The 144,179-nt window shown below is 47.1% G+C and overlaps 1 protein-coding gene across 1 annotated transcript; it reads right to left on the reverse strand.

Annotated features, from left to right (window-relative positions):
• Nucleotides 1–18,378: 18,378 nt before the first annotated feature.
• LOC144159810 (uncharacterized) lies at nucleotides 18,379–97,512 on the reverse strand. The gene is made up of 13 exons (XM_077691492.1): nucleotides 97,363–97,512; nucleotides 86,050–87,309; nucleotides 79,472–79,782; nucleotides 73,361–73,607; nucleotides 69,619–70,907; nucleotides 62,297–62,519; nucleotides 59,664–59,833; nucleotides 55,502–55,640; nucleotides 47,232–48,488; nucleotides 41,540–41,850; nucleotides 33,578–33,821; nucleotides 22,077–23,362; nucleotides 18,379–18,506 (listed from the first exon to the last, which is right to left on the reverse strand). The coding sequence occupies exons 1-12, from the start codon at nucleotides 97,400–97,402 to the stop codon at nucleotides 22,077–22,079; spliced, it is 6,777 nt and encodes a 2,258-aa protein (XP_077547618.1). The 5' UTR covers nucleotides 97,403–97,512; the 3' UTR covers nucleotides 18,379–18,506.
• Nucleotides 97,513–144,179: the final 46,667 nt, after the last annotated feature.

A 144,179-nucleotide genomic window follows, 5' to 3' on the forward strand; every position in this document is an offset into this window, starting at 1 on the left:
TTCAAGTGCTCCTGTGAACTCCCAATTAGCTTTCGTGTTTTACCGATTCCTAGATTCCTATGAAAGAAGGATCAGCCACATTTCTGAGTGCTTCTGGCTACCTCCGGTCATGTACAACTTTTCAGTCCCTGGGCTGTGGCTCCACGTCCCGTCGAATTGCCCGGGGTTGTTGAATTTCACTACCAAATTCTGTTACTTCGGATGGAATTGCGATAAAACGCGTGAAACACCGGGTTACATTGCCGATCGCGGTTTGCAGGCTTCTGGAAAGACCCGAACAGCAGGCGTCCTTCATAAGGAATTCAAAAGAAAAAGTGATTGAATCACTTATTTTGATGCACGTTGGTATAGGGTCACCGGCATGAATTTTAATATCAGTAAACCGCTGGAGATGTCAGCCAAAGTCAGGTCCGGACAGCTCCGATATGTCGGGCTGTGGAGAAATGTAGCAATCCTTTCATTTAGGAGCAAAGTTTACATTCAGAGGGTTTAAATGCAAGTATTCGACACCTAACGTCCGCCTTCAAGCTTCCCCAGATCGGGTGGTGCGTATTAAAATCTCCGGTGAGGATTCAAGGGCTGGGTGTTTTAAAGATGTTTCAGTCTCGGTAGATCGATGTTAGCTGATGGGGATATGTGGGCACTGAGCAGCGTGAAAGAAAGCTTTCGTTTTGCAACAGTTAGGCATATGTTCGGTTCGGGTCGTGGGGGCGTATCGAATGAATAGTTCAAGTGACTTCCCGGCGGAAGAAAAGTATTATTTTATGCTTAATCCAAGAAAAAAAGGTCCGATGCTTTCGTAGGCCTAGTTGCAGTAGCTAGGTTTTGTTCATAGATCACAGGACTCGCAAAGGGTTATGAATACTAACTACCGAATGTCAGAAATGCGGCGTTGGAGAGTTCTGGTATTGCACTAAACAATAGACGCTCCACGGACGTGCTGGCAAAATCATGAATTAGCACTGGTATTTGATATCACCCGATGCTTGCCAGTAGTGAACCCAAAGCATCCAGAACTTCAAGGGCGCTCAACACGGTCGGTGTTTTGAACGTATTCAGTAGCGTACGAATGGCGTTGATCAGCGCCCTAAGAACAGCGGTGATATGTACGTCATCCTTCGACGAAGCAGTGGGAGCCAGGGTAGGCTTAGCATTCTCTCGTCGGGACTCCACCGCTTTGAGCGACGGCGGCCTTGGCGAACACAATTGGTGGCGATAACTTTCCGGTCTCGTTGGCCTTTACACATGTAGCTGCTGCCACTGTGCTTGCTGATGGAGGCAAGACTACTGGCGGTGGTGGAGGCAGTGCCTGTGACGTCATGGGATTCTCACGTGAGAGTTGGTGGCCATCTTGAAGGATGAAAGTGTTCAGTGATCTACACCATTTTTTTTATTTATACAATACTGCAGGTCACAAATGGGCCCAAGCAGGAGTGGGGGTGTTACAGTGCCCTTAGACCAAAAACAATAAACAGGACAATACAAAATTATTTTGAAAAACACTGAATTAATAATACACAATTTACAAGTCAAACGTTTGATCAATAGATTTCAGCACATTATCGGATGAAAGAATTTCAATCGGGAGGTTATTCCAGTCGGTTATAGTGCGAGGAAAAAAAGAATACTTAAAATTGTTCGTGCGCGCAGTGATAGGCGTGAACTTTGCAGAATGGTAATTCCTGGTGGGACGCGATGATAACGGAGTCAGGAAGGCCGATGTTTCGAGTCTGATATTCCCGTGTGATAATTGGAAAAGAAATTTTAGCCTATTCATTTTGTGTCGAGATTGCAAAGTTGGGATTTTATTTATTTTCATTAGTTCTGTTGGGGAGTCATGATGGCGGTATCGTTTGTAAATGAAGCGGACGGCTAATCTTTGAATTTTTTCGAGATTGTCAATGTCTTTTTTAGTATGTGGATCCCAGACTACGCATGCGTATTCAAGGCATGGTCGTACTATTGTGTTATACGCAAGAAGCTTTATGTTCGCAGGCGAGTTTTTCAGTTTATGTCTTAGCAAGCCTAGTTTTCGTCGTGCTGAGATATTGAGATACCATTGGGATAGTTGGTATCGTCGCACTTTTGCAAACGCGTCTTTAACCGACGAGTAATTTTGACCATCTGTGCAGCACCTTTAGTTCCTGTATAAGGCGAGAGTAGGTCCTTGACCAGGCGTCGTGCGCTCTGGGACAGCTGGCTCATTTGAGCACACCTTCGTTGCAGTCTTTGGCATTATGAGGGGAAGCACATTTGGAGCGCGCTGTACCTCGCCCGCAAACGCTGCCAACATTACCAATGTTTAGGCATATGCGGCTTTACGGTTTCGACACAAAAGGTCGCTCTGCGAGCCAAAAGGGACCCACCTTCGCGTGCGCTGGAATACAGGCACCTTGAAACGCAATCTTAAAACAGCGCAATTTTCTCAGACGCTAACCTGTTTGATGATTGCGTCGTCCATTGCCGGTTTAATAAGTATCGGTGAGTCGGCATCCGGGATGTCGACATCAACATAACTGGTGACGCCAACGGAAGCGCCTGCGCGTTGGAGACACCTAAGGGCGAACCAGCATGTTTCCTAGCATCGCGTGTTACGTAATCTTTCGACTGCGTCTCGATTCCCGACGACAATAGCAAAAATATTCCTGCGATGGTTAATTAAGACCCCATTAATGTGCCCGGAATAATGGCTTCCAAAAAAACAGAAATTGCCTGCCCATTGGCCACCCTGAGACTCGGGGACTCCGACACGAAGAACATGGTATCAGGGCGAGAGAGAGAAAGAGAGAGAGAGAGAGAAAGTGTTTATTGAAATGGAAATATTTACAAGGCGAAGTTTTGCCTCTCGACAGAGCGCACAGGTCTCGATGGTGGAAAAGTGGTCTGAAAAAAAAAAGAGATGTCTTAGGAATATGTTTCATGAATGTGATTGCGCTTTAAGGATGCTTTGTGTATGCGAAAGGAATGCGCTCTGCGTTCACAGCGCAACTCCATTTTTAAAGACGATAGTCTTTCTTGGGCTACATAAACCCAGAAATTTTGGTTTGTCCGTCTGTCTGTCTCTCTGTCTGTCTGTCTGTCTTTCTGTGACTCGATTCAGTCTCCCGGAGAAAGCAAAGTAAATATTGCGCAATAGTCTTGTATACTAACAGCCAAAGGTAAAGATCTAAGCATGGTTCATGTTCATACTTGTCAACTTTGTTGAACAAGAACGAGACATTACGCAAATATAAGGCATGAAATTAGTACACAAGGGATATATACAGTGTTCCTTTATTAGAAAATTCATGGACGCTTAGGTTTTCGATAGCAAATAATATTCTACATCTACTGCAGAAAACCACCGCCTGCTGTTGCCCACGCCACTTCCAGGCGGCATATGAACAATCACGCGACAACACCAACGAAAGATGATGATGATGATGTCCTCAAACATTTTAGCACGCACCCACAACGGGGGATCGGCCAGGGCTAAATCGGTTGTTCTACTAGCCAGGTTTCAAGTTCTGCTTGTAACGAACGTGGAGCACGACCACGCGGTTCTATAAAACTTGAAGTCGGCCGCCTCGATTCACACGCTTCACCACCGTACTGCAGCGCTGGCATCGAGGAACCCGGCCTGTAGCAGTGCAACACGGTAAATTCAAATCGCCATGAGCAAACCCTTGGTTTGTTTACTTTGGGATGAGCGCGACGGTATAGGAACAGCATGAGAGGTGAGCGGGAAAGCAAAAGGGGGCATTTTCTTGGCGAATGTCTGCAAAGACTATCGTCTTTTGACGGCATTTGCAACGAAAGGAGCAGATACGCGGCCAATTTTTAATCAGCTTCCACAATAGCGGATATCATCCGATATGTTATTATGATGCATAGACCGGTAGACAACAATAAGCCACCTCCAATAACGACCCCTGGTGCCCTCGTCTACAGCAAAATTATTTGTGGTGTAACGAAACTGGATGTAAAGCCCCTTATAACAGAAGCACTGGCTGGAAAGTGTAGGACTTCTCGGATTGCCTACATCAGTACATGCACCCGGCGGTGCCCATTTTCATACGGCTGACTGAGCCATCTGAAGAACTGTTACGATCTTTTTATCCGGAGTTACGTGAGTCAGGGCTCTCTTCCGTACGTTATGACGAACCATCTTCTGTATAAAAGCGGCAGCGCTCAGGTCTCCACGTGGTGGTTTGGCGGCTCATTGTGCTGTTTAGCAATTTGTTCGTACTTTGCCTTTATTTCAGTCTACGCAAGTATATAGATACGATTGTTTTTATGCTGGTAAGTCATCTAGAATGGCCCTTCTTATTGGGCAACTTGTGCTTACCTGGAGTTGGCAAGGGCTGCTCGTAGAACATGTCCCATCTTTGCTGTGTGGTGAGGGCTAGGTTCGACCTGAATCGCAATGCTAAGAAAGACTTAGACATTTCTGTCTTTCTGCAACCACTTTTGTCCTCAGTTTCCTTTCGTGGATTTTTGGTCGTTCAATAATTTCTTTTTTGTACGGCTTATTTGGAAGCCAGTAATTACATAACGTGTTTGCCAATGCATACAACTGCAGTTTTGTCGCATTCTGTGATTGGACAATCCACGTATGCTGTGACTGTGTAAAGTTTCCTCCAAAAAATATTTAGGCTGGTTTCCTAGTCTGTCAAGAATCCCTACCGGCATTGCGAGCATTTCCAGTCGGTGTCTTTCCGGCGTAGTTTGCCTTGCGGCTTCGCAAAGAAAGCCAAATCTTTCTATACACGTAGTTTTTGTGCCCTCGCAAGCTCCTAAATACCACTCGTCTACTATGAAAGGCCATATCGTTATATGTTTGGGTACACGGCGATGTGTCAGGGTGATTGTTTGCTGCAATGCGACTTACATGGGAAGCCATTTAAGTATTTATGCTTACGTGGCACATGAAGGCCCTCATGATTAGTCAAGTGGATTTTTGCTTATGTGACACATGAAGGCCCTCATGAGGAGTAAAGTGGATTTTTGCTTTTGTTACACATGAAGGCCTTCAGGATTTAAAGAAAAGTGAAGGCGCGGAAAGGGTTTTCCTTACCTCACAAAGCGCTTGCATTGGACCGCTCATTTCGAAACAAGACCGTCAGTGCTTTCCTCGAGCAGAGCACGCGCGACCAATCGAGAAGCAGTAGTGCGTCGCGATGGCTGCAAGGTGCATAAATGACGCCTCACCGCCCCTGTAGCGCACCAAAATGCAATGATACAGACTTAGACTAACGGCACGTAACAAAGGTCTCGGCCACCAGCGTACAATACTTCGCAAGACTATCTGTGCCGCTGGGCTTCTGTGTGCAAGTGTTGCTATGCTTAGCCTAAAAAGCAGCAAGGTAACTTTTGGCGGCACGTAGCACCAGCGTTAAAGCGCCGCAGAAACACAATTTTACAAATGATAAAGCCGCACGCCACGTACCTTTCATGGAATCAGTGAGTCGGCGGCCTTCACTGCATCCCAGCTTCTTTGAAAAAGCTGCAATGTTGACGCCCACCTGGGATGTCTCATCCCAAGCAATACCAGAACATCCGAGATAGAAAATCCAGAGCGGGAGTGGGTAAATTTCTCTATATCTATTTCATCAAGCAGCCAACAGACTTGCTTCTGCACGCCTCATCGCACGCCGCAATGACCTCGAAATCATTACGCGAAAGCTAAATTATCACTAGCCGGCACCGTACTCCTCCGCAACATTGTGAATAGCGCTGCCAGTGCACCCTTTGAATGCCTGCCATCCCTTTCGTCGCGTATTAAACACGGGAAACGTGGACCGCAGGTTGTGAATAAAGCTATAAAAAGCGCTACCTGAAGTGGGTAAATGGAACTCAAGAAAGGTAAACGGATCATACGTGAAAAGAAACTATGTGGAACGAAGAGCTGACAATCATTGATCCACACAGATTGGAGATGCTCCGCATGAGCAAAGCAATTACAACAAAATGAAAACACGTGCTTCATACAAAACCACCAGATTAAGTTAAAATCTCCTTCGGAAGGTCAACCTAAAAGGAACGGTGCTTTATATAGGACTTAAATAGAACATAATATGAACTATATTTAGAGTGCAATGCGTCACAGAACATTCATACTGTGCCTACAGCAGACACAGACATCATTTGACAGCGCCTCGCAGCGACCACATCCTCTAAAGAGGTGTTTCGCTTTTGCTGCGCAAGATCGAGGGCCTGCCAAGGGTTTCAGCGCAAGAAAGGAGGGCCAGAGATTTTGGCTTTGCCAGAAATGAGGTGAAGTTAAAAGGAAGCTTGCATCGTGGCTTACGTGACAAGTTGATTCGAAGGGGGAGGGCTGGCTATCAAGGATCAACAATGATTTCTAAGTCGAGGCTGCGGTTTGGAGCACTCCAGTAGTGGGCACTGATGGCAAGCTAAATAAATAGTCAGCCAAGCATTGCGCAGGGCTGACCTCTTCAGTCTTCTATTCGTTCTCCTTTGTCTTGGCTGAGCGGAAACGTTATGGACACAGGGTGGTCGGCCGTTATTAAGAGGCAGTTGGTGGTTAGGAGTCTCTATATTGCCGTTGGCTGAGAAGCAAACCATTGCAGATCTGTATCTGTTTTACGAACATATAAATTTAATTTACTGGAGTTACGAAGTTACTCAATCACAGGTTATCTCCCTTAAAGTTGGGGTACACTCCTTGGATCTCACAGCCGTACAATTCGACTGCTGGACATTCAATTCAGCAGCTCTAATAGTACAAAACAGTGGATAGCCTCACTTAAGAAAACCTGGCGTCCATTTCACACCTAGTTACGCAGATATCTAATAAATATGGAGGAGCACAGCAAGCCGCCTGTAATATGCTCGCCCGTACCGTGGTACATGGATGTTTCACTTACGGCTTCCCGGTATATGAACTACGACAGTCACATCCTAATGCTCTTCACAGAAAGGATCGGCTCCTTCTCCGTGCAAGTATGGTCTCCCCTCCTTCAGCCGGGTAGATACTCTCCAAGAAGCAGTTCCCCTTCCACCTCTCACTAACCTTATCAAATAGACCAAACTATGTTTTCAATGTCATCAGGACCATTCGCCAGAAGGGAAAAGGAAAAAGACTGCAGAAAGAGGGCAACCTAAACAGTGACTCTGACAGCACCAATTCCCCGCCAGCAATCACTCCGTGGCAGCGCCCCTCTATCGGTATTCCGCGTCAACGCCCGACCCGGCGCAGTAACCGAAGAGTACGCGAACATTACGTTTGCACGCTCGCAGATGGCAAGGCAGATGACGAAGTTGATGTTTACACCGACGCGTCTTTGACTATAATGACGACGGCCATTGCCTCAACATCTACAGACAGGCCGGAACTCAACACATCCCGGCAAATGTCCAACACATACGGCCTCGTAGAAGAAGTGGGACTTCCGGGAATTCTGGCAGCCATCCGGCAAATTTATGACCATTCCACCTACCTCACCACCAAGAAATTTCTCATTATCACGGATTCGTACGTTGCTGTCTATGAATATAATCGCCCGTTTTCCCCGAATACTGCGGCTTCAAATATACTGACCGCGATACGATACCTACAAATAGAAGGATTTAAGATTTGCACTGTTTGGACCACGGGACATACTCCCCGCCCCCAAGGCAACCGCGTGGCTCACGACGGAGCCAGGGAGAGGCTAGAATCACCTCCCATAGTTCCCTACACGCCCGCCACATCCCCCGCGTCCCCCCCCCTCCCTACAAGCCGATTGGCAACTTCAGCTACACCTCCTCAAAAAAGAAAGCGGCATGTTTTTGGAATATGAAAATCCGGATGGTATCCTTGCACCACTGAAGCCCTTCACGCGTCTGGGAGAGGTATTCAATAACGCAGCGTATATCCCACAGATTTTACATAAGTGGTCAGCTCCAGCAGGCTCTCAATTGCACCGATGCCCCCTTATAATCTTCACGGCATATATCTCTTCCATTTAATTTGGCTCTGTCCTGTATTCGTCCGTACCTGCCATCAGCTTCTGACTGTAGGCCCTGCACCCGTGACTAAACTGGAGCACGTTATTCGTGTCTGTGATGACCTGGATAGTCTAGAAATAATAAACCAATCCGCCCTTGAAAACGGTCTCTGCAAATTTGTGTAGCAGTCTCACAGACTGCCCCGGACTGACTACACCCATCCACGACCAATGTCAACAGCGCAAAGTGCGGATTTTGTTGCCACAAACTGAGTGAACTGCTCATTTTGTGAATAATAGGACCCCAAGAATAAAACTGTGTACATTGTGTGCATTGTGACCCTTTAATTCATCCTTCACCTCTTGATCCCTACTTTTCCGCAGGTCCTCGTGGCCTCTGGTCTTTATTAAAGTGTTTCACTCACTCATCACAGCACCGACTTATTGATACTATTCTTTTCATATTACATCCATTGTAAGGACATCAGTTCACCTGCCGGTATACGATATGGGTACTGCAGAAAGCATGTATAAAACTATCGTAATGAAGTGTTTCCGTGCTTACCACGTACGTTACCAATAAAAAGACGCAATGGAGAATATGTGTCTCACAAACAACTTCAGTGCAGTGCATAAACCATCATCCTTTAATGGAAGACCACTTCGCCCACAATCACAAAAACTGATAAATCACATTGACTCAGAAGAGTCTGATTCTTCAGAATGTAACGACCCCTGGAATATTATGTAATGCATATATCTCCACACTCGGCTCCACTAGAGGCTGCAATGTGGGTCATAGGGATCGTTGAAGTTCCTCCAAACCATTTTGCACTGCCGTTTTCAGTTCTTCCAGAGCCCTTGATTGGCGGTCAAGCGCGGCGAGCAGTGCCGACGAGAACTGAAAATATCAAAATACAACATCGGTACTTTCAAACTGTTGCGAAACCCGTAACTGTCCCTTATCAGGCCATTTTCTGGCAAAAATTGCTGCCAAATAGGTACATCCTCACTTAACTAGGCACGTCATGGACAAAAAAAAAGCGAACACAAAATTGTGAACCAGAACACAAAATCAAACAATACGGTTCGTGGTAATCCCATAATGATACGGTTGTGGTGCATTTGTATGGAGTAACACTTTTAAACTTGGTTGCTGTTATGAAGCGATGCGACAGTTCGACTTGCTCAGCGAAAGTTCTTTTGGGCCTGTTTTGGCGCATCTTTGCGTTCATTGCGCGCTTCATTGGCACGGCTTCATTAACTTGCGCAGTATTTGCGCGCCGCTTCGTATTTTCCGTTCGTATTTTATTTGTCCAGAACTGTACTTACCCTTTCTGGTATATTTTTGCCGCTTGTAAACTCCATCGGCAACGCTCAAACGTTTTTACTTGTACCTTATGAAAAATACGTAATCTGTCACATTAGCGAAAAGAGTAAATCTCTACACCGCGCACATTACAGGGTGCAATGGGAGCCACATTCTTGATATTTAGCCCTTCAACACATAAAATTGCAACCTCAGTGCGCCACATTTTTAAAAGGCGCGAAGATGCAACTGTCAACCCCGAAGAAAATTGGTGCGAATAAAAGTATACCTCGAGTAGCCGCACGTAATAAATAAAGTAAAAATACGCATCATTGAATTCACAAGAAATCACAGTTTTCCTTCTGAGGCTTAATCTTTTTCTAGGCATTTAGTGGCCGCACTTCTCTCTTCAAAAAATATTGTAACGTGGCGGCAGATGACACGAACCATGAGGCCATGAAGCGATGTATTTGCACGACTATATACAGGCAGCCATTCCGAGCCCGGGCTCGCTGCGCCCCGCACCCATCTTCTCCCTTGTCGTCATAGTGGTGGGCCATGCCGGCGCGGGTATTGTCCCATCCCGTGACATTACCTCCCCGGTCGATGAAGACCGTCGCGGTCGACGACGAGGCAAATTGGCGATTGAATGCGGATGAGATGAAAAATGCAGTGACGAATCACTTGCCGCCACGAATGAGGATGACGACGTTGATGATGCCCGGCCCAGCAACAGCAATGGCGTCAGCCGTGACGAAGCACCCAAGGTCCTTGAGCCACGTCGGACGGAAGGGCGGGGGAACACATCGTCGGCGTGTCTGGGTCGGCTCGTCTCGGCTGGTCTTGAATCTGGTCTTTCTGGCTGGGGACACTGGGCGGGGGACATCGTCTTGTTCTGGTCTCGACTGGGCTGGGGCGGCCCGGCGCGGCTCCATTGTCCTTGGCAGCTGCGTCCACGTCGATGCGATGCGGTGCTGGGGCCAGGATGGGGATGACGTACCCAGCACCTTCACCAAATGTAACGTGGCGGCAGATGACACGAACCATGAGGCGATGAAGCGATGTATTTGCACGACTATATACAGGCAGCCATTCCGAGCCAGGGCCCGCTGCGCCCCGCACCCATCTTCTCCCTTGTCGTCATAGTGGTGGGCCATGCCGGCGCGGGTATTGTCCCGTCCCGTGACAATATAATGACCTTATTCATTCAGGGATGCCGATGATTTTGAACCGGGAAATCACATGTGAAATTCCCCAATTAAATTTTCATCTTCAGGCACCCCGCATGCCTTCATCTCTTAAAAGGCGTTTCTGCGGTGAAGCGGGACATTTAGAACATTTTGTTTTTAATTGCCGCAGCTTCTCTCCACTTTTCACTTTCTACCTGCGCTGTTCTAGCATTAGGCACTTCCGCCATATGTTTCCCACTGGGATGTGTCAACGAGTATCCACTAACAGTAACGTTTCCACGCCATTCACACGAACAATAACTTCCCCCTTCGAAATTACCACAGGTTTAAAAATAACTGAAATATATATATATATATATATATATATATATATATATAGTATAAGTAAAGAGTCGGATACACAGCAAGAACAATAACAAACAATGTTTAATTACGTAGCGGCAACGGGACTTGCCTTCATCAGAGTAAAGTTACATGATTTTACTGTCGCAAACATTTTGAACACATTTCTTATATAGGTTTGCATAAAACTGTGAGAAAGAGCGGAAAATGCTTCGGAAATGGGGAGTGTGCATACAGTCAGGCTACGGCTATGTTACAACATCAACAAACAAACAAGAAAAATAAAAAGAGGGGGGAGGGGGCTATGTTACAACATCAACAAACAAACAAGAAAAGTAAAAAGAGGGGGGGGGGAAGCGAGAGAGAGAAAAAGGAGTCGTGTTAACAATGCAGCGTTCAAGGTTGCACCATGACGGGTCAACGTATGCCGCGCGGGCTGCAAGTTCAGACAATGGGGGAAACTGAACAACCGCGGTTTGAAAAGAAAGGGAAGAGTATACAGGAAGGTATTCAGTGACTGCGGAGACTGGTTCGGGGAAAGCGAAGACGGGTGTGCCCCCCGCGGGTCAAGAGAATAGATAGGGGGCACAAAAGAGCACTTCACAGAAGCTAGCAATTGAACAGGAAATAGGTAGGGTCACAAAAGGTTAAACATGAATAGATCACAAAGAGTTAAACATTCTTAAGTGGTGGTGGGAACGAGGCCTCCCTCCCCAGGACAAATGGCATTGTTGAGCCGCATTAGGCTAATAAAGCTGCTGTATTAGGAGAGTTTCTGCGAATTCTGATGGCAAACTCGAGGGTAGGAATAATGAACATAGTTATAAAAATTATGAAACCGCTAATTTTAATCGAGGGATAAGCACGTTAGTTTTCCGTAACTTTTATTAATTCCAAGTGTGGCTGACCGAAACTTATAAATGAGATGAAATTCCCGAACCTCGCGGTCATGGTGCGTTTTGAAGGCGGATTCTAAAATCGTTGCTTTAAGATGTTCAAATGCATGCCCGGGACTGTTGACATGTCTTGACAGGGGCAAATAAGGGCAGCTTTTTGCATGAGAGCGGTGATTATTGAACCGTATTCGGAGGGGCGTTTCAGTTTGGCCGATATATTGTTGCCTACAAACAGTGCACTCTAGAAGATATACGACATTAGCGGAGTCACAGTTAAAGTTACCTTTTATATTTACGTAGCAGTCTGAAGCCGTGCTGGTGGCGCGCTGTATAGTGGTCATGTGTGGGCATACTTTACATCGGGGTTTATTGCAGGGCATGCAGCCAGTAGTTGCCGGTCGGTTGATACGAGAGTTAGTAAGAAAGTCACCTAAATTCTTATTACGCCGGTAGACAACGCGCGGTGGTTCGGGGAATATGCTTTTTAAGCGGTCACTTTGCATTAGGATATTGCGATGTTTTTTTAGCACGGTTGACACTCTTGGAGCGGAGGATAAGTGGGTTAAAACGAAGTTAGTTTGCGGGTTCCCGTTCGGGGCTTTTTTCTTACAGATTTCGTTACGGTCTAATTGGTTGGCTCACACAATAGCGTCGTCGATAACTTTTTCCGGGTATTTTTTATTCAGGAGGGAGGTCTTGAGTTCTCGACAGTTTGAGTCAAAGTCGGCTTGGTTTGAGCAAATTCTCCTAAATCGCTGGGCTTGGCTGTAAGGTATTGCTGTCTTGCAGTGTCTGACATGGCTACTTCGGAAGTGCAAATACTGCCGCGTGTCTGTCGGTTTTCTATACAGTTTAGTTTAGCCAATAACACAGAAATAAGAGTTGGCAGTCAATAAAACCTGGGAAAGCAAAGAGGAGGATGTGCTAGGTCACATAAACAGATAAAGAATTTGTAAAGAAAGGAAGTTGTGGGTTCGGATCACCTGGCGGGCATTTTTTTTCCACTTTCTTTCTTTCTGTCCAAATTCTTTATCTGTTTCAAGGTTTCAATGACCTACCACATCCACCCCATTGCTTTCGGAGGTTTTCTTGACTGCCAACTCTTATTTCTGTGTTATATATATATATATATATATATATAGGGAGCAGTAGAACTTTTGAAGATGGTAGAGAACACAAGAAAAGAAAACTTTGAACAAGGTAAAAGCACGATTGTTGCCAATGTTTCTGCAAAGAGACTTGCTTTCGTCAGGGCGACTTGCTTTTCGTCAGGGCCCTGACGAAAAAGAGACTACGTTTTGACAAAAAAGAGACATCGTTTCGTCAAGAGACTTGCTTTCGTCAGGGCCCTGACGAAAGCAAGGCTGTTTGCTGAAACGTTGGCAACAATTGTGCTTTTACCTTGTTCGAAGTTTTCTTTTCTTGTATATATATATATATATATATATATATATATATATATATCAGGGGGTCGAACCGAAAAAATACCGATTCGGTTAAGGTTCCGATTCGGGTGAAATAATTTCATTCCGGTTCAGTTCCGCTTCGACAAAATCAGGTACCGAACCAGTTCGCTAACCGGTTCGGGAGCTTGAACCGGTTCGCGAACCTGTTCGATGAGTCTAATTATCCCTGAAATTAGAAAAAAAAACACATTTGCTAGTTTAAACGACCGTCAAATCAAAACACAAACTAACATTCAAAATTCTTCTGCTCCTAAAGGGCAGTGGCGCAATTACAAAGGACACTTTAAACAATTAGGAGATATTAGAAAAAACACTTAAAGTGGCGACGATTTGCCGCCTTCTTTATCGCTCAGACTTTATGTTGTCCTAGCAATTATTCATAATATTCATAAAGCCAACGCCAAGAGATGTGACGGGATATATTTTCTGTCCTTCCCTTTTTTGTTGAAATCGCAATTGTCGCTATGCAATCGCCCATCACGCTAACCTTGAAGCCTTAAATTTAGTCCTGCGTATTGGCGTGTTCAAATACCAGCGCTTAATACCAATGGCGCACATTTTTATATCTGTAACAAAACAGAAAAATCCTACAACAGGCACATAAATACTACCAATGAATTAGAATATTTGGTCACCCTGAATAATTTGTTAGCTGTCACGTTATCGAATGTGTTAGCCACACTTTTGTTAAAAGTAAGCTTCAGTTAACGCTCAGTCACTGCATTATTGCTCTAACCACTGCAATTCCTTTTGCGATACCGAAAGTGTGCATTACAATCAGTATGTCATCGTACCGCCTGAACCCCTACCATCGTTCCGTGTGCTACACTGAGGAATCTTATAACAGATAATGCGGTTACAAAATGAAAGGGAAATTTGACACGTGGAGCATGAGATGGGACTTTTTGGGTAGACGCTCTTTAATTCGTCCACAGCAGTAGTGCCCTCCGGAACGAGTAGCAGTAGAAGCAATGTAGCGAGTTGGGCAAACGGCTTAGCAAACGGCTTAGCCACTGAGCAGCTCCTGCGGTCACACTTGTCAAGTATTAAAAATTTGCGGGTGTCGGACCTTTTAAACAAATTATGAAATGCAAAAAGTTTGCACACATCGGGTGTGAGCTTTCGCTGTTGCGCAGTGGAGCACTCCTGCAGCCTGATTGCTACAATGACGTCGCAGCTAGGGAAGGGCAAAGTCGTTTCATATCCCCTGCAAGCTGCCGAGAATGACATTTCGTTTGGTCAGCTTGCACTACGCTCGCGCCTCTAGCAGCAACAGACCAATGCTACATTGGTGCTCATTCATTTCCCCTGTTGTTACATAGAGCGTGATAGTGTTCAATTATCTGGAGGGGAAAGTGCGCGACCGGACGAAGTTGATGGTACGTGAACGAAAAAAAGGCCTGAATTGCATTGACTGTGCAATATCAACAACCGAGGGTCGAACCGTTTCGGCATGAACCGGTAATCGTTATTTCTTTTTCCGGTTCAGTTCCGGTGCGGGTTCAGCGTGCTCAAAAAATAACGGTTCCGGTTAGGGTTCAGTTCCGGAAAAAATACCGGTTCGTTCCGGTTTTCGGTTTGGTTCGGTTCCGGTTCGACACCCTGATATATATATACAATTTTTTGCGGATGCTCATCAGGCACCCCGTTTTACCAGTACAGCAACATGTTTACTTATTATATACCAAAGTTTTTTAAGGCTGACCAACATGAGGCCCACGGTTCTTTCGTATGTAAAAAGCTTCTAGCAGCCCGAAGGCGACATCTCGATTTCTGCCCAGACCTTTGGTTGTTTTTTTTTTCAAGAGTAGCTGGCATGATTTGTTTCCTCAAGCAATAGAATGGTGTGGCAAGGGCAAACATGTTTTGTCTGCCATGAACAAGCGGTGTTTCCCCTGGCGGTCATTTATACAAAAATCAATCTGGATGGTGCATACCTTCCCGAATTGACAGATACAAGTACAGGACTCTAGTTGGGTATTCGAACAGCTGTAGTTGCGCACTCTGGTGGAGCATGCTTCTTTTTGAGATCTGTGATGTTGTCTGAGTATTTTAAAGTTTTGAGGCACAGGCTAACCAGCTTCCGGGGGGGGGGGGCATGAAATACTATTGCCAATCCGGGCTTGTTAGCTACAGTTTCATGACATGACGTGTACCAGACTGGGGACATAGAGTACAGACACATGGTTTTGCCCTCATAAGCGACGGTCCCACTCGACCCACTTCCATTTATATGTTGCAATTAGGTTCGCCAGCTGTGCAGACTAGCAAACAAAACCAGCCGTCTGCAACCTCGGCACCATGGTCATAAAATTCGCTTGAACCCTGCGGTGGCATAACTTGCTCAGTACTCCCAGAAGACAAGATGACCAATGGCTTTCTTCGGTGCCATTGAGTCTACGGGCCAATTAGGCAACCAACCTTTACGGACTCTTGTTGTGGTATACAAACACACATGTCAAACCGGCCTGTAGGTTTGAATCATACACTTAAGTTCACAAAGTTACGATTTATTCCGTTGGTTTCGTGCAAGCAACTCTTTTTAGCACCAATGGCCCAACCATCCCGACACCGAGGCGCCGGATTCTGGCGTAGTGTGGCATTTAACGCTTCCGTATTGAAGCTACAGCATGAAGAGCAGTCAAAAATCTGAAACTGCTGTAATTTAAGATCCTTCAGCATACCCTTTGGTTTTCCTCCATCGCTCCTTTAAGGAAAGTCAGCATGTCTACCCTCGTACGCTCAACAGCATCGATCAGCGGCTGTCTCTCGCTGGCGCTGGCCTCCAACGGGTAGTCCTGCTCAGGGGGCTTGAATTTGGGTGTGGTGGGATCCGGTAGAAATGCTTGTTTTTTTGTGAGGCGAGAAAAATGAATTACAAAGTCAGTAGTCACAAGAAAGGGCTGTTAACTAAAGCTCGGCAGTCAACGGTGTTCTGGTCAGTTATGCACGACATTTTTCGGAAGGGTTGCAGTTACTCCTTATTGCAGGTCGGCTTACGAAACCTGACGCGCTTACGAAAGGTTTACAAGCAAAAAAATGTTGAAAGAAAAATAGTCCAGAGCTTTATCTGAACAGGACAAGCAATTCTGGTGCCATATTTTAAGTCTCCGCTAACCACATAAGTGCAGAACTTGCATACCTTTAGTCAGCACTATTGCGTTTGCAAAAAGCAGCGAGCGCTGGGTAAAAACAAACAGTGGGTCTGTACGTGGCACCGTACTCCAAGCAATAAAAATACTGCTTGAGGCGCCGAATATCTGAGAGAAGTATGTGTTCTAGCACAGGTGCCTGCGAGCAATTTTTATGATTAAAAAATATCTGGGAGTACTCTTCGCGTATAAAGCTAATTTATAAGACCAGCGTGTAACTCGCCAGTACCACATAGAACTAAAACAGAATTACTCAGGAAGTGAATTAGAGAACTGATATCAGCTGCCGGAGCACGACTACCTTCCAGCCGCGGACACTGTCCGAACATCAGTCACCACCATCATCCCCTCCATCAAGAGGCTGTCAATGATTTCTGCACGAAGAACTCGCGTTCCGAACACCAGTTGGAAATACTAATGCGGAACAAGACAACAAACGGCTCTTGACCATAGACTGCTTTGTCAGGGCATTTGTGAAGGCACCGGCATTCGCCATCAACAAAGTCAAAAGTAGACCCACTTAAAACCTGGCATCATTACAAGCCGTGACCAGTGTGGTCATGGGTGAGGAGAGGTAACATCGGGACAGCAGGGAAAAGCACGCACGCAGCTCTGACACAAACATAGCTGTTGATGATATAAAAGCGGGAGCGTGCACACGCTCTCTTGTGGCCCTTTTTGTCGCTGTAAAAAACATGCCAGCTACTTCAGCTCTTCACGCATGCAAAACGACGACTTACGATCGCGGAGGGTGTACCTTTCGCAAAGCGATCTGCCTGTGCGTTTTAAATGCAGAGAATTTCTTTAACTCACGATGTCATCCGTTCTAGGCGTCCGTAGTAGTCCGCATCGCTCACAGGTGCGCCCTCTCGGCGCGATCGTGGCGTGATAAAGGCGGGTGTCGGCGAGGCTGGAACGCACTCATCGCCGCGCTCTCCCGTCGGCCCCGCTCCTCCTCGCCTACTCTCCGCTCGCATCGCGCGCTCTCTCCGCGGTCGGTTCGCGCCCAACCGGTGGGGGCGCGCGCGTCGCGGGATCAACAACATCTGTGGCGTGATCGTCACGTCAGCATCGCGCGCGCGTGGCGTGATCGTGGCGTGATAAAGGCGGGTGTCGGCGAGGATGGAACGCACTCATCGCCGCGCTCTCTCGTCAGCAGTTGCCACAAGTGCAACAACATTAACGCAACGCAAACTACTTAACGTCGTGCGCCCCCGGAAATGCTCTGCATTTGATCGTGCCCCTCACGAGGGGGATGTTTCTTTAAATTTGGAGTTAGCGGAACTGCGCGGCATCTCGGCCGATACGCAACAGTGCGCGTGCTAGGACGGCTCAGGCGGGCCTCTTCTGATACGCACAGCCTTCCGCGAAGTACAATACGAAAACAGTTATACGAAATTAATGATGTCCCGGATTCGTTAGAACTGCCATTTACCAGGAGGCAAGAAATGAGACGGCAAACCGTTTTTTTAACATGCACCTACTTGTAAGAGATTCTCAGGTGATAGATTCCTTACATACTAATGCTTAACGCTGTGTTAGGCACACATTATTGAAACTCAAAACAGCGCAAATACAGGGACCGACGAAGCGAAAAACTAGAGGGATGATTCAGTGCTCTAGTTTGTCGCTTCTTCCGTTTCCATCTTTGCGCTGTTTTTAGATGGCCTACAGTGTCATTCAATTGAAAGACTAGCCATATCGGCAGAATTTTACAAAGTTTCACTGACCACGTCGACTTGCGTTTTTTTCAAAGCTTTTGATAGCATTTGACAGCTGACGTGAATCGCAGTTGGTTCACAACTAAAAAGTCTAACGAAAGGTTTTTGTTAGGGAAGTAGAAACATTTACAGGAAAAGTTACCTTTGGGATTGAATTCCTACCTTTGGTGGCGAGAGAGCTGCTTTTAAGAGTGGCGACTACACGGACCCAAACGCCGTACATGCTCTGCAGCCGTTTTATGTGATTTTTTCTATGCTAACAATATCAGGGCTAACCTAGACCTCCAGTGTCGACTTCCAAAACTTTTGAGGGCTGCTCGTGCTTGCCGTCAACAGCGATGACTCGGAACTCATAAACGGCTTTCTCCAGGCCATGGACTACGGTGTTGTCTTCGTATTCTTCTAGCATAGTGGTCTCCCAAGTCTCGTCGCCCTTGCGCCGGTACTGGACGTAAAAGTTGGTGCCCGGGTACCGCTCAGTTGTGGGGAGCCATGTTACCTGCAACATACCATGCACCAAGAATTTGAGGGAGAGCCTTATAAAAAACTTGAGCAAAAAAAGTATCGCAGAAGGAAGCCACTCTGGACCGATTTGAAAAAATAGTGTCAGGAAGTACATCCACTGACCCTTGTCGAGTTGCTTTAAAAAATTGTTGCGAGTTTACTGCGTTTCTAGTGGAAAGCCACGTCTTAGAGCATCAGCCAGAGTTCTCCGAAGAAACTTCCGCTTAGCAGCTAAATCATCATTGCTCGCCAAATGTAAACGTTTGTTCATCGTAACCAAGGGAAATCTGCATTCCATCACATAAACTTTATTCCTCTGGGACGAGAACTTCCGCCTTTATTTTTTTTCGAGGAGAGATAGTGAAACACGGCGGCTTAGACCACTCCACATCTTCTTGCGTCAGGTATTCACTCCCTGTTGAAGGGAACCCGGGACTGCGAAGCAGACGTTTCTCGACGTCTTCCTGGCTGATAGAAGCGTGTTTGATAGTGCATTGAGTGTCTACTTTTGTGCCGAAGAGCAGATTTTCAGGTATGGCATCCTGCTTAGAGTGACAGAACCTGATAAATTTCGAAGATGTTCCGAAGTGCACAAGGCGGCACTCCCGTGTTTCTTCGTTAGTATACAACACTGTCTTTTCCATCATTGGCAACATCTTCTACCAGGGACAAAGGCTTTGTTCCACTGAAGATTCAACGAGCCCCTTCACTAACAAACACTCTTTAAATCGCTTACGTCAGCACTTAACAAACTTCTTGTCCTTATTGTTGTCCTCCCTGTTGTCCTCCCTGTAAAAATTGTTGTCCTCCCTGTAAAGCCACGGAGACCCTTAAGCAAAAAGGCAGCTCAAAAACCAGTACTTTTCATGCTTAGGTATTCTAAGACAACACTCTCCCAAAATAAGTCGCTCGGTGTGTTTCTGATACATACCCGCAGAAGAAATGACCTGAAGCGCTTCATTCCTGCTTAGTAGGGATACTTATAAAGGACTCTATTATTAAGTAGCCCTTGTCCTATTGATTAGGTGTCTCGAAGGCAACCATACGTAGAGGTGTACGACCTGAGATCAGCCACAGGGACATCTTACACATTCACTTTTTCAAATGCGGAATTTGTGCCACATATTGTTACCGGGTAACACAACGGGTGAGATAAATGAAAGCGCTGACTTCGTCTATTAGGCTGCGTTTCGACTTTGCTTTAGATGGTCACGTTCCTACGCAGTAGGTCGCTCACCATGTTCACTTGGCCAAACTTATTTTGTACCAGCAGGACTTGCCGCTAAAGCATACTTGGTTAACCTGATAAATGCATTGAAATTATTATCTCCTAACAGACAATGCTGTACCTACAGGTGCTCTTGATGGCGTTATGTTATGGAAAATCACGAGCACTACACATGTGAGTTACACTACACCCGGATACAACACCACAATGTGAGAAGGTGGCCTTATCAAGTTGAACATCGTGATATTCAAAGTGACGCAGCGATCGCGCAGAGGTCTGCTCAGTTTACCTATTTTGGAAAAAAAACACTTTGTTATCATTGAATTTGCACGTCTTTACATGTACTATTTGGGCGTGTGTATATGAAGCAATATTTCCTGTGAACAGCATACTAGCTGTACAGTTGCTAACCAGGAGAATACCTTGGCTGCCAAATGAGAACTTTTAAAGATACTTTCGTATAGGCCCCCACAGAGTTGCGAAATGTTATCAGGCCAGAATTACGACATGCGGCTGCTACCAGCAATACCAGTATTGAAATAAGACACCTGCGGTGTGCGCGATGCATAATCGCTCGGTTTGTTTAATTTCAAGCTATTATGAGCACACAGCAAGCATTTGGAAGATGAAATCAAACTTCTCAAGCATTTAGTTACACCGCCAAGGGAAACGTTTAGGTTTACTTCTAAAGTACGCTATCATTCCCCTTTACCTATATTGCTTGTGTAAACTTTCACGCATTTGAAGCCTCTCCAAGGTACGCTATCCCCTCCCCCTTTACATATATTGCTTGTGTAAACTTTCGTACATTTCAAGCCTATTTGAATATTGCCACCAAATAAGACCTTTTTTGGTGCATGCGACACCAGCACTTTGCATTATTAATTTTTATCCCGCGGTAATAGGAGAAAATCGCCTTTCAAATTAGCTAGTGTCATCTCCTCATTACAATATGTTTACATCAGCGTTAGCCACTTCAGGTCCCGTGTAAACAGGTTCATCAAGTTCTGCACTCAGCGCAAAGTGCGTATTTAATGTTCGCGATTTCCTTTTTGTTGTACTATGTTGTAATTTAACGCCCAAAACCTCACTATTGTGGGATTACACTCCGTACTTCTGTAGTTGTTTACCCCGCTGAAAATTGTGCTTTTTACCTGCACAGTTTTCTCGTCCGCGGGTTTGCTTCTGGGTATGTTTTTTATTTTATTTCTTTCAGTACTCTAATATGACTGATCCTCAATCATTGCATGAACTCTGCTGACGAACTGGGTGCGTATTGTATGTGTCCTTTTTCGTTTTTATATATTATGCCACTTACATTTTTCTCAAACTTGTAGTCCCAGCCCTGCCCGGGCCCTGAAACTACAAAACTATAAAATGCATAACTACAAAAATCACGACGATATACTTATATGTAGAAGTTTAGGAACAGTGAATAAATACCTTTTATTGTCCTAACTGCGGTGTAGTTTTTTATCGTTTTTTTGTTTTTTTTGTCATGGACATCTGGCTCCCGTCCCCTCAATACTGCTGCAATAACTACAAGCACAAGAAAGCCCAAGCCAACGCGCTGGTGCCAGATAAAATGCAATGATACCCGCGACCAAATCTAGCGCTTAGCGACCAATGTCAGAGTCACTTTCAGAGCCAAAAGTATAGACACTGTCATTCGCTGCAGCCGGAATTCGTATTTCTCGTAATAAATTTAAAATCTGTACTTTGAAAATAGATCGATTAAATACGTAATAATAGTGATGTTCATGCCACCTTGTTCAACGCATCGAATATAAGAAAAATTTTACCAACACCTTTGGTCCACGGAAGATTAGAAGCGCTCTAAATAATTCTACGTTGTTGTGAATTCCCGAAATTATGAGGAAGCCTCCATTGTACTGCTACGACAAACTCAAACATTGTAAAAAATGCATGCACTGAGACTACTTATAGGCTATTAGGCAAGTGGATGCTGAGGATTTGAAATTGAATTCGCACTATGAAGGTTCGTCTAACGTGTGCCGAGGTACTAAATTCGCGGGTGTTCCGTTGGTGTCTTGTGGTTGTTTTCCATGTCTTGTCGACACATAGAGAAAAACACCCGCAGTGACCATGAATCCAAACCATTGCAGTCTGGTGTACAGCAGCATGTTACCATGGTACCACAGTGGAAAATTCTCCCTAGCGTCGTTATGGTGCGACACTACAATATTATCCTCTGGGGCACCAAAAAAAAAAGACCTGTTATGAGTGGCTTCCCTGTAAACCATATAAAACTGAACATTCTTTGACATATTCTCCTCAAGCAGTTGTTTTCGGCAAATAATCCCGGCGGCCACACACCTAAACTCCTTCCTTGTCGCCGTCTGGCTGGTGGACCCAAGAGAAGTCTGGTACGTCTGGCAATCGCTCCGACAGGTAGCCTGTGCTGGTGTTCAGGATGTAAGGCTCACCTAAACCGTTTTTAGTGCTTGCGTGGATAGCAATATTGTAAGTGGTGCGCGGTTTGAGGCCTATCAATTTGGCGCGGAATATACGTCTTCCGCCCACTGGTACTGCCCGCTCCATGGCTGGTCCAAACTGTGTACCGCGAAATTCACTGTACTGGATGAAGTAGCCCGTCAGCACGCCATTTGGCTCCGCAGGCTCCTTCCAGGCGAGATAGAGAGCCGTCGATCCTAAAGGGATTGCTTCAAGCGAGTCAACCGGACCAGGGGTACCTTCCGCCGTCAGGTATTCGAGAACATCTGAGGACGGCCCATTGTACTTGTCATTGAATACGCGCAAGCGGACGAGATTCCGCGAGAAAGGTCGGAAGAGAGACACCATCGCTGTTGTGGCGTCGGTAGGGACAACTAATTCCCGCCGCATACCCTCACCCTCTTCTGAAGTCCACGTCTCAATATTGTAGCCCCGAAAGTGACCGCGCACGGTCTCCGGATCCACAGGGCTCCATGAGAATTCGGCTGAACGTGTGTCCACAACTTGTACCAGCATGAAGTCGTCGGGGGCGGTGAGCGGCACATCTTCGCCCGAGTAGCCTACTACCTTTGCAGCCGAACTGTTCGCCTTCCCCTTGCGATTGCGTGCCTCGACCTTGATGCGGAACGGTTTGTACGTTGGCTGGTCGATCAGGACTAGCCTATCTTGCTTCCAGTCCTCGATATGTTTATATTTCCATGGAGCCTTGCTAAGGTCATCGCGCTTCCAAAGCACCTTGTAGAAGAATCCAGGCGCGTTGTGTTCGGCAGGCGGCATGGGAGTCCAGCTGATGACCAGGTTGTCAGGGTGTTCCCCACGTCCCATGACGTGGTCGGGGTTCTTGTCTGGAACGTCCTCAGGTGTAACGCACATCACGGATGTTTCGGAAGGCTTCGAGAAGCCAGCGTCATTGCGTGCCAGCACTCGAAATCTGTAGCTGCCCCAGGGACTCATCGGCACTTGAAACTTCGTGTCGGTTGCCGGGACGTTCACAAACGTGTCTTCCCAGTCTTCCAAGTTGAACCCGGCGTTGTGCTGGATTCTGCAGGATAGGATGGAAGCCTGTAATTCTCCTGTAGGAATCCACTCGAGAAGCGCGACACGGTTGTCGCAATGCACCTGCAGCAGGTAGTGCGGGCTCGGAACGTCTGCAGCAGAAAAAGTAGAGGCTCAATGCCACACTTTGGGATAAATATCCCATTTTACGCAGCAACTTGATTGCTATGACATAGCGTGAAGAAAGGTGTGGTTATACTTGGGGTCGATAAAACAAGTACCTAAAGATATAGCGTATCTGCGAATGATATAGGGTGCACTTTGCCAGAAATCAGTTCAAGTGCCTAAGCCCGCAGTTCCCGCTACTATGTCAGACCCGACACACTGATTCTGTAGTGGCAGGTACTGGTAAAAAAAAAGGCGCTACGGCCTCCCCTCCTACCGTTCCTCTACTCGCCCCTCTGTTGATTTTTATGGCGCTTCCTCTGACACAACCCCTTGGCGAGATGCTCGCGACTGTCGCATCTAGAACTTATTTCAGATCGTTACACAAGTATACGAGTACACCAAAGCACTCCTTAAACTGTAGCCATGCCCGCAACCACGATCCTCCTATTGGCGAATGGCTAACTTCATATCATTTCATTCATCGTAGTAAACTTTTTGTCTTTTTCATCTTCACTCCACATACCCGCATTCTCATCGCCAATCAGAGTACATTTAGCGGGGTGCACTTTGCTACTCGTTTACGACTATTGCTTTTGTTGGCGAGATAAAATGACTACTGTGGCCCCAGTACACGTCTCAAAGACAAGTTGCTAGCCAAAATTCCCCAATGCATTCAATAGGTCAACTATAACCCTTTCCTTCCCGTCCTGTTTCTCTCTCTTTTACAACGACTCGGTATAAACCGTGTTGGCATCGACAGGCAAGAAGATCATTGAGCCAGAAACTGTTGGGCTACCCGGTTAGTTGTTACTTCTGTAAGTAGAATGCACACGTTTCGCACGTAGTCCGCAGAACACGCCTACTTCAGGCGTCTCTAGTCCATGGCCACGACACATTCAGTGGGTTTATGTTTATTCAAACGTATTATGTCAGCTGCGCTGGTCTTTGATATGCGTGGGAGGCTCGAAATGCGATGGGCCTTTGTTCAAATCCCTTCAAGACGCAAATTCTGTCAAATTTATTTTCAACACAACTGCCCGGTTTTTATGTTTTGAGCCTTCGATCTCCAGCCTACCGAGATAACATGATGAAATCTTCAAACAGCGCCACACTGAACAATGCAAGAAAGTACAACAGGACGAGCGCTACTCTCAACTAAAATTAAACTAGGAAAAGCAAAGAAAATTATCCTTCCACTGACCGGACCAGACACCCTTTATAGAAGACTTAGGCTCTGCCCAACTAAAAACAAACACACCTACTACAAAGTGTGCGACTGGCTAGCTGCGTGCATAGGGAATCTCTTTCGCGTGTAACCAAACAGAAGCCTTCCCAATTGTTACCTCTCCAGCTTACGTGGAACGATTCGGCTATTTACCTAGTCATTCGGTGCGCATGCCTAAAAACAATGTTTGTGTCACAGGAAATCTTCCGGCACCCACATCGGCACCGACACAGCTGCAATGCGGCCAGGGGTGCGACAAAATCGCTCCTTTCTAGGGCAATTCATGCTCTTTAGGGTGAACCTTGGCGACATTGCCGGTTTTCCAACGTATTCCTTACCACAAGAAAGCGGAAGCACTTAAACACACCCAACATTGGCCGCGACAAACCTTATGTCATCTTTGATATTGCAGACATTCTTTCCGCGGTAATAGTCACCACAATTTTCAACCTAAAAGCACAACCTGGCAACTTTCTTTCCAGCAGACAAAGGGGAACCTTCACAACGCCCCTCGAACCCACATTTTTCAACTCTTGGGACAATTCGTGCAGATAGGGGTTTAATTCTAGCCTCTTATTCCTACTTCCCAATAACGCAGGCCTATCAACGTAATAATTTCCTGTTTTCATTTCTCTAATCATTTTTTTCAACAACTGACCTGAGAACATAGCTTGGGGCCCCGACATATTGCCGGCGACCCTTTTGACCATCAGAAGAGTGATTCGAGCCATGTACGTATGAGCTGTCCAAAGCCGGTTTACTAACCCTTGTTCTGAGGGCAATTTATGAAACAATGAATAAAAAACCAAAAAGAAGAAATGATGTTGATAGGCCGGAATTACTGGACGGTAGCAATAATGGGCTAGAATTTATCCCCTATCTGCACAAAGTTTCCCATGAGTCAAAAATAGGTTGCTTCGAGTTACAATGTTGCGGTGCTTCTTTCTCCAAGAAACAAGGTTACGAGGGTGTGTTTTTTGGTTTAGAAGTAAAATTAAGGTTAGCTCGCTCCGCGCGCACCGCCGAAGGAAAAATGAAAAAAAAAAAAAATAGCGAAATTTTAAGTTAAAGTAAACAAAAGCCGCCTAGCAGCGTCCCGCATCACCTGAGACGCAGCTAATTGACAGAGAAAATACAATATCTTGGTCAAAATTGGGCCCGAGTAAGAAAAAACATAATTAAAAACTTCAAACATCCACTGTCAAGCCGCTGCTTAGCGCCTCGTAACGAAGACCCCAGACGGCTCCACGCGAATGTGCCCAAAGACTAACACTGCCAACCCACTAGTGCCACTACGGTGCGCCACGCCATTCGCCAAAAAAGGGTTGCGTTGGGATCGGAGGAAAGTGTGTTGTGATTGGTGAAGAGTTGGGCATTCGATTTGACAGGGGTTTCAAAAGAAATTCATTTACAGTTTCACTGGGTTGGCCAGGCTTTCAATGTACTCCTGTTCCCGTATTGGGGAGGGGACGGTTTTTTCGTGGGTCGCTTGGATGCGGGGGTGCGGGAGCCCTAAATTTAAATGCAACCTTAAAAGGTGGCGTCCCCTCTGGCACCGTTCGTTAAATTGTTTTGATGAAGACCGGCGACTGATCCGTATCGTTGCGTAGCGGTCGTGTCGAGGACCAACTAGTGACGTCATTACACCAGTCACATACTTAGTTCTCGTGAATGGCGCCTGTACTGACGTAAGGCAATCCGGTGAGTTCCTGAAATGTACCCGGTCGCCTGCAAGTTTCGTTAATTGGTTTGGGATGTTGAAAGTTTCCCTGCAACGCTTTTCTTTGCGGTACTTGTCAGACTTCAGGTCTGTTGTTCGTGTCATGCAGAGATAGACGCCAAGAGAATAATAAAGACCCGTGAAGAAATAAAAGAGATATTCCATTTTTAAATTTTAAAATATAACCACATTGAAGGTTGCTCTCTCTTCTCTCTATCTCTCTCTCTCTCTCTCTCTGTATCGAAAACCGGGGGACTGCTGCTCTCTTCCCACTCTCCCCGATGCTGACGCATCGCGGGATGAATGAGGGCAGTGAAACACTCCGCATTCAGGATGTCTTTTTAGCGAGTTTTAGCTGACCGTTTGCAGGGTCCGCTCCGCACCGATAGCAAGCGGGAGCGCTATTGCGCATGTGTGACGTGCTTGGCGGCTAACGGCATTGGCTCTGGTTGCGCCGAGCGGGCCGCCGGTACCGGAGCGGATCGTACAAAACGGTCATCTAAACCTTTCTATCGTCAAGGTTATAAGACCTGAGAAGCATCTCTTTGCGCTTCTTGACGGTGTAATTTGGCGGCTTCGCGACAACCGTGCCGATAAAGCGCCGACAACTATACTCCGCTTCATACATCAAGTGCAACGCTGTCAAAGCTTCCGCTCTTGTTTGCGCTGTGTGCTTCCGCGACCAAAAGTAGTGGGTTGCTTGCGGTGAGCCAGAAAGAATAAATGCTTCGCCGGCAGCTTAAAGCATAAATATTTATCATCAGCTTGACAAAAAAACGTCCGTGTTGCCGAAAAACGGTGTAAATATTCGAGTTTGTATTTTATGTTTGTCGCTTTCGTGTCAGGTTTTCGCTCTCCGCGCAACCTTGAATGCCGTTTTTTGTTTACTCTTTGAGGCAGCGTTGAAAAATTGGCGTCAAGCTCTCGGGCTTCGACCACGCCTCGTGTACGCATTTTTTCGAGGGTTTGCACAACAAAGTCGCCAAAGAACGCCAAGCAAGTAATTGCAAATGTGTACGCCCCTACCAGGATGCGTTTCCCGGCGAAATGTGTGCAGGAAGTACTGAGTGTTGTCAGCGAGTACACCGGAGTATCTTCCCGTACCATGACGAAATTGAAGGCGGAGTATCTGCGTGGGAATTTTGTGTCTCCAAAGAAAAGACCTCCCGATGTGACGATATAAACCAGGTGAACCGTCAAGCATGGCAGCTTCAGAGTCCATGTCATTAGTCTGAAAGTGCAGAGCATGTACGCCAAGAGGGAGATCCCGACACTGGACAGTGTGCGAAAGGCTGTCAACGAAGACGACGACTTGCCGAACTTCACGAAAACCACCTTGTAGAGGTTAATGAAGGACATGGGCTTCACGTATGATAAGAGAATACGGAAGCTTGGTATCATTGTCTGGCGCCGCAGGTACCTTCGGGCGATCAAGGAATTCCGAAGACAGGGCAGGGGGGAATCCTTGAACTTCCCAGGAATGTGTGACCTGTCAGTGGCGGCTTTGTTCACGAGGGTCAACTGGCAGAGCTGGAGCGTGGACACCTTTCTATTCAGCCTGCTCGCGCTGCTTCATGGCGAGCCGATTCCCCGAGAAGGCTTTGTTACAGCGACAAAGCAAACTGTGTTTCCTCGTCGTGTGGTTTTGTTTGTGGGGTTTAATGTCACCATGTCATCCGTGCTATGAAAGACAGTACATTGTATTGCTGTCCTATTCGGTCCTGAAGTGTATACAGCCGGAACAGTTATAGAACTTCTGCAAAAACTGGGTGGAAGAAAGGAACGAAAGGAAGAAGTCGGAACCTACCAGGAAATCGACCAAAGGTGCTCTCCTATAAATAAAGTTTGTTTTTTAAACCGCGAAAGTCAGCCTCCTCTTGCAATATTTGTGTATGTAACACAATCCGTATTGCCTCTGCATGCATTTATGTATGGCAGCAAATCCCCAACTCATGAGCAAGTACTGTTTTTTGTCAAAGCATTTCCTTAACACAAAACGGGCGATATCAAGGTTCCGTATGTAAAAACAATTGACCTATCCATGATTATCTTCGGAATAAGAGCCTAGCCCAAAGAGCTCTCTTTTCCATCACAAAAGAAAATATAACTCTTGTTTCTGGGGTGAAACATTGTAGTGAAGAAATAAATAAATCACACACAAGAATTCACAAAAATGTTGCATATATTCGGACTGGAAAGTGGCGAATAACAAATTTAAAATATGTATTACGCGTTTCTGGGATAGAAATCAGTATTCTAAGGTACAGAAATCTGTTTTCTGGCCTTTCCCATGAATATCAAATGATACGTTATTCGCACCAAGTGCTTCTGGCTACTCCACAGTGCAGTGCCAAAGTCGGTTTCAAACTGTTTTGGTAAAAACTGAACCCCTTCTCTGTTGGCGGTCCGGTATAATCAGGGCAACGGCGAAAACGAAAGTGTAACGTTAGCACCTGTTGGTAATCCAGCCTGGTTGGAGCAGCTGTGCTAACTAATCAATCAATTAACGTGTTTTTCTTGCACAAAGGTCCCGCTAGAATCAAGGAGTTAAACTGACAATGCTGCAGAATCGCGACAAAATCTCCATTACTGGTCAAACATCGGTGCGAGCTTGTTTCGGCCCGCACAAATGAGCACGGTATGCATCCAATGAACCCATACGTGCCGTTCATTTCCGCATGCGCGTAGTGTTTAAGTTACTGGGAACGAAATAAGATGTAGAATCGAACTCGCAGAAGATGTGATACAAAAAAAAAGGAAATGTAGGAACGCGGTTTCGAACCCACGTTCTCCAAAGTTCAGCGTCTTTTCTCCAGAGCGACGCGCTAGACCCCACGGCTACAAAACCGCGCGGAGCGATACACCTTCTTTCTTTGCGGACTACTTGTGTAGCCTTCACAGCGTTGCACTTGATGTATGAAACGGAGTATAGATAGCGGAGACTGCCGAAGTCCCCTGCCCGTCGTTGTGTTGAAGTGTGTCGCCTCGAGCGCTGCCTGTAGGGGCGCCACTGAAATCTCCCTAGCGGCCCGTTTCAAAAGTAGTCGCGGGAGGCTCCGACCGGATCACCACTGACGCCGCTGCTTTTCCGACACGTTCACCACTGAGATTTACCGTTTGTGTGCATTAGAAACACGTGTTTATGTGGAGCAGTCAAATTGTTCGCAAGTGTGGTGTAATGTTTTTGATGTGATCTTAGTGTAGTATGTTCGTCCGTATAAGCGCCGGGCGTGTGTCACAGGCTGGCGTCACGAAACCGCCATATGCGTGGAGCTGATTGTAATTCCACTGCCGTGACATTTGCAAACAGCATCTCCGTAAGCAGTGTTTGTTCAGATGGTCATGCTCCGGCTATAAACTACGATCTAAATCGGTTTTGTGTGCGTACGTCATCTAGCGGAGAACGCATACCTGATAGCGACAGTTAAGGTTCATACCTCAGATATTGATCACTACCCTTACAGGCCAATGTTGCATAAATTTAACGAACATTCTACGAAATAAGTACCACGGATAATGCAAAACTCTACGCGGGAGTCAGCACACGACAACAAAATTAATGCTGGGTCGTCTTATCGCGAGGTCAGCGCTCCCAATCGATCATCTGCTACATACGTATATATCCCGCGATCAAGGCGGATTCGGGCTTATAGAGTAATCCGCGTCCGCGACTAAACGCTTCTTCGAAACAGCGTCATATGACACAGAGAGCCTGCAGAATGCAGCACAAACTGAAATCAGAGTGCCTTCTGAGATACCACACCCTGCCAACAATACCGTTTATCGCTTGTAGACTTAGTCACTGTAAACTACTTCAAAAATGCGTTCCCCAGTGATCCGATGCTCGTTGAAGTCGAAAAACAAAACGAGAAAGTGGACGCGCAGCTTGTATGCGTAATTACGAGAAAGTTCGTTTCTTGATTTCACTCCGGATTTGTGCACAATGATAGTTATGTGCATCCCCCCTCCTCCCCGATGTCTTGCGAAATATCAGTGCATTTCGAATCTACGTGGTTTGGTGTGTACTAGCTTTCTTAGGTTTCGACAAACGGCTTTAGCATTTCTGAAGCTGCACTGCGTTTTTCTCATTCCCGTAGGGGCTGTTCTGTAGCATTTCTTTTTCCGTGGTTTTAGTTTTTCGTGGTCTTTAATGTAAGGCGCGAGTGCATGGGCACATATTTAACGAAACACAGACTTGGAATGTACTTAATATTCTCGCGTGCTTATACTTCCGTAAATGGCAAAATATTGCCCAATACCTGACAACTCAGGTATGGTGCAATTACATCCCCAAAACATGTTTTTCTGCTACGCATACATTCGAAACAAAGCCGCATTCGTTTTTCGCTTCGCAAAACAAAACCAACCGCTCACTGTGTTGGTACCAAGTCTAAATAAGACGACAATACAATTCACTTGTACATGACGTAGTCCGAGGTGACTGCGGTGATTTGCACTGCTGTCGCCGAAGCCAGTAAGAGCGGCCTAAAAGGGCGCAGAACTGCGTCCCCGTATAGCTTTTGTTGGCCTTCGAGCAGTCTACAAAGACGCAGCTGTTTTATGAAGTTCCCTAAGCGTGCTATTTGCGCACAGACATCACCATAGCAAGTTGTTTAGGGCTCGGAAAGGCAAAAAGAAGCCAAAGGGAACCAAAACACTACATGAGCCACGCTGCGCTCCTCCCGTGAGCGCCGCTGACAATCGGCGGCAGGCAGCACAGCGATCGCGAAGCTCAATGCCTGTACTCGGGTACAAGTTATGAACGGCAACAGAAGTTGCCGCCGTGCCTTATCACCGCAACCAGATGTAACTCCGCGCTGCGCAAACAGGGCGTTACCGGGAGTATCTTGAACATGGAACGAGCCGTTTCCGTGATTTTTTGGTCTTAATATGCCTTTCAACGGCTGCAACAACGACAAACAAAATACGTGAGAAGAGGCCGACGAATTCATAGCAATCTTCTTTCAAAATGCGCGTGCCTGGAGACATCCGGGTCTGGTTCCCGCGTTGCGTCGTCACATCCGGAGGCTTCGGGTTTGACCTAGTCAGTGCCGCATTCTTGTATTTGTATACGTAAGTATTGAATAACGTTCTCTTCATTCTTTTCGTGTCTTTATTCGAACGACACGAAGAGCTGATGTAGGGCCGGAAAAGTACCTGTAAAACAAGCGTTGCGCAGGTCCACTATAGGGCTGAAGCTATACCTGCGCTATGAGGAGTGGCGTATTGAATTGGGCTCCGGAATGATATTGACCACCTGGGCATCGCGAACGCGGACACAAACCTCAATGTAGGGGCCTGCGTTTTTGTTCGCCGCATTCACCGGAAAATTTTCCGTCACGGCCAGGATTGAACCCGCGTCATTGGGGTCAGCAGCACAAAGCCTTAGGCACTGAGCCACCGGGGCGTGTCTCACCTGCTCGTTTGCTGGGTTCCTTTTTCCGTAAAGTGTTATTGAGACTTATGAGGCAGATGGGAGGTGGTGTAAAGCACGTGTTTTCCTAGCTGGCACTTCACTACAGAACGCATAAACGCAAGAAACATGTCCGAACACTTGCAAGACAATGGTCCTCCAGTGGGCCTTGTAAGTCTTCGGTCGCTCGGACCTGGACTTGCAAACCCACCTGGTCACAAGGGCTGCCACCGTCGCCACCAGGCTTCAACCGGCGGCCACCACGTACCGCTGACGACAGGACTCAATAAAAGTGTTTCTCTCTCTCTCTCTCACTGGCGTTTACAGCCAATTGGTAGGGGGTATAACTCAGCGCCTACCAGTTTCCACGCGATTTTCCAGCACTCAGCACCGTGCTCTGCTCTGCTGCCTTGGAGCCATTGTAGCGCCGAGGGCACGAGCGATTATTAGAAAATGCGCCCGTTTGGGTCTTCGTATTGTGTAAGAGCCACGCTTAGTCGAGTAATTTTTCCCGGGTCATTCTTTAACACTGCCTTTTATTGTAAGCATGGAAATCAGCATAAATATTCAAAGCTGCGTTGTTGAATATTATTTTTGCAATATTCACGTATTTTGGGCTTGTTTTTGATGCCGACTTTCTCGCCTGTTCGGCTTGCATGACCGTACAAAAATGTCCCAATGTCTCAAACAGCTCTTTGAAGTACAGTTTACGCGGTTTTATTTTGCTAAGAACGTGTTTGGCATGTTGGTTATACACGGTGAAAAATGTTTACAGCACTGAACAACACGGACGGAAGGAAGAACGAAATATTACGACCGCTGTTTCCAGCACAGCACAAGATTTATTAATGCTAGAGTTTTCTCTCGTTTGCGTTTGGCCAGTGGGCGTTTAGTCAAACGCATCCAAGTAGGTGATGCAAGTGCAATAATAGTTTGTAGGCACTGCGATCTCCGTGAAATGAAGTCATATGCAGTAAACATTCTTGATCAAACTCTTTGGGACAGGAAACTGGCTTTCTTACAAGCGATAATAAAGTTCAAAGGGATTGATCCCTTTTTCAATATACGTACATTGCAGTATATTGAATTACTTGATTCGAAGTATCTCGCGGTCTCCACATGAATGTATATTGCAGTGGGGACTATGAATTACTTCGCATATAGCGAGAGTTCTAATGCAACAATTTCGTTGTAGCGATCGTTATCTGCAGGTGTTTTACCACCTTCCCCGTAACTAATCAACAATTTCTTGTACTTGAAACGTGGGTTCTCCTGTGCTACGTTACCTGGTGTCTCAGTGGTTAAGGCGTTGCGCACTTCAGCACAAGAACGTGAATTTGGTCCCGAGCTCGGTGGCTGCTTGTGTAATGGAGGCCAAAGGCAAAAACGCGCATGTGTCGAGATTTGAGCGAAGAAAAAGTTGCCCAGGGGTTCGAATTTAACCCGGAGCCCTTCTATACAGCCTACCTCTTAGCCCGGCTGTTCCATTGGACTGTTAAACCTCACAAAATGTTAAAAAATGGGGGTCCTCTCGCTGTATTGCAAACGTTCGACAGCTATTACTTCATCAGGAAGTGTGTTTTATTTCGGTGAATTTTTAGGTCCCCTGAATAGGCCAGAGCGGCAAGTGTACCGGTCGTAACCTCCGCCCTGCCCAACAGCTTTAGCAGGGTGAGGGCTGCTTCTAGGCAGGTGCAGCGGGAAATGAAAATGCTTCCGCATCGCGAGAATCACAGCCTACATCATCCGTTGCAGTTCACTTGCTCATTATTGACGCTTTGTTCTCTCACTGACGATACGATTCGCGACAGCTCCTCCAAAAAGTAGTTCCCGTGACAAACCTTTCACGATGAGTGTGGCGTCCGCGGTGTCGGTGTCTAGCTGGGTACGTGCCACGCAGGTGTATATCCCGGCGTCATGTGCGAATGTCCGCGTCACGACTAGGGTGTTGTCAGTTTGTACCACAAGGCGTGGATTGATATCGAGATCTAGGAGCTCGCCGTTGACGAGCCATTCGATACTCAGGCTCCGCTGTGGGTCAGTCTCGCCGCCACACCGAAACATTGCTGTCTTTCCCAGAGTTACCTGCAAAAGGAACGAGACGGTGGACCCCCACAACTGCCACAACGGGCACACGGAATGCCCATGGACCCTATTTTTAACTTCACGTAAATGTCCCAGCAGGCACTGTTAACGCCATATGGGGATATTAAAGAAGTCATTCAGGCTTCAATAGATTTAGTTCGCATATACTCCGTCTCCATTGTCAGTACACATGATTTATCACACAACGTATGCATTCCCCACTACTATCAAGCAGTCGTCTGCTCATATATACGTACGACACTACATTCCAGTTAACTTTCGTCCACATTACAGTACAAAGCGCAGTATAATTCTCATTATCCAAGAATAATATCTCAGATTTGAGGTTGCTTGGTCCCTCCACAAAGTCTACAATTACTTCAAAGACCGAAGAAAGGGAAGTTTGCTGAAGCGGCATAATAAATTCTTCCTGATGGTACTATATGAAAGGTGTAGTTGGTAGTGAAATGCGGTTTGAATTCATATTATAGTAGCTATTAAGTGTGGATGACGGTTACCACTACCTTCAAAAGTATTCATATATAACATGCATTGTTACAACGCAATATCATGCTCGCTGTATTCCAGAGCAATGAAGTCATAAAGCTGGCAATCAATGGGGATATAATGAAAAATAAAACATGAATAAGAATATCTAAGCTAGGCTAATCATAACCAGCAGCCTGTTTGTGGCCACTGCGTGAAGTGTCGGCAAAACCCGGTTCTAGGTGTAATGCCGTTATCCCGTTACAATTTGGTGCGGCGAATGGCGGCAACCCGAACACTTGAAGGATGTATCCCACGCGTCATTCAAAATGTGTGAAGACGTAATCTATACGTTTTTATGCTGCCGGTTATGTTGAACATAAAGAGCTCAATGCCAAGGTGTCTGTCATAAGTGGAGCTCCCTTGTGTAAAAGGGACGAAGCTACGGCGAGAAAGAGAGAAGGCGTTGCAAATTGAAATAGCCGAGGTTGTTTTGGCGCAGAGGAATTTTATAATACTTATTTGAAGATCAGGAAATGTTTTCTCCCTGCCATCTTTTATCAGACCTGTCGGCTGTCACCACGTGCTTCGCGGCGGTCAAGAAGGCCTTCACCGTCCCTTTCGTTTACTCCGTGAACGAGTTGTACGAGTGTACTGGCTTCCACCGGCGGAAAGAGGAACCGGGTGGGACTACTGATACTTTTTGAACCACACTTTGTACGATGGTAAAGCGCGCTAACTATGAATCACCTGCTGTTGAAGATAGGCTCGTTCGCGATAGCCTCGTCGTTGAGTATTTTTACCGCAAGCTTTCTGATCAGCTTTGCCGGAGCCCAAGTTAACGTTGGAAGAGGCCTTGGCTCCAGTGCTTCAGTGCGAAGACGCAGATAATGAGTGCTAAGTTCGTGGCTCACAAGATTTGCCTTGGCTTGGTGTTACCGCTACACCAGTAAAGACAGAGAAGGTAGCGTCGAGCGATAGGCCTGCCCGTCTTTGGTCGTTCGGTGGGTGTACATCGCTTCAGCGGGCGGAGTGCCCCATTTGCCGTTCCATCTGCAAATTTGGCTAGAAGAGTCGCCGCTTCGAAGTGGTGTGCATGACCAAAAAAGAGAAGGCGGAAAGCAAAAACCGGAACCTTCGGCCGGCACTGCAGAGCTTCCCGGTGCCGAAGTCTCAGTAGCCCGAGTGTATTTCTTGGCATCCCTGCCAAGCTTCAGACTGTCGAGGGCGAGCTGAACGAGCCAGGCGATAACGTCCTACCAGTTCTGGGCACATACAATGCTACTTTGACGTGGCATGGTAAGTCCGCCAAGCATCAGCTGTATGTTCGGGCAGTGGATAGAATTCCTCTGCTTGGCTTCCTGGCCATTCAAGCACTGGGCGTCTGCAATTTTCAGACCACGTTTAAGAGGCTTGAGATCCCTGTGGTCAGCTGTGCCTTGACTTTCCTATTTTTCAGGGACGTGGAACTTTTCCCGTTTCCTAAACTATCCGCCTGAAACCAGACACGACTCCGCTCTTGTTAGCGTAGTCAGACGCCCACCACTCGTACTTTTGGATCAGATAAATACGGAGCTGGACAAGCGGGAACCGGATGGTGTAATTGTTCGTGTTGGAATGGTCGTGGTCTTCAAGGCTTCGGTTGGCTGTATGCTTTGCGTGGATCTAACCCCTCTCATCAAGATGGTTATCTGGGAGCGCCATATGTTCCTTATAGTTGAGCAATGCCTCGGTTTCCTAGGGTGGGACACAAGTGGATGCGACGTTGGGCTTTCACCAGGCCAAGCTGTCGCCTGAATCAGATGAATACACCATGTTCGAAACCCCTTTTGTTCGTTACTGTTTCGTCTGACTACAATTTCGGATTGCGACAGTTCAGGAGTACTTCCAGCGACAAATTTTCTGGATGCTGGAAGGCCAAGCGAGCAAGCGAGGGTGGTGAACATGACTGACGATTTCTCGTCTTCGGCAAGACACGCGGCGAGGAGAACCGTAACCTGCAAGAAGTTCTTACTCGGCTGGAGGACGCAGAGATCACGCTCAATCGCGATAAGTGCACCTTCGCAGCGAGCAGCGTCAAGTTTCTCAGTGTCATCTTAAGTACACGGGGCATCTCTCCTGATCCAAACATGGTAGTGGCCATAAAACACTTGCCAGCCCCGAATGCCTTCTCAGGTGTTCATCGCCTTCTGAGCCTCGTCAACGACATCGAATGCTTATTGCCTGCTGTATGGGAAACCCCTACACCGATACGAGCATTGCTTCGTAAAAAGTATGAGTGAACGTGGGGCCATGCTCAACAATCTTCCTTTTCCAAGCTGAAAGAAATACTTTGGTCTGACCTATGCGTGGCCCGGTACAACACGGCATACAAAACTACAGTGTCAGCGGATGTTAGTTCCGTCGGTCTTCGTGCCGTCTTGCCACAAAAACAGCCTTCCAGTGACCGTCCACCAGTTGCTTTGCTTTGTGGTCGCTCACACCAACAAAAAGTCGTTCAATTGAATTAAGAAGGAGGCTTTAGGCTGTGCTTTGTTTTGAGGAGTATGTCTATGATTTAAACTTATTCATTTGAACAGATCATCAGCTACTCCTAACGCTGTTGAGGACCATGGATGTCGACTTGCTGCCTGCTCGGATTCAACAGTTCCGGCTCAACCTTACGCATTTTACGAACCAGATTACCTACGTATTAGTCAAGCTTGTAACCACGGCGGACACTCTCACGTGCTCCACTGAATGGTCCTCCGCCACATCACGCTGACTATGTTGAGCTCTGTGTTGGAGAGCTTCCTTCCTTCTTCCCAGACCTCATCTGCTCGCGGAAAGACGAGCTGCGCTATGCCCAAGCCCATGATGGTGAGTGCAATCTTCGGCTCGATTACTGCATCAACAGCTGCCTTCTGCAGTCAGAGCTGCTGCTTCATGTCGGGAAGTGCTGGCAGTATCGGGGAGATCTCTGCATGTGCTGTGGGCTACTTCTGAAAAGAGTCTGCATTGTAAGGCCGTCATCTCTTCAATGTTCTATGCTTGGTCTCATTTACGGTGGTCACCAAGGTATCAACCGATGCAAAGCCATTGCTCAGGAGTCGGTGGGGAGGGGCGAATGAACAGCCACATCGAGACACTGGTCTTTAGGTGTGCCAAATGTGCGAAAACCTGCGTTGAATTCGCCGAACCAATGATTCCAAGTGCTCACTCGGGGAGGTTCGACTAGACAGGTTCCAACTGAAAAGCCAAGGTTATATTTTACCGGTTGACTACAGGTCGCGCTTCCCTGACGTAATCAGATTGCCGTCGAACACACCACCGGCTATCATTGCAGCCATCAAGACCGTGTTTTTCGCCATGGCATCCCAAGGATGGCCCGATGCGACAACGGGCCACAATCGACAACGGGCCAGAATCGTCCAAGCAGGCAATCAGGCAGATATTTTTTCTTTCACTTTTCCGACAGTGACTGCGGTGCCACTCTCTTCCTCATACGTACAAGCGTCTAGCCGAGTAGGGGTTAAACTCGCCCTTTAGGGCACCGGCTATGCGGGTTGATGTGAACTCATCGAAAGTCTGTGAACAATGTGCACGTGAAGATTGTGTCCTACCGCTTGAATTTTTTCTAATTGTTCGGATTTATTTTTCCTGTGTTCACGGCCATCGATCCTTTTCCCTTAGTTTTTGCGATTCGACCTTCTGGACGACCGAGGCTTTTCGTAAGCCAATTCTTTTGTGCTTCGCCCCGGTAACTACCTTTTCGCTCTATGCAGCAACCTGGGGGTCTGGGACCTCCCCGTCGCTAATAGAATTATTTTCTGTTACAGAGCACTGCTCTCGAGGCGGGACACACTTCCGTCCTGTTTTACCGACATCCTTTATGTCGAGCTTAAGAGATGCTCCAACAGAGAAGTTCGATGTCGGCGCATGTGATTTTCCAGAGGTTTCGGACCGAATGAAGCACTCTTTCACGTTTTGTGCTTACGAAACGTTGATGTGGATGGTTGGCTTCTAACGCTCCTTTTGAAGGCAGCAGATTGATTTTGATTGATTGTAGGGCTTAACGCGCCGACGCAACGCAGGCGATGAGGCGCGCCGTAGTGGAGGGCTCCGGATTAATTTTGACCACCGGGGGATCTTTAACGTGCGCCGAAATTTCGCACACACGGGCGTTTTTGCTTTTCGCCTCCATCAGAAAAGCGGCCGCCGCGGCCGGGAATCGAACCCGCGACATCGTGCTCAGCAGCGCAACGCCCTAGCCACTGAGCCACCGCGGCGGGTGAAGGCAGCAGAATCTGGTCGGCGAAAGAGGTCGGTGGTGAGCAACCTATGACCCCATCATAGGCTTCCGTATAATCCTCTGAATTAAGGGCATTCCTTTGCGTTGACTCAAGCTTCGCGAGTCGTAGCCGCAGCTGAAAAGTTTCTTTTTCATTTCCCATGCGCGCTCAAACATGCTCATCGCACAACTTCTCTATTGCCGCACGCCCTTTCTCCATTTCGGCCATCTTTGTGAGCAATTTTAGCTCTAACGCTTTCTCTTCCCGCCAGTACCTCTGCTCCTCAAGCACACACTGTTCAAGATCTCTGCCGCTTAGGCCTAAACGCTCCCCCAATTCAAAGAGCTCTGCCGTGTCGTGTCGGTTTTTAAGCGCACACACAACTAACTAGTCTCGTCCTGTCGCGGAGTCCCATTATTGTCAGGTTCGGGGGCAATAATAAATACAAGAGAGAAACTTTTGTAACGAGGCTATGTTTGTATAATCCGAAACACAAATAAAAATCACGGGAAGAGAGAGCGACACTAACGAATAATAGGGGCCAATAGAAAGCTAGAGAACAAGGCAGAAACTGGCGATAATGCGGCAGGGCAAACGGGCAAGAGTGCAACAAACGGGAAACAGTCGATATCCGGGAGTGCAGGGCGAAGACAAAATAATAATTTGCTGCGGTAACGGTGTTCGTCTACCTCACGTCGCAGATGTGCAGTAGGGCTGTTACGTTTTTTAAACGTCCAGGTGAAGTTTCGTGGCCGCGGTGGTCAAGCGCACTCCCAGCTCCCGTTTCCAAGTGTCGAACGCACCTCTCTTGGGGCGTCGCGTTCTTTTACCAATGCACAGCGGGACGTCTTGTTCGCAGAGATGTCCTCGATGCTGCAGTTGTGGAGGACCATTCGGGGCAGGGAACGAGACCGGTCGCCGACCGCCGCGCATCGCGCTCACGCTCCGCACTTCTCAGTCCCTCTTTTTTCTTGGCTTTTCTTCACGGCATCACTTCTGCCACCGGCCGCTGTCGCTAGAAGCTCCCGATTGGCCGGCGGATGACGCGATCTCGTGCTGTGGTTGCGAGCGCTCGGCGCTGTTGCGGGTGTCGATGACCTTCGCGCCGCGTGCCTTGCGTCTTTGTTTTCGTCTTCTTTCGGCGTGTATTGTTGTCATGGCCTATTCTGTCATACGATTTGTTCGCATGACAAGAGTGATCCGGCAGCCCAGACGACTGGACCTGTGAGTGTGCGGCGAAGTGTAGTGAAGTGTTGTGCATGCAGTGGGGTCCATTTTTAAACAAGGGGGGATGCAGTGTATGCTCGTACCGACAGATGGCATCACGACGACCATTGATGTAGCGTGTAGTACCGAGAGGGAGCACCACTGCGACAATAAATCACGTATATATTCCAGCAGAAACAATGCATTGGTGTCACTTTCCCGTACATGGCGTCGCGTGTTCGGGGTGGGTGGAACGCGTGTTTCTGGGGCGCACCCCTGCTGCAGAAACCAGACAGCATGTCATGTTTGAAGCACCTCCACACTCACCACACCTCCCAGGCTCCCACCCGACCCCACCGCATGACACTTCTATCCACATAAAGTTAGTGAAGAAAGTCACGAATACTTAAAAGAAGACACACCCAGGCTGTCTACCGGGTGACACCTACTCAAAGAGCGAAAGACGCGATTTTATTAACATTATGCAAAGGTTCGATATACTCAAGGCGTCACACGACTGTGATGCAATAGAACCACATCGTATTGATTGGCGCCCACGTGCAACAACAATACCTGAGTTCCCTTGTGTAATGCGGAACTGCACATGCTTCGCCATTACTACATATGCCTTACTTATCAAAAGCAACTCTTTACGGACTAGAACGCCGATCTCCAATAATTACGCGCTAAACGAAATTTCCCTGGGGAAATTGGCCGCTATGCATTACTAAATTGCAACTATCAACCAGTTTGGTACGGGGCTGAAAAACCCTGAATTTTGTATTCCCGACGAATAGCCCTAGGCGATACCAGCCTAATGTCCTTGTCATATCTCGTTCCCCTTACACTGTGCTACAAGCCGATGTTTTTGGACAACCTCAATTAGTCAACTATGTAAAGGTCGGACGTGAGGAACACGAATAATCACTGTATACGAGGCAAAAAAATATGAACATTCGTGTACTTACCCCCGCATAACATGCACATCTCGTTTCGATAACAAGCTTTATTACTGAAAAGACATTGCAAGCATACTTCAAGTTCGATGTCAGGAGCTGTGACGCGCATGGTTTTTCTCGAGGTGGTTGCGCGTTTTCTGCGTCGTGTTGTGGGGATCATGTAATTGCAGTTCTTAAACTTGAACACCGCCTTACTCAGAACAGTTAGTTTTTTCTCCCTAAACGTATTCAGTGAAGGTGGCGGCCTTCTAAGCGCAAAGACAAATCGGCCAAAATTTACCCTAATTCTCGTTCTAGTGGAGCCAGGAAATTTCACATACGCTTGCTGCCAGAAGTGTTCCAAAATCGTTAGCCATTACAGTAGGATCTAAAATTGGACAAAAGGAAAAGTTCAAACCCATTCTGCATCGCGAAGGGGGAACCACCCTAGCTGTACTCTCTGGACAAGTACGTACGGTCAACATTGCTTTGTTGTCGCTCTTATCTTCATTGGTAGGAGCTCTCTTGCCTGCAGACACATCTGCAGATAATGTCAACTGGATGCATGTAGTCGGATGGGTGGTCATTTAGGACAGATTGGTTTGTCATCGGAGTATCCGCCTTCATTTTACAGGTTCCTCATCGACCCGAGCCGCAAGTTGCAAAGTAATTCTAATAATTTATGCGATAATTTTTCTGCAAAATTTTGTGCAAATTTTCTGCCAACAGTGAGTGCAAAACAGACTCGCTAACTAGAAGTAGTGAAGAAAGTTTCCTAATTTACCCACAGGCGTAAAATAAAATTCTCGCCATTCACCTGCAAGTCCTCTGGCGGTGATGTGATCCGCGTTCTTCGCTGCACCTGCAGTCTGGTGAAGGCTGACGCCATACTGTACCTGGCGCAGGCGAGGCAGGCGTACTCGCCCTCGTCTGTGAACTGGAGGTCCGAAATATGCAAGTCACCGGAGTCCAGCACCTCATGACGGCCTCCGCCCAGATCTCGGCCATCCTTGGTCCAAATGACACGTGGACGAGGAGCCCCAAGCGCACGGCAGCGAAGCGTCAAGCGGGACCCCATCACAGCTATTGTCACGTTCTCTGGCGCCTCGGCGATGGTTGGCGAAGCAGCTGCAGTCGAGCACTGGTTACAATGTGAGTTACAGACACATATCGGTTACAATGGCTGTGACCGAAGCGCAGGGAACACAGTTTCTGTCACTTTAAAGTCATGTAGAAGGCATGCTACGCTTGCAAGATGCAGCTAGGTCGCACAATTAGCGCGTGTTCACGCGACTTCTCACCGTATCGCAATCTCGTTTCGCTGCGCGTTTGTTATAGGTGCGTACGCTTGGCTGTAGACAACATCAAGCAACAAAATTACTTAAAAAGAAAAAAGAGCACTCGGGTAGCACTAGCGCCACCACACCGTGAGAGAAACACACGGACCGGCGCTGTCTTTGATGGTCCTTTCTGACAGGTGCACTACTTTCTAGACTTACACCAACTCACCCGAGTGCGAGTCCTAAATTGCGTGCTTGCAAAAAGGCCTAAATATTCCTGGCTGTGTGCTTAAGTAGATTTGTCAATATGCCTGCCTTGTTGATTCTCTGTTTATTGGTGTGTAACTATGATTGCGATTGATGGTTGTTAGGGTTGCCTTTGCGCCGATGTAACAAGCCCCACCCGTTAGAAGAATACAATTGCTTGATAGTATTTGCGTCTTTCACAAGACCTATTTCCACCTTCTTCGTCTTTCAGGTGCATAAACATTGTGACTTCGCACCACAGTTCTTCATTTACGGCTAGTTGCATGCATTCGGATTGTTCTACTGTGTACTGTATTTTGCCATTGCGTTGGCAAACCAGTTTTTTCTCGTTTCAGGAATGTTATCCTTGCTCTAAGCCAACCACTTTTTTAGATTTCAGACAGCAAGCTCAGGCCGGAGAAAACAAGGCAGTGACTACTTTTCTTTACATTGTACAAAAATGACTCAGAAGGGGTAAACTGTGCTAAGGAAGACGCTACACAGAGAGATGTACACAAAGACAGGCGCAGAAGTGCAACTAATGTTTATTCTACGCAGAAACACACATCAATACACATACTGGCCTATCATTGCGCACGCGCGAAAAGCAAAAGCAAACGCAAAACATAACATATCAACAGCATGTGGTGAGCATTTTCACACACGCTCGTCGATAAACAACATCTCACTGTTGTGCAGCACAATCGACGTATCGCTTACACAGTCATTTCCCTTTTTCCTGACATGGTAAGCCTCGCAATCTCCCTTGCTCGGCTATTCTTGCACCTACATAATATCTAACTTGCTTGAAGAGTGGCTTACAGAGGGGCTTACACGGGAACGCCGAGCTATGATAAGGGAGATGTCCACTTGCGTGATTCATAATTGAAAGTTCGTGCTCGCGCAACCTCACGTTCACACACCTGCCAGTCTCTCCGACGTAAACTTCGCCGCAGGAAAGGGGAATCTGATAGACTACTCCAGCGCAGTAATCAACGTAGGAATTGTTGTGCTTCTTTCCGCACCCTTGCTGCCTATTGCTACCCCTGTAAATGCGTGAACACATCCCCGCAAGCTTGACAGGTGCCGAAAACACCACTTCCACGCGATATCTCTTCATGACCTTCTTAAGGTTATGGGACGTCTTGTGAACGTAAGGCACAACGCCACGTTTTTTGTTACGTTCACTTCCATTGTATATATTAGCGTTTTCCGTTCTTAACTTGTTTAATACTGCCTGCGCTGTGGAAGACACGACTGATTGCGGGAAACCAGCTTGATTTTTTAACCTTATAATCTGCGCTTTGAAGCTTTCTTGAGCGTTGTGGGGACAAGATTTTTTTAAAGCCGACATGATGCACTGGGAAGCTATAACACGCTGGATAGTTTTCGAATGTACTGAATCGTATGGCAACAATTCTTTTTGGGACCTTGATTTATACTTCCAGCACACATGATTGTCACAGAGTGTTATAACTATGTCTAAAAATTGAATTCGGTTATGTATTCTTAGTTCGTGGGTGGAGGTTAGCCATTTGCCATGGCACCTAAAAAGACTTAGAATCTCTGCAATGGCGTCTTCATATGTATTGGTGGGTCGCTTTTTTAAAAGTACAAGGAAGTCGTCAAAGTAAGAAAAAACAGAAACAACCTGGTCGCAGTCGAGCCCCTCATTCAACGCTCTGTCAATTTCTGATAAAAACACATGGCACAACAAAGGAGCAACACACCAGTGCGTCATGTCGGCTTTAAAGAAATCTTTCCCCCACAAAGCTCAAGAAAGCTTCGAAGCGTAGATTGTAAGGTTAAAGCAAGCTGGTTTCCCGCAGTGCGTCGTGTCTTCGGAGCGCAGGCAGTATTAAACAAGTTAAGAACGGAAAACGCTGGTATTGGCAATGAAAGTGAACGCAACAAAAAACGTGGAATTGTGCCTTATGTTCACAACACGTCCCATAACCTTAAGAAGGTCATGAAGAGATATGGCGTGGAAGTGGCGTTTTCAGCACCTGTCAAGCTTGCGGGGATGTGTTCGCGCATTGAAAGGGGTAACAATAGGCAGCGAGGTAGTGGAAAGAAGTACAACAATTCCTACGTTGATTGATGCGTTGGAGTAGTCTATCAGATTCTCCTTTCCTGCGGGAAAGTTTACGTCAGACAGACTGGCAGGTGTGTGAACGTGAGGTTGCGCGAACACGAACTTTCAATTATGAATCACGCAAGTGGACATCTCCCTAATCATTGCTCGGCGTGCACGTGTAAGCCAATCTGTAAGCCACTCTTCAAGCACGTTAAGATATTATATAGGTGTAAGAATAGCCGGGCAAGAGAGATTCGCGAGGCTTGCCATGTCAGGAAAAAGAGAAATGACTGTGTCAGCGATACGCCGATTGTGCTGTACAACAGTGAGATGTTGTTTATCGGCGAGCGTGTGTGAAAGGGCTCACCACATGTTGTTGATGTGCTATGTTTCGCGTTTGTTTTTGGTTTTCGCGCGTGTGCAATGATAGGCCCGTTTGTGTATTTATGTGTGTTTCTGCGTAGAATAAACTTTAGTTGCAATTCTGCGCCTGTCTTTGTGTACCTCTATCTGCGTAGCGTCTTCCTTAGCACAGTTTACCCCTTCTGAGAAAATGCGTCAATTCGCCCAACAACAAGTCCTTCTAAAGTACCAAAACAATTTGCGAATAGATAGGACACGGTGCGAGCAGGTTGTGAACATATTTCTCCGCTATATGGCGAGAAACGGATGAACTGAGCACTAAACGCACTTTTTATTGATGCAGTTAATGAAAGAACTGTATTGTATATTATAAATGGACGTTTCACGCTATGTACGTATGTGCGCTGGCTTTAAAAGCCTCTTGTTCTGGTACCTGCATGGGAGCTTGGGCTGTGCGCGTTCCCAGATGTTCCTAGAATGCCGTAGCTATATGGGTTCATCGAAGTGTCCGCACCCTGTAGTCGGCTGAGAGTGATGCGGCTGTAACTTCTGTGTTGGCATTGTACGGGCGTCTAAGCTTTTTGGGTAGTGTGGTCATGGCGGTACATCTGTGCTGACGTGTTACGCTTCGTCCGCTCGGAGGGAATTCGGTTCTGCGGTCTTCGCTGGCCACATGGCCGTGTCCCTGAGATCAGACCTCTTACGACGGGCGTTGTGCTGCTTCAGGCTGTCGAGCACAATCTCTCATTTGCCCGTTCCCGCTCATCAATTCTAGGACGGCTAATCTATTCGCGAGCTTTTCTCGCCATTTTTAACTTACGATAAGACTCATCTCTAGGACGCAGCGGGACGCCAGACCAGTGTTCGTGGTGAGCTTTCTGCGAGGCGATACCAACCACAGTGAAAACGCCTATACTACCTTTTTTATGCCTCTTAACCTTTCCTGAGCTCTACGCTCTCCTATTCTGTTCCCCTATATAGCCACCTCTGGTGTGAGGTAACTGCAGGTGAGCTCCCTGCTGAGGTAAATAATAGCCTTGGTGCACTTCCTTTTCTCTTCATTTTACATAGAATGACTCCTCTATCAGCGTTTCCCGTTACGAGCTGTCCGAGAGCTTTGCACCTTATAGCGTTTTCAACGCAGTTTGTTTCATAGCCGAACATTTTCGAAGTTTTATACGTTGATTATAACCTGGTTAATTTTTATGCGGGATAACTGTTTTGCGACGTTGTTTATAAAGCGCGAAGCAGTCTATGGGGTTTTTCCTAAAGGGCCCGAAGATATTCTACTACTACAAGTTCCTTTATGTACAATATAACATTCCTAAAATGCCTTACGGCTCACAGTTTCTGTTCCGAATATGCAGGTGTATCTGGCTGGAGTTGAACCCCTAGAAAGGATGATTATGGGCTATGCCGAAATGTTGTCCCTCGATTTACTTTTAAAATCAATAGTCTTTCTTGAGCTACGTACACATGAAGTTCTTGGTGTCTGTGTATTTATGCCTGTCTCTCTATCTCTTCCGGCCAAGCGTTAAAAGAATACTAGAGCGACACGTTTATATAGGGAAGACGTTTTCCACCCACTCATCTGGACACAGACTACCTACTTCTCAACATTGTTCAGGAAAAAAAAAAAACGTTGGGCCTATTTCAGGCAAGTCATGAGTGGTACTTGCATGCGTGGTCTTTACATTTGCACTGTTCTCTCAATTAAAAATATGTGGCTGCTTGCATTTTGAGATGGTCAATAAAATACAAGTTGCGTACAGTATTGTGACGTCAAAATACAAAGATAGCAGGTGACAAGCTTGGAACACGTTGCGGCGTCTCATGTTCAACAGTAACAAGAGGCTCCGGTGAATGACCCTCGAGCAGTGAAGCGCGTGATAATTGAATTGGCCATCAAATCTTCTGCGCGTTTTTCGTGGGAGTAGCGATCCGGGAGGAGATAAGCATGAAATATGCGCGAAGAGAAAAGAGAGGCATTCACGTAGCAGGTGCGAGCAGATGCGCCGACATTTTTTTATCAGGTGCGCGCTGATACAGCGCTACACATCCGCTCGGCTATCCGAAAAAGGCCACGCACTTTTAGTTCACTATGACTTAAGAAGCGATATAGGTATGTTGACACAACGTCTACAAAGATGCATAGCTTTGATGTCATTGCGTGTAACCGTGTAACATGTTCCTCTAATTACGGAATTCAGTGCGCTCAAATCGCTTTGCGATAGCTTTAGTACGCTTACTTGCCTAATTATATTAAACATGGCATACCGACAAAAAAAACAGTGTTTCCGTTTGACAGTTACCGCATTAGTGTATGTGTGTTTGCATAAATACAGAATGAAGACCATTTGAGCTCTGAATGTAACTAGAAATGTTCAGGATGACAGGTAACAACCCACATGCAAAAACACTGGTCTAAATTGGCTGGAACTGCTGTCAATGCACAAACGAAAAGCCTTAAATATTCATTAGACGATCAATCAGTTTTGAGTGCGTACGAAAGTAAACACGCAGTCTAAGCTCAGATCACTAACCGTGTACTTTGAGGTAGAAGTTCCAGAAGGCGTATCCATGCACGTTGGAGGCATTGCACTGGTAGACGGCCATGTCACTCTGATCTAGTTTCTCAATGGTTAGAACTCCCCCAAGAACCCTGTGACGACGGTTCGATTTGGCGGTTGCGATGGGTACACCGTTCACAAACCACTCCAGATTTGGCTTGGGGATGCCCGCGGCGACGCACTTGAACACAACCCCCTCCTCTGCAGCGGCTAGGGTGTTATTTGGCACACTCAGCCAATAAGGTGCCGCTTCCGCCTTGACGTACATAGTATGCTTCAGATCGGGCCCTGAGCCGTTGCCGACCCGGCACTCGTACGTTCCTTCGTCCTCAAATTGAACCGACTTGATGATCAGTGTCTTGTTGCCGTCGCTGTACATAAAACGGGGGAATGCTAGCTCTACGCCATCCTTAGACCAGGAAGTAACATTTAGCGGTGTTCCCCCGTAGATACACTGCAATTGCACTTTACTGCCACGAAGTGCCACCACCTTTTTGGGTGACAAGTACTGCGTGACAGGCGCGATCATTAGCTTCTCGTTTGGTCGCACAGGTTCCACATGGAGCCGGACTTTGTTGCCAAGATTGTACTGGTTTAAGAATGTGGACGTGGCGGAGCACGAGTAGACGGCATCCTCAAGTGCGTCGCCCATTTCAGCACGTGTAAAGTGCAACCCGCCGTCAGGGTCGGCTGTAATGCGCGACGAATTGATCGCGCGGATAGCACCGTTCTGGTGAAGAAGGAGCCAGGTTACACGAGGGCGCGGGTAGCCCGTTGGCGGATCACAGTAAAGAGAGAACGGCTCTCCCTCCTTCACGGACACATTCTTGGTTTCTTGGTCAGGAAAACTGTTCAGGTGAGCCTTGCGTAGAAACACGGTGTTCGAGACAGACGTGCCGAAATGGGTAGTGGCGTGGCACTGGTACAGTCCCTCGTCTTCGTCTACAGGTGTGAAAAAAACAAGCGGTCCATATTCGGGATGTCCCGACATGCGCCAGGCATTCGCTGAGTAGTTGAATTTTTTGTTGTTCTTGGTCCACCTTTTCCGGGGCTTGGGGTCGCCCTCCGCTTCGCGCTGCAATGCAATGGGCCTGGGGTCCTGATCCGGAGCCGAGGGAACGCGAAACAGCAACTCGTGAGGGGGGTGCCGTACAATGGCTGGGGGTGTTGCAGTGGTAGCTGTCCCCGAAACCACCAGGAGAAGTGTTGGCAGCACCAGTCTTTTCATACCTGTGTAACAAAGCGTTTTATACGTAGGTAGTTCGTATTTCATTACACGGGATTTTCGGTCTACACCCACCCTTTTACAATACTGGCTTCATTTGATCATCATTCACGCTTCAAAAACACAGCCTGAACATTAATACCAGTGAGACGCCGGCACGTGCGAGAGTACGCTCGCGCTGTTCCAGGCACGTGTCACGAGAGCACCGAGAAAGCGGAAATTTGAATTGTATTGGACAAAACCTCCGTTCAATGCATCAAGAGACGAGTGAGACAGAGATACGAAGGGCGTGATGGGCTTTAGCAGTGAGGGGATCACGGCGCCACAGCCATTATGGCGAATCACAGCTCTGCACTTCCGACAGCTTTCACGTTAACTGGAAGGGATTTATTTTTAAATGAAGTTGTCTACCTCCATCTCCCCTCTCTCTCTATATTTAAAAATCGTTTGTTTTTGGTATGTCAACGCAAACTATCGCCTTTGGAATCGAGTTGACCATGCAGTCATCGCTGGGAACAGGATAGGACGGAATGCCTGCGCTTGTCCTACCCGTAAACCGCCGATCGGTGCGCCGTCTTCTGTTTGTCGGCTCCATGATATCGCCAGTCAGCCGATTTAAATTAGTCACGCTGGGAATTTACACAATTGCATTTATAATTGCATCTTAGGGCCAAAGTGTTTCGCTACATCGAGAGAGCTCTACCCGCGGCTGCTGCAGATGAGGTGGCGGACATTCTCGCCTGTTTCATAGAGTAACCCTCCTCAAATAGGCGCGTCTAGAACATACAGCGGCATCTGAGCGCACGTGCATACCGCAGCTACTTTTCACCGATGAGCTTGGCGACCGCAGGCCGAGCCAACTCCTGCGGCGCATGACCCAACTCCTCGGCTCACGTGCCCAAGCCATGGACGTCGTATTGCTGGGCGAGCTCTTTTTGCAGCGCCTCCCTGCGAACGTGCAAATGGTCCCCACAACCGCGTCATCCATGGATCTCCATGGTAAACTTCTACCGTCGTTTTATCAGGAAGAACGCCACTCTGCTTGAGCCTCTTGACTTCCGGCGTTCCGGGTAGCGCTCTACCACCGACTTGGACTGGAATGCAATTAGACTGGAACGCTGAGGCAGCCTTTCGCGCCATCAAACGTGCGCTGGCCGACGCCCCTCTCCTCGCTCACCCGAATCCAGGACGTTCACTCGCACTCATGACGGACGCCTCGACTTCTGCTGTGAGCGCTGTCCTCCAACAGCACGTAAATGGCGCGTGGCAGCCCTTGGCCTTCTTCTCAAAACGCCTAACCACACCGAAAACCCGCTACAGTGTCTTCTGGCCTGAACGTTTGGCAATGTACCTGGCTGCGCATCATTTCAGACATCTTCTAGAGGGTTGCCAGTTCACCATCTTCACTGACCAAAAACCCTTGGCGTACGCCATCAGCCTGCCCGGCACCCATTACACGACACAAAAATGCGACAGCTTGCATACCTGTCCGAGTACACGACGGATATCAAGCATGTCAGTGGCGTTCACAACGAACCTTCGGATATTCTACGTCGCGTGGACGCCATTGCCTCCACTTCACCGCTTTTAATTGCACCCGACCACCGCCGACTGGCTGCTCAGGAAGCAGACGACACGGAGCTGCTCCGCCTTCGCACGTCGCCCGCTGCACTCCAGCTCGAAGACACGACACCCGACGGACAGGAGATCATTTGCGACTTGTCAACCGGAAAGCCACGACCGTTCGTACCCAAGCCTGCCGTCGCGATCTCTTCGAAGCCATGGACAGCATGGCCCATCCGGGAATTCGTGCCACGCAGAAACTCATCGCCGCTCGTTTTGTCTGGCCTCGCATGAACGACGACGTTCGCGACTGGGTCCGCGCCTGTGCACCATGCCAGCGCGCAAAGGTTCGCCGGTACCCAGTTGCGCCGGAAAAGACGTTCCTATGACCTGATGAACGCTTCACCGTCGTGCACATCGACCTCGTAGGTCCATTGTCCTTATTCTAAGGCTACCGCTACCTACTGACTTGGGTGGACGGATTCACATAATGCCTCAAGCCACACTCCTACCCAACATCTCCGCGCCCATGGTAGCGTCAGCATTCGTGTCGACGTGGGTAGTGCGCTTCGGATGCCCATCATCTATTGTCACCGAGCGCGGACGCCAGCTCAAGTTTACCTTGTTCGCAGAGCTCCTTCAAAACCTCGGCACGACCCGTTTGCATACGGCAGCGTACCGGCCACAAACAAATGGGCTCGTCGAGCGCTTTCACTAGCGACGTAAGGCCGTGCTCAAAACACGACTGCCCAATACAGTGTGTCCAGCGCTTGCCCCTCACACTGCTGGGCATACGCACCGCCTTGAAGACGTACCTCACGTGTTCTTCGGCTGAACACGTTTATAGCACCCAGATTCGATTACCGGCCCACCTGTTCGAGGTACCGTCTCAGACACCTTCCGCCGCGGACTACGTGAAATCTTTGCGATTGATCCTCGCTGACTTTCGACCGCAGCCTACACGTGAGCGAAAACCCTGAGCAGCCTATGCGCTTTCGGACCTTGAACAGGCAACACATGTATTTCTACGGGGTGGACCTTTGCAACCAGACTGTACTGGCCCTTTCCCTGTGATCGAGCGAGACTCGTCGAAGTACGTTCTGACGCTTCTCACGACACCGTAGTACTAGAGTGCCTGAAGCCGGAATACGTCACCACCGCCATCAATCCTACGAGTCTTCCCACCGTGGCTGCACACCACCGCAACTGTGATGTCGGCTTTATTCACCAGAGACTCACACCACTCCTCTCGTGGGGGGAGCCCTGTAGCGGCAAGCCACAGTGTCAGTGGCAGCAGCGTGACGTAGGCCAAAGAGCGCGCTCACCCGCCGGAAGGCCAGCGCGCCCCTGGCATCAGTAGATGGAGACCCCAAATCGTTCAAGAATAAATCCCGCTTTGCTGCGTGTCTGGTCCTCTCCTTCAACACCTCCGTGGCATGCGCTCTGCAACCCCATTTAATTGAGCCCGTCTCTTCTTCAGCTTTGATAAAATGAGGCGGACGCCATCCACCACGATCGCTCGTTACAGAAAAGGTGCTGGCTGTCGCTTTCAAGGGCAAACAGCAGACTGCAATTACGGGATTTTTGAACAATGAAATGTCTATATGGCCTACTGCTTCGTAATAGCACTGAACGGTTGTTTATACTAACTTTCCTGAGCTCTAAATACCTTTATTTCTAACAGAGATGGCGTACTCTTGCAGTTTGAATTAACGAGCGTCTACTCTAAGTTTGACCGGACCTACAGCATACACGCTAAATAGCAAATACTGGTAAAAATGGGGCAACTTACGCGGCCTGCAAAACGTCGGCCACCACGGTTCCGGAGTCATTGCGGCGAGACTCAAGTGCACCGGTTACACATGCTCCCGGCGCTCGCTGAGCTGTTGTTCAAAACAGGCCCGTGTTTCCTATCTTTGGGTTCGCTGCCGTCAAGATGCCCCGACGGAAGTCCAGAGCGTAGAGAGATTTCACCGGCCCAGCATAGATAGACGCCGTCGGGCAAAGAAAAGTCAGACGAGACGGCTGAGAGTGTTGTTAAACACTTGTGTTTCCGTTCGCGAGAGTCCAGTACTCAAGAAGTTGCCACAAATGGGTGGCTGTAAGCTCGGTTAGTCGGTGACTGTGACGCAAAGGGTCACGGTAAGAAAAGTATTGCTTGAGCCACTATAGCTTTTCAAAAAAACCATTGGAAATGTATGTTACGCAACAGTAAAAAAGGACAATTATCCGTAACGTTGGCAGCGTTCGTCACGCTTTGTTATTTTCGTTAGGCCAGCAGCAATTCAAAGTCGTGCCTCAATGTGAGCTTAACCGTGTTTTTTGAACATTAGGATGGCGTACAACGATATCTTTCTAAAGGCCGACTATCTAGTATTCGGTATCAACGTTTTGAATAGAAAGCTTGTGTCCCCTACGCAGAATTTGTAAATTTGAAATGGTTACCCAGTGGGAAACCACAAAAAAAAATTCCTGTAGTTTGTCCTATTTTTGCGTGTCGTACTCTCGTCTTGTCATGTGCTTGTGGTGTCATCATTCTGATCTTCGGTCATGTGTCGTATCCCTGTCGAGATTCTGATGTTCCGTCGAGCCATATTCCTGTCTTGTCGTGATCTTGATGCTCCATCAGTAGTTGCACATGGTTTTAATCTTATTGCCCTTTCTGAAGAGTAGAGTAAATGTAACGTATTTAATTTTTAACGGACAACACCAGGTAAATTCATTCCATGGGATGGAACGGAGAGTACACGTAGTGTAACATGTTTAGCATTAAAGGCCCCCTCCTCCCATTGAAGTACAGGTTCGTTGTCCATTGACTAGAAATGGTAAACTTGCACGCTAGTTGTCCTCTACTCCCCTGCCATGACCCAATTCTAAAATTGTAAGTTTCAATTATACATAGAATGTGTGCAGAGGAAAGCGGTAAAAATATCTGTTCCATTGGAGGAAAGAAACAAACAGCTGCAAAGCTATCCTCATGACAGAATTGTTTTGTTGCGGCTGTTGTCATTTGTGTGGACAGCTGCATATATCGCGACGTATTGTGCCATGGCACTGATGGCAGCCGTCTTTGCAGTGACTACAAGATTCTGTCGTCACGACAGACGACTATGTCAGGACAGCATGTTGACTGTCGTAGCGACAGGCAGTTCTGCTGTGACTACAGGAATGTTTGTCGTCGAAAAAATTGACTTTTTCGTTACGGCATAAATCAGTGCCGTACCAACAGATGGCTTTGTCTTAATAACATGACTTCTGTTCCCAAAACAACGTTTCTTGTCGCACTGAAGGAATTCGCGTTCCGTTTGTGCGGTATTCCTGTTGCCATTTTAGTCTGAGTAGACGTACGAATACAGACGAAATAAGGACACTTGTTTTTGTCCAACAGTTTTTGAAATCATCGCTGTAATTTCACGCCCTTCACATCTAGGATTTCAGAATAAGATACAGAAAGACATCTGTAAACCCTACTACCGTGACACTGACACTCTTACACTGTGAGGAATGGTTCCAAACAGCGGCACGATTTCTGGGGCTTTCATGCCCCGGCTCGGATATTCACCTTAACAGAGTTTTATATCAGATCTCGTATTTACCTCGTCCGTCTTTTCCAGGCTTGATGTGTGCACACGCTGCATCACCTGAGAGGCAGGCGTGCATGGATGGGGTAGAAGCCGTGACCGGCGAAACAAAAAAAAAAAAAAAAACGCTGTGCGCCCGTAGCAGGCGCTAAACTTGTTGATTCTGTAACCTTGTTGAAAGAAAACAAGAGTGTTTCTCGGTCCTTGTTTATTTTTACTTGTTACCCACCACCTGAGGCCAACATCGTTTCCCTTGTGCAGTCAGGCGAACCGCGTCTTGCCGTACAGAAATAGCAGCACCAGCAGAAGTTTCAGAGCGCTGTATAGCGCGTAAATTATGATAGCTCAATTACCTTGTTTGCGAACGCGCAGTCGAAACAGTAATGAGCTGTTGCTAGTATTCTGCTATCTTACAACCACAAGCGCGTCGTTTGTTTCGCGTTCATTACGTAGAGGTCCGTCTTAAACTTTAGTGTCGTGGTAAGTTTCTTGCTTACAGAACAACGCTTCGGGTACGCACCTGCACAGTCGAAGCAGTGGGCAGAACCATCAACCGAATAAACCACGCAACACTACACTTGTATCACCAGGGAGGAAAATTGGGGTATAAGCAAAAACTACGAGTGAGTGGGAGTGAGTGAGTACGATTTTATTGAAATGAGAGAAGTGCTGTTGTCCACCTGCCTGCAGCCCACTCGCGACACAGCGTCCCCCAGATATGATGCGTACCCCAAAGCAGACTGTGCATTCGCTAACAAATAGAAACAAGCAGGTATTCGCTCGCCAAAAGAGCGAGTGCAGGCATTTTTAAGACGAGCAACACGTGGGACGTACTGTTTTTCAAACGACACCGCCATAATGGGTTGGTACAGGAAAAAGCGTGGCTGACTTCACATCCCTTATTTCTCCGTAATGAAAACCGACCAATAGTCGTATCGGGCCGTCTGTCCTGAAATGCCAGTGCACCAACCTCTCTTGTAATGATGATGATAATAATGTATCGCAGGAAATAGCGCATACCCACTCAGCGGGTACTGGCCGAAAAGAAATTGTTATTGCTGCCAATTGAACTGGACACGATAGAAGTACCGATAACGATAGGAAAAACTGGGCTGGCTGCAAAAGAAAATTAAAAGGAGAGGATTGCGGAGAGAAAAAAAGTGTCAGCATAATCAAAAAATTTTTGACGCTGTTCACAATCCGTCAGTGGAAGCAAGGAGGGGACGGCGTTGCACAACGCTATGACTGCGGCCGAGATTTGTGCCCCGGAAGACGAAATTCTAATCCCGTCCGTCTAACGACGACGATAGTTCAAACGCGAAGGTTTGTAGCGTACGAAAACCGAATGGCCAAGGGCCAAAGTAATAGCCGGTGCTATCAAATTACAAGCGTCAGCGGTCAAAGTGAAAACTGCCTGCTAAGCGAAGTCCAAACTCAGACGACTGCAAATGAATCCCTCAAGAGCAAGCTGAGCGCGTCCTCACCCCACCCAGTCGTCGCCATTCGAAATGAAACATTTAAATCCGTTTTAAAATCTAAACTCCTTCGACCATGTAGGAATGGTGATTTTCTATAGTGTTTGGCTTAAAAAGGCAAGGGACAAGGTTGGAGTCGGACTTTGGAAAGCGTTCTTTCTTGTGTCACCATCACCAACATCCTTCGCCTAATTCTGAATGCTAGCTACCTTAATGAATGACAAGCCCTTATCCAACAATGAAAAACACTGATAACTCACTGTGACATAGAACACTTGGCTTCTTCAGAACGTAACGGGCGCAGGCATCTTCCATAATGCAAAGCTGTACACCGAGGCTTTCAGTACCCAAGCAACTTTTTGCAAACATTTGTGGTCTGTTTGGGTCACGTCGCTACTCATGCATTTCGTACCACTGGAGGCTGAAATGTCTGTCTTTGGGATCGCTGAAGTTCCGCAAAACCATTTTGCACTGCCACCTTGAGTTCTTCGAGAGCTCTTGCCTGACGGTCAAGGGCAGCGAGTAGTGTCGAGGAGTACTGAAAAATATCAAAATATCATGCCGGCACTTTTAAACTGTTGTTACAATGCCTAACAGCACTGCAGCAGAACATTTTCTTGCAAGGAATCACTGCCAAAGAGGCACATCCTTACTGAAGCACGTACTTTTTTTTCCAGCTACGTTTTGACGCTTGTAAGTTTTGTGCATTTTCTGGTTTTGTGTGCGTCCTTTATACCACCTTTGCAGTTGCCTGGTCACGTCTTGCGTTTTTCCGAATTTTCTTCCTCTCATTTTATCATTTGTTATACCCTCCCCCCAGAGTAGGGTAGCCAACCGGACAGTATCCTGGTTAACATCCCTGCCTTTCCTGTACTGTTCCTTCCTTCCTTCCTTAAACAATGGACGCAATTCAAAACCCTGTACTTGTTCCTATCTAAAACGCATAATCTCTCACACTCGAGACAAAGAATAAACCTGTACATCGTACACGTTACAGTGTAATAATAAGAGCCACAATTCTGTTTTCTAGCCCTTCAAGACCATGCAACCCTGATGGCCGGAATATTCACTTATTTTTCAAATTCTCGAAGCTGCAGGTGTCTAAACAAAAAAAAAATAGTGGAAATAACAGCGCACCTAAAATAGTCACACATAATGAATGAAGAAATAAAAATATGTATCCTTCATGTCACACTATATTAACACTAAGTGCGGGCACGTTCGCACACTAGATGAAGGCCCGTATATTACTTTTCAAAGAAAGAAAGATTGCGGGACATGACATCCGGGAACACTGGGTATTAATGCCATTCGAGTGGCAGAAGCGACAACATTAGAAAAGCAGTGAACAAGGCCAGCCCTACTTCATTTCAAAAGTTTCCTGGAAAGCACCGAGAAGCTAAAAAGTTTTTGCTCTGCTCAATGTATTTTCGTGCGAAACACCCTCTGAAAAGTGATTTCTTTGTGTAAATCCTAAGGCTTGAAAAAAAAAGCGACCACCTTTTTTAAATGACTACCTACAATTGGTTGACGTAATCTGCATGTGGGAAGACAACGAATCTGCTATGGAAAACGTTTTCCTAGGGAGTAATTTACCAAAAAAGACAGACTTTGCTTCCGTCTCCTTAGAGAATTTCCGCTTATTTACACTAACGCGCGGAAGAAGTTCGACAAAACTCACTTCCTTGAGGCCATTTTTGGGGAGTGATTACTATGCGCATATAATCATGCTATGTTAACATGGTTGCCCAAAGGTATTACCAATCAACCCGTTTTCATTTTTATTAAATTATTACTGTCAATTTTTCAGTGATATAAAGACAAGACGCTCCGCGTAAAGAACGAGACTATAAGAAAACAGGACGGCTGCCGACTCACAACTGAATTTTATGGTAAAGACGAACATTATTATATATGGCTTCTTGCTCGTGCGAACAAGGAACCCAGTGTTATCCGTATATCTACCTGTTTGAACATTTCTACTCATTCCCTTACATAGTGAGGAAGACTCGCTAACACAAGTTGCACGGTTCTTGCTTGTCAAAAAAAACTTTTCAATTCATTTCCAAAGACAGTTGAAGGCAGCGCGAAAGCAAAAAGTACATCTAAGTGCATCCCTTAATGTGCGCCCAATCGATCGTCAACAGTTGGAAAGCCCAAACCTCAAGCGACGAAGAAACCCATGCGATTATTTCTCATGCCCTAAGTTAACGCATCTACGAACTATCTAAGCGTATACAATACCTGGCGTAAAAGATAAGGGTATGCTACTTTAATCTTCTTCATGACCGATGCGTGTATTGTCCTATCTAGAACCGTTCCTTTTTCGGGATGTTCAAGTAGCCGTTTTGAAACAATTGAAGCCCGGTTTTACGCGCGCTCCATCTGTCCAGAGCTTGTGGGAGCTTTTTGTCCAGAGAGTTTTGCCCCCAGCATTTCATGTGTTATCTGAGCTTTTGGGTCGGCCAACCAGTCCGCAGAGAATTTGATTATTTTTTTCACGGGCGGCCATCGGTTCCCCTAAAAAAGCTTTCCCTCTAAATCTTAACTTACTGCGCCATAGGCCATCGGACACAAAGTTACGATGATTTCAAACGTCCCGCGAAAGCTAAAATCAGCGCCTTGCGGACACCTACCGGCATCTCAGGTATTTATTGACAATTCGTTTTTTAGTTTGTCAGCTTTTGTTGACATTTCGCGTGTGGAGACCGCACTGAGAGTGAGTTGCGCGAAAATGGCGTCCACTATACGGTGGCTTCGGCAAAAGCCGACAGGTGTGGCAGGGACTTCGCCAGCTGCTGCTTCTCATTTTTGTTACCCCAGCAGCAGTGAAGACTGTAACAACGATGTTGATTCGTCAGGTGTTATTTCTGATGAAGGCCCTCCCAGTCAACGGCCTCAAACTTTTACACGTGCTGGGGAAAGGTTCGATTTTAACTTCGCGCTCTATTTATAAAAAAAACGGGATTCACATCTGAAGACTGCCGCTTTACTTGCATGTGTAGGATCTGGACAACGTCGACGGCGATATTTTGCCAAATGCACCGCGCTGTATCACGTAATCACCTTCAAGATAGCCTGGCACTTGAGTCAGATTAGCGCTGCGGAGCGACGCGCGCCGCTTCTCCAAAACGCTGCATTTTTTTCTTGCTTTTTCACCTCTGAAGTGAAAAGAATTTTGTGCGAGAACACAAACAAGTATGCTTAGATGCAGATTTTATAGAGTCCAACTTAGTCTCGAGTGGGTTCGCGGAGTGGCACAGCCATCTGGACCCTGAGGTTAAGGGGCCCTCAAAAGTCCAGAAGTTGGAGTAAAGCGTTTAGGTATATATTAAGTCATAGCTTAGGAACGTAGGAACAAGTTGTATATCTTAGAATCTCTAAACATTTTGAGGCTCAGTATAAATGCCTGTACACATTGTGTGCATGCTGTTTTTGTGCATTTTTTTAATGTTTGGCCAATAAACTAGAAATAAAAATAAGTACCTATAACCAAACTTCTATAATGCGTTTGAAAGAGCAGTATATAAGCTACAATTTTATGCATAGCATTGCTAGATGTCTATAGCTCAAGAACCAAACATTTTGTGGTTTTGGCCGTTTTTTCCTCGTAACGAAAGTGAAAAGCCTATCAACTCGCGGAGTATACTCGTTCCGGTTTCGTGCCCTGCGCTGTTGTTTCGGTCATGAGCGGCTGACGGTGCTTGTTCGCAAGCAGTACAATATTGTGGGGAGAGAACATATGCCTTGTTTGTCATGGACAAATGGTCGTCCCTTTGGCGGTCATTTACACGGCAACCGGTGTGGCCGATGTGCACGTTTCCACATGTTAGCGCTACCATTAAACAACTCCACTTACGTATTAACACAGCTTGAATTGCTCACTGTGGTGTAACATGCTCCTTTTTTGCAAGCAATGGTCTCGTTTGAACAATTAATAAACTTGGGGCACCAGCCAGCCGACTTGTGAGGGGCAAAAAAGACTACCGGCCCTCCGTACCTCTGGCTCCATTTTATGGTGTGTGCCACTCTGCAGGCATACTGTAAAACTACAGGGTTATTCTCTTAAAAGCACCGGTTCCGTAGGGCCCAGCACCCGTTTTTTTGCAACAAGACTGGGCCACTTCCATGAATACCACCAAGAAGCTAAAACCAGCCGTCTTGAACCTGGTCACGTGCTTGACGTTACTGTTTTGAACATTGTGGCGGTATGACTTATCTATTGCTGCTTGAATACGAGCTTTACCAACCAACCTTTTGAGTGTCTTTGAGTGTGCGGACTTATAAGGAAAAAAACCTTTCCTACCCTTGTCCAGCAATGCCAACACACACTTTAAATAGGCCTTGGAATTCTAATACCAGGTTTAAGCTCCCCAAGTTCTTATCCACTCTTAATCTCTCTGTGCCGTCATCTGTCTTTGGAACCATCGCTGAGCCTCGCCTAGGCTGGTCTCTGGATTGTGGCGTAGTACGGCATTTACAGCTTTCGTATTAAAGCGGTGGCATCAAGAGCAGCCAGAGATAACGGTAGTGCTGGTAATGTAAAACTGCTGGAGCATACCTTTTGGTTTTGGTCCATGGCTCGTTCATGGCAAGCCAGCATGTCCGCTCTCGCACGTTCAACAGCATCGATCAGCGGCTGTGTCTCACTAGCACTGGGTTCCAACGGTTCGTCCGTCTCCGGTGGAGTGGAGGTGGGGACGCTGGGATTCGTACTAGACGGTTGCGTTTCTTGAGGCAGAAGAATAAGAAGATTAAGATATTAAGAAGATTAGTCGTAACAGGTACGCTATGTGTACTATGAACTGAAACACTGAAAGAAACTTTGCTCTCGCCAGGTACGAAAGAATGGTCATAGGAAGAAGAGCAGTTACTGCCGATTGCATGTCGGCTTACGAAAATTTTCCAAGCCGGACACGCTTGACACTAGCTTTAAGAAAAGTACTTTGAGCATTCTCAAAAAATGACAGCCAATTCCGGTGTCGTAAACGCAGACATTGCGCACCTTTAAGGCAGTCCTATTATCGTTTGCAGCGTTGAGTCAGCGCCGGATAAAACTAATCAGTAGGCCTGTACCTGACGCTAACCTCAAATTCATGAAAATATTGTTTCAGGAACTGTACCCACGAAGGCTGTGATGTTGCCGCATAATTTCCGTAGCAAATAATGCCCTCAAACGCTCCCGCCTGAAAAAGCCTGATGATGCCGGCGTTCAACTCGCCAGTGAAGCATAGATCTGATACAAAAATACGCAGAAACCCGATTAGCGAGCTGATATTGGTAACGCATATATGACTGAATTCCAGCCGCACCGAGCCCTCGGAGCGCCAGTCAACATAATAATCACCACCACGAACCCACCAATGCCCTCCGGTAAAAGAACGGCGCTCCTGACGATATCTCACACAACTTGGTTGCTAACCCCACTAGGGGATAGTAATGAAAAACAAGACAAAACCCGGCTGTTGAGAAATGGCTGCCTAGCTAGGATAATTTAGCGTGCCTTCATTTGCCGGGATCGAAGCGGAAACGAGGCAAATATAAAATATTCTATAGTTACGAGCCTTGGATGATATAGTCAGAGGCAAGGGAAGGCAAACTCGAGAGGGCAGGAGGGAGTGTAGACGAAAAAACGCCCACAGAGCTCAGACAGAAACACTGCGGTTTTGCTAAATAAAATCAGGATGCTTGCCCCCTATGCTTATTGCCTATTTGCCTCAATAAGAAAATATGAGAACTTCATACAACATTTCAACCATCCTCTCAAACAAGTCACGTTCATACAGGTTGCAGCTTCTGTGAAGTGATATCTCTGCGTATTTTTGACGTACGCGCGTCTAAGAGATTCCCCGATGGTAGACCTTAGCTTGCACTACATTAGGAAGTTCGAACGATAACTGGTATTCTAAAGCATTTACAGACCGCACTGACTTCCACTGACAGCCCTCGGCAGCTGACTTGAATCCCAGCTGACATCATTTCGTTGCGCGACAAAACAGGGGTTTTGTTGCCAAGTAGAAGAACATACCTAAAGAAAAAAATTGGCGCAGCTTGCATAAGTGGTGTAAGCCTGTACCAGCAGCAGGGCTTGTGACCCTTCTCTATACGTCGGAAACCCGACTGTTATTCCTGACATAAATTTATGAGTTTCCCGCTGAAAGTTCTCTGTCACTGGCAGGCCCGGATCGTTTTGTCCACAGCATTTCACATTTCTCCCAATGGGGACCGCGTAAGAACGCACTAGAACCCGTGGCAACCGGCTTCGCGAACTAGGCGTCTATAGCCCAAACTCGGTGTGCTCTCCAATTCAGTGGCGATCGCACGTGAACTGGCATGTAGAAGAGCACGCGAGAGATCACGCCAGGAACCCTCGGCAGAGTGCTCTCGATGATCGAGCCAGCCGACGTCTAACACTCCTCACGAGTCGCACACACACGTGCCCTTTGCATTTTCTGTTGTTTTTTTTTCGATCTACTGACTTAGAGGAAGCCCATGCGTAAGCCTGTCCGACACAGGGTGACCTTCAGAGGCGCACGCTCACTTGCGCTTGGTCTTTCTTTGTTGGCATTTTTAGGGAACATTATACGGGTGCAACTAAATGCTTACACAGTCTGCTGTTAAAAAAAATTTACCGCCATCCCACCATGCCAACGTGAATGTCCAGCGAAGCTGTATCAAAAACCGCACACGCTGATGGCTTCTCGTGGTTTACCCCTGGAAGTTTCACAATGAACTGAACGAGGTCATGTAGTTTGTACATCACAGGAGGGCTTCGAATGACGTCAACCGGCGCTTTCCGAAGCAGCTGCAACCTCATCCTTACCGGTAATGCGTAGGGCTGTGCTCCCATTGTTCACTGGGCCTGACCATCCATCATGAGGTTTGATGCTTGTTTTGTAGTATTCTTTATTAAAAAAATACTGAGCTCTAGACTGCACGCCTGATTAGCCTGACGCATACACTCGGTGTCTAGGGGGAGCACTGAAGGGTCCTGCCTGGGTTTCATGTTTACGACACGAACTTTTCCTCCAACGAAAGGCTAACAGCTTCGCTGTAGAACTTCCCTTTCGCTTCCCTAGCATTGTTTGCGTCATACCTGCGTCTAGAAATGGCCCCTACGCAGACCCACAGACCACCCATGCTCTCCGGCCACGTAACACCATGGTTTAGTCTGCTAGCGACCTCAGTGCTAACCTGCAACTCCAATGACGATGTCCTTCACCATCGAGGGCCGCTCGTGTTGTCCGTCTACAGAAATGACCCGAAACTCGTATGCGGCTTTTTCCAGGCCATCGATTACGATGTTGTCTTCGTATTCTTCAAGCCTACTGGACTCCCAAGTCTCGTTGCCCTTGCGCCGGCACTGGACGTAGAAGTTGGTGCCTGGGTAACCATCAACTGCAGGCAGCCACGTCACCTGCATCATACCCCCCACACACACACAGGATTGCAGGAAGAGCCTTATGACAAAATCTGCGCGACAAAATTATTGCCAAGAGAAGGCGTTCCACGCCAATCTCACAAACAAGAGGCCGGACTTAATTAAATCATGTGAAGTTTCTTTGGGAAAAAAATTATTCCAGGCTGACCTCGATTCTCGTGGGTAGCCACGGTTTGGTGTGTCAGTACGCGATAGCAGCGGGAACGTCACCAAGAACAACAAATGTTACGGCCGTCGAAATTCAAGCATTTGTTAACTTTTAGGAGAAGATGTACACTCCTTTCTAGCAAGAAACATAGTTCAATAACCGAAGCTTTTAAGTCTACCGTTCTTTTCACATAAAGAGACAGTGAAACATGTCTCCCTTTGAAAACATTGCGCCCACGTCCCCGCGAGGGGAACCCTATGTAGATGCGACGCATCGTGGGGTTCACTTGGTGTTTCCGTTGGATTGATTCTGAAATTGCGTGAAACGTTTCGGGAACGCGTATGATTATTATGTTTTATGATTATTATTATATTTTATTGGCCAATCTTGGTCAATCTCTCTAAGTGGTATGCTTGGGGCTTCGCTGTCGCAACGACCTTTACTCCATCAGTGTTGCTGTAAGTGGGAGCTTCTTTTCTTTTATTGCCAGTGTTAATCATTGTCCCATCATGCGTTGTATCAGTAGCTTCTTGACGTAGTTTGAATGAGTCAAGGATATAAGGTGCGCTCGTAGCATTTGATTCTGTCACGGTTTTGGGGCGCAGTGGGAAGAGCACCATGTACCTCGCGTTCCGCCCACAGGGTCGTGGGATCGAAACGGGGCGCCGCTAACTATTATTTTTTTATAGTGTAGGGGAAGGGGTGTGGACGGACAACAACGCCGTATGGACGGACAAGGCGAGTGAATGAGATGCAGTCGCATCTAATAATCGGGAGACCCATACCGCCTTCCCTCCCCTCTCCGCTGGGAGCAGATGTTGCGCGACCCGTCACACGTCAGGCCAAGTCTTGACAGCCTTCCGGACCCTGGCGATCGAGAAATAGGTGATCGCGATAGACGAAACAACTTTATCTCTCTCTCTCTCTCTCTGTGTGTGTGTGTGTTTGTGTTTGTGTTTGTGTGTGCGCGTGTGTGCGTACGTGCGTTCTTGCGTGTGTGTGCGCGCGCGCGCGTGTGTGTGTGTCTGCGTGCATGCGTGCGCTCACACACTGTTCACTGTTGACTGTTCACAGAGTTCCCTGTTGCAGTGTTGAAGGGAACACGGCAGCAGGCTGCCTAACTTCGCGCGTGCGTGCTTCAAGCTCTTAAAACCGTATTTGCTTGCACCTTTAGGGCCTACAATTGTGCCAAAGCGAAGAGTAAGTATTCCCTCCGCTTCTAGTGAGCCAATGCTAAAATTTAAAAGACGTTCAGAAGAGAAAAAATGCCGCGCTCCCGCTTTTCTTCATTAGTGGACCATACTACGCACGCCTTCTGTAGCCTTTGTTCTGGAAACCAGTGCTGCGTTTTCCCGAAGACTAAAAGACCCGCTTTACTTCTAACCACTCCTTTGAATCGCTTGTGTCGGCACCTAACAAGCATTGCCCTCAGAGTAGTTGTTGCAGAGCAAGCGGGCTGCGCGATATATTGCCACGTTACATCATGGTGTTGCCCGGTACGTCAGTCACTCGCTCATTACACGCAACGTACCTTCACCCTGAACTGGCCGCGCATTTCTCAACATGAATGTAGTATAGTGCGCTAAACAGACGAAGACGAAGAGAAACACTAACGATATATACAGGAGCCACCTATAAGCTGCCGCCTGTAGATGCCGTCTCCGTCTACATTTCTTCTTCTGTTTAGCGTCTTGTTCTTTTTACTGCGGAACCGAACCAAATAGCTCAACAAGTTCTGTTTGTCTGCAAAACTGTTGGAAAATTTCATGAGTTTAATTCTGCTGTAGATGTTGATTTTGTTATAACGATAGTCCTTCTTTGGCTACTGGTCCTGAGGACGCTGGAAAGGCACGAGACTCTCCAGTTGGCAACGGCGAGCGGGTGGCTCGGAACAAGTAACGGCTAACCCCAAGGAGGACGCCGGGCCCACGTCACGGCGCGCAAAAACGCCTATCTGCAGGCACAAATAAAGTTTGCTCCAATCCAATCCAATCGCCAGAAATTTATCAAAGTTAACAATGACTCAGGTGACCTCGCTGTCGAATGGCAAGAGGACGAAAGGACGCTTTCATTCCTACGTTCGAGGAAGCGCGATGAACTCTACGGGCCGGATCCAAGCGTGTGTTTCACGCTTATCAGAAGGATGGTAAAAGATATAAGCACCTCATTACACTGCCGAATTACATGCCGCTAGTTCTCAAATGCGCAGGGCGCCTCTACGGCGCCTCTACAAAGGGGCCCGAAATAGTGCGCGAATTAAAGCGAGCTATCGCTAGTTTACGCGTTTTAAGTGCGAATGCACTTCTTAAGCGAGCCTGAATCGTCCGCCGCCGTCGTTCGCATAGCAACAGCTGCGGGTGCGCGCGCTCCTCGTCTTCCCTAGCAACGGGGGGAGATGGGCGCGCGCTACTCTCCTCCTCCTCTCTCCGCTCAGTGACTGCGGGTGTTGGGCGCCTCCTCTCCACTTCGGGCGGGAGAGCTCTCGCTCGCGTAGCGGGCGCTCCGCATTCCGACGCGTGAGGGCGCTCGTGTAGCCCTCGCCGTAACGGCGGGCGCTACTCTCCTCCTCCTCTCTCCGCTCAGTGACTGCGGGTGTTGGGCGCCTCCTCTCCACTTTGGGCGGGAGAGCTCTCGCTCGCGTAGCGGGCGCTCCGCATTCCGACGCGTGAGGGCGCTCGTGTAGCGGCCGCGTGGTGCGGTAGGGTATTAGTCGAGCGCGCGCCGTCGTCGAGAGCGGTCGCTGGTCCTGCATCTCGAAAACGATGATGGCGGACCGGGCAACGGTACCAGCAATAACGAGTGAAATATCTTTCTTTGTAGTTGTGTGCGTGTGTGTAATCTCTCGACTACTCATTAAGATCACGATATCCACCGTAATCGCGCAATCAACAACCGTGCATTCGCACTTACACACTCTCCCCCTCGGGGAAGTGCGAGGGAATTTTTTTTACTTCCTTCTTTACATGTGAATTCTCATCGCCATTCGAAGTAGCATTCACGAAGCCTTTCGCGTGTGACGCGGCCTCTATGACGCAGCGGACGCTAAAGCCTACGGCGCAGCTATTTGTGTGGTACATCAAATGCTGCATCCAATCAGCGTTTCCGGCACTGGAAAAAGCCACCGCTTGTTTCGGCGGTTCGGCCGGTGCAGAGATTTTGTATAGAAGGCTCAGAGGCGGCCTCTATGCAGGTGACACTCCGGTACGGCGTATCGTTGTACGGAGGAATGTCGATTGTCGCCATCAATCACACGAACTTAGATAAGTTTGTTGACATAGCGCGCCGAATACAAGATTTCAATAACGCTGAAATGCACGGCGCGTCTTCTGCAGGTGAAAACTCTACGCGCGCGACCGCGACAAGCATCTGTCGGCGCGGTGGACAAGCAGAGCGCATGAATCTGCGCACACCGCAGGAGCTGAATCCGCGCACACCGCGCACACCGCAGCGCCTGAGCAGGACTATTGTGAAAAATCAGTTCGACATGCATGAAAGCGGGTGATAGCGCGGTGAAAATGGCGCTGAAGATGGCCATCGGTTCAGCCTCGGAACGCGGTGACAAAATAACTGCGGCGATGCGAAATCTCTTCCGAATGACCCTGCCTAGGACGGACCTGTTCGCCGCGACAGTGCCACATGCGAAAAAAACAGAAAAAAACAAAGAAAACGCTAGTGGGTCCGTCAGTCACTGGCGCAAATCAATTTTTGTCATGAGTAAGCACGTGGTGGTTGGGACCCCCCGTTCAAACGCTCGTATACCCTGACATGCCGACGATGAGCGGCTAAACAGCGCGATATACATCCGAGTAGATCCAACGGCCGCGCGTATTGAAGATCGCAAGGACCGTGGCAAGTGTCTCTAGGTTGTCTTGCTAGGAGCTTATCATCTCGTATCATCCACAGTGATTTGAGTTGCGACGAAAGAGCAAGAACTCCGGGCATTATGGCCTCCGGAGCCCTACTTATAGCTCCTTTAAAGAGTGAACTACCATGGCGGGTCAGCGCAAACAGCGCAGCGTCACGAAAAACATACTTCTCAGGACACGTCTGGCTCTCGAAGAGGTCCAGGGTGAGGGAGCAAAGAACTTTTTCAGCAACCAGCAGGACACGACCATGCGCCGCGCTATGAATTGTGGACAGAAGTTTTGCTGCCAAGCTTGGCCGTAATTGTCATTTCCACGTTGCCGCTTCTCCGCCCGCACCATCGCCGCTTCTGCCCGCTGTGGTCGCATGAGCTGCACTTCACCCAGTAGCTCGCTGCGCATGCGCTCTGCCGTTACAGAGTGTCTTCCCTTCCCTCCGATTGGCCGTTCCCACTTACCAGCCTTGGTAGATGCCAGAGCGGGGCTACGGCATCCATAAAACCAGCCAACCTCTCTCCCCTTGCATTTAACTCCTTTTCAACCTAATTAGTTTTCGTATGCGCATTGCATACCACCGGAGTTTTTATAGCGGAGCAGTTGTACAAGCCGTAAGTTCACCGTTGCTGCATAAGATACCAAGAAACTGCGGAGCGCTCGTGAGCGCGTGCCTGCCGGCGACCGCCGACCGTTTCCGGCACCAGCCGCGCTGTCTGGTGGCGCACCACTGCCAACACTACGCTGTAAACCGTCGTAAATTCGCTGCTGCGCGTTCGGAAGGTGGCTTGTCTGGATGGAGAGAATGCCGCGGGATTAATCGACTTTACGAAGACAGACGGCCCCACCAAGTTCCGAGGATTATGCACGTAGCGGACGATGAAGGGGCAATTATCGTCGTCTGACCCCGCGGCAGCGGCGTCTTTCCAGCGACACAGCTTTGTCGCGCGCCACCGTGGGAACCTCTGCTTTTCAGTAGCCGCCGCTTTCCGCCCCGACCTTTCGGAGCGGCGGGCTTGCTCGCCTGCGCACAGGATTTTGACCTGTAGGTGGTGGCGCCTAATTGATTATTCGGCACATGGCTGAGTGACAGCTGTTTACGCGAATTTGGGCCCTCCCCGTGGACAGACACTGGAGGGGTGTTCCCGAGAGATAGTGATACTGAGGTGTCATAAGGCCGAACTCTTGCCGTACAAGAGCGTTCTTGCCTGAGCTCTCAGCTAGGCCTTTCTGGCGAGACAAGGAGTCTCGACCGGTGAAGGTAGGTTGCGATTTGTGAGCCCCCTAAGCGAGAGGTAGACTTGAGGATCGCGTCGGAAGTGTAGGGTACAGCTGTATGCCAGGCAACTAGACGGGTCTTGCGGTGGGAAGAGAGTCGTGGCCGTCGTCTCTCGAGCTGTTTCTGCGGGCTACGAGCATATGAGAGTTAAACAGAGTTTAAAGCTCCAGAGTGACTTGTACGCACTGAGAGCTAGCGTCTAACTGAAGTTTGAAGTATTCCCTTTGTGTTACTCATGTTTCCAGTTACACTAATATTGAGAGACGGCGTTTCGCAAGAAGGCCTTTATTCGGTCGCCGAGCCCAGACGTTCGACCGCAGTCGAAGCGAGGGGATGATGATGATCATTTACAGATGATAATGGCGATGGGTGCACGGACATGACTAATCGGGAAACACACCCCTTAGTGTCCACAATGCAAGCGATGATGGTTATGCTGCGTTTGGGCATAATGTCCGCCAATTACATCCCTATGCTCACAATATAAACAGTTGTATATAACATCTCCGTTTCCCTTCATCAAATAAAAAGGCCTCCAGTTCGTCAATTCGGTCACCATCTCCAAGAACTGCAACGCCATCGACCTGGGAGCCTCCTGCCAAATGAACCAGAGCCTGGGCGATTGGCTTTCTGATCGGCACCGGACTTCGGGGAAACGGACATCCCATCTTCACACCCCTCTCTTTCGCCCTGCTTCCTTAAGGGCATTTATTTCCTTCGCGCACTCCCCGCGAAGTAGCATGTTGGCAAATACATGACAGCAGGCCTCTCTGCTTTAAACAAATAAAGAGGTCTCTCTCTCTCTCACTTTCTCTCCTACATATATAAGGCATCGCTCTGAAAACCATGGTTGTAAATATACTCTCAGCCTCCACTTTAGGGAGCATAACTGAATACCATGATATCACAAGGTCTCCTGCACTTTTTTTCGCAGTGTACCGTAAGCGTTAGTCTTTTATTACTGCCTATGAAGACGCTGCGATAAGTACAAGTGAAAAAAAAAACGATCTCGTGTGCGCAGGATACTCGCAGTGAAGCATGCGCGCAAAGAGTACGCTGAGCCACCATTGTCCGCTTTTTTTTTCATTACCATCAGGGCAGACACTGCCGTGAGCATCAATAGTCAGTTTTATTAGTCATATTTATTTTAAATGGGTCGTCTTGCAATTTAAATACATCAACGGTGGAGTTCCCACGACTCGACACCCATGCCACAAAGTTCACGGCCCCGAATTCGAGGGAGATCCTACAGTTCCAGGGCGAGTGAGAAGCGCTCAAAGGCTTAATAGGGTGCAGTATATACCCAATACTCGAAGCACCTTTGCGGTTCTGGATACGAAAACGTCCACCTGACCATTGTCGACTGAAGGTTATCTCAGCATATGGTCGCTGCAGGCGGCGATGCTGCACGTTGGCTTTAATGCGGGTGGTTACTGAAGGTCTAGAGTTATTTTGAGTCACCTAGCTTTTCTTAACCAGTCCGCAAGTAGAACGCATGCGGACGTTCTTTTTCTTGCTTTTCGTTGCTGTTCGCCTCCTTCAAAAAGAAACGCCCGCCTGTACCAGAAATAAAATTGATGCTAGCCTGGTGAACTCCGCAGCACCTTAGGTACCGCAGTGAGTAATCACGCAAATGTTGCATGCATTGTGCATACACTAGAAAACTATATATAATGTACACAAAAACAGACCCATATGAGTGTTTACCCTTTAAATCAATTAAATTGAAAGTTTTTTACTATATTCTCCAGGAGCATGGTTTTACCGGAAGTAATCGTGACGGAAACACACCTGAACTGCTTCCTTGTCGTAACCGTCGCGCAGGAGGACCAAAGAGAAGTCCGGTACGTCTGGCAATCGCTCCGAAAGGTAGCCTGTGCTGGTATCAAGGTAGTAAATCTCACCCGCACCCTCGGCTGTAGTTGCAGCGATGGCGATGTGGTAAGTGGTGCGCGGTTTAAGGCCCGCTAGTTTGGCGTGCAACACAAGTGGGTTTGATACGGGTCCCGGCCGCTGCATTATGGGTCCAAACTGCGTCCCGCGCACTTCACGGTACTGGATGCGGTAGCCAGTCAGCTTGCCATTGGGTTCCGCAGGCTGCTTCCAAACGAGGTAGAGGGCGGTTGAACCTAAAGGGATTGCTTCAAGCGAGGCAACCGGGCCAGGGGTACCTTCCGGCGACAGGAAGTCGATAACTCCTGAGGACGGTCCATCGTACTGGTCGTTGACAACTCGCAAGCGAACGAGATTCCGTGCGTAGGGTCGGAAGAGAGACACCATCGCTTTGGTTGCGCTGGCTGGCACAACTAACTCCCGCTTCTCACCTTCGCCCAGTTCCGGAGTCCATGTCTCGATCTTGTAGCCGCGAAAGTGGCCACGCACTGTCTCCGGTTCTACGGGGCTCCATTCGAAGTCAGCTGTACGGGCGTCCAGTACTCTAATTAGCTTAAAGTTTTCAGGGGCTACGAGCGGCACATCTTCGCCGGAGTAGCCTATTACTTCCGCCGCCGCTGTGTTGGCCTGGCCTTTACGGTTGTGCGCCTCGACCTTGATTCGGTACGGCTTGTACGTTGGTTGGTCGTTCACGATGTGCTTGCCTTTCTTCCAGTCCTCGATGCGCTCAATATTCCATGGAGAATCCGGAAGGTCATCGCGCTTCCAGAACACCTTGTAGAAGAATCCAGGCGCGTTGTGTGCGACAGGAGGCATCGGAGTCCAATTGATGACCAGGTTATCAGAGCGTTCCCCACGTCCCACGACATTGTCGGGATTTTTGTATGGAACCTCCTCAGGTGTTACGCACATAATGGATGTGTCAGAAGGTTTCGAGAAGCCAACATCATTGCGTGCTAGGATTCGAAACGTGTAGTTGCCCCAGGGACTCATCGACACTCGAAACGTCGTGTCGGTTGCCGGAATGTTGACAAACGTGTCTTCCCAGTCTTCCGAATTGAACCCGGCATTGTGCTGGATCACATAGGAGATGATGGATGCCTGCGACTCTCCTGTAGGCCTCCATTGCAGAAGCGCAACAAGGTTGTCACAGTTCACACGGAGCACTTGGGGCGGGCTCGGAACGTCTGCAGGAGAAAAGGTAGAGGCCGATAGCCACTTTTTAACATCAATATCAGACTTGTATGCAGCAAGTTGATGGCTTTGACATAGTGTGAATGAAGGTGTGGTTGCAGTTTGCGTTGCTAAGTACAAGTAGCTGAAGTTAGAGCTTTTCTCCAAATGATACTGTGTGTACTTTGCCCAAAATCATTTTTAATCTCAAAGCCAGAAGTCCGCGCTACAATGCTGGACCCGACATGCTGACTCTGTATGAGCACGTACTTGTCAAAAGAAAGGCACTCCTCCCTTTACTCCCACCGCTCCCTTTCCCGCCTCTCCATTGATTTTTATCTAGAATTGATTTCAGAACATTACACAAATTTACGAGTCTACCTAAGCACCCCTTAAAATGTAGCTATATCCGCAACCACAACCCTGTTATTGGCGAATGGCAAACGTCCTGTCATTATAGTCATCGTCGTATGCCTTTTCTTTCTCATCTTCGCTCGCTCAATGGGGCTGGGGACATACCCGCATTCTCATGGTCAATCAGAGGTCAATTATCGGGGTCTACTTTAGTACTCGCCTACGCCTATTTATTTAATTTGCGAGCTAAAATGACTAATGTGGCCCTAGTACACGTCTGAAAGACATGCTGCAAACCCGAAGGCCCCAACGCATTCACTACGTCTACGGTTATATTTGTCCTTTGCCAACCTTTCTTCCCTCTATTACGATGACTCGGCACGTAAATATGTTGGCGCCGCCAGGAAAATAGAATAGGCGAGAACGTGCTCCGCTACACGTCCAATTGCTACATCTGTGGCCGGCCTGCGCACGTTTCTAACGTAGCCCCAGAACATGCCTACAAAAAGAGTTTTCAATCGCTGGCTACAACGAGTTCACTACGTTTATGTTTATTTAAATAGATTTTACGAGATCTGGTGGCCTTTGAGATGATTTCGAGAGGCGGAAATCATTGATCCTTTGTTCGGATATCGTTCAGACCCAAATCTTCTCAACTTTATATTCACCTCCACTGCCCGGTTTTTATTGTTTGAGCCGAGGGGCAGTTGGGCGCAAGTGACGTTGGATCTCCAGACGTTGGGTCGTCAGTTGGATCTCCTTTGGAAATGCCGTCGGTTAGGTCTCCGGATTGTTTAAGAGCCACGCTTGGTCTTGGAATTGTTCCCTAGTCATGCGTTGAGTCTTTAGTTTAGCGTGCAAATATTCATAAACATTCAAAGCTCCGTGGCTCAATTTTATTTTTGAAATATTCACGTAATTTTGCCTTGTTTTTATTATATAATTTTTCGCCAGTTCGGAAGGCACAATTGAGCGTACGTGTCCTAATCTCACAGTTTTGCAATTTAGTTTACGTGGTTTTATTTTACTACGAACCATCTTTGAATATTTGTTATACCTTTCAAACGTGTTATACATTGCAAACGAAACACAACTAGAACTCTTCGCAGCACTGCCGATCATTCAATTCTGGTAGAGTTCTCGCTCATTCGCGCTTTAACACTGTGCGATTCGTCCGACTGACTCAAGTGGAACGCATTTTTGTAGGAACTGCTTTAGCCTTGAAATGAAATACAGAGCAAACGTTTTTCGATAACGAACTCGTGGGGACAGGTAACTGGCTTCCTTATAAGCCATACTTTATTTTAAAGGGTATCGTTTCCCGCTGATTTCAATATGCATTGCAGTATGTTAAGTATTTGATTGTAAGTATTTTGTCGTCCCCACTGCAATATGCATTGCAGTGGAGACGGGACTTTGGGCTACTTAAAATAAAGCGATACTTTAATTAAAGCAATTTCGTTACAGCAATCGCTATCTGTATATGTCTTATCACCTTCCCCCTTCCTAATCAACCCCTCCTCGTACTTGGAACATGAGCCCCCCTGTTCTACGCGTCCCTGTGGCTCAGAAGCTAAGGAGTTGCGCAGTTGAGCCCAAGTACGTTGGTTCAATCACGGCCTCGGTCGCTTCTTTTAAGATAGAGGCGAAAAGCGGAAACGCCGGTGCATCGGTATTTCAGCGCACGTTAAACATCTCCAGGAGATTAAAATTGATTCCGAGCCGTTCGCAACAGTGTGCCTCATAGCCTGGCTTTTCCATCGGAGTGTTCAAACCCCAAAATGTGAATAGATGGGGATCCTCTTGCTGCATCGTACACGTTCGACGAACACCACTTCATCAGGAAAGGTGTTTTAATGGGTGATTTTTAGGTAACTTAAATAGGCAACCGATGGCAGCGTATCGGTAGTAGCCTCCGCCATTTCCGCCAGCGGTAGCAGCGTGAGAGAATTGCTCCAATGTGGGTGCAGCCCGAAAACGAGTGATTCGCCCATCGTGAGCATCACAGCCTACATCATTAGTGTCAGCGCACTCGCTCGTTATTGACGCTTTGGTCCTTCACTAACGATGTTATTCGCGACAGCTCCAGCAAAACTTAGTTGCCATGACATACCTTTCACGATGAGAGTGGCGTCTGCGCTGTCGTTGTCAAGCGGGGTACGTGCCACACAAGTGTATTTCCCGGCGTCCTGTGCCACTGTCCTCGTCACGACGAGAGTGTTGTCAGCTTGCACTACAAGTCGTGGATTGACGTCGGGATCAAGAAGCTCGCCGTTGAAGAGCCATTCTACACTCAGGTCGCCACCCCGTCTGTCGGTCTGGGCGCCACACCGAAACATCGCTGTCTTTCCCAGTGCGACCTGCAAGAGGAACTAGACAGTGTACCCCAACATCTGCCACAACGGGCACGTGCGATACGCACGCACCCTATTTTTAACTTCACGTAAATGTCACAGCGGGCGCTGTTAACGCCACATGATAATAGGAAAGCTGTCATGTAAGATTTATTAAGATTTATTTCGGACACACTCCACTTCCATTCTCAATACACATGATTTATCACACCACTCCTGTATTCTTGGCGACGATCAAACAGTTTACATTCATACGTACGTACGACACCCCACTCCCATTATCACGGTCGTCCCCATATAACGGTCGTCCCCATTACAGTACAAAGGGCTCTGGATGTCTTCATCTAGGAGTGATATCGCCGCATGGGGGTTACCTGGTCCCTCAACAAAGTCTACAAATACCAATAAAGACGGGATTAATGAAGCGCCATGGCAATTTCCTCACAACTTTACAATATAAAAGGTGTAGTTGGCTGTGTAATTGTGAATGGTCTACAGGGGAATACAAATCACAATAGCTGTAATTGGCAAAGCTCGGTGCGATACAGTATACACACGTAGGCATAAAATATGCATTGTTACAGCATGCATTGTTACGCGGGGTTCCAGTGCAATACAGCCATAATTAAGCAAGGCGATGAAGTCATATAAATTAAACAAAAACTGCACGAAGATTATCTAAGCTCGACTAATCCTCATCACTAGCAGCTCGTTTGTGGCCACTGCGTAACGCCTAAATAAAACCCGGTTCTGGATATAAGAACGTCATCCCTATACCCGTTACAATTTGCTGACACAATGTCGATGGCCGCAACCAAGAACCCATGGGCTTGGGTATGACACTTCTGAACAAGTTTGTGACGGCCTATACTACTAGTTTTTGTAACTTGCACGTTACATTTACCATAAAGAGTACAATATCAAGGGGACAGGAATACGGGAAGCCACCAGGGCACAACGGGCGATGCTAGGATTATATAGAGGGAAGGCGAAGCGGGTAAAAAAGCAGAGGTTGTTTTTGGCGCAGAGGAAAGTCCAAGGGTTTAGTCGAAGGCAAGGAAATGATTGCTCATTGTCATCAGTTGTTAGACTCGTATAAGAGGCCTAACTATTACATCACCAACCACTTGTCCTGACCCACCCAAAGACAAAAAAATAACTTTAGCACTTATCTCTGCGAACGTCAAGCTGACCATTCTATGATCCCTCCATTGATTTTGCCTTGGAAACTGCACTTGATCCATACTACGCGGGCTATACTACACTTGTGCCGATGTCTATGTTTGAAGTTTCTTTATTTGAGCATTCCTAACAAGCAGAAGTGCAAGGAAACAGGGGCAAAAAGCTTGTCATGCGAAAGCTTTACCAGGTCCCAGTACCCATGGCATACAGCAATGGCAGAAATGTTTTGTAGACATGGACAACAACTCAACTAACATACAAAATTTTTTGTCTGGGTAATACAAAGCCAATTGAGCAATCTAAACCGAAAAAAAGCACATATAAAACATACAACTGCTTTATCTCCTAGGTAACAAAAAGCCATGCATGTGTTTTACACAATGAAAACGACGGGTATAAAACGGTATAGATGCTTATCTCGCCATCATTACAAATTTATGACAGCAATGAAAAAGAAATAAAACATGTAAACGTACTTTGCTAAGTATACCAGTCAATACTAAAGGAATTCACAACGTGTCAGATGAAGCCAAAAACATATAAACGTCTAAATGATGCCACACTGCCACTGTACACGGTAGCAAGAATTTCATCTCACACAAACAATTCAACTCGCAAGAAAAAACACTAAGAAATATCGTCAATGCACACAGATATGATGAGGGGTCCCCGGGGTTTGAATGCCGTGTTTTAATAGTTACATGTAGCCTTCATAACTTCAAGTGCCGGGAACCTATTGATGACGTATTTGTAATTCTAATTTTAGAGCTGAAGTACCAATGCTCAAGATATTTATGTTTTTGATGTATATTCATTCAGTAACTTGCTCATATGGATTTCAACACTGCTTAACCCTTGGTTTGTCCTAGCAAAAGCTATCAAGCACTTTGCCTGACGTCAAAAACTGTACGAAGCCACCGAAGCTACTTCCAGATTACACAGAGACCGAAATGCCTGATTATTATTTTAATGCTGTTTTTATACACCACAATAAGCCTGTAGTTCTATAACTTCGGGAATGGCAGTATCTTGTAATTTAAGAAAAGGTTGTGTGTGAGTGAATCCCATGGAGCGTTTGCGATATGGCGAAGCCATTTTTTTATATGTTGGATTTATAAGTTGTGCTCCAGACCAGAGAGCAGTAGTTTATCTCGGTTGAAAAAGATAGCTGAAGATACAATTCCCGCAATTTTCGCTATATTTGTAAGAAGATGATCTACTTGCGAGCTCCACAGTAAATGCTCGTTAAATATTATTCCAAGCACTTTAGCTTCTGAGGTTACCTCAACTTTTCCCGCACCGATGTGAGTGTTGAAATCAAAATTTAAGTGCTTCTGATAAGGGGTGAAGAGAATTGCTGTTGTTTTTTTTGCTGTGTATTCTTTCTGAACTTGCGGAGCTCCAATCGTTAAGTCGTTAAGTTTTTGGAGTGTCGAATTTACGATGTTGCACAATTTATCGGGGCTCTCGGATAGAACAAATACGCCAGTGTCATCGGCGTATATGACGAAGGAAGCTTGATCTGTAATGTTGGCAATATCGTTGATATAAATATTAAACAATAAAGGGGCTAATATTCTTCCCTGAGGGACACCTCCGGTCAGAAGCTGCGAAGCTGAAACTTTACCGTTTATTACTCATGATTGAGCTCGATCTGTAAGATACGACTGCAGAAGATTAAGAGGCGGACCACGTATTCCGTAGTGCTCGAGCTTCAATAAAAGTGTGCGGTGATTTAAACCGCCAAAATGCCTTCGAGAAATCGACAAACACTCCCACAACTAACTGTTTATCTTTGAAGTATCTATTTATAATTTCTTTATGTTTTAATAAAGCAAGTTCGCTTGACTTTCTCTTGAGAAAACCATACTGATGCGGTCAGATTAGAATATGTTTCGTGCAAGAAGAATCCAAACGCAAAAATGCAATTTTTTCAGTTACTTTAGAGAAAATTGGAAGTACAGAGATAGGCCTATAATTTGAGAGACGATTTTTCTCACCCGGCTAGAATATCACGGTTACTTTTCCCTATTTCATACGTTCTGGAAATACTCCAGATGATAACACCAAGTTGAAAATGGGAGTGAGTGGTGGCAAAATGACCTCCAAAATGAACTTAATTGGTTTTCTTTATAACCCGCCAATGTCCTCCGCGGTACTATTTTTTGCATGTCGACGAAACTAAAGCAGCTATTTCTCGGGTATTCCCAAAGCACCCGAAATGATATGGCACACTTAAGGTCACCGACAAATACGGCCTCACAAAGGAAGGCAAACTATTCTGTCTGCTAGGCACCCTGCAACAGTATGCACATCTTTATATTAATATCGCCCATAAATATTGACTCATCACGGACTCACAGACTACCATACAGGACAGCACAAGCGCCTAACTGCAACCGCTGTAATATAAGCCCTGCAAGTTGAGTTTGCGTGGACACCGGGGCACTGCCGCTGTGCCAATGGAAACCCGCCAGAAAATGATGTGTTAAAAGAAATCCATACTAACCACACCTCCCAGACTCCCACCCTTCACAACAACATAGAACTTCCATCCACAAAAATTCACGGAAGAAAACACAAATGACTAGTAGAGGTAGCTGGCGGCTGGCACCTTCTTAAGGCGCAAGAAGGGACTTCATTAAAACTATTACAAAGGAGTCATATAAACGAGACGTCATACGAATATGATGCAATATAACCACACCCTTTTCATAGGAACCTACGTGCACACCACAATAACTCATTTCCGTCATTTAATGTGGTACTTCACCTGCTCCACCATGACTAGAGGTGCGAACTCAACAAACGTAAATCGATTCGGAACAAAACACCAATCTTCAGTTCTTCGGCACCAAATCGCCTTTCCTTCAGGAAATTGACTATACTACACGCCAGTAAGTTGTGTCTAACAAGCATTCTAAAACGAGGCTAACCAACCCCCAATTTCACATGCCGGACGTCCGCCCCGAAGCCATGCCAGCCTACTGTCGTATTTAAGTGCAGAGAACTGTAGGCGCTCGCCTTGTCCCAACTCGCTCGCTCCACCCAAGTATGTAGAGCACCAAGGCGTCATCCCGGGGTAACGCAGTTGTTCGCGGCGTACCCTCGAGGCTTCGAAAGCCAAGCGGTTTATTTAGTCATAAGCGTTCGAAACTCGTAAAACGCTGGCGCTTGTCATACATCTTCCAGTTGTTTAGCGCAAAGAAAACTATAGGTACATTTGAGAAAAAATATACGTATTTAACCGACAGCGCCCGCGTTCCTTTAGTTCAGGATGCCCGTTGGGTTGGTTTTTACGATAGTAAACGCAAAATGTGGCAGTGCAACGCCGGCACGTGCGGGGAGAACAGCACAAAAAGGACAGAACTCCCGCTGGCGCAGTTTCAGGCAGGGGGGGCGCGAGCACTGCGAAGGCGGAAAATTTTAATTGCATGGGGTGGTAGCAGTAGGGGGGTAACGGCAGTAACGCCCATTATGTCGAATCACTGCTCTGCACTTCCGACAGCTTTCACATTGAGTAGAACGGCTTCATGTTCATGTAACTCCTTCCGCCTATACTGAGCTACGACCCGTTTCTTGTCAACAAACTCAATTAGTCAACTTTGAAAAGTTACGCCTTTAGTACCGCGCAGCATCATTGTATATGCGGCGTAGACATCGCAAAACTCATATACTTACTCCCGCCATAAAATATAACTTGGGTTTCAATAACACAGTTTAATTACAGAAAGAGTTTACCGCCGTACTTGAAGCTATATCTCTGCAATTGCGCTGTGCATAGTTCCTCTCAACGTGGTAGCGCGCTCACCGCGCCGTCTTGTGAGGATCACGTGAGCCCAGTTCCTAAACTTAAACACCGCCTGGTTCACATGAGTTTAGTTTTTGTCGGATTCTTACTCAGGGATCCTACCGCAGTAGGCGGTTGCCTTCCAGCCGCATCAATGAACAGTGATTGATTGATTGTAGGGTTTAACGCGCCGACGCAGCGCAGGCGATGAGGCGCGCCGTAGTGGAGGGCTCCGGATTAATTTTGACCACCTGGGGATCTTTAACGTGCGCCGAAATCTCGTACACACGGGCGTTTTTGCTTTTCGCCTCCATCAGAAAAGCGGCCGCCGCGGCCGGGAATCGAACCCGCGACCTCGTGCTCAGCAGCGCAACGCCTTAGCCACTGAGCCACCGCGGCGGGTATCAATGAACAGTCGTGAAAAATTATCTTAACTCTGGTTCTAGTGCATCTAGCAAATTTCATTACGGCTTGCTGCCACAAGTGTCCTGAAATCCTGAGCTATTACACTAGGTTACCAAAATTACACAAAGTTAAAAATTTAAAACCCATTCCAAACTGCGAATTGGTATGAACAGCAGAGCTGTGAACTCATGACCAGTAACTACCGTCACGATTGCTTTGTTGTCGCACTTATATGCATCGGTAGGCACTCTCGCACCTGCAGACACATCGACAGATAATGTCAACTGTATGCACGTAAGCGGATGGGTGGTCAGTTAGGATAGACTGTTTGGGCATCGGGGTGTCCGCCTTCATTACACACGTTCCGCCTCGACCCGAGACACAAGGTGCTCAGACTAGCTCGTAACTTAGGCAATATTTTTCTGGAAGATTTTCTCCTGCAAATTGCGATCCTTATCCAGCACTTGCGCGAAATGAAGTTTTCGCCATTCACCTCCAAGTCCTCCGGCGGTGATGTGATCCGTGTTTTTTGCTGCACTCGTACAGAGGTTGAGGCTGACGCCATACCGAACTTGTTGCTGGCTTGGCAGTGATACTCGCCCTCATCTTGGAAGTGAACATCCGAAATCTGCAGGTCACCTGAGTCCAGCACCACGTGGCGGCCCCCGCTCAGATCCAGGCCATTCTTGACCCACACGACATGTGGACGTGGCGCACCAAACACGCGGCAGCGAAGCGTCACGCGTGACCCCACCACAGCCATCGTCACGTTCTGTGGTGCCTCGGCAATGGTTGGCGGATAAGCTGCAGTTAAGCACATATTAGCATATGCACAGCAGTCACAGGCCATGTTCACAGGTCTGCGGCAGAAGCGCAGCGAACACAGTTTCTGTCGCTTCGAACACATGGACCCTCTGCTTAGAAGGTGCAGCTAAGTCAAAGAAACAACGCGCTTGGATGCCTTATCTCACCGCTTCGCTATCTCGATTCACTGCGCTTTTGTCGCCGTTGTAATGAGCGGTAACAGACAAAACAGCAAGCGACATCCTTGCTAAAAAAGACAAAGACCTTTTAGAACTACTGGCACCACACAGAGAGAATTGCACAAGTAATGACTTAGCTCTTGACAGACATTCCTGGCAGGCGAGGTCTTTTGTAAACTCGCACAAACTCACCAAAGGGCGAGTCAGTCCAAATAACGTGTTTGCTAGACATGTCAGAAAAATTCCTGTCCGTCTGTCTGAAAGTGTATTCGTCCGTCTGCCCGTCTCATTCACTGTCCGTCTATTTCTCGGTAACTGTTATAACGATAGATAGTTGTTAAAGGCGGCTCCATTGTGACGATGTTGTAACAAGCGCCGCCTGGCAGGCGAAGTTGGTTGGCTTTTACTACAGGGTGTTGTGACGATAATTGGAACACTTTAAAGATTTTTCCTGAGCGAACCGCCGCTCTGTTCGCGCTCACACTTCACACGAAGGTCGCATTTTGTGGTCTATTTTGTTTGACACCGGGGACAACGAGAGTACTTACCTGTCTATCCTGAAAATAAATAAAAACGATTTTGTCCCATGGGAAAATGGCGGCTGATTTGGACGTGCGAGCCCGAAAACCGGGTTTTCTGATCGTCTGCTAGCGCATTCCTAGGTACATTTTCTGACCGTCTGCTGCACCATTTGGCTCCTTCTTACCGTGAATCCCAAACGTGCGTTTCGCTCTGCATACCCCAGGTAGTTCCGTCGTTCTAACATCAACTTGCGCTGGCTCGCACGTCCACATCAGCCGCCATTTTCCAATAATTGAAAATTCTTTTTATTTATTTTCAGAATACGCATATAAGTACTATCGTTGTTCTCGGTATCAAACAATATAGACCACAAAATGCGACCTTCGTGGCATGTTTGAGCGCGAACAGAGCGGCGGTTCGCTCAGCAAAATTTTTAGTGTTCCAATTATCGTCGCAACACCTTGTATTTGCCTCTATATGAAGGCTTAGCTCTACCCTCTTAGCCTTTTGACTGCGAATTTTTTTATGTTTTGGACCAGAATGTTTTACTTAATTTCCGTCTAGTTGCATGCATGTGGATCATTATACAGTGTAGTCTTATTTTGTTCGGATACTTGCGTCGCACAGCTAAGTTTTTCTCGTTTTTTAGAAAAATTTCATCCTTGCTCTCAGGCAAGGATATAGTATTCTTCCTAGGATGATATTTTTCAAAGGATGATACTCCTTCGTTTTAGGTTTCAGACAGCGAGCTCGGACCGCAAAAAGCACGACACCAACTGCATTTTTTAATGTACCAAACATAATTCGGCATTAGGAAGGACTATGTGCCAGCAATATGTGAAAATATTGCTCCACTCTGTCAGGAAATTAGTGGTCTCTATACTAAACACCCTTTTTATTGAGGCAGGGACTAGAAGTACTGCGTTGTTTATCATAAATGGATGGTCCACGCTATGTACAGAGGCCGTAGACCCTCTCGGTCTTGCATAAACCAGGAAGCACCGCCTCCCCGCCAGCGTCCAGATATTAAGGCCTACCCTAGGCATGGGAGTTCATAGAAGCGCCCACATGCCCCAGTCGGTGGAGAGTGATGCAGCTGTCATGCCTTCGGTGGCACAGGATGACAGTCTGAGCATCGACGTTAGGTCTTTCATTTCGGCACATTTGTGCGGACGTGCTACGCTTCACCCACTCGCAGGGAATTTGGTTCTGCAGACTCCGCCGGCTTTAGGGTCGTAGTCGTGGGCTCTGAACTCTTGCGATGGGCGTCGTGCTCTTTGAGACTGTCGGACGCAATCTCCCACTTGCCCGTACCCGCTCATCAACTTGAGTTTTCCCCGAGCAAATGTCGAGCTTCAGAATCCCCGAGGACTGCTCATCACTTCGCAAGAGCGCCTCGTCGCATTCAAGGTTATCGACGAGACTCATGTCTAGGACGAAGCATGGCGCCAGTGAAGTTTTTGGGCTGTGCTCAGTGATGTGCCACAGTGACCAGCCCTGATGAACAGCCACAGAGCAGCCCTGGTCTACCTTTTATACTCGTTCTAACGTTTCTTTTGCTCTACCCCGTATGGTATTCTTTTCCCCTATAATTCCACCCCGCACTGAGCAGACTGTGGGAGTAAATGATGACGTTCTTTATTTCGCTGTTGTTGAAGATGATGATGATCTGCGTTGGTGCCTGATGGTGACGGCACTGATGGCACGAGGACGATGAGAGTTGTTGAGGGTTTCAAAAGTGTAAATTTACACGGAAGACATATACAGGATATTCACAGACTGACGTAGACAGAGTATGAAATAAAGTGGGGTTCTAGGTCAGCTAAGACTTTGTGCACGCGGCGCCCCCGTCAGCGACGGACCCTGGCCTAAAACTACCCAAGTGGTGAGATCCTCCCTAGCGTGACCCGGCTAGCCCGGCAATACGCCGGCCGTGCATAGCACATTAAAACCCTGAGGATTCGCCAGACCTCCTCTCTAGTGGTCCTAATGGGTTACTTAGGCCCCACCCCCGATACACAGGCCAATCGGTATCTCCTGGCCACCTGATAGGATGGATTAGTAAATCCGGTCGTAAACCGCGGTGGGCAACGCACCCCGTAACCCTCAAATACTGGTCACTCTCTCTCTCTCTCCAGAAAAAAAAGGAAAGGATCAAAAGCAAACCAAACAAACACGATAAACACTCAAAAACCCGCGAAAACACGTGCAAGCGCCAGGGACACGCTTCCACGAACGCTGTCTGCATCGACTGTTCCCATGCATCTCGTCCGAGACAGGACAGTTCCTCAAGCCAGCTGAAACCCATAAACATCCGTCTTAAGGACCCGGCGCGTCCCCAAGATTCTCCGCCGTTGACAGGCGATGCTCCGTTAATTGGACCGTGGGCCAGAAACAGCGCGTAGGGACAAAAGGACACGGCGGCCGGCTCAGGCGTCGCCTCTGCCGCGCCCATCCCGGGCCGCAACGCGCGCACCCTCGCACGCCTCCACTCCGCGTGCGCACTGGCCAACAAAAGGAAAGATATCGCCATAAATCGGCCACTGTCTAACCACAGTTGACAGCTCCACGCTCCCCGTCTCCAGCCGCTCGACGGACCAAATGGTTTTACAACCCGCTAATGGCTAAGCGCGTGCGCAGGCGGCCCCGAAGCATCCGACCCACGCTTTCCCACGCTCGTACTATAGTGCCCAGAATATACTGTGCTTTGCAACACACTGTTCAAAACAACGTCGCAGCCCCAGCTGAGGCTCAAGGCAATTCGTCTCCTCGCAGTCGGCATGATCCAAAGGCCGTTCGCTCTTGGCAAGCTGGCTGCTATAAAGCCCTTCATGCGCCCGCCAGGGAACCGCCGCTTCCCACGCGTTCGACTTTGCAGCATCGCTGACGCCTGGAACCCTTACAGTGGGTGAGCTGCCTCATGAGATCAACAACATCCTGGGTGCAGTTTCTTCCCTCGCCGTTCTGCATTTAGTCGTACCACTATCCCATTCCCGTTAAGAGCTCTCCGATAGGTCTACGCACCGCCGAATCTTAGCCGCAACTTGTTTGAGATGCAACGAATTTCAAATTTATCTACATTTCTCTGAAGCCTGGTTGATTTGTATGAGTAATCCTTGTTTGGCGACTTTCCCAAATGCATGTTCGTCAAGCTGTTTTTTAAGCGCGATAGGATCTTGTTGATAGTTTTATATAAGACGTATGCGGTATTTGTTCATGTGTCCTAGGGTCTTTCATTACTAAAAGGCCCTCTATGTAAAATACAACTTTTATAAAATGTCCCAGGGCCCACTGAATCTAATTCAAAAACGAAGACGTGTATGGCTGGAATTGAACCCATACAAAAACGATTTTGGACTCTTTTCCCATGGGAGTTTCGGCTAAGTTGTTATTCATTGTTTTACTTTTAAACACGATACTCGTTTTTCGGCTACATCAACCCGAAAATTTGGTCTGTATGTATGCATGTCTGCCTCTCTGTCCCTCGATTCAGACTTACCGCTGAATGTGGACGACACATGGAGCAACCGGTTTATATGGCCAGAAAATTTCGGAAACAATGGTGACGTTCGGACGTTGCCACCGGTGCCACCGTTCGTACCACTACACGTGCGTACAAGGCCGTTTTTCGCCGAGACGAGCCCAAGCCCACCTTGTATAGCCCGTAACGCTGGTGGAAGCTTCACGTGCGTGCAGGGAGCGAACAATGACCGCCCGGTCCCTCTTTGTTCCCAAACAAGTGCCTGGGGTCCCTTTCTCCACCCGCCACTAGGAAATTCAAACCGGAGGAAACCACCGTAAGATAAATCCGACAGCGCGCTCCTGCTTTCCGGCCCGAGAACGAGACGGGGTGGAACGCCGCTTCCTGCACTTTCCGCCAACACGGACGAGCGGGCCCGCAGCTGCCCTCCGAGATCTCCTCCACAGCCCAGCGGAGTACGCGTTCCCCGGCTCGAGAGCTCGAGCCCCCGGCCCAGCTGCGAATGTGCGCCTCCCGTGCATCTCGGCGCGAGAGCGAATGATCTCGCCTTCACGGCCCGGAACCAGTCACCCGCCTGACACGCGTCTACCTGACCAGGAGGCGGACGAGCGCCGACGAATCCCGTCCTCGAACCCGGTGAGGCAGAGCCGGCACCATTTAAACCCTTCTTAATTAAACTTTGCTACCAGTTCGTGTCTGTGTCTCTTTTCCTCTCAACTCTGCGTGGACCCACCCAAACGGAAAACAGTGACCCAGCCCTGAAAGGGCTCGTGACAAACTAAACCTAAATGCAGACTTCCCACTTGTGAACATTTTTTAGGAAAAAAAAAAAAACATTAGGCATGTTTGAGGCAAGACATCAATAACTGAGCGGTATTTGCAAGGCTCTTCTGAATAAAAGTACCTGACGGCTTGTTTTTTGCACTAGCAAATGAAAAATACACGTTGAAAACAATATTTTGAAACAAGAATCAAAAGATAGCACGCGATGGGGCTGGATAACGTGGCGGCGTTCGTTCAACAGTGAGGAAAGGTACTAATACATGGCTTCCGAGCAGTGGGACACGGCAGAATTGTAATAAATTAAGCAAACATCCTCCGCTCTTATCGTGGAATGGGCGCAACTGGAGGGGAAGAGCATTACAGATGGGCTAGGAGTAAAGAGAGGCATTCACGTGGCAGGGCGGCAGAATATTTCCTCCTCTTCGGCATGATCAGACACTTGGGCAATTTCATTCCCAGCACCCACGCTGACGAAGCGTTGCACATCTGCTCGGTTGGCGAAAAAGCGTAATGCACTTCTACTTTATCACTTAAAAATCTTTCTATGTATTCGGACCGAGAATTCTACAGAAATGCACCGTTTTGACGTCATTACTACGTCATTGACGTCATTTCTTAGGCCTGATTATGTCTCTTTACGCTTGGATCATGTGAATAAGGTAAGAGAAATGAGAAATAAAGTGTCAAACAGATGTCCTAAGAAAGTCTTTCTTCCCCAGGACCATATCGAATTAGAATCGGCTGCCTCACGATACTGTGACAGTCATGTCTAACGATGCATTTTTTTCCATGTTATGACCCAACTTGTTGTAACATTCAAGTTGTATATTCAAGTTTTGTATGTTGTTTAAGTTTGACTCTGCATTTATTGTTAAATCTCTTGCATTGATTAGTGTATATTTCCTTGTACCCCCCCACTGTAATGCCACAGGCGCTGTGGGTACTGAATACATAAATAAATGAATAAATAAATAAATTACGTGTAATGTGTCTCATTCTGCCATTTAGTAAGCGCAAAGTAGCCCTACAATAGCTATAGTACGTTCACTACTCTATATTGAACGATTGTTTTAGAATGACAGACCATGTGTATTTTAAAGGATAATCAAATGAAATTTTAACTCTGAATGCAACTGAAAATGTTCACCAGTACTCCGAATGACCTAAATGAAGAAACATTGTCCTCAACAGGGCACTACTGCTTCAACTGTTGAAAGGACACGCGTTTGATGCTCATTTCAGGTTCAATCAGTTTTGAGTGCCTGCAAAACTAAAAAGGCAGTTCAAGCTCAAAACACTCACCGCGCACGTTGATGTAGAAGCTCCGGAAGGCGTATCCATGCGGATTGGAGGCATTGCACTGGTAGACGGCCGTGTCACTTTTATCTAGTAAATCAATGGTTAGAACACTCCCAAGTACCATGCGACGTGGGTTTGGTTTGGCGCTCGAGATGGGTACACCATTCACAAACCATTCCAAATTTGTCTTGGGAAAACCCATCGCGCCACAGTTTAACACAACGTTTTCCCCTTCAGCGGCGTCGGTGTTATTGGGCCCATTCAGCCAATACGGTGCCGCTTCTACTTTAAGGTTCACGGTATGACTTGAGCCATCCCCTACACCATTGTCCACCCGGCACTCGTACAATCCTTCGTCCTCAAACTGCACAGACTTGATGATCAAGGTCTTGCCGTTGTTGCCGAACGTGAAGCGCGAAGATGCTGGCTCCCCACCTCCCTTAGACCAGGAGGTGACCGGTAGTGGTGTGCCACCGTAAATGCAGTGCAGCTCAACTCTACTGCCACGAAGTGCCACAACATTTTCCGGTGACAAGTACTGCTTAACAGGCGCCACACGTTGCTCTTCAGTTGTTGACATAGGCTCCACATGGAGCCGGATCTTGTTACCAAGCTTGTACTGGTGCACGAATCTGGACATGGCGGAACACGCGTAGACGACGTCGTCGAGTGCGTCGCCCAGATCAGCACGCGAAAAGTGCAAGCCGCCTTTCGGGTCGGCCGTAATGCGTGATGAATTTATCGCGCGGAGAGCACCGTTCTGGTGCAGAAGGAACCAGCTTACAAGAGGAGGCGGGTACCCCGACGGTGGATCACAATGAAGAGAGAACGGCTCGCCCTCCTTCACGGACACTATCTTCGTGTCTTGATGCGGAAAACTATTCAGATGAGCCTTGCGCAGAAGCACGGCGTTCGAGAGAGCCGTACCGTGCTCGTTGCTCGCGCGACACTGGTACAGTCCCTCGTCGCGGTCCTCCGGTGCGGTGAAGACAAGCGTACCACGGCCACGCTGTTTCGAGACGCGCGAATCGTCTGCGGCGTAGTCGAAGCTTTCGTTGTTCTTGGTCCACTCGTAATTGGGCTCGGGGTCTCCCACCGCATCGCACTCTAACAGAAAAGGCCTGGGGTCCTCATCCGGAGCGGAGGCAACGTGGAAGAGCAACTCGTGAGGTGGTACTCGTACGATGGCGGGGGGTGTGGCTGCAATGGCGGTCGTTACCAAAACCACCAGGAGCACCGCTTGCACTACCAAGCTCTCCATACCTGTGCAAAAAACCGTTTTATGCCAAGTATGAGCACATTTCATTGCACCGTTTTTTTGCACACATCTGGATACGGTATTCATATTGTCACTTTACCTCAGGTCAGATAAAAAGCAGGCTGCATATAACAAAGTCCGCACAACGCGTTTTAAAATGCGCGTGCAACTAGTGATAACAACTTCGATAGTAAACAGGGATAACGGCACCGCAAGACAACCGTGTTCTGTCTATTCCAAGTGAAGCGGCTATTCTTTATTTGGGCTGCCATTCCCATTTCCCGGACATTTGAATTATTCCGGTTAAGCCCTTTCACCCCGTGGTATAAAACGTTACTACGGCACCGCTGCGGCTCCTCCGCATGCGGTCGAAGATTGAGTAAAGGGTTTGAAGAGCAACTGTCTTTGAAACGTGCCCCTTTTCATGCCGCGACCAAGCTCGCAGACGTTCTCGTTCGCCATTCAGCTTGCTTCTGCGTTTTAGCATTTCCTTTGCAGCCTCACAGCCAAATCTTACTTTTCCTCGGAGCTTTAATTTGGGCATGCGGGACTACAATAGCACAGTTCCCCCGTAACAATAAGTTCTATTCCATCGTTTATTATCTTCACTTCCCCCAAAATTTAACCGTCTCTAACGCGTGACGCGAGTCGCCTCTTAAGAATACATATGGCAACATAGAATTACATGTGGCAATTTGTGAGACACTTTATTCTAACATAAATGTTTCGTACATTTATGTAAGATTTATGTTTATTACTCTGCTTTCAGTTGTCACTCTGTTGTCACGATTATATTTCATGAGTGTGATCTGCAACTATAAAACTATGCCCTCTATAGAAATACATGGGGTCATTTATGTTATGAGTGAGTTATTATTGTGATTCTGCGATGATTCGTGATCAAGAATTTGCGAAGATATATATGACAATGACCTCTTGTATACTACGGCTGTGTACGACGATGGCATACACGCATGAATATTGCAGCGAACTATTTTTTCTTTTTTGTTTGGTGATGTGTTTTACGCTTGAACTTAGATACGCTTGGGCTTGATTGATTGACTGATTGTAAGGTTTAACACGCCGACGCCACGCAGGCGATGAGGCGCGCCGTAGTGGAGGGCTCCGGATTAATTTTGACAACCTGGGGATATTTAACGTGCACCGAACTCTCGTACACACGCGTGTTTTTGCTTTTCGCCTCTATCCGAAAAGCGGCCACCGTGGCCGGGAATCGAACCCGCGGCCTCGTGCTCAGCATCACTTGGGACTTCCTAAAACAAAAGCACCCCTTGAGGGATTCAGTGCCGCAGTTGTTGGCGGTTTGGACTCTAATAAAAAAACGTTAATGGTTATTTGATAGGACTAAACCCTTTGAAACAGTTGATCCCTGAACGCTTATTAAGCAATTGAAAATATTGGGTTTCAGAAAGACATTCTGCGATTTCTTCGAAAATATTCTGGTGACAAACAACCAGCTTTATTGGTAACCCTACTATAATGGCAAAATTAGCAACCCTACCAGTAACAAAATGACAGTAAACTATGGAGTACCTCAAGGCTCCACTATCGATCCAATGGTTTTCATTATTGATACAAATGATATAAAGATGCTTCAATGACCATCTCATTTGACCCAATTTGCGGGCAACAGTGCGTTACTTTATTTGTACTCTTCTTACGCACATACCGTAAAAGTTACGCAAAATGATGTAAGCAAGGTGTTAAAGTGGATGTCAGAAAACCACATATTGGTAAGCCAAGCAAATCATAATGTCCATCGGAAGCCCTTACAGGATAGTCTGTTCAAACATGGATATTTTTTTGCGCACTAGAGACAGCGAATACTTTTCTTGTTCGCCGTTAATGTATGGTCATCATTGAAAGTACCTGGGTATATACATTGATTAGCATTGTAATTGGGACGAGCAAATTACTCACATACGTAAACAGCTGAGATATCTGTCAGTATTTATTTATAAGTTGTGGGACGTTTGCAACCTACAAACCCTCTACAAAGTATAACATTGTTTAGCTGAAAGCGTAATTCGATAAACAATAACAAAATACGGGGGCTGTACTACCACCAGGGAAATCAAAATAAGCAAGATTCTCCATAGAATATCCAAGAACCTGGTGCATGAAACGCGATTGCATGACTCTTCAACTGCCGAAGTAATGAATTAATTACAGAATCCAATTTTCAAATATAGCGCATTGTTTTACTCAGTGCCCAATATTGTGATACAGAATATAAATGATTCGTGAAAAAGGAGAGGTTAGTGCGACAAACTAAATGATATTACTTCCCGCCTGGAAAAGGATGTCATTTGTAAAACCAGTTTTAATAAACAGCCTTTCTTTGGAACCAACCTTCATATCCAGCATAAAAAAGTGTTAAAATATATAACAAAGAGGTCCCTTCTTTGAACAGGCTGAGGCACATTTCTTGTGCATGACTAGAAATTTTTGTACGTGTCGGTTTGCACGAAAAAACATCGTTGTATAGTGCATTCGATATTACGCTTGATTTCACCTTTGTTTCTGCTTTTCTTGCTTTTCTCTCTCTTTCTGTTCAAACGTACCACCAGTCCAATCCGTCTTTATTCTCATGATACCATATTTTCTGTTGTTATTCCTTCTGATGTTTTCTACTTTTTTAGAAGTGAATGGCTTTCATGTCAATCCGATTGTTTAAAATTTTTTGGCCTGGCCTGTGTTCTCCCTCTAAAGAATTATCTTTAGTGCCGTTTTGGCCGGGCGCCGCTGATTTTTTTAGGGGCAAATCCCGTTAGAGGCTGGGGCTGTTGGCGTCTCCTGCCGTCGTCATCGTAATCGTCGTCTCATATTGTCCCGGTACTAAAACACGGGGAAACTGGTTTACGACTCACGCTAGAACGTAACGCGCTCTAAAAAAACACGTGGACCCTCGTTTATGCGTCCCGCTGAAGAGTTTCGTGCTTCAAAGACAAGTTACTTTCAGAGCAAAGCTGTGTACCACTTTGGTAAGGTGTAGTGAAAGTGTGGGCTGTTGAACCCGCGGCTGCTCTGACGGTTGCATCTGGCTGTCCGAAGACGAGGGGGCGGAGCAAGAGAAGACGGCAGCGCGCGAAGGAGACGGCGGCAAGGAAGCTGCTCGATCGTTGCAGTGGTTCGCTCTGTGTTCTTAGACTCCGGTCTGGTGAGCGTGCCTGGCGTACCTCTCGTTCCCGTTCCTGAAGGGCGCTTCTACAGCCCCAGTGCCCGCATGCCTCGGAATCCGGGCGTGTACTGTTGTGTAATGAGACACCTTCGGGACATTCTCCGGTGACTTTTGTTGTACATAACGGTCCGCGTGTGTCTGTGAGGTCCCGGGAAATATCCGCAAGTCCTTCGTTTCGGTTGTTTCTTTGTGGTTGGAAATACAATTGATGGCGACGTACGACGGAACGAGTCGTTAGGTCTGTTGCGAGGTGCTGGTTGGACCTCTGATCCTTACAACCTCTATCCGAAATGGGTTCATCTCTTTCGGCAAAAACGCGAAGGCGCCAAGAATGAACTGATGCACTACATGTTTCGATCCTCTACAGGACTCACGTGAGCGGAGACGGCCCGGGATTGTTTTCGTTTGAGATGAAACTTTACTATTGTGTAGAACACCATCCTCACCATCGAGCTAGCATTATTGCAGTGAGAAACCCCATAGTGGGTTTAATAACAAAATAGAACGCGATTACGCAGGGCTACTTTCCACATTGCTTGGTGTGGCAAGTTTGGCCGTCTGTAAAACGAAGTAAAAAGTATATCTTCTTCTTTTAAGTTTCAATTGACATTTATATTTAATCTTACTAATTTTAATTTAGGTAAATATTCCTTAAAGGAAATCTTCCCAATTTTCTTGCCGAATATTTGCAAATTTCGCTGCTGTATCCTGGAAATTGTAATTCGTAATGCCTATACTTTTGGGGGGAATATTTCTCAAACTTAGTAGCCAAAGCAATTTTGTTCCAAAGTGGCACTTATAAAAAATGTCTAGAAATGCGTAAAAAATTTTACTCAATTGCTAAAGCATAAGCTCTCAAGTTTTTTAAACTTGTTTACCTGCGACTGTTGGACACCTCATACCCTGCTTATTCGTATAAAAATGAAAAGTTTCAAGATGGTGCTTCGTAAAGTGCGACAAAACATAAGATTTTTGTAAAAAATGGCAACTTTTCGAAGCCGTTTAAAAAGCGATATTTATAGATTTTCGCAATATTTACACCAAATGGCACTCAGTAACTGAGTACAGTCAAATCTCGATAGAACGAATCACGCCAGGCCAGCCACAATCGTTCATTATTTTGAAATATCGTTGTAATGAAAAACTTGCGGTTACAAGTCAGTGCTCATACCGACGTACCTTGGCAGCATGCGCGTGTGCGGACCAGCAAACTCTTAAATCAAAATGTTGCACTGATTTTAAAACAGCTGCATTTGAAGAAATCAGTTATTTTATTCTGGCGAGTGCAGCACGCACGACGCATTCCACTCATTTTTTCTGGGTTCTGTGAACCACTGTCGTCTTTGTTCGTGTCGGGACGATTACTGCTTTCGATTCTTCTTGGCTGTGTCGCTAGCCGCATTCATCGTTGGACCTCGCGCAAACTTCGCCGCAAGATCCCTCACAACTAACAAATGCATGACCGTACACGTGAATAGCGTGAAAAACGACTGACCCACCCACCGGCCGCCGACTGACAACCAATGCAGCGACAGAACAGAGAAAAGGGGCAAAGGCGGCAGGCTTTCTAGGCTATTGCACGATAATCTGCAGCTTTGTGGCGGCGCTAGCAACTGGAACTCAACATGGTGATGATGATAGCTACTGGAACGGGGGGGAAAACACACAGAAATGGCTGTTTCACGCGATAGTCGCGGTGCTATTATTTTTTCCAAATTCGCAATACTGATGTTCCTCGGCTATAAAATAGAAAATAAGAGTGTGAAAGATGCGCCATACTGAAATTCGTAGTTCTGAAATATTTTTACTTTACATATATAGGCAATCTAGCGGGTATTTTCAAATTGTTCATAAACATGAAAAATTCGTTATTATGGGGTTTCTAAAACCGAGATTTTACGGTATTATTGAAAGCTAAAAATGTATTGCATTACTTTTGTTTGAACTCGGAAAAATGAGTTCACATTCAACCAATTTTTGCCGCCTTTCCACAAGCACTGCATGGTTAGGAATGACAGTGAAACAGTTGTACCTTTAAGATGTGCATCATACTACCTCTCCATTTACCTATTTGGCTACAGCATTTTAGCCTGGGCGCTAACATCACACCATGTCCGTGTCCTGTTCCTTGAAGAGTCGAGGAAGACAACATACAAGTTTGCTTTATTCAAAAGATTTCATGTTTTACACCACTCTCAGCACTTGTCCGGCTGCAAACGATGCTTTGGTAAGTGAGAAAATAAGCAATTTAAGCCAAAATGTTCTCGGGCTCGATCGCGTGTTTGTGACATCGGCAATGACGTATTCGGAAAACGTACGTACACCGATAGTTCGTATTTTGAGTGAGGCTACCACAGATGTCAGAACATGTCATTTGTTACTTTGGCTACCATGCACCTTCCTAGATTGACCAACGATACCACTTAACGACCACTGCCTGCACTTTTTTTTTTGTTCGTACCTGGAACAATGTTACAGTTAATAGATATCGTTTTGTGAAACATTGCGTATGGCTCGACTGACCGAATCACGTAGGCCGCAGTGTCTCTTCTGCCAGTCGTCCAGTGTCGGGTACGAGAAGCCCAACGTGCCCGAAGGCTGCGCCGCGTCATCCGGAAGAGTGTGTGTAATACTCACTAGTCCTTTTACGTTTACGCGTTCGTTCGTAATTTCCATTGCTTACGCCGATGTTGTAAAAAAAATTGTCTCCTATCAACGCTGTGAAGGTGGTCCGACTGCGAAGCTCTAAACGACACCCACAACGATCGCCCATCCGGTGTCACTTCACTTGACACACCTGGCTCTACAAATAATGAATTCGGCAGGAAGAAAACATGAACGAGCGTCTTTTGAAGGGTAATGAGGAGTGCGGCAGGGGCGGCTATAGCGTCATCTCTCTCACTGCCTTCCCCTCAGTGTTGTTTTATGTGTCGCCTCCAAACAGCGCCCTCCCTCTCCCCAGACGCTGAATCCAAACCACCGCCTGTCGACCCGTCTCCACGTGTGCTCCAACTCACCACGCGAATCCTAGGCCGCTTGGGGGCTTTCTGAAAGAGGTTGCTGATACTTTCAAGTTTCTTATTGTGCGTTTTTCTCTCGAGTATTTGTACGGTCTCTCAAGGAAAGAATTGACGGGAATTTTATTTGAAAGTTTATTCCCAGTGCCCATTTACCGTCCACCATATCTGATGTTTTTAGATGACAGTGTGTTGAAGCGCGTCAAGAAAATGTGTATCCAAGCGGCTGCAAAAACTTTCTTTTTTAAGTTGCACACATCAACGTTGCCTGTTAAGACATGGCTCGATAGTAAAGGTGTATATGTGCCTTGGTCTGTTAACTGTCGCTTGTGCAACCAGCCATCACTGCTTTGTATTATATCGGGATGCTGTGTTTTTTTGGGATGTTCTGCAGCGGACGCTTAAAAAGGACATAGACATCACCCGTTACAGTATACGATTCCTACCAGTGATGAAGAACTTTTCCGTGCCATATGACCTTTTCGTGCTGATAGGATTGTTTAGCCTACGGAAGTGTCGCATGATTGACCGCCATGCCGAGGAACCTCGTGGAACTAAGTCAATTTTTCGCGAACAATGTGCGGTTGTGTACAGTGTCTATGCGGCGCAATCGCAGCCGCCGGACTGGTTGCATCTTCTTGAAGCGTGTGTGTGCCTGCCTGACTTTTAAAATGTATTAGTGAATGTACCGTTATTGTAGTTAGGGTGGGACTTTAAACTATTCGGGCTAATTTCCCATGCAATAAAGGAAAAAAAATTGGGCGTAGCTTAGTCGGCAAGACCACGGGCCATCCCTGCACTTCTCTATTCGGGCCCAGGTTTGATCCCTGGTGGTTCCAGTATAAGCCTGGATGTCTTTTTTTATGTAGCCAGTAGTACCCTAGGAGTTTTCTGCTGCCGCGCCACGAAAATTTCCTTGGCTGGCTAGCGGTAAACTGCTTCGCAGTAAAATGGGCTCTAAATTAAATCGCGAACATCTGATCCGCAAGCCTAAAATCCATGCTTAATTTGCGTCAGATTTTGTCGGCCCCAGCCAAGAGCAACAGAATGCCCACGATACGCACAAGTTCCGTGCAGAAAAGTAGATGGTGAGTCCCATGATTATTACTTGTTTTTTTTTTCTTTTTTTGATTATACAGCTTATTTGAGTGAAGTTAGCGTGAACTGTGGTGCCGGTGGTATTGTAAAGAGGCAACATTTCGAATAAATCAAACATGCGTTTTGAATTAATGGCCCTTTTAACAAAAGCAAGTTCAAAAAATAAAGCCGTTCCACTCAATATGAAAGCTGTCGGAAGTGCAGAGCAGTGATTCGCCGTAATGGGCTGTACCGCCATTACCCGCTTACTGCTACCACCCCATGCAGTTCGAAATTCCCGCCTTCGCAGTGCTCGCTCGCCCCCAGCCTGAAACTATGCCAGCGGGAGTTCTCTTCTCTTTGTGCTTTTCTCCCCGCACGTGCCGGCGTTGCACTGCCACATTTTGCGTTTATATAAAAACCAACCCAACTGGCATCCTTAACAAAAAGAACGCGGGCGCTGCCGGATAATTAGGTATATTTTTGCTCAAATGTACCTATAGTTTTCTTTCCGATAAACAACGGGAAGATGTATGACAAGCGCCAGAATTTCACGATTTTCGAACGATTATGACTATATAAACCGCTTGGCTTTCGAAGCATCTGGCGTACGCCGCGAACGACAGCGTTAGCCCGGCACGCCGCCTTGGTGCTCTATATATTTGGGTTGAGCGCGCGACCTAGGACGACTAGGCGAGCCCCTAAAGTGCTCTGAACTTAAAATCTCGCACACTCTTTTGCGCGTTTGTTTGGACTAAATCCTGCTGTTGATTCATCAGCATTTGCGTCGGCAATTTTGTAAGCAAAATACAATTGAGTATGTCAAAGGCCTCGACACACACTGAAGTCCCATCACTGAAGTTAAGTAACTAAAGCGTTGTGTGGCTGAACCCAAGAATGCGGGTTCATCCCGGCTGCAGTTGCTGCTGTTCACATGAACGCGAAAAGCGAAAATCCCCGTGTGACAAGATTTCAGCCCACGCTAACGATCACGCTAATGACCCACGCTAACATGTGGTCAAAAATTAATCCGAGCTCTGTAAACGGCGCGTCTCACGGCCCGGCTGTAGCTTCGGTGCGTTAAACTCGAATGAGTTAAATTTTTCACTCATTAAAAATCTATTGAAACAAACACTTTACAAGCAACTGACTCTTCCGATGTAGACTGGTTAGGGAGAACATTTTAAAACAAGTTTTACACAATTATATGAGGGACCGATATCAGAAGGAAAAAAATGAATACGAACATGAAAAATTATGTTGCTCTTTGCACTCTCTCCGACGTCTAATTTTAAGAATATACTCCACAGGCTTAAAGCATCTAGGACCAGCAGTTTGTCTGACAGTTGATATAACTCGTTAGGACTGTCCGATTTGTTAAGTGTATCCTTAAAAGCCCCCTGTGGCTTGTTTGTGCATTTTAGCGCCAAAATACCGCATTTATTTGGGCGAATGTCTATGGGTAACGTTTGTCGAAAAAAACCAATTGGATGGTACCACAGGATTCCGGGCATATAAGGAGGAATTATTAAACGTCACCTAAATTACTCCCAATCTCACATTTAACCCTATTCGATTGGGTTTGGGCGAAACGGACGGCTACACTTCAGACACTTGTGCGGGTTACATATATAAGCAGAAACTCGTACCACATCTCATTCGGAAACGAGTAGATAAGAAATTTCTGATAACATAATTTTCCACTTTAGCTGTATTAGGGCTGTATTCCGAAAATAAAGCCAAAGTGTGCTACTACGCCATGGTAGAAATACACTCCATAAATATCAAGGTTCCTTGTCCGGCAGAATCAGCCAGCCGGGCAGTCGGGCTTTATGGAGGTAGATTTTGATACGTGCAAATTATTACGAGAGCTTACTCTACCTTTTCTAGTACGTCCATATCTTAGTAACATTTATCGGTCGTTGACGCTACACGCCGAATTCTAAATACACTAGTTTCTCGATAAACGGAACTTCAAGGGACCGAAAAAATTAGTTCTGTTTAACAGGAGTTCCATTTATGGAGATATATGTGTGAAAGTGGAAATTTATGTGCGTACCCACTCTCAATACCATTTCATGGAGCTCCAAGCACTAGAAGGTGAATGTAGCTGATAGTTTTTCAGAAAGCAACAAAGCTACAAGAGGCTATGGGGCAGCATTCACAAAGTTGATTTGGCAACCATGACTCGCTGCGCACTACAAAATGCATGAATTATTTTTGTTCGAGTCCCTGCAATGGCATCTACACGGAGGCCAGCCGCCTCAACTTCGCGAGCGCTTACTAGCCACCGAATTTAGAAGACGGCAACGGGTTATTGAAGCGTGAATAGCACCACGATGGCACGAACGAGGCGGCAGGAGCTGAGACCTGTAACCTCAACGTCCGGAATCGAGGCCGAATGACTGGAACAAGGACTGCGATGTTGCATTCGTTGCGCTAACACTGCTGACCTCTACCGAGACGAACCTTATGAGGCCAACGAGGCTAAAAAACATGGAGAAAAAAAAGCAAAAACGAAACAGCCGGACCAGTAAAAAGCTGATTCTCATGCCAATGGGTTTCACAAGATGTTTCATTTCTGGTTCCATTTACACGTTGACGCGGAAATTTTAGTTCCTTTTACCCAGAGCTTTTTACATTATCTGAATACAAAACCAACCAACTTACAGGCTACTATTCCGTTTAATCGGCAATTCCGTTTAAGCGATTTCCGTTTATCTAGAAGATTCTAGTGTACTAGGCGAAAATGGGCACCTTACCAGGCTTGAAAAACTTCGGCCACCACGGATCCACAGACATCACGGCGAGCCTCAAGTGCAGCGGTTTCACATCGTCTGACACCCTCGCTCTCAGAAAAAGCACGTGGTTGTCCTTGTCTGCCCGCTTGCCGCCACTAGGATGAACGCCACGGAAGGCCACGTGCTAAAGTGATATCGTCGGCCGAAAATAGAGAGATACCCTCGGGCGAAACGAAAAGCGGAGGAGACGGGCGGGCGCGTTATTAAAGACGCCTCTTTCCGCTTGCGGGATCCGCAGCAATAAGAAGTTGCCGCAAGTGGCTGATGTAAACACGAGTGCCCGCTGCCGGTGGCGCCGAAACTCAAGGTAAAAAAAAACAAAACACTACTGCTTGAGCCACCATGATCGCTTAAAGATCCATCTAACACACTGAAACATAGCACAGTAACAACAGCGGGCGAAGCGAGGAAGAGGCAAACGTTAACTTTGAAAGGTGGTTTTTTGCCGAAGCAGCGCTTATGAACACATCTGGCTCGCAAGAGGATACGAAGAGAGGAGAACATCAAAACGAAAAACAAAAAGCTGGTTTCGTTTTTCAGTGTGGCTATGAGCAATTACGCCCAATCCTTTTGCCTTCTGATGCCTTCGAGTTCAACGTACATCCATGAGCGAATAAAGAAGAGTTTGCGGCGTCGTTGGCAGTGCTCGATACACTTCGTGATTTTCATTAAGCCGCAAGAAATTCAAAATAGCGCATCACTGTGACTGTACTTGTAGTTTGTTGTACGATTGATATTGCATTTTGTTGCACGTGGTTTCGATGACTTATTCCGATGTTTTCTGCATGCCGACTGGCTAGCATTCGTTAATACGTTTGATATAGACAAATTGCTCCACGTAATTTGCATTAGTAAATTAGAAAAGGCCAGACGTAGAAAGCCAGACCAAGTAAGGCCATTTCTTTTTGTTTAAGCGTTCTTGAGGTCATGGCTGTCAATTTTACGCCCAATAAATGTGGGATGCAAAATTCCGATGCAGAAATACATCTGATAACACTCCTTACACTGCCTGGAATGATACAAAACTGTGACCCAAATTCCCGAGTGGCCCTTCCACGGATCGGGGCATGCACAGTAGATGCGCCGGCTATCAGTTTTGCAGATTTCACCTCGCCGTTCTTTTCCAAGCTAGCGAACTTCACACGCCTTCTCTCCAGATAGAGATACGGGAGAGCGCGTGTGAAGGCCATGACATGCGAGCCCAACGCCGTGTGTCCGTATAGTAGAAGCTCGAGTTGTTGACTCAGTTTTCTTCTGTAAAATAAACCAAGGAGTTTGTCGCTCCTCCTCCATTCTTTTTTTTTTCATTCTACCAGGTCAGGCCAATAGCACTGGCCATAGGCGGACACAAAAAGCAGCACAAGCAGCCGTTTCAGAACACTGCCAACCCAGAACCGACAGCCGGCTTTGTTTATTCGCACAGTTGGAGCCACGGTGGGACAAATACAAGATCCAAATTACACTTTACGGAAAGTAGTGATGTTTTCATTTCTTTTACCATACTGGGAGAACGGTCTGGTACTCAATTATGTTTCACAGTTATATTGGCATCCCAGATCCAATGAGAGAGAATAGCTTTAATTTGAATCCACTTCGAAAGGAGGATGTACAATTTCTCCTCTTCCTCAGGTGGCGGCCAGGAGCCCGTGGCCCCCAGCGGCACCCTCGGCCAGCTGGATCATTTTCTTCTGGATCTGGGGGTCCGTACTGAGCAGCGCGGTCTCCCAACTCAGCGGTCCCGTTATGCCTAGCGATGATAGGATCTTTTGTCGCTCCTTATATTGTTCTACCATTGTATTCGCGTCGCCTTTCCCAGAGTGTGGGGTATCAGCTTGTTCTATGTCATTTGACACCCTGTTACTGTCGGTTGGGCCCGAGCAGGCCATATGTTCGAGATCCGCCTTGGCTTCTCTACACCATTTACAATGTGCATCATACATTCCGGGGTAGCACCGGTTCTACAAAGCCGGATTTGGATACCTGTTCGCCTGAAGGAGTCGCCATGAGCTCGCGATTACATCGAGAAGAGGCGGTCGATTACAATACACGTAATGCGAAACTTGTGCTCAGACTGTACTGCAGTCCTTTCGGTGACAGCGCAATTTCTCTTGCATTTCAGGAAGTGATCGCGTGATCAGCAAGCGCAAGTCTGCGGGCGCTACACTCTGGCGTTATCTCGCCGCACATGATCACCCACTGATTGTGTCTCTAACCCCCCCACCCCTCCCTCAGACTTTTATTCTTTCCTCCTCAGCTTTATGCTCACTCTATCTCGTATATCTTCAATGTTCCCTTGGCTCGCTCGGTTAAAGCTTGACAACGGCGACGCGAAATCACAGAAGCAGCAGGTAAAGAGGGTTGAGCAGTGCCGGCCTCTTGTAGACATTACATGGACGCTTTCAGAAGCCATAGCGCGCCTAACATTGGGACTAGCCCATGGCTCCGCCGGGACAGCGCGGGCAGAGTAATTTGATATAGGAGTTGCGAAACTCCCCATAGGCTCCATGCATCAAAAAGTGGCCCTACGATTGGTCCACTGTTTCGCATTATCCCATACAGTGGCGCCATCTGTTGGTGACAAAATAAACTATACAATTTGTTTCTGCGCTCGACGACCTGGGGGAAAAACGCCATTTGGGTGCTTACGTAAATTTTTGGTGCCGAGGAAGCCCAAGGTGTTCAACCACGCAGGTGGTTTATATGCATCTGAACCAAGAGTAGTAAAAAATTATGACCATGTGGTCAGCGAGGTGCGGTGTCGCCTGCGCATTGTCTTCTGCTGCCCGTCATGCAGGGTGTTCCAGCGGCAACAAAAGAATTAGAAATTCGCCTCGATGGCTTTGCGTAAGCTTGAAAAGGGTATCTAGAGCCACTTGATCAGTTACGGGATTATTTTTGGCATACAGTGTTATGTAAGCCGAGCTACAACTGGAAATATAGTACCTAAGGTTCCGGAGCGCCTGTACAAGCGCCAATCGGTCGAGGCAGTTCTGCAGATGCAGAAATCATCGCAACAAAAAACCGCATTTACAAAAGCATTGAATGACCTAGGGAAGTACAGAAAAAAAATGTGCACCCTTAAAGAAAAAATTAACGTTAAATTGTCAGTTTTAATGATTAGTGTTTTTTTGGATAGTGCGTGCCGCGGTGGCGCCACCGTACTCACGATCCAACGCAGGGGGGTCCAGGTCATTGAGATTCTTACAATATACACTAGAGAGGAATCTGGCGCTAGCGTCTATGCGGCTCACATCAAGGCCGTCTGTGTCGTCACGGACCGCCATTATATCATGTGCTCGCCTTGGTTTCATCATTGGCTTCGATTGAAACATTTTAGTGACCGCAAATTTAAACAAAATTCCACAAAAACGCGTAAAATAGTGTGCAATTATATAAGTGGAAAATAAAAGAGTCTGTTTTAAAACTAAGAAAATAGGAATTAAAGCGTATTTTTGCCGGAGTGGTTGTGCCTCCTAGTCCGCACGCCAATGTTGTAGTTACGAACAATGTTAATATTTTGGGGAAACTCATTAGAGATGATTTTATTAATTTTACCATTATTTCAAATAAGAAGTTGTTTGAAGAGTTTGGAAAGTTTTTTAAGCATGTCTATGAAAACGTTTCCTTCGTGGTGAACCGGTGCACCCACCACCAGCTAGTTTAACAAGAAAAAAAAAACGTGGCGTTAAACCGTCGCGGACGATGACATGATAGCACGCATATAAGCACCCGTATCTGGCATATCTTGTCTTCGTCGAAGTACGTTTGGTTTCTTCTTTTCGTCTGCTACAAATTTCGTGGCGGCATATTACCCGCTCAGTCATACGTACTTCGACCGCGACATCAGCAACGTCAGGTGCGATCACGCACTGCCTGGTGTTTCACCGAACACGGGTACCACAGAACAGGGAGGATTTAGGCTTCCTTGTAGCTCTGAACATGTTAATGCATAGTGAAGAAACCAAATCAGAACAACCGCGCAAGAATCCAATTCGCATGCCAAGCCCAAGCCAAAAAGGGGGGTCTTCCCATGAACCCCCACGTCGACATGGCTTACGAGGCGCAGTTTCCTCTCTAGTATACTTACTAAGAAACTCTATGGTCCAGTTAAAGGACGTTTCTTGAAGCGGGGTTTTGCAACTGCCTACATCGAAAACCTCTGAGCGCGGGCAGGTGGCGCATTATTGTCGCTGTCTGGCGGGAAGGAAATGCAGCTTTCGGAGCAGCAAAACAGATGGCGTGTCGAGCGCGTTGCCATAGGTTACATGTTCCACGGACGCGACGTACAAAATTCATAATATCAGCGAATACATTGTAACAATTTCCAAATTTCTTTCTGTAAAGTAAATAAACAGATGTGCTGGACATTAAAGAGCAGTTATTAATAAATAATGCCCTAGCTACATGCCGTACCGCCGCTAAAGCGAAGCCCTATATTTGTGTTCATCCGCAACCAATGGCGTCTCGCCGTTTGTGTGACGCCTGCGACGTACGTTTCAAAGGAGAACTACTTCCAATATGGCCGCGCTCGCTTCCCCACCGCTGCTGCGCTGTCGAGCGACAACGAAGTTGCCGAGAACCAACAGCTCTGTAGGCGATTTGTGTTACGTATGGGCTGTAGTGCATCAAGAAGCCGCTTATCGTTACCTGTCCCGTGTGTGTCTTGCCGCGTCGTGGTTTGTACGTACGTGAGGAAATCGTGGTGGCACTGGTGGGCTGTTTTACTTACTCGGAACGCCGTCAACGAACTCGATCTGAGAACGGCAAAGCGTCAAAGCTGCATCTGTTGCTGGTGTGATTGTGGAAATTGTGTCAGTGTAACGCAACCTTTGTGAAGAAATAATGCGATTTGCTTTCGTCTACGGCAGTAGCGGTGACAAGTTGCAAGCGTTTTCGTTTGTTGCTGTGAGCGTAGGCTGCGCCCGATGTTGAGCGCAGGCCTACGTGGTGTCTGTCCAGCCCGACGCGGATCGTGCAAACGTGTGCGGCGTGTTTTTTGGCCGGATACGCCGCTCGTACAGCCGAACACGTTATTAAGACGATTGCCAAATCTTACAATGTAAGGTATCTTTCCTTGCCGATTCGCGCATTGCTTAGCCTGCCGGGGTACGAAGGGAGCAGCGGTGTGGCGTTTTTTCCCCCTGGCATAAACAGGCATGATTAAACCATTATTGAGGAGACTCGCGAAGAAGTAAGCGTTCGTGCACAATTATCCGAGACTGGGTTGGGTAGCTTTAATAAAATCGGTATGAACCTCCCTTCCTGCGAGAGACGGGTGCCTATGGCGTTCTGTTTATGACAATGGGCACATTATCGAACATACAAAAGTATGAACGAGTGCGAGTATTGTTGAGGTAATCAAATGTGGTTGCGTTTCGTTTCTTGACTGTCATTGGTTGGTCGTAATCATCAGTAGCATTTTTGAAACGTATAAGATGGCTAAATAAACATCGAAACTGCATGATTGGTGGATTTTTAACCACGCCGTTGAAGGAAGCCGGAAATGTGTGGCCCCGCAACATGATCACGTAGTTTTTTATACATTGCCAAAAATTCACACGCGCGCAGCTTTTTATTATGCCTGCTAAGCTTATGGTGCGTATTTTCCCATCGCTACAGAAAGTGGCACTAGAGAAACTGACTATGCATAAACTTGGGCCACGTATTTTGTTTGCAGTGTGGAATTTCTCATAAGTGTCGTGAGCTGTTAAAGTTGTTTTGAAATAGCTCAATGCATTTAGTAGGAATGAACCAATAGTTTATCTTCCCTTTATTTTCATGCAGTTTGTGTGATGGGCTTTATGAGTTATAGAAATGTGTCTATTGCAGCTGTGTTTCATAGTGATGGCTGTAGTTTAACGATTTCATTTTGGTGCTTGTGCAGTTTAAGTTTCAACAAAGGGGTTACAGTGTATTGGCAGACATTCAGATTTCCAGTGTCTCTGTCATGATAGGCTGTATTATTCAGAGTGGAGGACATGTTTGAACGTGTTATCATGAAGCATACTTTAATTAGGTTCAACACCGCTTCCCACTTTTAGATGTTTTTATTGTTCCAGCAACTGTGGAGAGCCTTCAAACAGTGACTGAAGGTGGTTCAGGTTGAAGAGCTGCAGTAATAATTGCTAACACTTGTGTATCAGGTAGAAATGAGGTATATTATCCCTTCAGAATTCTATGTGCATACTTTTCAAGCATGCACTGTTGATTCTGGTTATACAGCTGCAAGAATAATAGAAAGCAGTGATGCGGCATATCAAAATGGTTCAACTTTAGGCCTCCAGAGTGTCATGTCGCTGCTTTCTGTGCGCACTGTTGCTTCCGGCCGGTTCAGACGCAGTAAAAATTGGAAAAACTTACTCAGCAGGTCGCAACGATTTTACGTCACTTCTTCAAGATGCTATGTAACTCTTTCGCAAGGTTGAACTGTTTCTTCTGACTAGAAGGCTATGGTAAGAAGTGAAAGCTCTAATAAAATACGTTGGAATGTGTTTATGCCAGGCCTTCAAGCTGTGATGTCGCTGCTTTTTATGCACACATTGTAGCTTCTAGCCATGAAGTTGTGGTGAGAGTTGAAGACACTGACATAGTACGTTAGAATAAATTCATGCCACATTTTCATTCTATGAAATCGCTGCTTCTCTCGCACACACATTGTAGTTTCTGGCCATGAAGTTGTGGTGAGAGTTGAAGAGGCTTATGTAGTACTTTAGAATGAATTCATGCCACAGCTTCACACTGTGAAGTCACTGCTTTTCACGTACACACTGTTGCTTTTGGCTTTAAAGCTTCATTAGGCATTGAAAACACTGGTGCAGCAAATCAAAATGGATCCAATGTCAGGCTTTCAGGGTGCCACTTTGCTGCTGCTGGCTGGAAAGTGCGGTAAGAATAGAAAATGCTTGTGCAGTAGCCCATGACACCTTGACAAGGGGCAGTGATAATTAAATATTTCTTCTCCCTGTTCCAGTTTGGTGCTCTGATTGGTTGCAGAAGTGGATAAAATGGAAATGCTTGCATGGAGATGTCGGCACATTGTTAAATAATTCACTTAGATCTCACGTTCATACTCATATTATTGGGCCTGTTGAGTGTGGTCGTCTAAATAGGGGCAGTAGGGATTTAGTGCACTTCTATAGCTGTTCGTTCAAGTTTCGTATGGAGCAGTCAGTGTTCGACGTCACTGTTTGGTGTACATAGGGGAAGATTATTGGTTTCGGGAAGATTATCAAAAATAAACTGCTTCCACAAAAGCTTGACATGACATGGCTGCAAAGCAACTACATGTTGAACCGAATATTTTCTTTATGTATGCTATTTCAAAAGCCTCATCAACAATAAAAATATCTTCACGGTAGGCTGCTGCACATCAGTGTAAAGCCAATGAAAGTTCAATGTAGCACAACTTGGAAAAGAACTGCGGACGGATGCATTTGTAGGTCACTATTCGTTTTTTTCCATAAAAGCTCGCAACAGTAATTTTTTTTAGGCGGCTGCTAGTGCTTAAGGGTGTTTTTCTATCAATTTTCACCGTCAGTTGGGGTTCTCGGCGTAATCATTCCACTGTAAACTGCGCGGTGGTGATATGACACTAAAGAAACGCCGGCAGCTCTTTTATTACATCGCCGGGAAACACCTCGGAAATGGTCGCCTGGATTGAAAGAATGACACTGTATACTGTCAATCTAACCAACTGACGTAGAGCGTCTTGCCACTGGCGTGTCTCGTGAAGTAGAAATGATTAGTCTTGTAACGTTTCACATCCCGCAGTTCTCTGCTCGCGCCATACGGTGTTGTCGTCTCGTTTATGCGGAATAAAATAACGCTTGTTTCTTCGCACCTAAAGCTGATTTCGCAAGGCAGGACACATGCGGCATCGCGACCTCTACGGTTGCGTGCGTCGCCGCGATAGGTGTTTGCAGTGCGTCAGTACGTTTAAAACAGTCGCATAGAACACTGCGTGGCCCGTTGATATCGCGGCCGATTTCTGAAAGACACCGATGAATTTTCGCCGCTGGTTTCCTTTTCACCCTGGGCTTACACAGTCCGTGCACTGCATCCAGCCATTGCGGCGACGAACCGCGCCTTTCTTCCACCCTGTGTTAACGAGACTTGATTTAGCGGTGATGATGGCTGTGGAAGATATTGTACCGACTACATTTCTTGACAATGATTGCACACGCGAAGTGAAGAAATAGTCGAACTGCGACGAGCCCGACAAAATTTAACGACGACCATTATGTTGATTATGTTTTTCCAAGCAGACGACGGTTAAGCGACGTGCAGCGGTCGAAATTTGAACTATTCAGATCGAAAAAATCGTGTGCGCGTTGTTTATATGTTTATTTCTGTTGTGTAACAGTAAAACAATCACAGATAGCTGTGATTTAAGTATAGAATACACCGTGAATAGTGTCTATCAAGAATAACCTTTGTTTTAGTGAGTAATTTTTTTTCTCCTGAGCCAGCTTTCAATGAGGACGACTTTTTCTTTTTCCTGGGAAAATCATTCATTCTTCGGAATGAAACATATATAAACGACATCATAATCAGATGGTTATACTGTCAGCCGCTCATATTAGTAATCATGGGTATAAACAGCTGCAATATAACGAACTATTTTTTCTAACCGCGGAGAGTCAGCTAGCGGCCAAACAACGCTTGTGGGCGGAGCTGCACTCTTACCCTGTCATCAACTATAGAAGGAATACCCAAGCAAACGTCGTTTTCGGCCACCTCCTTCCCGCCACGAGTGGTTCACTCCCGCCGCTCTCGACTACTTCCAATATTTGCACACGCTTTTCATGTTCCACAAAGATAAGTGTTTTCCATCCGTGCTTACTGAGGATGATAAACCGGCTTTCTCTTTTCGCGAACAGAAGAGAAATAGCTGGGACAGCTCGGAAGTAATGACGGCACGGCGTCTGGCAACACGGCAGGCCGTTTAGGTTTTCCTAGAAGGACTTCGCAACCAACTTGCCGTAATACAGGGCATAGCCGGCAGCCGGCTTTCCACCGACTCACCATGAATCTGCGAGCCTTTTCGGAAATCAAGCCGCGCGCGTTTTCCCTTTGGCGCCTCGCGACAGAGGGCGTGTCGGTGCCGTGCCTGGCGCCGTAACTTTATCGCGCCGCAGCAGCAAGCCCTGTTACCTCTCCTTAATAATTCTTGCTTCGTGGCCTAGCTTAACGCGGTTAAGAATAATTTTTACCGCTGTTGACAACAGGGGGGGGGGGGGATGTTGAGGACAGATTTTTCATCCAGGATCTTGATTTTTCTACAAACGAGTAACAACTATGAGCTGGAACATAGGTTTTCCGGGTGCCTGTATTTCTGCACACCACATTGAGAAAAATCGCCCCATATTGAAATTCTGTTCCCAACATTTCCTCCCATTCGTTCTTCTGATTTCACACATGCCGGTAGAACTCTCCTGAGGCGCATACGTTTAGCGCTAGGCTTTCTGAAAGTTCCGCAGCTCGCCAACGCCAGCAATCAAATTTCTTACTGTTGTTGGTGGCTAGGTCTTTCGTACACAGAAGGAAACATTATTTAGCTCCACCACTGTCCGCTTGCATACTGTGGCCTTGCTATGTTACTGCGCGGATCGCCGGACTTTTGAGCGCATGCGGCATGTGCGCGGGAGAATGAAAAAAAAAAAAGATTGCCGTCACTCATGTGGGCAGCACCGCTTTGATAGCAAGTGTTCATTGCAGTGTCATCTATTGCAAGTCAGGGTCCACGCTTATCAGCGTGCGGGGAATAACAAGGTTAGGCCGATGGCACGCGGTCGAAGCGGTGCATATTTTGCTTTTTCAGTGAACGATGTCTTGCTTCCGTAGTAATTCCACGTGGCGGCCTCTGTAGCATCCAGCGTTGTACCGCGTAATTCGCCCGAACCACGCCAAAATCCTTCTCTAGTGGTATGTGGCGTCTGAAAAACGTTGCATTAATCGTCATGGCAATAAGTGGCGAGGAGAGAAAGGAGGTTAATGACGTTGCGGGTGCTGCTGACGTCATTTTTTCCGCGGCACTGACGCTCGCCCAAATTTCGTGCCTCCGCTGGTCGCTGCCTCATGGCAACACCGACTCTCATGGGCTGCTAGGGAAGGGCGCCAGGTGCGAAAGTTGGGCGAGTGGCGAACGATGCCTCGCAATGGCCGCCGCCCGTCGTTTGGAAGGTGTGTACAGTAGCGTGTTTAATAATAGAACGAAACGAACATGCAGGTAATAATGTGTTGTCCGGTGTCGAATTGTTGTCTTTGTTGCGGTATCGATTGGAGCATTCCCCAAACATTCTTTTGCTTTTATTCAGAATTCATATGAGGACGTCTTGTATGAGGACAGAAACGCATGTTTCTGGGAATGGGTGTTACCTTAATTTTCTCCCTGATCGACTTTTGTATTTGGCGTGTATCTTTGGCTAGTTCACTGGTCTGGTATCCCAGACGTTCGAGTATTTTGCCACCCGTTTTGCTGCCCAAGAGTCTCTGCTGTTGCGACGCGTTTACCACCTCTGTGAGTTCATTTAAAGTGTTCGAAACGCCCAAACTTAGAATCTTGGCTGTTGACGTGTTCGGGGGAATATCTAAGGGACATTTGATTCCCTTTTTTATTATTATGTCCAACTTATTCTTCTCAGATTTTGTGAGCCTCAAGTAGCGGGCTACGAAAAGGATCCTACTGATACCGAAGGCGTGAAACACTCTGAGGAGGTTGGGCTCCTTCATCGCCTATGCTTGTTTGAGATGCGTTTCATGATTCTGCAAACATGTGCCACCGCATTCTCTAGTAGATGTATACTAGTCTTCATGTTTCTGCCGGTGTCCTGGACATAAAGTCCAGTACTTTGATCTTGTCCCTAGCGGCGATTTGCCGTGCTCCTACTTTGAGCCTTATGTTGAGGCTGTTCCTGCTCGCTTTCCGCTTGTAATCAGGGATGAGGGCCAGTTACTCGGATTTTTTGGGCGAGCACTTGAGTCCCAGAGTTTCTAGGTAGTTCTCAATTTTATCTATGGCTTGCTGTAGTATGTCTTCAATGTGTCCGTCACTACCACGGTTGATCCACGGAGTGAGATCGTCCGCGTATCTCAGGTCTTCTATCTGATCGAGCCTCTCGGATAGTCCTATCATGGCTACGTTAACCAATATCGGAGATAGGACCGACCCTTGAGGCGTGCCCCAGTTACCTAGTTTGATGTTTCGGAGGGAGGCACCCCCTAACTGTATGTTAGCCGTACATTTGGAAGGAAATCCCTGACATAGTTCTATGTTTTGGTCCCCACGTTTAGGGCGCTCAGGTGGCGCAGGACGACCGAATGTCTGACGTTGTCGAAAGCTTTGGCTAGGTCGAGGCCAACAATGACTCTGGTATCTTTACTCGTACTGTCAATTATATCCTTCTTGATTTTTAGCGTTACATCACAGACCGAAAGGTTTGCCCTGAAACTTATCATGGGGACAGGGTATATCCCCTCGTCCTCCAGATACCTGCCAAGTCTGGTTTGAATTACATGTTCCCATAACTTGCCAACGCACGAAGTGATGGAGATCGGTCATAGATTCCCTAAACCTAGTTTCTTGCTGGGTTTCGGGATGACTGCCAGATTAGCCGTTTTCCATTGGGGTGGAAGCTCGCCCCTGTCCCAGCACCTCCGCATATAGCCGTTGAGTTCGCGGATGGATCGGTCATTTAGGTTCCTCAACACCTTATTGCTGACTCTGTCAGGTCTGGCGGCAGTTTTGGTCTTGAGGTGATATATCTCGGCTCTAACCTCCACGTTCGTGATCGTGGCGTCGAGAATCTCGTTCAGTGCACCCGCGTAGTCGGGAAGACTTTTAAGAGCGAATGCTCTTTATAAGCGACCCCAAACCATCCACCGCCGGCGGCGGCGGCGGCGGCGGCGTCGGCGGCGTTGGCGTCCGCAGTGCTGTTTAAAGAAAAAACAGCATCCGGCGCCAGGTTTCGATCCGAGGACTTTGCGGGCCGCAGCGCGACGCGCTACCGACGAAGCCACAGACGCGACGGTGATATCAGTGTTAGACGCGCCTTATATCTTTAACGCATTCAAACTACGTCGTCAGCGGCGTGCGTTGGCGACTCAGCGGCGTTATAGCGGCTTGATAACTGCGTGGTGTACACGTGATACTACAAACCCGATGGAAGAGATGGAAGAGAAGGCGGCGAGGGGGTGGGCTGCGGGGGCCGAGCGCAAGCGCCGCAAGCGGGCCGACAACCGTGCATTCGCACTTTCACATTCTCCCCCTCGGGGAAATGCGGGGGAATTTTTTCGGGAGGACGGCCCAAAGTATCTGCTCCGGATTTTGTCTAACAACTCTTTAGTGGCCCCGTCGAATTTATAAGTTAGGGTTTGTAGTCTCTGTCGCGCTTCAGAATTAGCCGTGCTTGGGTCAAGGAGATACCTAAGTATCTTCCACGTTTTCGCGTTCCCCATTTCCACGTTCATCTGAACGCATAGGTTCCCCCAGTTTACCCAAGTCAATTCCAAGGGGTATTCCTCAATTTTCTTATTTAGGGCAGCAATCTTCTTTGCTCATATTTCTGTCCCGCATCTTACTGTTACGTTGCGCTTCCAGTTCATTTTTTCTTTCTCCACAGGCTCACGATATGACTGTCAATCCTTTCTATGCTTTCGTCTATGCTTTCGCTCTATGCTTTCGTTTCTATGCTCATCCGTTGCCGCTTGTGCGGCATCTAATATCTTTGTACTCCATGCGGCGATATCATTCCTTCGTTTGCCCACCAATTCATCAGCGTTACGGAAATTTTCCCAGTTAGTGATTTTATGTTTGCGTTTCTTAGGAACCGGAGGACCATTGCTCACAGCTATCTCTATGAGTTTGTGGTCGCTGCCCTGGTCTTCCCCCGTGTTACGCCACTCTGCCTAGACTCCCCCGTGCGTGAGGGGGAGATCTGGTGTCGTGTCCACTGACATGCTGTTGCCCTGCCGGGTGGGATTCGTGGGATCGGTGATAAGCAGCAGGTCTTGTCGCTGAATCTCTTCGTTCAGTATCCTGCCCTTGGCCTAGGTTTGCCTATACCCCCACGCCGCATGCGGAGCATTAAAGTCGCCCACAACTAGCAGGAGAGCACCATTAGCAAGCCTTTTTACTTTAATGAACAGGTCTCTAAAGTAACATTTCCTTTGTTTGGGCGAGCTGTATACGTTTAGTACGAATAGGCTCATGCCGCTACGGTTTCGCGGTATGACTTCAGTTAACGAGTGATCTATGTGGGTGTTTCCAGTCTCGTGCTGCATGGTCGTTCAGTATCCTGCCCTTGGCGAAGGTTTGCCTATACCCCCACGCCGCATGCGGAGCATTAAAGTCGCCCACAACTAGCAGGAGAGCACCATTAGCAAGCCTTTTTACTCTAATGAACAGGTCTCTAAAGTAACATTTCCTTTGTTTGGGCGAGCTGTATACGTTTAGAACGAATAGGCTCATGCCGCTACGGTTTCGCGGTATGACTTCAGTTAACGAGTGATCTATGTGGGTGTTTCCAGTCTCGTGCTGCATGGTCGTTACCGGCACCGGGGTATGCTTTGTATCCTGCCAATTTAGAATTTTTCCCACCTTCCTGTATCGCAATTATGTCCGGACGATCTCCGCCGTTGTCGAGGAAAGTTTGTGAGACCGCACGTTTGCTGCCGTACACCAATTATTGCGCAAGCACGTCGTATTTTGGCAGAACACAAATCGAAAGCACCTGTGTTTTTTTATTGGCGCATGACCAGGCTGCTTTGCCGGAGGCGGAGGGGCGGCGGGGTGTAGAAGACGCGCCGAAAACAAAAGCCCACCACCCGTTCCACAGCCAGCCCAGACATTCATGGAAGAAAAGGTGCTGCCACAAGTTGTGAGACTCATAACAGAGTCCACCCAAGTCCTCAGCAAGCTAATCTCTGAAGCAGTTGAAATTATGCTCGGTCTCATCAACCAAATCGCGTCGCGGCTGTCAGCATTAGAAAACCGGTCAGCCCAAGAAATTTTACTCCCGTCGCTAGAATCTTGGGTTACCCAGTTGGAGACCTCCATTGAAAAACCCCACAAAATGCCACGCCAAGATGGCTCCCCGCAGTCTCAGATGATGCAGTACGCTAGCGACTCTCCACCGTCAGCATGATCTACTCCTGATGAATGGCGGTGAAATTAAAAAAAATTACGCCCATCTTCCCGCGAGGGAACCCCGGTTTGATGCGACGCATCGGGGGGTTCAATTGGTGTTTCCGTTGGGTTGATTCTCTAAATCGCGTGAAACGTGTTGTGAACGCGTATGATGCATTTCTATCACATGCGGGTGTTCCTATACGCGGGACGATGCGCGTAATTGTTGTGTCACACCACTCACTGAAGGGACCGTCGCTTCCATCACGTCTTCATCGGAAGAATCAAGTCAAGCACAAAGTAGTCAAGCAAGGTCACGTCAAGTGCGAGAGCGAGCGCTTGACTGAACCGCCGCAGCGCGATACCCGCTTTATATTCACTGCGCTTCAAGGAGAGGAGACAATGGAGGAGAGTCGCGCATACGCGCAATTGCGCGCGCCGGAGCAGTTAATGCAGCGTTACGCAGCGAAGCGCGCCCAAGCAAGCGCGCCAGCTCAGGTATGCTAATAAGCTGGAGTGAGAGTGTCGCACACAGCTGTGGGAGAGAAGAACGGAGGAGGGAGGCGGACGGACGCCGCGACGCCGACGACGCAGGAGGGACATGCCTCAGAGCAAGAGATGCGTCGCATCTAATAAAAATCTACCAATGGAACTGCCGGTCGTTCCGAAGTAAAAAAGCCCAATTAGATGCAGGCCCAATTGGGCTTTTTGTAAAAGCCCAATTACATGCAGGCACCACCTCCAGATATTCTCGTTCTTCAGGAAACGGATACGCCACAATTTACCTTGCGTGGTTAGGAAACATACTCGAGTGATCACAATCACAGAACGATGGTGTTAGTTAATAAAGATTTGACGGCGCAAGAGCATTTGATCGCCTCATCCATCGCCCATACCTTCATAGAAATCATTCCGGTGAAGCCTGGCCAGCGGAGTCTATTCATCCTTAACATATACAGCCAACCGAACCAGCTCCATACGGAGATCAACCCACTTCTGGGGAAGGCAATCAAGAAGGCAGGCCCAAACCCCTTAGTGTTCCTTGGGGATTCCAACACACCTCATCATTCCTGGGGCTACCCAAGAAGGGAACGGCGGTACTGCAAGCAACACAAATTTCGCAACTTGTGCTTTGCAACGACCTAATCTATCCTACGAGACTGGGAACATGTGTTTCAAGGGACACCATTCCAGATCTTACATTTGTACGGCATGTCACCCAATTTTATTGGCAACGGCTACCGGACAATCTTGGCAGCGACCACTATATCGTCACCCTGACAGTGGCTCACGGCACCGTACGCCGCGGCCTAGGACAAGCCAAGCTCACTTGTAGAAGAACACCTTGAACTGTGGACACCAAAGATAGAGAACTGTTACAACGCCACACCAAAACTGTAACTTTGACTACTGAAACACCGGTTATTGGCACTCACCTCGACCATCTGTGGGCAGCATGAAGAGGACGAATCAAACTCTAGAAAACCACAAAAACCATCCGAAAACTAGAACTAAAAATAGCTCGAATTACTAAAGAGGCAGCAGAGTATGCCCTAACACTGCAACAGCGCAATTGGTGAACATTTTGTAGTGAAAAATATGCGGATGCCTCAGCAATTGGCATGATTTGCAAATGCGAGCGCATTGCTTTTCGATGAAAGTTTCACTCAGTTTAGTTTTGGCCTCGCATGCTCTTAAGGAAAGAAGAATCTTCCCATACAACTAGTTGCAGTCTCTCAAGCACCTGAAGCGAATTCGAGGCGCATTAAACGCTACTGCAACGCCGACAGACCAGGGAGAGCGTTGACTACAATTGTTCTTACTTCATAAGCCCCTAAAGACGTTGTGACGGTTGTTCACTGTTGCATGTGGGCTGCATAGGACCTTCTAGCAATGTTGTCGCTAAGACTCTGCAGTTACGGTGGACAAGGATGGAAGTGTGCCCGCTTCCCGCTTGTGTTGTGTCCCGACGATTCATCTAGGTCTTGATGAATGTAGATGCCCGCGAGTGGGCAATCGGACAGTTCAACTCCGTGGTAGTTTCAAGTTGTCAGCGTTCAGGTTTTTGTTTGATGACTGTAGATGTTGTTTGGAGGGGTCATTGACACCTGTGTGTCTGACAGTGATAAATGGCCATTCTAGGCCTTCCGAAAAGAAGCCAGAGGAAGAAATTTGGTACGGTGGGGTTTTTCGAGGCTGGCACTGAGTGTGAACAAACTGACTGAACTAAAATGGAGGCTACATAGATGGATAGAGGGTGTGCGGTGATGCCACTCATTGTGGATGACGAATGGGTGGCAGACGATGACCAGGCGAGCTGCTCCAAGACTCTTAATCGTGCTGAGAATCGACAAAATAGGAGGAGCTTAGCGGGCTTAGAGCTTGAACAAAGCCTTTTGTCAGCCGTGTGGCCCGGAATAACTGCGCCTAATCTGGTCTGACAGCACCAAATGTCAACGAGGCCATCGACGAGAGCTGATTTTTAAAGCAAGGTGTTCTGTCTCACAGATTTTTCCGTGAGCGCCAAAAAAGCACTCCAGGAAAGCCAACCTTCTCTGACGTAGGCTGTGATTTTTTAATGACGTATTCCGGCACGTCAACGTAGTTGATAAGTGTGCATGGACGTGAAAATCACGCACCCCCCGTGTAACGACGATGACGGTTGAACGCCAAGCTTTCTGCACGCCAAATAAAATGGGGAACAGTTACAGTCGAAGCCGCGGCGAACAAAAGACCAAAATACGTACGACTGAAAGTCAAAGCTCAACGAGTCAAATTCCAAGCCGTCCGCGAGTAAAATTCTAAACTCAGATGACAACCAGAAAATCTGTCATGAGAAAACTTCGTGCTCAACCATCGTCATTGTTAGAGTTGGATGCTGTTGCGAACCAGGGTAGCATGGTCGAAGTGGGCTGTGGTTAGTGTCGTGTCGGGGCACTCATGATGACGAAATTGAAGAAGAAGAAAACTTTCTGTACAAGTATTTACATCTTGTTCTCACAGACCAGGTAGTGCGCCCCTGCGTGCGATAGATCAAATAGGCGCGTTGGGTCCATCCGCTTTCACCTTTTCTCTCGGCTGACGTCAGGACGCACAAATCACAAAATTCATGGCACTGAGACAGACGTCCACACACGCACACACACACACACACACCGAGACACATGTCCCTCTTGCGCAGGTGAGCGTTAGGTTGCCTCCACCGAGGCAATCCGCCTGGGGTCAAAGCCCCATTTGGTTTTTGTATGTTGAATCGCCGGGAAGACGTGTTGCGTTCCTCTAATATTCGTCGGGTGGCTCATTAAAGACATCTCCCACGTCGTCCGACACGCCACAAAAGGGCATGACAATAATGCGAGGCACGCACCCGAAGCTTTCCGTGCGAGGCGCCAAACGATGCTATTGTCAGCACCGCGCCGCTAGCCGGTTCGCGCTTGAGGGCCTCGAGGTCGCTTAAAGGGGTAATGTCTAGTGGCAGCATAGTTCACCGCGGTGTCGTCATGGACACACCGGTCATCGAACGTCGATGATGGAAAGCACCGGAAGGATGGCTGCTTTGGTGATCGACCCGAGAAATATCGAAGACGGGTTTCACAACAGTGCGTGATTTTTAGAACAGTTTTTACATATTTCGAGTAGCCAAAACAAGCAGTTCACGTTTTGGGCGCCTGTGAGTCATAGGTTCCTTTAGGAAATTGTTTCCTTTCTCCAGGGCCAAACATAGGGCCGTCAGAGATTTCGGGGCAACGAACGTGGGCCTCAGTTGCTTGGCCTGGGGTGAGGCGAAGATAAGGGAATCCGCGGTGGTAATGACGTACGCGGCACATCGATGCGAGCCGAGGATCGTGGCGTTGTAGTAAAACATTGAGTGCAAAGCCGAGACTGCCGTGTCGGGTTATAGTGCTAGGGTGGTCGCGCGAGGGGCAAGCTACTCATGGGCTTTTGTTGGCTGATCGTAGAGGTGATGATGGTTCGCATGCATTAGCATCACTGGAGAGGCAGTCGGTTGGCGGGAGGCCTCGCATAGCTTCTGTCTGCTCAAGAAACGACGTTGCGTTTCAGATAGCTTGCTGTTCTCGCATTGTATAATTTTACTTTCCATCCGTTAAGAATATCCTTGCAAGTCGCACTTGCACCATATACAGTCTTCAAAAATGTTAACAATAACAAAGAAGCGGGTGCCAGTCAATTCATAGAGCGGCAGCGTACGATAGCCACCGGTGCATCTTCGGCGGCTGATAATCGACGCTTGCGAGGCTCACCTTTTGCACTCAGCTGCTCCGGCGCATGCGCACTACCTCGTTGATAACGCGGGTAGCATCGTGAGCCGCCGCTCTGTGCATAGGCTGGCACACGCTTCTTTGTTGTTGTTAACACTTTTGAGGACTGTACATCGGTTTAATTGGCGAGACCAGACAGAACTGAGAAAATATATGTTGTAGCTCTACTATTCAGGATTGGGCGGCACTGCTCTGCCGTGTGCTGCATCTCCCGCCGGGGTTCAGCAGGAGTGGTACCCTAAGCCCGGGGCTCCAACAGCTCTGATGCCTTCCGCGACCACAGAACCAGATTGGTGTAATCTTCGCAACGGTAACCGGTCAGCAATGGCTCCCATTGCTCCACAGTGCGAATTTTGATCTTGGTGACAGCCGGTATGTTTTGAAATTACCACGCGCTGTGGTAGAGTGTGGGGTTTTGATTGCACCATAGATATGCATCTGCGTATTCAATCGGGTAAATTTTGCTTCATATGTTTATCTTAAAGGGGTCCTGAAATACCTTCCGCCGATGCATGGATGTACATGTACCCAAAAAAAGCAATGTATTTGCAATCTCCTCCCGCAAGAATTTTGTTAAAGCGATGAGTATTAGCTGAGAAATCGTAAATCAAAAACTGCGCATTATAGTCGCTCCGCGTTTCCTCCTCCTTTCGACTTACTCTCCGCTGTTGACGGCGCGCGAGCTTTGCCTCCCATGATGCTGCGCTCCGCAGCGGTGACGTACTTCCGCTATTGCGCTGCTACGTCGTCTGCTACGGCAAGCTTTGTTGACACCATGAATCCCGCACTTCGCTCCAGGCTGGAAAACCGAACGAAAAATCTGGCCGCATGTGTGCGGCGGCCTGGCCTTGCCCTTTCGCGGTGTTCGTTGGTGCAGTTGCTATCGGTGGCACGTGACTTTTTATCGGCGGCGAACTCGCAGCCGTACGGGGAAGATCGTGCGCTCATTCCCTTTGATGCACTGACACTGTTTATCCAAAAAGGGCCGAATCAGATGTGGCCCCGCTGGTGCCAGGTTTTATTTTGCGGCGGTCGTAATTCCTGCCGGCGGTATGTGAAAAAGACATTTTAAATTGATACAGAACCCGTGCACAAAACCCTTCAATAATGTGACCAGTTCAGCTTGGGGCGACGCGTGGTGGAGAGCGGCAACGTTGGCAAAGCATGCTCCACCGCGGCTCTGAGCTTTCTAGCGCTGGAGCGAGCGCCACTTCTTTGAGAATCTCAAACATCGGTTGCCTTGACAACAAGGCACAAACCACTGAGTTGCGTGTTCCCGGTTCAGCTCGGGGCCCCACCTCGCGACATGTGGGCACTGTAGGCGTACCACCCACTCCCATTGGGAAGTGCGAGATGCGTTTGACATTACAGGAGGCGATGGTGTGTGTGTGTTGTGGACGTCTTTGTTTCGCGATGCAATGCGACGTTGTGCTTCTGCGGGTGGATAGTGCTTCCCATGGTCTGGGTTATCTTTCTCGAGCGACGTACGACTCAACTTCGCATGGGGTATGTGCAGTGTGCGTGGCTAAAAGCCATCTCGGCTTGTGCGCCGGAGTTAAGTGACTTGCTGTTCGTCCCCGCAAACCGCGCGCGAGGTGAGTGCCGAAGTTACGACGGGCAGGAGGAGGCAACCCATCGTCTTTCAATCGCGGTTCAGACTTGCAACGCATGTTGTGACGTTGTGTTCGTTCGAAACCCATCTCTGGATTGTTTTAAAGTAGAATAAAATGTATGCGTCAAACCCGGGCATTCGGCTCAGGGCGTTCTCTGCGATTGCACGAAAGAAGTGCCACGGGGCTTCAACGCTTTCTTTACGGAACGTACTCAGGTAAGGGAATATCCATGTCGTGTTATGGCCGTGCTGCATTTAATACAAACGGTTAAACGTTTGTTTACACTTGTTTCGTTTGTCGTAAAATGTCCAAGCACTCCGGCACTCCGCCGGCAGATCAGCCGGCGAGCCGACGCTGAGCAGACGACTCATCTCTTTGCCGGAAGTGCGTGAAAAAGCCGCCCAATAGCAGGATGTCTAGCTCATGACGAACATCTGGGAATCGATGATGTAGACATGTGAAGATGGCGGCGTCCAAAAACACGAAGGAAAGGGTGAGAAAAAAGCGACAAACTTTGCAACAAAAGTGTGAGCTTTCCGCTGCGCGTAAAAGAGTAATACTTGGCACAGATGACGTTGACGACCCAATCTAACGATTGCGCTAGTTCATTTAGTGTGCTCAAAACGCCTTTCAGGGCCCCTTTAAGGAACGGGGACTGTCGGCAGCTGTCTTCAGTCGGTAGCTTCTGTCTTCGTCAGCAGTTGGTGTGAAAGAGGTTATCTCTGTTTAATGCCACGGTATTTCGTGGGGACTTGCGTGTGGACTTCGAAACACAGCGTGCCGCTCGGTTTCTCTGAAAATCCATACAGTTGAGTTCAGCTACCTGTGTAGGTGAGCTGACCATAGCTGACAATATCTTAGTAGCTGAGCTGAGTAGGTGAGCTCAGCTCAGCTGCATCAGCTCAGGTCAATACGTCCGCGTAGCTACCTAGTCTAGGATGTCGTTATTATAGATAAACTTTGTGATCAGTTGCACGAGTTCGGTGTTTATTTCGCACGTACTTTCGAGATAAAATTTGGAAGAGCCGAAAAGCTGCATCTTAAAAAGTTTTAGCGCGGCCTAATGCAGAATCGTTTTTTAAATAAAAGCGCTTTGGCAGCAATCACTATAAATATACTTGCTTAAAGGAGCCATGAAGACAAAATGCAAGTTTGTTTCATTCAGAAGTTTGCCCCGTGAGAGTCATGCTGACACCCCTTTTAACGTAAACTTCGTTCAAATAAGCTGTATAATTAGGAAAAAAGGGAATAGCCATGCGACCCACTAGCTCATTTTCAGCAACACAACCTATGATGTCATACCACCCAGCTCTGAGATTGGCGGAGGCCGAAAAAAGCAAACGCGAATTAGGCAGAACTTATAAGCTTGCGGAAGGAGCTATTTGCGCTTAAATGTAGTGCACCATCTTTTTATATGAGTAGGAATGGTGGGATAAATAGTGGAAGTTATGAAAGCACACGTAAACATAGAAGTAGCGATGCGTACTGCTGTTGGTACTGCGCGCACTATGCTACGTTTAGATGCACTCGATCGCCTTTAGATACATCGCCTTTAGATACGTTTGTTTAGATACGTTCGCTTTTAGATCGCCTTTAGGTACGTTTAGATGCACTCGAACTGTGGCGCTTTGCAGTTGTCTCAGACGACACTGGCCGACTGACGCAACCAGCGGTGTTTTACGTGACCATATTTGCCGAGCGAGCACTATGTTTCAGGAAACCATTATTTTCTACATGAACGAAAACAAGCCGGGTTTAATCACGGTCACAAACAAACCAAAGGAAGAAAATGGCTTGCCGCGGTGTGGTGGCGTCATCTAGGTTGACTAACAGTAAGCAAGTCTCCGCTGCACACCAAGTTTAGCTGAAAGACCTGTTCTTATGATGTCATTGCAAACGTCGTTCAAACACACGTTTTGGCGCGAGAATCAAACGTTTAGCTTAAATTTATTTCGCAGTGAATGAAGCATCGTTTGCTTCTGTACAAGCGCTGGGGGCACAATGGAACATAAAATCCTTCGAATAAAACAAACTTGTATTTTGTCTTTATGGCCACTTTAAAGGAGCCATGAAGAGAAAACAAAAGTTTGTTTTATTCGAAAGATGAGGTGTTTCATAGTACCCCAAGCGCTTTCCCGGAAGGAATGATGCTTTATTCACTGAGAAATAAGGCAATTTAAGCCAAAATGTTAAATCTCCCGCTAAAATTGCACATTTCGTCACGTGAACAATGGCGTCATACGAGCCGGTCCATGAAACAGATACTTGGTATGTCGACTCCATATAGCACCCACACGCGGGAGTCGACCGAGACGGCGGCAATTTTAAAAATACTAGTAAAACCTAGTGCACCCGCAGCCCCAGTCATGGAATCGCCTGATCCGGAGAACAAAACTCTCGCCGAGGAGCTCGGGCTTGCATTTAACAACCTCACACCACTTGAACGCTCAATGCTTCCAAGTGCACGAGCGGCAAGAGTTGTGGGATACGCGGTGGACGGGAAAGCGACCATTCCGCGATAGCCACAACAGACGAACGCCCAGCCGTCGGCACCGCTGCCTCGTCAGCCCCGTCGCGACGGACGAATACAGACTGGTACGTATGTGCCGTATTTTCAATTTCAGTAGCAGTATCGCTTATGCCAGTTGGCCGGTGTCGTGTATGGAAAGCCGTTCGCTCGAGCTCTCTGCTCCGACCAGAAAGACTTGAGCTTCAATGCGCGGTGTGTAAGGCAATTTTTTTCCCCAAGGTCAGAGCGCTTTGACGAAGTCGGCGACGAGCGCCAGCATGTCCGGGTCCCTGCCGTAATCACTTCCTCGGAAATGAAGCGAGCACACTTGTACTTCCTTTAGCTCTCTTTCTCCTCCGTTTGCAAAGTTCACAAAACGTAGCCGCTTGCTTCGCCAAGGTTCGTCGTTGGGCAGCACATGAAAGGAGATCTCACCGGCGGGGATGACGCACTCCCTCGACGATTTGCCCGTACTACATGGGCATTTCAAAACACAGCAACGAAATTTCATTGTAAAGTACTCGAACAAACTGAAGTTTTCAGTGGTTGCAAACTGTAAACGAGCTCGTAACGACAGCAGCAAGCCAACACGACCTCCATACCGAAACCTGTGCGACGAGTGGCACTATCTCGTTGCTTCTCTGTGTTCCTTACTCCCCTTGTCTCTATTTTTACCTCTGCTGGTTGGCGATAGGACGGCCAACCTCCGGCGAAGGGATTACGATACCAAGCAAGGTCGCGACTGTGGGTGCTGGGACGGTTCGTTGGCCCCGAAGAGCCTTGAACCCGAAAATTCGTCTGCGCGACGGTGGCGACGGCGAGATGTCGAGTTTTGCTGGCGGTAGTTTTGTACGCATTGGCATACGCGCTTGCGCGTTCGTTCGGAACTTCAACCGTTTACTCCACCGTTCTTTGTCATAAAAAGAATGTGCAGTATGTTTCACAGGCATTTAGCTCGCTATGCAAACTGTAATCCCTGCATAACATGCGTTTGCTTTTGCCGGCCTCCGCCAATCGCAGAGCATTCTCAAGTGACATCATAGGTTCTGTTGCGGAAAATGAGCTGGTGCGTCGCATGGTCATTTCCTTTTTTCCTAATTATGTAGCTTATTTGAGCGAAGTTGCGTTATAAGTGGTGTCGTTATGGTTCTAAAGAGGCAATCTTTCGAATGAACCAAATTTGTGTTTTCTCTTCATGGCTCCTTTAAACTGATGCAGAAGAGTTCCCTTTCCTAGAACCTAAGGTACGCAGAATTCCCCTGTCATGAATCTTTGTACATGGTAGCTCCGAGCATCAAAACAACTTTCCACACAAAGAAAAATTCCTCTTGGATCACGTGGCTTGTCCTGCACTTGGCTTCGCCGAAGGCTGCAATATGTGGTGCCGGGACTGCTGAAGTTCCGCAAAACCATTTGAACTGCCGTCTTCAGTTCATCGAGAGCTCTCGCCGGCCGTTCAAGTGCAGCTAGCAGTGTCGAGGAATGCTGCAAAATATAAAATATTATGTCGCCAGTTTTAAGATGTTTTTTATATTTATGAATGACAAGATAATTTCTTTCATTGAATAATGATGAGCAATGCACACACTTACTGGACTATTCCTATATATTTCCGTCGTAGCTTTTGTTGCTTGATAATATTCCGGAAACATTCGAATCCCTTAAGCTTTCCTTATCTAAAATGTACTACCATGAGTCCTATTCTCGACTGCACAAATTGCCGGCAATTTGCCATGTTTTTTTTTTGCGTAAGCATGACGTAAGCAATCAGTGACTTGCTGCATCTATAGCTATGACGACATGCAGTGTAATTTGACGATTCACTCATAAAGACCGCAACCAAGGTATCAAATATTGTGCAAGAAAGATATTAAAACACTTGGCATGTACTATAAAGGACAAGAAAAACACATTTCTGTAGGTCAAAAGTGGCGTCAACGCCACAAGGCGATCGAGTAACGTTAATCCAAAAGCGAGCGAAAGGCGAATGTCGAGCTAAAGAACATCACACAATTTTTTTACCGAATCTATTTCTTTCTTTCTATCGCTTTTATTAACATAGCTGGACTCTCTGCTTCAATGCAAGCTTTGTTGCGTTATCACCTTCCCTGCCGCCACCGCCGCCACGCCATCGTCTGCTGCTATGTTACAAGTTTATGACGTGGTCACAGAAAAAGACGGCCGCGACCACCGTTTCTAAGACCCATAAGAGCAGCGAAGCGCTACGCCTGATAACCGCGGAGCGCACCGATGTCGCCGATTCACTCATTCGTCAATCTCGACTTCAATCAGCGCTGTAATGAACCAAAGAGTCAATTTTCTTTGTTCTTTTTCTCTTGAGTTTGATCGTGTGACCCAACAGCTTACTAGGACGAGTGCGGACAAATGCCATGCATTGGGTTCTCTTTGTCATGGAGAGGCTTGTACTGCCCTCTAATGTTGCGGTTATGCCAAACAAATTATTTTTATTTTATTGCCAAACATAAAATCAAAATACTGCACGTTATTTGTATGCTCCTAGATCGTTGACTTGGAAGCAGTTGGAACTATAATTTGTTTCGGTAGGAAACATGCTTTAAACAGCGTGCATGCGTAACTCCGCCTGCTGCAATTTCATGGACATTTCGCGGCGCCGAAAGCCGGGGCAATTTTTTGCCCTATTTTTCTTGTATTTTGCGACAAAACATTTGTCATTTTCAAGCTGTTACGTAGCAGTACGTCACTTTTACGCAGGCTGAAGTTGCCAATGCATGACGTAATGGGTTCCACCAACTGTTTAACTACGTCATGTCTTCTCAGCCAATCACAGAGAGGGTGTGTATTACAGGCATTATTGTTGTTGAATAGCAAAGACAGGCCTACGTTGTCATGTCTAGTGCTTTTAGTCTGGTTTTTCATTTCCGGCCAAGAATTACGCGCTTTAAGTAAAAAGAAATAAGGCAAACTTTAGAACTTGTGCCCGTAAACGTCATAAAACGTCAAAATGACGACAGCACACAACGGCTTTGTCAGCCGGAAGCACTGAGCAAAATTGAAAGCTAATCGGAAAAGACTTGCGCCAAATTGCCGGCTAACATGGCGAATTGCCGGTAATTTGTGGAGTCGAAAATAGGGCCCCATGTTAGATAAAAGAAAAGGCTAGACCTGTACGCTGCGTTCAGTTTGGTATACTGAAGAGAGGCACGTTTTTGTTTCCTAACCCTTCGAGAGATCCAGTCTTCGGAGAATCCTATTCGCTCATTCTTTAGAAGCTCAAAACTCCAGTTGTCAGTACATTAGAGTCCACTTGTAACGATACCGTCTATAACAATGCATTGCATATAACGATGACCAGCTATGGCACTGTCCGCTTTTGTATGCTTTTCATGGGAAAATAAACCGCTTATTAAAATGCTCCAGTCCCGCGATATCGGATACAACGAATGATTCGGGTTACAGCAAGCCCCGAAAATGCGAGGTGCCGCCGGCTCTCCACGCCAGCCACGCCGACACAATGCGCCGCGATGCGCCTTGCATCCCGTCCACCCCTAAGAAAACGAGTCAACTGCGCAGGTTACGAGGAAGCGAGAGGAGGAGGGAAACAGTTCTCCTTCCAAACACCCCTCCCGTTGCCGCCGCTTTGGCCCTGCTGCTTTGAATTTGAATGGGTGCCTCTTCAACTACGTCCGTTTTTCCGCGGATCAGACAGTCAGGGCTGGTGTTTTGGACACGTCTGAGTGCTTCACGGAAGAGGCGATGGTTGTGCGGATACGTGCTGCGGACAGCGGTGGCACTGACAACTCTGACGACGTGGTTCCACAGCCTACCCGGGTAGGACCTTCGCACGAGGCCCAACGCATCATAGTCCCCCAGGGACTTCATTTCCACCAAGGACCCTTCGTTCAGCTAGGTGAAGCACCTATAGATGCTCTTGAAAAAGATGTGCACCACCTTCATGTTCAGCAAACAAAGCTGACCGAGTATGGCTTCTTTTCCACAAATAGGTAGCAGTACAACCTTGCTTGCCTGCAAATAAAATGTTTTCAGCTCTGCTACGTTTTTGTATTTAGCAACCCCCATATAACCATTATCGGTTATAACGATGGGATTTCCTTGGCACTTGGATATTGTTATAAGTGGACGAGACGGTACTTACAATTGTTAGTGCAAATAAAAGCGAACGTAACATAGTCGCAAATATGTATTGAGAAAGTAAATGTATCTATCACTTTAACCTGCACTCAATTTAACACCAAACGCGCACAGACTCGCACACTAAATGAAAAAGCTATGTTTCTGCTCATGAAAGAAAATTTCGTATTCGTGCTATTCAATCAAAATTTTAGGGCATTACGGAGCCTGTAATTTCTGAATAGTGCCAATATCCAACTCCATGATGGCATTTTATTATGTTTTCCTGGCATAAGTTGTTCACCCCAGCATCAGCGCACGTGAAATTAACTCTGGGTCCTGTAAAATACCTCCTAGAACTAATAATATTCAGAATGAACGGGAGAACTGCTCCGAGCTGAAAACGCACCAGTTCAGAAGCGAATGTATCCTGGAATTTCACTGGACTATAAATGTGACATCAAGTTACTAGACTACGTTGTCGTAAGCCTTCTTTATATCAAGAGTAACCGTGGCGCCGGCGTCTTTTAGGCGACGCGGCTCCCGACGTCCACAGCAGCCTTCCAAATAGAATTCCCAGTTCTGAAGCCAATTTGGGTAGTGGTTGGAATATCATTCCTGTTAAAAAACGTCATAGGGCGACCGTGCAGTACCCTCTCGATCAGCTTTAACATGTTCTAGTTAAAAAAAGTGGGCCTGACATTATCCGGGACATTACCTAATCGTTCGTTATTTATCAAAGGTACTATCTCAGAAAGTCCCCATTCCGTAGTTAACCAGCTTTTTTTTATTATGTTCACTAAATCTGTGATTACTGAAATAGAAACTTCACCATTGACGCCGTAACGCCATCTGAGCCCGGAGAAGCCGCAGACAACTGTGAAACAACTTCAGCTAATTCCAGCATTGTCGCAGGAATGAAGCCAATATTAGAAAGCTGACTGATCAAGGGAACGGAAGACGCCGAAAAAAGACGGGATTCAAAGTTGTTGTGCAATTTGTTCGAGCAATTCAATAGACTACTGAGTTCACGCAGGAACTGAAATGTTATTATTCTGTTTTGGTAGCATCTTCTGGGCGCCGAGAAACTTACATAACAAGTCCCTATTCTTTGGCTTTGAGACAGCCAAACTTTACGGTGCTATGGTGTTCTTTCGATTTCGATACTGTCCGCTTAAACATGGAAGACGAAAATTTATAATTGGTCCAATCAGACCCCGGGATTGGTTTCCAAGAACTTCATTTCAAGCCGCTTCGTTCTGTCTATACTTGCGAGAGCCATGATCATTTTACCATGGTAAAGTGCTGTTTTTTTGTCAAGTGAATCAACAAACTTTTATCAGCATCAAAAATGATGGATACAACTTGAGCAGCCCCGCATTCCTAATTACCTGAGAGAAGAGTTTGATGTGCTGTCTTTACTTTGTTTTGAAGCAGTGTAAGTTGGTATACCGAGCACATATAATTCATGGGGACATAGAGGGTCGCACCATCTCGAATATTATTGGAACATTGTGGCTACTATGGGTGATCCAAATAAGACCTTGAAGAAGTTTTAATTGACGGCGCAATTTCTGAGTCCGCCGAAATAGCAATCCTCCTCCTGTATTCGGCCTAATCGGAACATTCGGTAATCTTTGAACTGTTGTGGCAGACATGGGGCCAGCCACGTTGCCTACAGTTCAGTTACATCTGGCTATGCTCTGAAGACCATAAAGTTAAAGTCTCTGAGAGATCAAATCCCAGAACAGCAGTTCACTGTAGTACAAAAAAAATATTACGCGGAAGTGATGGCCGCAACCACCGCCTCCAAACCGTAGTCTGTTTTGGGAAGGCCTTGACGTTTCTTTCTTGTTTCTGTTTTAGACGCGATTGTTATGAACACGCAATTGCAGACCCAGTTCTTTCGAACGCAATTGCTTGATAGTTTATGTTAGCCGAAGATTTCACGGAATTCGCACTGGATATTTTACTACGAAGACCACTGCAGCTACGGTGGAGTCGTTCCGTTGGCTCGTTTTCCCCTTGTCTCTGTTGCTATTACCAGAGTCCTTCAAAGCATTGACATACTCTGCTATTACTGAGAAGCTTGGCCAATCTCTTTAGCCCTACATAAATACTATTTGGGTAAACTTTCTTCACTACTTTGGAAATTATTGCGCTCAAATTACTCCTGCAGGCTACCAATGGTGCAATTTTTGTCTTATAACTATGTTCATTTTTTTTCCCCGTTCTTGTTGTTGTTCTTTTCTCGGTTTGTGTGACCCAGCCATAACCACGGGTGTTAGCCCTACATACGTGAACATGCTGTGCTATGCTTATGATTAGTATACTCAAATTATTGCCGTAGGTTACAAGTGGTGCGTCTGTGTTCAATCATTACCTTCTTCATCATCCAGTTCCCTTCGTGTCGTTTCTTGTTTATCGCGTGTTTTTTTTCTGCCCTCGTGTTGCCATACAATAGGCTATTAGGGTAAACGTGCTTTCCTACTTGGGTAATCAGCATAAACAAGCTACTCCTGTAGGCCGCATTGCATGCCTCCAAACTACGTTTCTGAGTCAAAGGCTACACTGCATTCACTAGGTTCACCTTTGCTTACCTAGACCAACGAAAAGAAATGATCGGTGTGGGGTTGATTTTCATTCTATAGGCCCCGCGTTCGAATCCCGGAATTAGGTACACCGAGTTTTTTTTTTACTTTTAATTTCTTTGCGCCGTCAGCCTTTTTAGAGGTTATCAATCAGTCGCACAACCGCCTGATTTAGAAATTTTGTCTACTCAGTAAGTTAGTACTCTCGCATTAAAAGATGTTGCAAGAGCTAGCAGAACTTTTACATTCTTTAGTGAAAACTTCAATCAGTTGGCATACCGGGCTTGCTCTTAAACTTATCGAAAGCAACCTAACCAACCGATCACAAGTGGCGCAGATTAACGGAATTTCTTCCTCCGCTAAACCTATTACAAAAGGCGTTCCCCGAGGATCAATTTTGGGCCCTTAACTATTTCTACTCCTTGTGAACGACTTCACGCACAATGTATATTATGTGCAGACGGTACTACTATCTACTAGTCCCACAAAACTATAGCTGCACTCTAATACCGGCTTAACAGACCTGAATAATGTTTATCTCTGGTGCCGCCGTAATCTTTTACGCAGAAACACTACTTCAACTACTTTTATTTTACTCTACTGCCCTGAAACTGTGATAAATACCTCACCTTCAATAACAAATGGCAGCCTTATTCCGAAGATCACTGAGACATCCAAGTTCCCTGGCGTCATCCTGGACAAGCACTTCACTTTTAACTACCATGTCAATTCTCTCCTACGAAAAGTTTCATTTGGAATTCACATCATTATCGAGACACGTGCGTACTTTCAGCCTCATACCACCCGAACACTCTACTCTGCTTGCACTCACAGTCACCTACCATATTGCTGGCCATGCTGGGGAAGCCCCTACACAAGACATTCTTATCAACTCCGACGCCTTCAAAACGAAGCCGTCAGACTAATGACATCAAGTCCATTGATTTATCATTCCAAACCTATATATCATGACTTAAACATCGCTCCCCTTCATTAGTTATTCAGGCTTAAATGAGCCATGAAGACAAAACATTGATTTGGTTAATTCGAAAGATTGCGTCGTTAGAATCCCACTGACACCACTTTTAAAACACACTTCGCTCAAATAAGCTATATAATTAGAAAAATGGTCAGGCCTTTCTACGGCCGGCTGCGTTTTGGCGACCATCAATAGGAGGAGGAGGCAAAACGTTTATTGAGAAAATAGAAAACGGTGGGTGGTACAAAGAAAATTTAAATAAACATCCCCCTCGCGAGGGGCACGATCAAATGCAGAGCATTTCCGGGGGCGCACGACGTTAGGTAGTTTGCGTTACGCTAATGTTGTTGCACTTGTGGCAACTGCTGACGAGAGAGCGCTCGTCAGCAGTAATTTGAATGAGTCAACGATATAAGGCGCGTTCGTAGCGTCCCATTCTGTGTCGGCTTTGTGGCGCAGTGGCAAGAGCACCATGTACGTTGCGTTCCGCCCGCAGGGTCGAGGGATCGAAACCAGGCGCCGGATAGTATTTCCTTTTATATAGTGTAGGGGGAGGGGTGCGGACAACGACGGTGCGGACTACGACGGGACAACGCGGGTGACATCGTGAGTCACTGAAATGCTCTGCATTTAAAAAATAGAATGGCCACGAGATCCCCAAGCTCATTTCCCGCAACAGAACCTATGATGTTATACCAGCAAGCTCTGCGATTGGCGGAGGCCGGCGAAAGCAAAGGCAAATTAGGCAGAGCTTATTAGCTTGCCGAACGAGCTATCTGCGCTAAAGTTAGGGCACATTCTTTTTATAGCCGTAAGAATTGGGGGATAAACAGCAGAAGTTACGAAAGTGCATGTAAACATCGAAGTACCGATGCGCACTGTTGTTGGTACTGCGCGCACTATGCTTGTTTTAGGTGCACAGCAGTCCGCCGCTTTCGAGTTGTCTTACACGCACTGACCGATTGGCGCAAGCGGCATTGTCTTACGTGACGCTGTTTGTCGAGGATATGCCATGTTTCACGAAACGATTACTTGCTACAGTTAGAAAAACAAGCCTGGTGCGAATACAGTCAAAAAACAAAGTAACGGAGGACAACAGTCCGTGCACGTAAGGTCCCTGTATTTCCTTACCGCGCACGAGTATGGTAGCGCCATCTGGGAAGACTGACGCCAAGCAGCGCTGCAGCCGATTCACGGAGTGCAAGTTCGTTTGTATGTGCGCGCTATGACTTCATTGCTGACATCCCGAAAACGCAGGATTTGGCGGGAGAATCAAAATTTAAACCTAAGCTGATTAATGTCTCAGTGAATACGGCATCTTTTACTGCCGGACAACCGCTGGGAGCACTATAAAATACAGAATCTTTGGAATAAAAGAAACTTGTATTTTGTCCTAATGGCCCTTTTAATGTATTAGTAATTATTTACGGAATCAGTCATGGTGAAGCACACATAGATGGAGTCACTAATGATCGCTTGCCAATATAATTTCACTAGATTTTATATGCACAATAACCTCCTCTTACCTAATGCGAGAACTAATTGTGGGAAGTTGACTTCTATATTTGCTGGAAGATCAAGCTGGAATTCCTAGCCCCATGACATTAAAATGTCCCCTAGTCAACGTATATTCCATCACAGTGCTAAAACTATTTTATTCAATGTTTAAATGATCCACCTGCCTAAGACTTACTTTGACTTATTCTTATCCTTTATCCATACCAGCTTGTATTATTAATTTTTGCCTGTCTTATTTTTTTGTTTATTACGTACGCACAATTGTGCGCATAATTTTTTATTGTGATGTGTGGTACAATATTTTGAAAACCTACGTATATATTCAGTAACAAATATATTTTCGTCTATTTTTTGCACACATGCTTTCTTTTTCATTATTGTGCACTTTGTCACCATGTCTGGAAACCCACATGTATATTCTGTTACCTGTTATGTTCGTGTGACAGTACTTCTGATGTATTATTTCTGTAACCCGTTATGTTCGTGTGACAATACTAATGATGTATTATTCGTTTGTTTTTATACTTCTGCTGTCTTCGCTGGTTTTCTACTAGTCTAAGCCACTGAACCCTTATGCAACGTTACCCCACCTTTTTGATGCAGGAGGTCCCCCCACAGTCGCTGACTTTGGGACCTCCTACTGTAACATTTTTATTAGGAATTTTTTATTTATGGTGGAATAAGTTCAATTCAATTCAATTCAATGCTGGAATAACTGAGAACACAACACCGTTCCATCATACCCGTTGGTTTTTGTCCATGGCTCTTTCAAGCCGAGCCAACATGTCGGTCCTTGCGCGTTCAATAGCACCGGTCAGCGGCTCTTGCTCACTTGCGCTGGTCTCTGGCGGGTTGCCCTGATCCGTCGACTTGGAGGTGGAGAGTCTGGGATCCGGACTGGCGGCTGGCTTCTCTTGCGCCAAGAAAGTATGTTGAGAAAGTCTGTCGTCGCAAGATAGTCAATTGTGTGTTTCTCACCAAAGCTCTGCAATGAGCTATGTTTGGCCAGTTACATGCTAAATTACTAGGAAATGACGCAGTGACGCTGGAGCAAAATTTGACTTGCGGTGCGCTAAGAAAACTGTGAAGCTTAGTGTACCATAATTCCCTAGCTGTATGAAGTAAGAAAAATTCAGAAAGAATAGCGTACAGCCTCGTCTGAGCATGTCAGCTATAGTGGATGACAGGGTAAGAATGCAGCTCCGCCCACAAGCGTTGTTTGGCCGCTAGCTGACTCTCCGCGGTTAGAAAAAATAGTTCGTTATATTGCAGCTGTTTATACCCATAATTACTAATATGAGCGGATGACAGTATAACCATCTGATTATGATGTCGTTTATATATGTTTCATTCCGAAGAATGAATGATTTTCACTGGAAAAAGAAAAAGTCGTCCTCATTGAAAACTGGCTCAGGAGAAAAAAAAATTACTCACTAAAACAAAGGTTATTCTTGATAGAAACTATTCCCAGTCTATTTTATACCTAAATCAAAGCTATCTTTGATTGTTTTACTGTTAGACAACAAAAATAAACATATAAACAACGCGCACACGATTTTTTGGGTCTGAATAGTTCGAATTTCGACCGCTTCACGTCGCTTAGCCGTCGTCTGCTTGGAAAAACATAATCCCCATAATGGTCGTCGATATATTTTGTCGGGCTCGTCGCTGTTCGACTATTTCTTCACTTCGCGTGTGCAATCATTGTCAAGAAATGTAGTCGGTACAATATCTTCCACAGCCATCATCACCGCTAAATCAAGCGTCGTAAACGAAGGGTGGAAGAAAGGGGCGGTTCGTCGCCGCTATATGCAGTGCACGGACTGTGTAAGCCCAGGGTGAAAAGGAAACCATCGGCGAAAATTCATCGGTGTCTTTCAGAAATCGGCCGCGATATCAACGGGCCATGGTTCTATGCGACTGTTTCGAACGTAGTGACGCACTGCAAACACCTATCGCGGCGACGCACGCAACCGTGGAGGTCGCGATGCCGCATAAGGTGTCCTGCCTTGCGAAATCAGCTGTAGGTGCGAAGAAACAAGCGTTATTTTATTCCGCTTAAACGAGACGACAACACCGTATGGCGCGAGCAGAGAACTGCGGGTTGTGAAACGTTACAAGACTAATCATTTATACTTCACGAGACACGCGAGTGGCGAGACACTCTACGTCAGTTGGTTAGATTGACAGTATACAGTGTTATGCTTTCAATCCAGGCGACCATTTCCGAGGTGTTTCCCGGCGATGTAATAAAAGAGCTGCCGGTGTTTCTTTAGTGTCATATCACCACCGCGCAGAGTGGAATGATAACGCAGAGAACCCCAACTGACGGTGAAAATTGATAGAAAAACACCCTTAAGCACTAGCAGCCGCTTAAAAAAATTACTGTTGCGGGCTTTTATGAAAAAAAAAAACGAATAGTGACCTACAAATGCATCCGTCCGAAGTTAGTTTCGAAGTTGTGCTACATTCAACTTTCATTGGCTTTACACTGATGTGCAGCAGCCTACCGTGAAGATATTTTTATTGTTGATGAGGATTTTGAAATAGCATACATAAAGAAAATATTCGGTTCAACATGTAGTTGCTTTGCAGCCATGTCATGTCAAGCTTTTGTGGAAGCATTTTAATTTCTGATAATCTTCCCGAAGCCAATAATCTTCCCCTATGTACACCAAACAGTGACGTCGAACACTGACTGCCCAATACGAAACTTGAACGAACAGCTATACAAGTGCATTCAATTCTTACTGCACCTATTTAGACAACCACACTCAACAGGTCCAATAATATGAGTATGAACGTGAGATCTAAGTGAATTATTTAAAAATGTGCCGACATCTCCATGCAAGCATTTCCATTTTATCCACTTCTGCAACCAATCAGAGCACCAAACTGGAACAGGGAGAAGAAATATTTAATTCTCAATGCCCCTTGTCAAGGTGTCATGGGCTACTGCACAAGCATTTTCTATTCTTACCGCACTTTCCAGCCAGCAGCAGCAAAGTGGCACCCTTAAAGCCTGACATTGGATCCATTTTGATTTGCTGCACCAGTGTTTTCAATGCCTAATGAAGCTTTAAAGCCAAAAGCAAAAGTGTGTACGTGAAAAGCAGTGACTTCACAGTGTGAAGCTGTGGCATGAATTCATTCTAAAGTACTACATAAGCCTCTTCAACTCTCACCACAACTTCATGGCCAGAAACTACAATGTGTGTGCGAGAGAAGCAGCGATTTCATAGAATGAAAATGTGGCATGAATTTATTCTAACGTACTATGTCAGTGTCTTCAACTCTCACCACAACTTCATGGCTAGAAGCTACAATGTGTGCATAAAAAGCAGCGACATCACAGCTTGAAGGCCTGGCATAAACACATTCCAACGTATTTTATTAGAGCTTTCACTTCTTACCATAGCTTTCTAGTCAGAAAGAACAGTTCAACCGTACAAAGCAGTTACATAGCATCTTGAAGAAGTGACGTAAAATCGTTGCGACCTGCTGAGTAAGTTTTTCCAATTTTTACTGCGTCTGAACCAGCCAGAAGCAACAGTGCGCACAGAAAGCAGCGACATGACACTGGAGGCCTGAAGTTGAACCATTTTGATATGCCGCATCACTGCTTTCCATTATCCTTGCAGCTGTATAACCAGAATGAACAGTGCATGCTCGAAAAGTATGAACATAGCATTCTGAAGGGGTGACATACCTCATTTCTACCTGCTACACAAGTATTAGCAATTATTACTGCAGCTCTTCAACCTGAACCACCTTCAGCCACTGTTCGAAGGCTCTCCACAGTTGCTGGAACAATAAAAACATCTAAAAGTGGGAAGCGGTGTTGAATCTAAATTAAAGTATGCTCCATGATAAGATGCTCAAACATGTCCTCCACTCTGTATAATACAGTCTATCATGACAGAGACACTGCAAATCTGAATGTCTGCCAATACACTGTAACCCCTTTGTTGAAGCACAAGCCCCAAAATGCAATCGTTAAACTACAGCCATCACCATGAAACACAGCTGCAATAGACAAATTTTTATAACTCATAAAGCCCATCACACAAACTGCATGAAAATAAAGGGAAGATAAACTATTGGTTCATTCCTACTAAACGCATTCAGCTATTTCAAAACAACTTTAACAGCTGACGACACTTATGAGAAATTCCACACTGCACACGAAATACGCAGCCTCAGTACCTACATGCATAGTCAGTTTCTCTTATGCCACTTAGTGTAGCGATGGGAACATACGCACCATAAGCTTACCAAGCATAATAAAAAGCTGCGCGCGTGTGTAGTTTTGGCAATGTATAAAAAAAAACTACGTGGTCATGTTGCGGGGCCACACATTTCCGGCTTCCTTCAACGGCGTGATTCAAAATCCACCAATCATGCAGTTTCGATGTTTATTTAGCTCTCTTATACGTTTCAAAAATGCTACTGATGACAGACAAGAAACGAACCGCAACCACATTTGTTTACCTCAACAATACTCGCACTCGTTCATATTTTTGTATGTTCGATAATGTGCCCATTGGCACAACACAAACAGAACGCCATAGGCACCCGTCTCTCGCAGGAAGGCAGGTTCATACCGATTTTCTTAAAGCTACCCAACCCAGTATCGGATAATTGTGCACGAGCGTTTACTTCTTCGCAAGTCTCTGCAATAATGGTTTAATCATACCTGTTTACGCCAGGGGGAAAAAGACGCCACACCGCTGCTCCGTTCGTACCCCGGCAGGCTAAAGCAATGCGCGAATCGACAAGGAACGATACCTTACATTGTAAGATTTGGCAATCGTCTTAACAACGTGTTAGGCTGTACGAGCGGCCGTATCCGGCCAAAAAACACGCCGCACACGTTTGCACGATCCGCGTCGGGCCGGACGGACACCACGTAGGCCTGCGCTCAACATCGGGCGCAGCCTACGCTCACAGCAACAAACGAAAACGCTTGCAACTTGTCACCGCTACTGCCGTAGATGAAAGCAAATCGCATTATTTCTTCACAAAGGTTGCGTTACACCGACACAATTTCCACAATCACACCAGCAACAGATGCAGCTTCGACGCTTTGCCGTTCTCAGATCGAGTTCGTTGACGACGTTCCGAGTACGTAAAACAGCCCACCAGTGCCACCACGATTTCCTCACGTACGTACAAACCACTACGCGGCAAGACACACACGGGACAGGTAACGATAAGCGGCTTCTTGATGCACTACAGCAAAAGTCGTAACACAAATCGCCTGCAGAGCTGTTGGTTCTCGGCAACCTCGTTGTCGCTCGACAGCGCAGCAGCGGTGGGGAAGCGAGCGCGGCCATATTGGAAGTAGTTCTCCTTTCAAACGTGCGTCGCAGGCGTCACACAAACGGCGAGACGCCATTAGTTGCGGATGAACACAAAATCCCTTTGATCATGAAAAGCCGCTGCAGAGTTAAGCTGTCACCAACTATAATATTGACATCGTTAATCAGGGCCACGATGCTAACATAAACATCTTGCAGTAGATTTAGGGGCAGATATTTGCGTTTGTAACAAACATTCAATGCTATGCTTAAAGGAGCCATGAAGAGAAAACACAAGTTTGGTTCATTCAAAAGATTGTCTCGTTAGAATCATACTGACACCACTTTTAACGTAAACTTCGCTCAAATAAGCTACATAATTAGGTAAAACGGGAATGGTCATGCGACCCACCAGCTCATTTCCCGCAACAGAACCTATGATGTCACATGAGCTAAGCTCTGCGATTGGCGGAGGCTGGCAGAAGCAGACGCAAATTAGGTAGAGCTTACAAACTAGACGAACGAGCGATTTGCACTTAAGTTTAGGGCACATTCTTTACAAAGCAATAAGAATGATGGGACAAACAGTGGAAGTTACGAAAGCACAAGTAAACATAGAAGTACTAATGCGTTCTGCTGTTCGTACTGCGCACAGCATGCTTAATTTAGCTACACAGCACTACGGGGCTTGGGGTTGTCTCAGACGACACTGGCCGATTGACGCAAGCAACGGTGTCTTACGTGACCCCATTTGTCGAGCGATCACTGTTTCAGGGAACGAATATTTTCTCCCAGAACAAAAACAAGCCAGGTTTAAATGCGAGCAAAAACAAACCAAACGCTTGCCACGGTATGGTGGCGCCATCTAGGTTACGGAACGTAAAGAAACGCGGGAACAAACCAACACCGCTGTACAGGGTGGAGACAAACTTTGAACGGTCCCGTGCCGCCGCAATTTGGCCAACGGGCTCAACGCGTTATTCTTTTCGTTTCCCACGAGACCTAGGAACGCGAAACAGACAATATGATTCAAACTTCTTCAGTAAACCGCGTTGCGGCGATAATTTTAGCGCGGTTTTGACACAATGACTTGCTTCGGCGGCGAGCGAGCAACCGAAAATGGCGGCGCCAGCGTATACGTGTCTCTACCGTGTACGGCGGATGCGTGAATAAAGGGATTCTAGGCTGCAGAGCGGTCGGTTCCTGTGATGTCACTTGGGACCACGAAAACGCACGATTGAGCGGGAAAATCAAAATTTTAACCTGAATTGTTTAATTTCTCTGTGAATAAAGCACCGTTTGCATCCGGACAAGCGCTGGGGGCACTATAAAACACGAAATCTTTCGAATAAAACCAACTTGCATTTTCTCTTCATGGCTCCTTTAACAACACCGAGCAGGCGTCTACGAGATGCTTCCCTGCCTTCCATAAATACGTTGTTTCATGCTCATAGAGATGTATCGGTTTGAGAGCTGGGGTTCACACAGAATTTTTCTCGTGAGAAATTTCCGGGAGTGCTCTATGCAGGACGATTTATCAAACCAGGCATACGCTGTCAGTGAAGCATAAAACTGGCAAAAATTTGACGCAAGCTGTCTCCACTAACCCGAGTAATATAAACTATTGACGACTTTTCCCGCCATTTAAGTAACAGATTTCAGGTCGTGGTAATATGCTCGACTTTGCACCCTTAGGTAAGTTACCTGAATCGAAGTGAATAAGTTGACACTCCTGGGTTTACGTGATATAGTCGACTGCCGTTAATAATGAAGGCCACAAAAAACGTGGAATTAAACGAACTTCCAAATAAACAAAAAAGTACTACAGCAGCATTATTACATCAGCTTCCAGTGTACCAGATGTTGTTGAGAAATGAAGATACACAAGCAGGGGGCGACAGTAGAAAGAGAGGAAGAGGAGGATCAGAGGCGCTCACTGCCTCGCTAGTCGACTCTATCACCATTTTGGAAGCCTCCTCTGGAATTCTTTTGCTGCACATTTTCTGGTTCCGCAAAACCCGGGAAACAAGCACGAGCGGACCCACGCCTGAAGGCGCAGCTGCTCCGCGGCGCTTTAGGCTTAGATACCTTCGCACTACTTTATCCTGGAATAATTGCTCTCGACCGCCGCCCTTTTCAGCTCGCGCCCAAGCCGCCTATCGTCCCGTAGCTATTTAAAAACCCCAGCGTATTGCTTCATCGATCGGTGCCATGGACGCACTTCGTTTTCGTCGAGATTTACTGCGAGTGACAGTCTCCAGGGCCGTGACAGTGCTCGACGCCTTTCTGCGGAGCCAGGCAGCAACGGCCCTTGACAGACAAAATCTCCTCGACCTCATCTTGCAAGACCAAGTGAGCCTTCACCAACTCGACGCCGATATTCAAGCGAACCTGAAGGATGACGAATTTGAATAGGACATTTTGGACGCCGTAGACATGACGAACGCATATGCGCCCTGCGAACGCATGTACGCTCCTCCGCCTGCCAAGACTCTTCGGGAAGCCCCGTCCCTCAAACTCAGGCTACCCGCATCGCGACTTTCTCGTTTCCTGAGGGGGCCCAGTGGACGTTTTCTGGGGAGGCCTTGCTGACAATGGTCCCGGGTGACGAACCACCCATCCGGGCAATGACTGCTGCGCGGAGAGTAGAACACGACAACGACGACGGCGGCGCTGCGACCATTCAGGACGCCGAGCAAGCCCCCGGTGCCCAGCCAGGAAGAGAGGCTCCGGCAACTGCGCAACCCTGCTGCTTCCGTGACTGCCGTTTTTCAGAAGTCTCAACGACCCTGACGGCACCTCGGCGTCGCTAACGTGTCTCTCGTTTCGGAGGCGGATTTGCGCCGTTGCCGTGACTCTAGCTTCGGGAAAGAGACTTCTTTGGAGAGGTTTCGGTGGCCTCAGACGGACGCTGGTATCACAGACACGATTCGTACTTCGGAGACGTCACCACGGCCCTTCCGCAACTCTTGCATCGCTGACTCGACTTCCCCTCCGGAGACGTCTGACCGACCCTAGTACGACCTTGGAGTCACCGATGCGGCTCCGGCTTTGCAGACATCCCTGCGGCCCTGCTGCGAACGTTTCGTTGGCGACGCCACTCTCGTTTCGGCAATATTTCCGCAGCCCTGCTAGGATTCAAAGATAGTTTTGTTGGATCCGGCAACTAAAACGCGATCCATGCAGAAGGTGGACCCGCTGCAGGAGATAACGAAGCGCCGGCTTCTCCGGTGTTCCGTGAGCCATGTGCTACGCCAGAGGCGAGCTCCTCATTATATCCCCTTGGCGACAACTCCACGCTGCGAAACGCAACTGCTGCGTCGATGGTGGCGACCCCTTCTCTGGCAAGCACGATTCCATACTAGACGCATCTTTCTGCAGCGCTTACGGTGGGTGGTTGTGGTGATTTATTAAGAAAGAAGGGAAGAGAAAAGAGCTGGGGATATTGTTGAACTCAGTCGGGGAGTTCACCCTCATACAACCTAGTCCAGGGAAGGGAAGGGGGGTTTCAAAGGACAGGAAGAGAGAAAGAGGAAATAAGGAAGAGAGTGGGGCAGAGTCTATGTAGCGTTCGTTTCGTCCAAGGCTCGACGGCTACAAGCGCCGCACCAGTCCTGTCACAACTAGGAAGTTGAGGATGTGCTGGAAGACCTCCCGTCGTAAAGCGCTTACGGGCCCGCACCAAGCGAAGTCTCCTCCACCGAGGAAACCACCATGTTGCTTCAGCGCATCCATTCATTCGTGGAGGCCGGACAGGATATGAACACGACGCCAGGGCCGCTGCATTCGCCAAATATTCTCTGGGCACTTGGCTTCCCGCATCAGCCGTTCCCTTTCTATCCCGGCGGCTTCCTTCTGGCCGAAAATCTGGAGCACGGTCTCTCTTCTCAGGTCACCATACGAACATTCGCAGTCTTCACTTTTAGCACTAAGTCACTTTGATCCAGAAACCTAGCAAGCGCTCGTTACCCGTGAAGCTGGCTATCGACTTGCACTGCCTCGCTGGAATGACAAAGCTGTTTACCGATACACATAGCGAAATGCTCCGCTGGATCCCCCAGCCAGCCTACAAGCATCACTGCTGTGGAATCATGCTCTGCTACGGAAGTCGGACAACTGGTCGTAGTGGGGCCCAGACTTCGTCACTGCCCGCGCAGCTGCCACCCATCTTTTAGACAACTTGGCAGCGGCTTCAGAAGCCAGACGCTGGTCGACTTTTGCTACAGATGTTAATTAGAATCTTCGTTTTGTTGGCCAACCCGAGCGCACTACACGGGTTGCCATGTTAATAGCCCATCGCTAAAACCGAAGACTGCAATGCCCATTACATAAACTGATGCCACGGTGCTTTGCTCTACAAACCTTAACGACCTCAGCATATAGAGATACGTACGCTGGCGCTAGTCTCAACGGACATGCCGTTTTAAAAAGCTTGTGCTGTCTCAGTCATGATGGTGCACAGATAGTACCGCCCACGGCGCTGTAGTTGCGCTTGACAATTTTCAACTTTATCGAAAGATGACGGTAAACTCGCTTCTTTTTACATAATTACAGTCCAATTAACCGATACAAATGGATTTTACCTTAAAGTTATTGAGAATTTTCACTAAATAGCACGTAAACTGTCTCCGACTAGCGCAGACCTTTCAATTAACCAGAAATTCAAAATAAGTGATTTCGAATTTTTGAGATTTGACTGTAATACTTTATACTACCTAGCTGCACACCTGGCAGGAAAAACAAAATATGTCGAAATAAATGGCTACAAATCTAAGTTAGTTAGGGTGATATTAAGAGTATGTCAAGGCTCCCGTTTCTACCTATAGAGTTCTCAGCCTATATAAGTGATATTTGGCTTGGTATAGACATGAAAACAACACTGAACGTTTTTCAGCTTATTGTCTAATATATTAACATAGATGGAAGGAGGGTGGCTGAAAAGATATCGCTTAGTGACACTCTTGAGGCTTTAAATATATAGTGCATCTTATCGATAATAAAAATAAAGCAAACAAAACAGTTTGTTCGCTTGTGACAAGTGGGAGTTAACATGTCCTCAATTACAATTCTACCCTGAGCTTTCCCTACCTCTCTAAAGCGGGAGCAATAAGGCACAAATCTGTAACTATATCGAGTAATTTAAATTAAAGGACCCACATTGAAAACTATTGTGCTGGGACGGGCGGGAAATTACGGCATCTGAGGGGAATTTGACAGTTCCTTGTACCCTATCTTGCGTATGTGAGACCAACTTTGGAGCCTGAAAACATTGTATGGGATTCCTTTGAAATTGCTATACCGGCAAATTAAATTAAAGGATTTATATTAAGAACTTTTGTGCGGTGGTAAAGAGGAAACTACTGTACGTTCAGAGAAGGTTAACACTTGTTTCGGCCCCCGCTAAGCTACCAGCATATCTATCGTATGTGAGGACATTTTTAGAGTAGGCAAATTTTGTATGGGATCGCTCTCAAATGGGACTTATTTCAGTATTTGAGCGTTCTAGAATGTACAAGGAATTTTACGTCAGCTAAAGATGCCCACCTCTGCCGTATGTCGACAAATGCGGTGATGAATTCGTTTTTTTTATTTTGTAACAATAAGCTTGACATGGACACAACAAACTACTTAACGCCCAGCGAGGAAGAAACCTTAGAGGTATAAACGAATGCACATGCTTAGTACCTAAAAAGTGTGTAAATACATATGTGAATTCGTTTTGTACCAAAATTAATACTACACTGGAATTCGTTGCCATTCTTACTGCTTCCGTGTTATTCACTACAACGAATTTGCAGGAGGCTGGATGAATTTTCGCAATATTGTCAGGTTGGTTTGTTGCTGTTATTATTTGCGTTTCCATTTGTTATGTATACTTTCAAGAAATATTTCCGTAGTTACCTTGCTCTGTTGACGCGTATGTATGTACTGTGTGAAGGATACTTATTGATATTTGACATTATCACTGTGTTTCACCCGCCCTGTAACATCCAAAAGTACCCAGAAATGAATGCGCCAATTTTAACATAAATATTGTCCCGAAGCCAGAGACGCCGCAGTTGTCTTCAAGGAAAACAGGTTTATTGGAGTGAACTTGTGCTCAAAGAATACACAGGCGACGAAGCAGCAGTCAACAATGTGACGTGTGCAGGCGAGCGTCGGCTAGTCGAATGCCGTGGCGTCTCCTCTGCGGGAATTTATCTTTGTTGTGTTTCTCGAACCGTAGATTTCATCCAGAACACTGTAGATCAAAGAAGATTATTCTAGACGGTTGACGTTAGTTCGAAACGCTCTCCCTTTCAAAAGAGATGGCACGTGCGGCATAAAAATAAAGAATAGAACACGGGCTTCACTTGGCACACCGATAACACAGGATAAAACAGCCCGGCGCAGCAGGTCGGAAAAAAACAACATAAACAAGCCCAATGCAGGGTTCGCGGCAATATTCTGACTGTATTCTAAGTGCCACGCTGTCTGAACTCAAGTCATTGCAGTGATCATAACAAAATGCCCGTTCATATGTATACCTCCGGACGGCGGCCTCTCCCAGAGATTTCCAGTCATTCTGTCACTAAAACCAGTGCAGGCTAGTAATGTCAACAAAAACAAGAACCACCTTTCGAGCTTCTCAGCTTACCCAGGGCCATCGCAAGGCGCGTGCTTTCGTCGTAAACAAAGCTCACAACAGACATATGCAAAAGCTTGTATTTTGGTGAGCCTAGCTTGGCGAGGTCATATGCAGTAAATTTGGAAGGCAACATCACACACAAGCAGCCCGACACACCACGCTACACCCACACAGCTACGATAGAACGGCAGCTATGTTTTAAGTTAACAACGGGAAACGTGCGCAATGTTGCCGGTGGCTTTTGTTACCGTTGTATAAGAGAACAAGACGGTTCTTTACAATACCTTGAACATCTCTGCAAATCATTCGCGCCTGCGGAGGCTGTACGTTTCGTGAAGCGATGCGCCTGTGCATTTTTGGCACATAATCGCGTCGTAGGGTTCGCTGGATGGTAGATCTTAATCTGCCCCTCACTACTTTCCGTTTCACAATCCAGTCCCACCACGGAAAATCTGGAAACAAATATAACTGTCCCCGTCGACCTCTTTCGACAGCTTCCGACATCTGACGTGAATACCAGTTGGCTTAGTAATGAAAATCCGCGAGTTCACAGCCAGAATCACAAAATGTGTTTTCTAGGCTCAAGAAAAACTCACTTCCTCATCAAATTTCTAGGACTGCCTAGAGGGTACTTCCTATACGAATGGCTCCTACCATCGCTCCTGTATTCTTACAATGCCAAACGGATCAGCCCCGACCGGCCAACCAAACCCTCTCGTTCTACTCCGGCCACTCTCCCCCAATCGGTAGCCCTCCCAGCACTTCAGTCATGTGACGAGTTCAGCTTGGGCGACTCGTGGTGGAGAGCGGCTACGCTGGCAAAACATGCTCCGCCGCGGCTCTGAGCTTTCTTTGACAATCTCAAACATCGGTTGGCTTGGCAACCAGGCACAAGCCGCTCTCGAAGCCAGTTACGGTTGCCTGATCCCGGTTCAGCTGGGGGCCCCACCTCGCGACATGTTGGCACTGCAGGCGTACCGCTCACTCTCATTGCGAAGCGCGCGATGCGTTTGGCATTGCAAAATGCCGGAGGTGATGCTCCTACGCAGACCCACAAACCGGCCGTGCCCTTCTGCAATGTCACGTGATTGCTTATTTACTACCGGTGTCAGTGCCAACCTGGAACTCCAGTGTATACTTCTTCAACCACTGATGGCTGCTCATGTTTGCCGTCAACAGCGATGACCCGAAACTCGTACAGGGTTTTCTTTTCCAGGCCATGGACTATGATGGTGTCCTCGTATTCTTCTGAAATGGTGGCCTCCCAAGTCCGGTCGCCCTTGCGGCGGTACTGGACGTAGAAATGGCTGCCCGGGTGCCCCTTAAGTACGGGCAGCCATGTGACCTGCATTAGGACATGCACACAAGATGAAATAGCAATCTTATTGTATGCCCGAAAAATTACCGAAGAGAGTAGACCTCCTTCTAAAGTCTGAAAAGCAGGGGCAGCGACTCCGCTTATTCCTGTAGACTGGATTTGAAATGTATAGGCTGCTATATTGATCGCGTTTCTAGTGTGGAAACCCGGCCTAGTCAGGGCGTCGGGTATTGCAGACGAAGCACCAAAATTGCAGGAGTGAAAAGGACAAGCATCCGTATTCAAGCCTATATTCGGCATAATCGAAAGATAGCCACTTGTTTCGAGCACAGCACCATGACTATATGCCAGCAACTCACCGACATTTATTTTTTACACACGAGAAAACAATAGCACGTGTCCGCTTAGAGGACACCTTTTTGCACTATAAGTTGGTTCTTTTTTTGAAGGGTACAAAGACGCACGTGGCCGACGTTCTCCGGATGGCTTGTACGGGCCTTTGATTGGTTATCTCGATGCTCATAGCCTATGGCTGTGCAGATGAGAAAATCTTTTAGGTCTGGTTTCGTGCTTTGGGTGAGCTAACGCGACGATATATATTAAGAAGTCACTGTGCATTTTCGGCCTTTTTTAGCATTTATGCTGGAGACCAAGGCTGCGTTTCATTGGAGACTCGGCAGAGCACTTCAGTTTTAAACACTTCTTTGAAGCGCTTACGTGTAGTGATAACAAATATCGCTCGCAAAATTGTTGTTCTGTGCCTAATTTCCGTTGGCTGCACAACACCCTGCCCCGTTACGTCATACAGAAGAAAAAAAACATGCGGCTCAGTTGCAGGCCAATTTTATGCAGATGCATTCCTAGGCTATGTCGTCCCAAAATTTGTCTGTCCATCTGTTCGTCCGCCTGTAACAGGTGACACGACGCTCCATACGTACGTAATAACTGTGTGTAGTGGACCCCTTAAAAACCCTTCCCATATGAAAAACCCTCTTCGCTTGGGCTTTTGTCCTCCCAAGAAAATATACGTATCTTTTTCTACGAGCAGGTATGAATGTACAGAGATAAGCCCCGAAAAGGTGGGTATGCGCAGTCACTATTGTCGCTACAGAAATTCACGAGTATCGTTTCTTACCGGGCGGAAGAAAAGGTTAATCAAAGAAAAGCGTAGATTTTGCCTACAAGGCAGCCATCGAGTTTTCCAGTTAGACGGCTACGTTCTCGCATTAGAAGATCGCTTAATCCTAGAGAAGCCGGAAAAGAGGATACAACAGCAAAGTCAACGATGCAGGCTACTTTTTTGTATACAATCAAAGAGCTTAGCGCCACATTTATTTATACGTTCGAGAAAAGGCGTCGCAATCACTTCCAGCCCCTTTGGCCGTGGCGGAATTATGTGACGACGTTCTGTCGCCGACAGCACACCTGAGTCTACGGGCCGCACATAAGCGAGCACGTCAATCTTCTGAGATCGGTGGTCACATATGTAAAGAATTTAATTTATAAGGACCTGTTGTTTTGCGGGAGTACATGCCACTAGCCCGTCAATACGGATTGCACGTGGGCCAGTTGATACATAACAGCGCAGTAGCCATCAATACGCCACGCATATGAGACGGTGCTACAGAGAGATGTAGTCAGCATTGCTATTTCAATTAAAGAAATGTCGGTCCGCAAGCGGTCGGCAACTGTCCGAGCCATGGTAGGGCGGAGAAAACCACGCAGCGTCACGGAGAACATCCTTATTTAAGAGGGGTGAGACTGTAGCGCAGCTCCAGGACGAGACGGGGAGGTCCATTTTCCTGCA

This window comes from Haemaphysalis longicornis, unplaced genomic scaffold, assembly GCF_048455015.1.
Source record: "Haemaphysalis longicornis isolate Haplotype H1 unplaced genomic scaffold, Haemaphysalis longicornis Haplotype H1 scaffold_10, whole genome shotgun sequence".
In the NCBI taxonomy this organism is placed as follows: Eukaryota; Metazoa; Arthropoda; class Arachnida; order Ixodida; family Ixodidae; genus Haemaphysalis; species Haemaphysalis longicornis.

Excerpts from the sequence above, each read along its gene's own strand:
- LOC144159810 (XM_077691492.1), bottom strand. The coding sequence starts at position 97,402 with ATGTCTGTGGATCCGTGGTGGCCGAAGTTTTTCAAGCCTG. Across the intron at positions 55,641-59,663 it reads CCATGGACCAAAACCAAAAG|TACTCCTCGACACTACTCGC; the intron begins GTATGCTCCAGC and ends GATATTTTTCAG. Across the intron at positions 41,851-47,231 it reads CTTCTACCTCAAAGTACACG|CTGCTTCGCCAACCATCGCC; the intron begins GTTAGTGATCTG and ends GCTCGACTGCAG.